Raw genomic sequence first — 123,343 nt, forward strand, 5'->3', positions numbered from 1 at the left:
GGGTGACTGTCAATCAAACTGAACAAATGATTCCCTCCTGCCTCTGAATTCAAAGAGAGACCCGCCTCTCCATTCTGAACTTTTTCCCTTTCTAGAGTCTGTGGAGGTCTGTGGTTGAAAGCAGGCATGTTTTTCAGTCGGCTGTTTGATCAATCGTAAGTGCTGGAACCTTTTATTCTTTCTTCCACTAAGGTCTCAGAGTGAGCTTTTGAGACTGTAAGTGCCAGTTAATGAGAAAAGGGGTAGTGGAAAATAAAGCATAGTGATCTGAATGATGGAGAGAGGCAGAGAGAAGGAATTAGTAGCCATTGGCTTTTTCCTTGGCTTTGGTTCTTGATAGTCCCAGCTGATGATTAAGACTCCCGAAAACCAACTGACTTGAAAGCCCAGTGGTTTAGGTCTCTGGCTGTGGAGCCCGAGATTGGGAGTTCGATTTCCTCACTATGCCTCCTGGGAGAAGAGCCAGCCTGGGTGGCCTTGGGCCAGCTGCACCATCCCAAGGTTGCCCCTAGAGGAAGGGAAGGGTAATGCACTCCTGTCTATTCTCTACCTGGACGACCCTGGAAATGGGTCCCTATAAGTCAGAATTGACTCCTATAATTAAAATACTCTTCAGAATTAGAAGTATGTTCTGTGAACCATCTGCGGGTAGAGTTCTCCACCCAGGTGGAGAATTCTACCCTCAGATGGTTTTCATGTGATGCAGGAGTCTGGGGTCTGAGCATGGCAAGCAGCCACCCCTCCTGGATGAAAGGGGCTCGTAGAAATTAAACATTGAAGCAGAAGTGAAACATCCAAGGCCTCACAACGTTCCTCCCATGGCTATAGCTCCGAACTAAAGCGGACATGAACTGCTGGATGGCTCTGTGTGGAGCCACAGTTTGGGTGTTCGATTCCCCGCCATGCCTCTTTGATAGGGGCTGGACTCAGTGACCCATAGGGTCCCTCCCAGATGTGCAATTCTCGGATGATGATGATGAGATATACTCTGTTTCCCCCCCCAAAAAAATAAGACCTAACCTGAAAAGAAGTCCCAGTATGATATTGCATAATATAAGTCCTACCCCCAAAATAAGCCCCCGTTAAGTGAAACCCTGCCCTCCACACTTATGTAGCAACCAGAAGAAGAGGACAGGACTGCATTTGAATAAATGTGGACTGTTGTACATGAAAAAATAAATAAAACCTCCCCTGAAAATAAGCCCTAATGCATTTTTGGAGCAAAAATTAATATAAGACCCTGTCTTATTTTCAGGGAAACACAGTATATGGCCAAGATTTGGTCCTGTCAATGGAAGAAAGGTCCACCCTATACTGTGATCCTCTTAAACCTCCTCATATTCTTCCTTCACCCCTAAATGAGTACAGTATTTAATTGTCAGAGATGCACTATTCACACGCGGGCGCATGGGGCTCGACACTAATGTCATTAAGGATGCACCTGAATAATACACCATTAGCAACACTGATGTCAATGAGCGAGCGTCTTGCCGTTCCGTTTGATGTCACAGCCCACATCACTGAGGGCCAGACGCAGTCATCCTGGGAGACCGGGGAGGGAAAAGCCAAGACAGTCATGATTGAGATGCATTTTGATCTACAGAGACTTCCGAACGATTGTTTCTCTCTTGTTCTCTTCCGATCCAGAGAATAATGGGGTTGCCGTGGCAACTGCAGGCGAGAGATGGGACATAAAATCTCTCCTGTTTCTAGAAGAGATAGAGAAAGGCCACCAGGATCGGAGCCCCATCGTCCCCTGTTTTGGGTGACGAGCAAAGACTGACAGATGAAATGGAGGACTGCGTTCCTCGACCTTGGTCAAGGAAATTCTGGCAGGTGTATCTGCCATCACATGTAATGCTTTCTGAAATCCCCCTTTTCCACAAAACTGTGAAAGGGTCAAGACTCAGGATCCCCATCTTTCTTTTCCTGTGGCCCGTCTACCAACAGCACAAGCCACCTCAGGTTTACTCCGAAGAAATGGTTAGGGAACTGGCACATCCAATACAAGCCAAAAGATACAGGGAGAAACAGTCTCAGGATGTCTGGGTTAAATAACAAAACATTGTGTCTTTACAGTGAAAAGCTTTAAAAACCTTCTTGCTTAAGGCGTTTCAGTGCGGCCTTCATCAGAAGCTTGAAAGTAAACCAAATTTCAAAATTATAAATGTATACATATCAGGTATAGTCCTATAAAACATTCTTGAGGCCCTTTATAAGGCTTTAACATTTCTAACAATTGTTTTTTTAAGTGTATAAAATATAGGTCCTTAGCCATACATATGTATATGTTTATTGTCCTAGTTCCTTGATTTTTATAAGTTTTGTAATGAGTTAATAAGGTCTTAAGCCACATAATGTTTTATAGGAATATACCTGATATGTATACATTTATAATTCTGTTTACTTTTAAGCATCTGATGGAGGCCCTTCCGAAACTCGTTAAGCAAGAAAGTTTTTAAAGCTTTTCGCCACTTCATAAAGACACAACATATTGTTATTTACCCCACACATCCTGAGACCGTTTCTCCCTGTATCTTTTGGTTACTCAGAAGAAAGCCTGCAGTGGTATTAAGGCGTCGTGCTAAGTCAGTGTTCTTAGCTATGCCTGAGAAGCCCATATACACTTATCGGGGAGTTGTTATTGTTACGTCCCATCCAGTCACCTTTGGGAGCCATGGTGAAGCCATGAATGAGCCATCTCCAGAAGGTCCGTCTCTTCAACGGCCCTGCTCAGCAATTGCCTGTGGCTTCCTTGAAGGAGTCAGTCCATCTTGTATTGGGTCTTCCTCATTTCTTGCTACTTTCCACCTTTCCCAATATGATTGCCTTTTCCAGAGAATCTGGAAATCTCGTGTCTTCTGATGAGGTGCCCGCAGTGGAGATTTGAACCCTGTTCTCCAGAGTCCATCACTCTATCCACTACACCACAACGGGAAACTGATGATCTACTACTGACAGCAGAGAACAGAGAGCTGTAGGAGACAACTGAATATAGAACTTCAGTGACATTACCTAATTTCTCCCTGTAAACACTCTGATTATAAAACACAGGTGAGGGTCTTGCCCACCATTGCACCTTAGAGCAGTCAATTATCAAAACCCAAGCCTTCCCTTTCTGGAGACACCACCCTTGTTTTTTTCTTCTAGCTTTCCAACATTTTGGAGACACATCGGCCAGCTTTCTTTTAGTGTCACCTTCAGAAGGATCTGGATCTACTTCGGACATAATTCAGACCACATGGCGATCCCCTGCACGGTTGATTCAGCCCAACTGAGTTTGGGGGTCCAAGCGCAGCCTCAACATAAGCTAATTATATCAACAGATGGGGAAATGTAGGAAGAAAATGCTGCGCGGGGTCAATTCCGCGGTGTGTACTCTTTCGTTAATGAACTGTTCTGCGATGCTCAAAGGCGTGTATTCTGACCACAAGTCTTATCTAAGTGACATCTGGGGAAGTAAAGGTCATTGCAGCAAATGCACCCAGTAGATGGCTTTTCCACTTGATGGATTTGGCATGCCGATGGTTCCAGGGTCTGGATCACATAAAGGGAAGGTAGTTATTAAAGCAATTACACAAAATAAGGAGCTACTTGAAAGCTCTTACAGGAGAGATAAGAGCGTCCACAGCCCTCTTCCTCGGGCAAGAGGTCACAAAAAGCAAGTTGGGGGTGGACAGGGGTGGTGGGAGAGAAACCTAAACCTTTAATGTTCGCATTGTGGGCAGAACACTTAGATCCGTGCTGGGTAAGTACCCCCTCATCCTGACAGGTCTGCAGACCTTTTGACAGAGGGTTGAAGGGAAGCTGTATCACAATATGTTGCCATAGTTCATTTGCACAGAGTGTTCATGTGGGCTTTTAAAAAAAAAAAATCCACTACAAGAATTGAGCAGGAATTTCCCCGGCTAGAATTCCAGTAGCTTTGAACAACAACAACAGCAGCAGCAGCAGCAGCAGCAGCAGCAGCAGCAGCAGCAGCAGCAGCAACAACAACAACAACAACAACAACAACAACAACAACAACAACAAAAGTTCTCAAAGGAGTGTCAGGGTACACGCCAGTTCTTTTCCAAGACTCTCTCTCTGCGGAAATTACCATTGAAAGAGGAAGGAGGACATGAATGAAACTTTCTAAGTTCCATGAGAACTGCAAAGCATTAGGGGACTAGGGTGTTTCTTTTTAAAAGAGATGCCATCTACAGAGGCAAATAAATAGAGAGACTACCATCGAATGCCTTGCAGTTCCTTAGAAAGCTCTATCCATGTCCTTCTCCGTGCTTAATGGCTGTCTCCGCAGAGAGAACCTTGGTTTATCCTGAAACTCCTCTGAGAACTTGAATCTTTTGGCTAAAGGATACTAGCTGGGGCAAGTGAAAAAATATCTGAAAATCCCATGCCTACTCACAATGACAGCATGTATTAGGGCCATTGACAGGGAGGAAGATTTACTAGAGGGCATTTTCTCAAGGCCAGTGGAGTCAGCTCCGGTTGTGCTTAAGCATCTGCAAGGATGCTAAGAGATACAGAAGTGTAGTGAGACACACTCTACCATGCCCTGTGTTTGAAACAAAGGTGCCTTAGGGGGGAATAATCTGCCCCCTTTGCTCAGACCACATACTTCTGGCAAGACAGCCTCCTCTGTGATTTCCCTACCCTCAAAACAGAAGTCTAAGCTGTAATCAGGTGTTGAGCGGAATACTTGCTCATATAAATGTCACCCACCACATCCCCATTTCTTGGGAAAGCCCAGGAGGAAAATGAAGGCTCTGTTTGATCAGGCATAGGATGGAGAAGCAGGAATGAGTGGGCGAGGCCATGCCCGCAGGAAAGGTAGAAGGATGGATTAATCGTGTGTGGGCAACAGGAAAGAGAAATTGCACAGAAGGTAGGGAGCCATGCCCAGGATTTGCTTCCTGCCAGTATTTGAGAGCACCTTAAAAAACAACAACAATGAAAGCTTTCACAGTGAGAAACTGGAAAACAGGTAATAAAACTGGGGAGATAATATCCATGTGAGTCTCTGCCAGTGCTTTGGTGAGTCACAAAGATCACATCACATGCTGGCGGGTAATTAAATGAATACAGTAGGATCGGGGGATGTGCAGGGGATCCGTTCCAAGCCCTTGCCCTGTGGATGCCAGAAACAGCAGATAAATGAAGCACTTCCAGTTTCTTTTGTGTCCAACTGCCACCTCTTCCTGCCCCCCCTCACCACCCAATGTGGCTTCTACATTTCACTAGAAGTGGACGTCAGAGCATGAGTGCGGTTCCCATTAAGCCACTGTACATAGCACAGTCTCTGGTTCCATCTAGTGGCCAGACCTGGTAATACATCTTGGGAACATGTATTTCTGGGTTTCGTCTATTTTATTTTAATTTCCCCCCCCAGGCAGTGGGTAAGTGAAACTGCAGATATTGATCTCATGGAGAGGGTGGTCCTACTGTAGTTAGCAAAGGGAATGACGACTAGCCAAGGGTAAAAATGCACAAACATGAAGTATAGATTTCCCTGCAAGTGGTCGCTCTGTAGCAAGATGACGAATGCTTTTTAAACTGATGCTTCCGCATTTTGCATCGAATGCCTCTGTATTGATACTAAATTGGTACCCTTTTGTGAAGCAAAGTGCACGTGCACATGCACACATGCAGGCACAGACAGAAAGAGCAAGCACAGAAGGACGTGATTGATGGAAAAGATACAAAGAACCCATCCCGTGGTCCTCCTCCTATAAATCCAAGAAAAGGCAGCAGTTACTGTAATGTGAGTAAAAAAATAATCTGACAAACTGTGCAAAAATAAGTCCCGCACATGGAAAAGGAAATGTTGTTGTCTCGGAGAGCAGGGGAAAAATATTGATGTTCCTCATTCTTATCTGTGAGATCAAGCAAAGCAAGTATGTGCGTATTTATATGTAAATATATGTACACACAGCTGGCTGGATAGCCCAGTGGTTTAGGTATCTGGCTGCAGAGCCAGAGGTTAGGAGTTTGATTCCCCAATGGGCCTCCTAAAAGAGCCAGCCTGTGTAGCCTTGGGCTACATTCTCTACCTAGAAAATCCCGAAAAGGGTCACCAGAAGTGAGAATTGATTTGATGGCATGTGGTTGTGGTTGTACATATATATGCAACTGAGGAAGGCAGACGCCAAATGTGCTGTTAGTCAAGCTTCTAAGGGTTTATATGCTTCATCAATCAACAACATCCTAAAACAGGTCTGTGATGTCCTCCCATTTCAGTCCTGTATCCAATTAAGAAGCCCCCAGGGGAGCTGATCAGCCTTTATTCACCCATGTCCATAGAGCAAACCTCGACAGCACCCAAAAAAGCAGAGATATCAACTTGCCAACAAAAGTCCGCATAGTCAAAGCTATGGTTTTTCCTGTAGTGATGTATGGAAGTGAGAGCTGGACCATAAAGAAAGCTGACCGTCGAAGAATTGATGCCTTTGAATTGTGGTGCTGGAGGAGACTCTTGAGAGTCCCCTGGACTGCAAGGAGAACAAACCTATCCATTTTGAAGGAAATCAACCCTGAGTGCTCACTGGAAGGACAGATCCTGAAGCTGAGGCTCCAGTACTTTGGCCATCTCATGAGAAGAGAAGACTCCCTGGAAAAGACCCTGATGTTAGGAAAATGTGAAGGCAAGAGGAGAAGGGGACGACAGAGGATGAGATGGCTGGACAGTGTCATCGAAGCGACCAACATGAATTTGACCCAACTCCGGGAGGCAGTGGAAGATAGGAGCGCCTGGCATGCTCTGGTCCATGGTGTCACGAAGAGTCGGGCACGACTAAACGACTAAACGATGACGACGTCCATAGAGCAACCTTCTTGCCTACACAAGCCCACTCTGAACTGTTCCAGTTGCTTCCCATGGTGGAAGTGGCCACTTGGTCAGGAGGGCAATATTTCACAGCCTTCCAGATTTGCTAAGAAAATGGAGTTGGTGGCAGTGGTGACCCAGAACAATGAGAACCCACACAGGAATCTTTGGAATCACAGCACCTTTCAAAGATAGTTTCCTCCAGGTTGGATGAGTCACTGCTGCTGCCTCCGTGCTGTGTCAAATTTATCTTATTGCTTCTCTGGATCTGCCTTAGTGAATGAATGTGAAAACCTCTTCCCTTCCTTCCTCCTTCTGTCTCTGTGTGCTGCTCCCGGTTTCTCTCAATGGTCCGTAGCTCTTCAGAGTGTGTGTTCTGCTGCTCTGAGGGGTGAATCATCACATCCACGTACACCAAACAGGAGCACTCACCCAGCTGGAAAGGGAAGCGGAGCATCCGAAAGAGGAGAATGGTTTTGACAAGTTCAGGGACTTTCCAGGTACCTAGAAATATAGAGGGGGTGGGGAGGAAAAATCAGGAATGAACCATATGGCCCTCGAAACAATACAAATGCAGGAACAGGTGATACTGTAAGCGGATCATTAAGAAAAAACAAAGAAACAAACAGCAAGCTTTCAAAGATAATTCATCTTCTTCAGGTTGTGTGCCAAGTTCTTGTGGGTAGTTCCAAACTTATGCTTGTATGAAAGTCCCAAAGTCTCAAGGCTGTCGCTGGGGCCTCGCTTAGCTTCTTAGATGGAAACGGCTGGAATATGCAGTCTGCAAGAGGTCCATGGGGGGAGGACGTGGCTTCAACCCCCTCCCCAGCCAGTACTTTGGCATTTATCATCCAACTCTTCAAACAAAGGGCAGCCCAGAAATCTGATTCCTCCCCCCCTCATTTCCCTGTTCTGCCTTCTTTTGGAACTCAAACAATTTCTGTTTGGCGAAGGAAAACGGGAAAGACCAGAAGCATGGCAAGCCTCCATCAGAGTTGGAATTGAAAAGTATTTTTTTTAGTTAAACCACCAGGAACAGCCAATGTGAGCTAAATTAAAGCCAAATGGATAGTTTTACCTTAGCATGCAGTACTGCTTGTCTGGTTAGTAAGGAATCCAGATGGCCTGACAGGAGATGCTGCTCATCTCTGATGTTTAGAGGTGGAAAGTCTCAGGCTAATGAACACATCTAATAGGTCTCTAGACATGGAAATCCCTTACGGGGCAAAAGAGGTCTGCTTATTCTGACACGAGCTTGCCTTACCCTGCATCTTAAAAACCAGCTTGGTTCCATTTTGTGATTGGTCGTCGAGGGGTAAGCATGGCCTTTCATTGCAAACCTGGTTGCTCCGGCATGGCGCTTGGAAGGAACTACATCACTGGAAGGAAAATGTTGGGATAGCAAGAAATAATGCATCTCTTGCCATGTGTGTTTTAGCTGAACTGGACTGTTTTGGCCAAGGTGAGTGAGGTCTGAAGCAGATAAATCAGGCGCAAAACAGTTCCGAAAGGGATCAAATCAATCGGAATCACTAAAAAAGTGTGAGTGGTGCAGTTATTAAAAACAAAGCCCAGCAGTGTGTCTGCAAAGTGACCTAGTAGGGAAAAAAACAGGGAACTGTGAGGTGGAAGCTAACCTGCATCTTCCCCAAATACAATGGTGCCTCGCTAGAGTGGTCTAATATGATCAGATAGGCGGGATAGAAATAAAATAAATAAATAAATAAATAAATAAATAAATAATCCGTTCCAGCGAAATCACTGTAGAGCGAAAACCATTCAGTGCATTCCAATGGGAGAAATACCTGCTCGTCCAGCAAAGATCCTCCATAGGGCAGCCATTTTCAGGTGCCTGTGCATCAAAAAATGCCTCCTAAAAACAGCAGGGAGCCATTTTGCGCAGCCGGCGGCCATTTTGAAAACCCGACAATCAGCTGTTTTGATTGTCGTAATGCGAAGAATCGGTTCCCAAAGCAGGGATCCGATCATCGGAAAGCGAAAAAGCCCATTAAAACATTGTCATGAAGCGGATTTGTCGTCAAGCGGGGTAATCGTTAAGTGGGGCACCATGTAAAGACTTTCCCACTGGATCTTAAACTAAGTCAGGGGGCCATTCGACAACCTTAGTTTCCTTCTGGAACAATTGAATTTTGAGATTTAAACATGTAAGGAAAGAAAATCTTTTAAAAGAGATTTCAAGTCATGCTGAACTGGGCTCACTCTAGAGGTTTGGTAGCTGAAGCAGAAGTTAACACGCGATGGGAGCACACGGCATGTACCTGTTTCCAACCCAAAGGCAGGATTGGACCCAGCTGCTCAGCTGTCCTTCAGGGGCTCAATCTGGATGCGACCGCTAGATGCAGAATGGGAGAACTTTGCCTCACGCGGCCAGCTCTGTGCTCTGTCAGCTAGGCTCCGCTTTCAGAGGTAGCAGAGGACATCGTGCGCCCGAGTTGAAATAACATTCTATGACCCATCCCATTGGCTCTTGGACACCTATCCTCCAGAAAGTGTTGCCTACTCTTGAGTAAAGGTCCCACCCGATCCACCCTGATGACAATTGTGCCTGAAGTGGCCTTGCAACAACAGGTACAAACTCATGTTCGTAAGGAAATTGTTCTAATTACTTGGTCTCTCCCAGCTCATCTTCAACGTGGATTAACAAAAAATAAACTAGAAGCCATGAAAAATTCACCTCTGCTCAATAAGGGCATGACCTGTGTTGGAAAGTTATCTGTGTAACCATGGCGATACTGTTTCTCTCAGGTCTGTTTCTTTTTCCTGCTATCAGCTAATTTCATTAAGCCAAAGTTTAATGGAAAAGTTGAACTTCTAGGCTAGGCTTATTGTGTCAAGCTAGTTGTTTCACCGTGTGTCTAGATATAATCCTTTCAATTCCCCCCACTTGTGTCTCCTGGGAGAAGAGCCAGCCTGGGTGGCCTTGGGCCAGCTGCACAGTCTCAATGTTGCCCCTAGAGGAAGGGAAGGGTAAAGCACTTCGAAGTACTGTCTACCTCAAAAACCATGGAAAGGGTTGCCATAAATCAGCATTCACTTGATGGCATGCAATTATTAAATTTGACATTTGGAAGTCGTTCAGGCAGGGATATTTTCTTCACCCACTCCTTCCACTTTCACAGCCTGAGAATCTAATGTGACTGCCAAAACCCATCCAAACCAAGTTGCCCGCTATACATAATATAGGCACCTCGTTATTCTCTGGGGCCTCTAATTAAAGTAACAAACCCTTAAAGAGACCGGCAGAAGATACGTGGAAGAAAATCAATTTTCCAATTGATCACAATAAAGGCTCTCTTGATTTTGGTGGGCAACGTTTAGTGCCAGATCCAGGAGATCATTCGTCCTGCAAGGACGGCATTCCTACCACAGGGAGAACTAGCCCATCAGTGTGGCCAGCAGGTTACCAGAGAGCACCAGATCAGACATTTTTTTACCCTCCCCTTTCCATTCTGTCTCTCGGTCCTCATCTTGTCTTGGCCATGGATGACTAACGAGGACAGGGCAAGTTTTATAAATGAGTCACCCCTCTCCATCTCAAATAAGCACTAATCAAAGGGACACTGGATATGTTCAGCTAATGTGCAGTTGGATTGTAAAATAGAAGATAAAGCCAGTGACAGTCCTTATCAGAAACAAGCCCAAGTAATTCTGGATTTGTTCCCGTCCTTACTGAACTGGAGTACAGGAATTGTGAAGGGATATATTCATTTCCTTTCAAGATGTAATAAAGCTGAGTTTCCTCTTAGAAATAATCCAACTTGTTCATTGCTTTCTGCTTGGTTCATGCACCAGAGAATTCTCCAATTAAGAGTAGATGGTTCCTTCCTTCCTTCCTTCCTTCCTTCCTTCCTTCCTTCCTTCCTTCCTTCCTTCCTTCCTTCCTTCCTTCCTTCCTTCCTTCCTTCCTTCCTTCTATCCAACATCAGCTCCTTCCTCCCTCCCTCCCTCCCTCCCTCCCTCCCTCCCTCCCTCCCTCCCTTCCTTCCTTCCTTCCTTCCTTCCTTCCTTCCTTCCTTCCTTCCTTCCTTCCTTCCTTCCTTCCTTCCTTCCTTCCTTCCTTCCTTCCTTCCTTCCTTCCTAATATTTCACCCTGCCTTTCTCCTCACAATTTTTTGAAAGCATCTCTAAAGTCTAATGAGTTATAATCATGTTATTCTGCCATCAAGAAGTAGATTTAAAAAAAAAAAAAGGCAAGGAGTATCAACAGGTTATAACATTCTGAGCAATGACAGATGTGTTCACACATAAAGAAGCGACTAGATTAAAACAGTGTGCAGTTGGGTTGAGAAATGTGAGGGCTTTTTGCATGCATGAAATACGTGAGTGGAATTTATCTCACTTTGGCTAACAAGGCTCATATTCTTTTGTCTGTGGCACCCGAAGAGAAGAAAAAGAATTGAAGAATTTTTTTTAACCCCTGGGGAGTTGGTGTTCAGAATACTGAATCAAGAACAGTATGATAAACACTGTTTTGCATGCTAAGGACTGAAATTAACTGCAGGAAACATCCATACCTTTGGAAAAGATAAAGATGGATGTTAAGATTGCACAGAAATTACAGCCAGCCAGCATAGTATAGCTGGGGCCTATCACAGGGGGGAGGGGGTGGCAAGAGGACCATTTGGTCCACACCACATGTTCAAAGACTGAACTGGCCAGATAGATTAGGGGGTTAGGTCTCTGATTGCAGATCCAGAGGTTGGGAGTTCGATTCCTCACTCTGCTTCCTGGGAGAAGAGCCAGCCTGGGTAGCCTTGGGCCAGCTGCACAGTCCCAAGGTTGCCCCTAGAGGAAGAGAAGGGTAAAGCACTTCTGAGTATTTCTCTACCTAGAAAACCCTGGAAAGGATTGCCATAAGTCAGGATTGACTTGATGGCACAGTATTATAGCTATTACTATTACTGCACATTCCAGGAGGACCTCAAATGTAAAATATACCAAGATTTTTCTAACACTATTTTGGCTTTTTCTTTTTTTTCATTTTATATGTCTCAGAAAATGGAAGTGCCCTGGTCATCTCTCAGTCTCCATGAGGGCTGGAGTATCATTTCTGGCCTAAGGCTGAGGAGACCCAAGAAACATATTGAGTTACTTTAGCTGCTGCAATACAGAATCTTACAATCATTGAGTGGAAAAGGGACCTATAAGGCCATCGAGTCCAACCCCCTAAGCAAGGCAGAAATCCATATCAATGCAGATCTGACAGAGGGTGGTTCAATTTTTCTTGAGTGCCTCCAGCGTTGAAGTACTCATTGCCTCCCAAAGTCATGGGTTCCCACTGTTGTACTCCTCTAACAGTTAAGAAGTTCCCCCTCCTAACATTTAGCCTAAATCTGTCTTCCTGTAGTTTGAACCCATTGTTGCGTGTCCTGCACTCTGGGATGATCAAGAACAGATCCTCTGTAGGATTACATTTCAAGTATTTGAAAAGTGCTATCATATCTCTGACATCTAGGCACATACCCAAAATCCTTTTGTTTACAAAGGAAAGCTTGGGGAATGGCAAGATTTCATGTGCATCTCTTGGCTTGATGGGAGGGGTAATTCTTTGTGAGACAACTTCTACAGCACCCAATGGTCAGTGAGACTACCTCTCCCATTAAGCCTTTATAACTCCCCAAAAGCGATGTCACTCCCAGGGAGGAATGAGGCCATTTCCTTCATTCTGAAAGATGATTGATGGCAATGGAGATACTCATGCAGTCTGCTCTGTAGATTTTTGGGATTTTGGCTGCATCTTCCAAGGGAAATTCTGTTTGGGGAATTTTTTAACAAATTCTGGGAACTAATGTCTTTTTAAAAAATCCCATCCGTATTGATCAATAAGTTTGGATTCTTCCCCCAAGTCTGTGCTAAAGCCATTGGTCTCTCAACATAGGGTCTCTGTCCAGGGTGCTGAATCCCGGGCGCTAAGCTGAAATGACACCTTAGCCTCTCTCAAGGCTAAACTTTGTCTTATCATCACCATGTCAGTTCTTGGTACTGAATCCATCCTGTCTTTGTATTTGTGAAGGCTTTCACGGCCAGGATCTGATGGTGGTTGTGTGTTTTTCGGGCTCTTTGGCTGTGTTTTGAAGGTTGTTCTTCCTGACGTTTTGCCAGTCTCTGTGGCATCTTCAGAGGACAGGAGTAGGAACTCTGTCCATGCTCTGTTGCTGTTTGTTGGATAGCTGAGTATTTATAGCTGTGGGAACAGCTTTTATCCTTTTTTTTCAGGGGACACGGCCAAAGAACCCGAAGAACTCACAACAACCATCCTGTCTTTCTTCATCTCTCTTAGGTTTCACACCTCTAGATGGTGGTTTCCTTTTTAAAATTCACATAGAATACAAGACATGGTATTTCCAACTCATGTGTTGTCAAGAAAAATCAAAGGAAAGCCACAAGCAAGGAAAAAGCAACTTGAACTGGCTGAAAATCAGCCGGAAAACCACTCCGTCATATACAGTACTTACAGATGGTGTACAACAAATATCTTTTCCTCCATTCTGCCAAGATGCAGTCCTGTTGCGACTGTTGAAAAAAAACCCAGATCTGTTTACTCTGGTTTTGTTCTAATCCTGTAAATATTTTGATCTGTTTTTGCCTGTATTTTTTTGAAATGCTGTAGAAATGTGCCACTCAGGCTTTGATTCACTCTGCTTCTTTCCTGTTCTGTCGCCACGCTCACTGAATGGAACGTCGGCCACGTATTTGTCATAGAGCTGGTTGCACAAAGCAATTTTATTTCCTACAAATTGAAAAGATGCTTCCCTTGGAGACACATCTGAAGCAATCACTGGGATATGGAGCAAAGGAACTTGGGCCGATGGTGGCATTAAGATATCGTAGACATTCATGCATGAGAGCAGTCATTCCTTTCACTGGAATTATTTTTCTTGACTCAGACATGATATATTCCCAATTCTGAGTCTGGTTTTTTTTTTTTAATTCAGAGATTCCCCCAGCATAGTCTAGTCATTAAAACCCTACAAGAAACTGAAGCTTTTTCCATTTCTGCCTTGCCATGATGAGTGAACCTGAAAGACAGGATGAAATGATCTTTTGTGACCTTTCACATCAGTCTTAAAAATAGCTTGGGTCCAAGCTATCTCAAGGACCATGTTTCTCTCTATGACCCTGCTTGTGTGTTAAGATCATCAGGGGAAGCCTTCCTCTCACTTCCATCACCATCACAGGTGCATCTGGTGGGGACACAGGAGAAAGCCTTCTCTGTGGCTGCTCCTTTAGGCTCTGGAACTCCCTCCCACAAGAGGCCAGGCTGGCCCCATCATTCTGCAATCAGGTGAAGACCTTCCTCTTCAGGCAAGTTTTCCCTGAATGACCGGCCACCTGAGTAGGGTTTTTTTAATGGATGGTTGTGCCTTACTGCGTTTAATGTGTTTTTGGTGTTTCTTGTGTTTACTGTTTTTTTAGTGTTGCATTTGTTTGATCCTTTTAAGTATTTGTATACTTACTGATTTTTAGCTTTAAATATGGTATTTTAATGATATCAGCCACCTTGAGTCCTTCTTAAGGAGAGAGACAGGGTAAAAACATTTTAAATAAATACATGAATTAGCCCTACTGGATTGGTGTTTTTTGCCCCATGGCCTGGTTTTCTCCACACCCTGAAATATAAGACATGTAAGAACATCACATCTTGAGAGTTCTCTTCCAGCCAGCTTAGAAGAAGGTGGGGAGGTGCTGTTGAATTGTCTGTTTAGTGAAGTTTCATCTAAGGAATAGAATAGAATAGAATAGAATAGAATAGAATAGAATAGAAAGAAAGAAAGAAAGAAAGAAAGAAAGAAAGAAAGAAAGAAAGAAAGAAAGAAAGAAAGAAAGAAAGAAAGAAAGAAAGAAAGAAAGAAAGAAAGAAAGAAAGAAAGAAAGAAAGAAAGAAAGTAAGTCCCCAGAGCCGCTGCTTTCCATACTAAAACCTAACAAGTATCCGTTATCTTTGACCACTGGTTCCTACTGACAAGGCTGATGCCCAAGTTCAGACCCAATATATGTATCAGACATTTGACTTCAAAGGATTGGCAGCCAGGTGCAGTAGAGCCTAGGTTTTCAGGGACCTTCTGACCCACATGGATGGAGGACATTCTTCCCCTTCCTCCAATTTCCTTTCAATGTAGCTGCAATCCTTACAGTAGCTCAGGAGAGCAACATTCTGCTTAGATGTTTGGCATCTTCTGGAAACCGAGGAGCTCCATCGGAAGCCGTGGTTCTCCACCTTAGGTTTCCAGAGGTTCTTGGACTAAAAAATCCCAGAAGCATCCACCACCATCTGTGGTGGGCAGGATTTTCGGGAGTTGCAGTCCAAAAACTTCTGGGGACCTAAGGTTGGGAGCCACAAGGATAAAGGGACTATCTTGATGAATAGTTCTGCACCTCCAAAATGACCATCAATGGAAAGAAGCTGTCTTGCTAGTCACTGTCACATGCACTGAAATAACTTGGTCGGACTTGGCTGAACGGGAGGCATCGTTGGCTAACCAAGGCAGCAACTTAGAATGGAGACTCATAGAAGGGGTAGAGGACCAAAGGTTGGCCATAGCTCCCCATCATGGAAAGTGGGCCTCGGGAGATGGTCCTAAATGCTGCCCACCAACTCCGGTCATGCCAGTTATCACACATAGCTGAAGATCTCACGATCCTTCTCAGCTCAATTGTTTTCGATGCTTTGGAACGGCTTTGAGCAAATTCATACCAAAAATAACTTCCCGGCTTTTGTCACGGCCCGTCAGCAAACATCTTCTCTGTTTTCCCCACAGCAGATGGCCCAGAGAAATCTGAAACAGAAACAGTTTGGTCCGCGCCAAGATATCTGTCACTGCATGCAGTCACTCCACATGGCACACTCGTATCTATCTGTTACTATGGGCAATAAGTGTGTGTGTGTGGGGGGGGGAATAAACATAATTCTGTACACGGAGCCCTTTGAATGGCCAGGGTTCAACAGAATGCAACCCTCACTTCAAAAGGTTCTTGTTTTGGAAATTAGGTGCACTTCATTAGAAAAAGGTCACCATATGCTCCATCCATACAAGCAAAAGTTTGGATTTGAGTAATACCCTTATTGGATTGCTAAAATGTTGCACATGAAGGAGAAAATTCCAATTCTACCACAACTTTTCAAGGGGGAAAGATGGCATAAAACGTTTTTACTTAGCAAAAAGTAAAAAAATGACAGAAATAGCGTCAGAAGCCTGAATACAGCTTTTCAGAGACTGTCACACAGAGATAAAAAGAACTATTACAATAACCAGTGCAAAGAAACAGAGGAGAATAACAAAGAGATCTGTTCTAGAAGATCCAAGAACTCAAAGGAAAATTTAAGCCTTAATTAGGAGTGCTTAATGACCAGCAGGGAAGTACACCATCTGACCAGGAGACAATAGAGAAAAGAAGGAAGCAGTGTACTGAAAATCAAAGACCTATACAGAGGGGATAAAAGGAATGACACACTCCTTTGAAGAGAAATCCTATGATGAAGAACCTACAGTCCTAGAAAGTGAAATGAAAGCTTCTCGGAAAGTACTGAGAAGAAATAAATCACCAGGGGTGGATGAGATACCAATGGAACCGTTTAACGTGACAGAGACAGAATCTATCAAAATCCTAACAGGAATATATCAACAAATATGAGGGGGGGAAACATGTCCCACAGACTGGCAACAATGAATATATATTCTAGTCTCCAAGAAAGGAGATGCCAAGAAAGGAGATGCCAAGGAGTGCAGCCACTACAGGACCATTGCTTTAATTTCCCATGTAAGCAAAGTGATGCTCAAGGTTTTGCAACAAAAGCTTCTTGCCTTATATGGAGTGAGAAATACCTGATGTTCAAGCTGGATACTGAAAAACAAGAGGAACTCAAGATCATATTGACTCTAGCTGGAGCATCTGGAAGTCACTTAACAGACTTTGTAGTGAAATAGGAAGATCAAAAAATAAGCAAGTAAAATGGGATGGGGCTACTTGGATATTTTCTGCGATGGTGGAGAAATTCAATCAATGTGTACAAAAGAAGATCTAGCAAATGGCAGAGATAACGCTACGGCAGGAGCCCACTTCTGGTCAAAAATAGTCTATCCTATTATGTTGTTTTTAGTTTTACCTATATTTCATGTGCATCTGTCATTTTAAATTGTGCAGCCCTCTGATATGAATAAGGAAAGAAAGAATTATACCAGCTGTTTCAGATTAGTGCTAGGTGGCAAATACGAAAAATTATGTTGGGGAGAGCCAGTATTAACGTTCTTCAAGCACTGGAACAGAGCAGCCCTCAAAGTGCGCTGTCCAAATTGTGTTCTTCTAACGACACAAGCATCAGCCACACAGATGGCAAGGTTGCTTTCAACCACAATAGATCTTGAGTGCTGTGGGGGGTCTTGGCAGCTCTTTCTGACGTACAGGAGTAGATTTTTCTGATCCTTCGGTGCAATGTGTGGGAGTTGTGATGAATTCATTCTGAGCGCTTAGGAAAGTTTCCGTGGCAGATGATGGAACACAGGATCTATTTCTGGCTTCCCCCTCAAAACACTTTGGCACCTAAACTTGAAAAGTCATCCTTGTAAAAGAAATCCTGCCGTATGGGAGAGCCAAGACAGTGTTATTTCAGTGGGATTGGGGATAATCGTTCATAAAAATAAAAGTAAATTATAGAACGAGAGTGGGTGATGCTTTTGGTGGTGGTTGTCATGTGCTGTCAAGTCGCTTCCCACTTGAACTGCTGGATAGCGCAGTGCTTTAGGTCTCTGGCTGTGGAGCCAGAGGTTGGGAGTTCGATTCCCCCCTGGGCCTCCTTGAGAGTGTCTGGACTTGATGATCTATAGGATCCCTTCCAGTGCGGAAGTTCTAAGATGATTTACGGTGACCTGATGAATAAACAGTCTCCAGAATTATGACCATAATATGCTGCCATTGGTATGTTCAGAGATGTCAGTGTTGGTGGCTGCTGCTGTCCAGGGTTATCGGCAGAATTCCTTCCTAGCCCTCATATGACTTAGTGGTTTTTCATTCAAAAACTAACCAGGCCTGATTCCATTTATGTAGCTTGTGAAATCAGGCAAGACGTCAAGGCACTTGGGGTCTTCCCTCCTCTTTTCATGCTTTGGTTGGTCAAGCAAAGCCATGCAACACTGGAAAGTCACCAAACTATTCTGTCTGGTTGCACTCTTTATAAGCCTGTCCAGGTGTTAAGATCATCAAGGGAGGCTTTTCTTTGGTCCCACCAACTTCATGGGTGCATTCGGTGGGGACACAAGAGAAGACCTTCTCTGTGGCAGCTCCCAGACTTTGGAACTCCCTCCCACAGGAGTCCCGACTGGCCCCATCTTCCAGAGGCAGGTGAGGATCTTTCTCTTCAGGCAAGTTTTCCATTAATGATGGGCTACCAAAGGGAATTGTTGTGCCTTCAATGGATGGTTGTGGTTTTTGCCCCTTGGCCTGGTTTTCTCCAAACCCTGAATTATAAGAATATAAGACATATAAGAACATCAAGTCTTGGGAGTTTTCTTCCAGCCAGCTTAGAAGAAGGTGGGGAGGTGCTGTTGAATTGTCCGTTTAGTGAAGTTTCATCTGAGGCACACTCCACCGTGCCTGTAATAATTCAAAAGGCAGAGCAAGGAATATACACATAGCCTGTGTCAAAGGGTCTTAATACTGTATTATTCTTCACTCTCTCACACATACACAAAGAAGGCAATGCGGGGAGAAAGGAGTGACTCAGAATGACTCAAGAACTCTTGGCAACTGAATGGCAACTTCCACAACCCAGAGGAAAAGCGGGTTGGACAGAAAGCCACTTTGGCAAGACACACCGCCAAAGACTTTGCATTGTCATAATCGCACACATCATATTCCTCACCAGCTCGGAACATTTTTAAGTATCAAGAGAGCTGGTAATTCTACCATGGCACTTCCTTTTCCTCTGGAACACTAGACTTGAAAGAGAACTTGGAAAACACATCTTTATTACCTGGCTTCCAGCTGATGAGCTATTTTTCCTGTGCTTCTGCCTTCTGGCTTGTAAAACAGATTAGCTACTAAGAGCCAAACTATGACTGTAATGTATGCACCAGGATATGTGTGTGTGTGTGTGTGTGTGTGTGTGTGTGTGTGTGTGTGTGTGTGTGTGTGTGTGTGTGTGTGTGTGTGTGTGTGTTTTAAAAGCAAATTGGAACTTTAATTGCCAGTAAATGAGAAAGGGGTGGACTATCTCAGGAGCTTTTAGCTATTCTCCTCTGTGGATTTCTGTACTTCTGCTGCAAACAAAAGGAATTTTGCCAGAAATTCAAAGTTCTGTCTTGTTTCTGCTGCCACAAACTTAATACAGACACAGCTCTGGAAATTTCTGTAAAGGGAACTCTCCTTTTGATGACGGGAGGACAGGAAGAAAGTTTATCATGTAAGGTTTCATTAACATTTCCTCTTCTCATCTGTGTAGCGAGAAAAAAAGGCCACTGCTCCTTCAAAAATTCTCTTCTGGAGTCTTTCCTGTTAGCATCAGATTATGGGCAGTAGAGATAGCAGCTTCTCCTGGGATAATTCAGTTTCCTGGTTTTCTTCTTCTTTTCTGTTTCTTTTAAGATTTCAAGGCAATTGCAAAGGATGGATGGATATTGTCGCCATAATGAGCTGAATTATTAAAGGTTCCAACCAGTGCATGTAGAATGACTCATTGCGCTTGGCTGGCCGGGGGAGATAATGCAAGAAAGGCTAATGACATCCGAGCTGTGCTTTGAAAGCAAGAATGCGGATGGACGGACACACACACACACACACACACACACACACACACACACACACACACACACACACCAGTGTTGCCTCTTGTGGACTTCAGAGTGGAAGTATGAAATGGATAGCAGGGAAGTTCTTTTCATAAAGCAACTTCTGAACATATCTTCATTCAGAAATGCAGGCAAAGTCCACAGCTGGGAGAAAAGTTGTGTATGAGGGAGAGAGGGGGCGAGTTGTGTTCCATTATGGGGCATGCAACAGGCTGGATCCTGCAATGTTTAGGAGGCTGCCTTTAGAAATGGGGCCAGATGTTTTAGCCAATGCGGGACAGAGTGCTCCACCTGTTGAAAGGGATGGTTCGGGCTACTTGGGTCTTGCCTTCTTCTAAGTGCTTTTCATTACTTTTCGTTGGCTGCCACTCTCCTTCAGGGAGCAATTCAAAGTGCCAGTTTTGGTACTGAATGCTCCAAGAACTTTGGTTCTCCACATACTCCTCTCAGAGTTAGTTATGAAGACAGGTTGTCAACGAATATGCTGCAGCTCCTCTGATTTGTGTTTTTAATATAATGTGGCTTCTTGGGGGTTGCTCCCTGATTGTGGATCTTGCTTTCCAGGAAAGGCTGCTGTCCTTATGCCAGCAGGCAAAAAGCTTTTGATTTAGGCAAGCTTGTGTCAAAAGGGGCTTCTGATGGGTTGCTGCTCTACCAGGTTTCTTTTTTGTATGTGCCTTTGAACTGATTTTAATCAATCATTGTGTTAATATGATAATCCTTCTTTTAACTGAATTGCTCTTAAGTGATTATTCTGTTAATCATATACTCATATCAGTGTTGTGAGCTTTTTTGCATGCTAGCACTGACAGAAAAGCAGAACAGAAACAAAATCTGACATAAAATATGTATCACATCTGTTAGTCTTGTCTCTAGATTTGGGGGGGGGGGGGAAGGAGATGTCGTTAATCAAAGTAGCCACCGAGCTAAACTATATGTTAGAGAAAGCTCATCATTAGAAAAGAGGATTCGCTAAATACAGGAAACGTGTCGTTTGACTTCAAGTAGAACTGAGAATCCCACTCTTTCTCTTATTCTCCATAGTAGTCAGTTCACTCCTCTGTTCTTTCTGGACCCAATCCGTGACATTATGAGGCTTCCCATTTCCCCTATCACGTCTCTAATGCTGGAGAAATGGGGGTAAACAGGCATCAACAGAAAGAGCTATGGAAGATGAGCAAAGTTGTGGTCTTGATTCAAGGCCACGTGTCTTGAACACATCATTTCCTTTCAAATCAGTGATTCCCAACCTTGGGTCCTGAGATATTCTTGGATTAAAACTCCCCAAAGCCTTCACACTACCTCTGGTAGCCAGGATTTCTCAGAGTTGTAGACCAAGAACATCTGGGGACGTAAGTTTAGGAAACAGTGACCTAGACCAGTGGTTCCCAATCTTGAGTCCCAAGATGTTCTTGGACTAAAACTCACAGAATCCTTCACTCCTACCCGTGCTGGCCAGGATTTTTGGGAATTGTAGTCCAAGAACATTGTTCATCTTTATTTCAGAGTGCTTTCTGTTGGTGCTTGTTTACCACATTAGAGTCTAAGGTGTACCATGTCAAACACTGTTAGATGGTGTTTGTTAGTGTGTTCTTATTTGTTTGTTTAGAAGTCCAAAATGATTAATGCATGTTTCAATGAATCACCCTTTCTTAATTAATGCTAGAATGCTTGTTAATTTAATGCCTACTCCTCTATCAATAAACCAATTAATTCTCCAGGAGTGTAGGAGGCCTAGAGCGTATGCTACCCTTCCAGCATATGCTACCCTTGATTTTCGAGGACTGTACCTCTAAAAAACTGATTTTTAATTTACAAGGTCCTTAGCATCCCTAAGAGACATGAGGACAAATTGGCTGTGTTTCTTGGGATTGGGCTGGGGTATATTCCTCTTTCCTTTATGGAAACAGGGGGAGGAACTAAACTGGTATGATAGAGAGAAAAGTGTGTGTTATAAATAGCTGGGCTCGTAAATGCTGTGTTTTATTTTAAGATAAATATTCAACGCTGGGACTCACCCATTGAAGAATGAGGTGGAAGAGGCAAGCAAGATTTGCATCACATCATTCTGCGGCCCAATTTGCTTGGATCTAAAATGATTAACTGGAAGGACAGATCCTGAAGCGGAGGCTCCAATACTTTGGGCATCTCATGAGAAGAGAAGACTACCTGGAAAAGACCCTGATGTTGGGAAAGTGTGAAAGCAAGAGGAGAAGGGGATGACAGAGGGCGAGATGGCTGGACAGTGTCATCGAAGCGACCATCATGAATTTGACCCAACTCCAGGCGGCAGTGGAAGACAGGAGGGCCTGGCGTGCTCTGGTCCATGGGGTCACAAAGAGTCGGACACAACTAAACAACTAAACAACAACAACAACAAATTTGTATTTGTATCCCTGGGGATATGAATATGAATAGCAGCACCACAGGCACCATGGAGGCCAATTCCCTCCCCCTAGAATCGGCCAGTCTACTCACCGGTTGTAGCGTTGTAGCGTGGCATTCAGCTCCACCATCATAATCACGCCCATCATAAAAGGAGCCCGGCCAGCTCTTCCCTTCCTTCCCCCCTCAGCCAACAACTGCAGTGCAGAGGTGGGACAGGGGGAATCTTCCCCACTCAACCGATGAGTGGTCAGCTGCATGGGGAGGCGGGGAAGAGCTGGCCGGGCTCCTTCCACAACTAGCGCAACAATGACAAAGGAGTCGAGCAGCATGCTGTGAACAGCGTGTGGACCAGCCGGTTCTGGAGGGAGGCAATGGGCCTCCATGGCACCTGTGGTGCCACTATTTGTATTCATATATCCCCAGCGACACGAATACAAATAGTCCATGTCTACTTCCAACCTCTGGATCTGCAGCCAGATAAATGCTGGTGCGTCTCATTTCTACAAATGGCTCGGCCCATGGTCTGCCTCAAAAACTGTGAGAGGGGAAAAAAAAACCTACAAGACTCCACCGTATTCTACAATAGGTAAGTGGATTAGGTAAATTCATTTCTCATGGAGGTGGCCCTCTCCGTTGATTGCATTATCAGGATGCAGTTTTCTCTTCTAAATGTTAAGAAAGGATTTGAGACTTTTGCAGGGAGGAAATCCTATAGCATTTCTCCACCTCCTGGAGTTACCTCAGTGAAGCATACTTCGGGTTGCGATCGCAAGTTATAAATTCCCCGGACTATTGAGTTTAATCCTTTTCAATATAGCTTCCCCGGGGTGCTGAATTGTGTGTGTCCACCTTGTAAACAAGTTAATTTATACAGGAAGGCATGTTCACAGCAGTGCGCTGCCTTTAGACAGTATTAGAGGGGGCCGCATTCACGGCTCGGGAGCTGCTGCGATTTCTCTTTCTGATAATGAGCCCTCCAAGGCCAGGCGGGTTACATTTATTACTGTAAACAGTACCAAGGAATGTCAGAGGGGAGGCTGGCAGAAAAGAGTCGGGACCGGCCCTCCCATTAGGCAGAGTGAGGCAGCCACCTCGCACAACAGACTGTGTCATGAAAGGGCAGTGTTGTGGAAGAGAACGTTTCAGTATTTGACATCGTACTATTGCATTTTTATTCGCCTATATAGAGGATGTCGAGAAGCACTTCCATGTTTTCGTGCACCTGAGGTATTTATTCTTTTTCTGTCAAAGGCAAGCTACTTGAGATTGACAACAAGGCTGTGTCAACCTCCAAAGGGGCAATAGGTTGGACGCATATTCTGTACATTCACCATTGTTAAGAAAGAGGTCATCAGCTTGGAAATTTCATGCAGGTGCGATGTAACAAACAGAGCAGGATGTGCTGTGGGCATTTTCTTAGCATGAGAATGGCAGCAGTACAAAAAGGGACCGGCGTTTGGGGTTTTCTTGGACTACAAATTCCATCATTCTCCTTTCTAGGCATCCCACCTGGCAGAGCCAGACCAGACAGATGTCTAAATTGTGCTCGCCTAGAGAGGAAAGGACCAGCTGACAGGCTTCATTCCTTGGATAGGCCTAACTTCCTGTTTGAAAAGGAGGTTTCTTAGCAACCATTGCAGCAGCTTCCTTTTCAAACAGGAAGTTAGCCTTTCCAAGGCAAGGACCCGGCCAGCTGGGCCTTTTTCCCCCCAACTAAGCACAGTTGAGGCGTCTGTAAGGTCTGTGCCCTGCAGCTTGTACACTCAGAAAAGAGAATAAATGGGATTTGTAGTCCAAAAATCCAAAATGCACAACCGTAATTACAAATACAAGATTTAATAGCTGCCGTCTTCCTCCATGAGATATTGAAAGCACAATGTACATATCTTGTAACAGAAGTCAGACTCATTTCCCTTGAAAATTTGCTGTGATTGTTTTTGAAGCTATGAAAACTATAGACTTGGAAAATGTAATAAAAGCTGCTACGCTTGTCAAGGTGATAAATTACATATCCAGTTTCAACGTGAGTTTCTGTGTGGCACACCAGCAGTAGTAACTGTTGTTTACATATACCTGGTGAATAATTATTTATATCCATAGCAGATTTATATAGGCTATGGATTTGTGACTTGTAGAACGGGTGTGATCTGTGAAGGTGCAATACAGGGAGCACGCATCAACGCAGAACAACAACCTTGGCTAGTTATACCCTCAGACGAACAAATGGTCTGAAAAGAGGTGCAATAATAGCCCATATAGTTACCAGGAAGATACAGAAAGATATTCTAAAACGTTTCCCCCAGTCGCATTCAGAAGTGGTGTAGCAGCTGTTTCTTCATGATATCAGAAATGGACTCTAATTAGAGATGGGCACAAGCCACGATTCCACGGTTTGGCCACAGAGCTTCTTCTTCTGCGGATGCCCCAGCTTCCCAGCCCTGCCTCCGCCAGCGGGTGCCCACTCAAGAGACAGCGGCTGGAAGAGAGAGGGATGGGAAGCCAAGGTGCCCAACGAAGAAGCAGTGTGACCAAACTGCCAAACTGCATCGAACTGGTTCGTGCCCATCTCTAGTGATAATCCATGAAAACTGGTATTAAATAAATCTGCTAGGCTTTAAAGGTGCCACAAGACTCTTCAGCTTCTGTTGTGCTACTGCGGTTTCAGTGAAGATCATTGGGAAAGGGAAGGAGTGTTCATATCCACACATGCTCCGGAGGTCCCTAGATTACAGAGGCAAGGAACGGGTGATTCCTGGACAGTGAGAAGTGTTTTGTGTGTGAGACTCTGCACTCGTGTACATGGACGCAACAGGTGTGTGCTGCTGTAAGATCCCAACCAACATGAAATCTTTTAGGACCAAAAATCTTGAACACCCCCATTTTAGAGCCTGAGAGATCAATGCCAAGGAAGATGAGGTCTCGGGTTCTTACCTTCCTCCATTTTGCATCATTTATAAGGTTTTGTTTTTAAAATAAGTAGCATTGCAACAATACAATAAAACATTCTGTTTACTGAGTGCCGTCATGAGGAGACCAAACTTCTCATAGCCAAACTTCAGCAAGAAGATCGTGATGCAAGTTGAGGGAAACCCGAGCATGGAAGTTACTTTTTAGAAGTAATTCATTCTTGTTCTTTGTTATAAAGTTTGGAAAGTAATGCAGATCCTCACTGATTGTCTATGGTCTGTATGCTATAAATTTTTACACTTTTTTTTTTAAAAAGCATGTAATAACAAGATAATGACATGAAATAAGAAACATTTGGAACACACTGGCTGAAATATGCAGTTAAACAAAGTGTAACTTTTAGACACAAACTGCTGGAAATTTAAAAATCTGTATAGGCGTGATCTGTTGTATATTGAGTCTTACAACTCAGGGTGCAACATAATGTGCATATGGAGTTTTCTTAATTTACAGTAATTCGTGTCTCAGATTTAAACTGTTTGCAGAACTGCGCGGTCAGATTTTAGCCAATGCCTCAGAAAGTGCCTTAAAATGCCCTTTAAAAGTAACTTTTGAAACTAGCTAGAAAACAGCATTTCTTACAAAAGGGAAGTACCTTTAATCTTCCTTGTTACTTTGCTTTTGTAATCTAATTCTGCCATAAATATGCTTGGCGCCCCCAAAAGCAACTGGTTACAGCCACAATTAACTTGCAATTTTCAATCAGTACATAGATAAAATAGGCATAAACTCCTTGCACACATTGATTACCTTTGGTAATCTACTATAATGGGGGGGGGGGGCTAAACAAGTGACTCTTTCCAGCCCAGTTAAGTTACTGTGCCTTGCAGTTCACTTTTTGGTGGGCTGGCTATCTATCTGTTGCCTTGCGTGATGCTCACAAAGGCCACCTTCAAAGGATTGTTCTGGCCTCCTGCGATTTCTGAGCTGAGGAGGAAATGTCATAACAGCAGAGTTTGGGAAAGTTAGTTTTCAAGACTGCCGCTCCCGGAAATCCCTAAGCCAACACAGACACCTGGTGCCCATACCTGCTGGGGGAATTCCGTGAGGCGGAGAGGTGATGTAATCTCTGGACAAATGAGCAATCTTCCCGTCTGCGGCTTAGAAGGAAGGTACCTCCAGATGCCGGGTTCAGGGGAAGGGGGATCAGGAAAAAGGTCCCTCGTGGTCTCGTGGGCTCCCAGAGGCATCTGGTGGGGCCACGGTGAGAGACAGCAAACTGGACTAGATGGGCCCTTGGCCTGATCCAGCAGGACCCTTCTTCTGTTCTTATGGTATATGGAAGTGCACAAGGCATTCAGGCGGGCTTGGGCGGTGTGACTTCATGACACCAGATCTTGCTATTCTTTTGGATTATATCCCCAGAACCTGGCGGGGTTAGGATTAGATCTGCCAGTCTAAAAAACGATACTTCTCCAAGCCCCAAATCATCCCCGCCACCACCCTCAACTTATAGAAAGGCAAACATTGCGGAAAGGCCTATATCACTGTATAACAGGAGAAAAAAAAAGTCTGTACAGATAGAAATGTAAACATTAACACCCTTAATTCATACAATGCACCATTCAAGACATGAATGAGAAGAAGGCCAGAAGCCCTTTGAACGCTTGAAACCAAAACGGGCACAGCCCACATTAAAGAGTCCGGGGATTAAATACGGCCGGCAAGCTGATTTGCTGCTATTCGGTCGTGCCGTTTGGTGGCAAAGCCACCTCCTCCGTGCCCAGAAAAAATGACGTCTCTGCTCCTTTGTGTGGATGTGACATTCAAACCACCAGGAAGCCACAGGGATTAGCAGCAACTGCGTAAAAGGCTAAAAGCAGAAAAATGTGGAGGAAGTGTCTCACCCAATTTTATCTTGCCCGTCAAATGTTTTCTTTGGACCGGTATCTTTTAAAAAGACACTGCAGGCTTTCGTGTTGTCCGGTCATCTGTTCCCATTGCTTTGGGGCAATGAAGTGAAGGAAAGATCCGTCCATCCGGCTAGGACCAAAAGGTTTTTTTAAAAGCCTTTCCAAATGTCTCAGACGCTTATTCCTGTCTTTGTGAATTCTGTTTTCCCCCATCTGTGATACCACCTCTTCAATGGCAGGGCCAGCACTGTACCTGTTGAGCAAACACTCAGTTTTTAAACAGGCAAAAATACCTGAGAAACATGCCTTAGAACGTGGCAGGTGTACCTTTCTTTCAGAGCTGAATACCTGGAAGTCCGGAACATGCAAGCGATGATCAGTCAAATGTTCTTTCCTTAGAAAGCTGGGTCTGTAGTTTTTTTCCCCCCTTCGGTGGTAGAGCTGAAGACACAAACATCTTTGCATCATTATCGCCATCATCACATTGTTATTAAGAACAGTGGTAATTAAAAAAAAATCCCAATGGGAGTTGACCCAAAATATGAGGGATGAGGTGAACCAATCGCTATTTTACCACAGCTACATTGACCCTCCAGATATCCAGTTTAAAAAAGAAACACCACTTAATTACCAGTTGTCGATAATCCACAACTGAGGAGGACCAGGCACTTCTGTGACCTTCACGGGACTCTCACTGTAGGGTGACACTCTTGGTCTTCCTCCAACGAGCATCTTCTCACGTTCACAAAAACGCAACAAAAAAAGTCCCCTAACACGAAAGTGCATTTCCAAATGGAACCACCCACCCTTTGCATCAAGGACTCGTCTACAAGGATGTGTGCATCAAATGCTCCAGAGTGCTGTCGTTCAACCTTGGTAGACCTTTTCTCTTCAAGGGATATTCCAGAATCTCCCCTTTTCCTGCTCAGCGCACCACACTCGGCGTAGCCATGCACGAGAGGCATGTGCAGCAAGCACACAGCCCCAGCAACGCCGACAGGGCCGCGGAAAACCGGGATTGGCGCTCATACTTGAGAGCTTTCTTGACCTCCTCGTTGGACTGGGAGATGTAGTCCAGAGTATGGAGAACATTGTACTCTATGTTGTTGATGGTCTCCCCTTGCTCTGCGACCAAGACCTCCATGTGGAGAAAGAGGCTGTGCAGCTCACCGATCTGAGCTTCCAAGTCCAGCAGCTGTTGGTGGCGCACCTGTGCCAGGGCCAGATGTTGCTTGGCCTTGAGGACATCCAGGTCTTGGCCGACGATGCGTGGTGCCACAGGGCTGTCGACGAGGCGCTTGAGGTCTTCTTCCTGGAGGCTCAATCCGGCCAGTTCCGTCTGCCTCCTGATCTGCTCCTTCAGCTTCTCCACGTACTGGGTCTCCTTGGCGTAATGGCAGGTGACAATCTCCCGGTAGCGGTTGATCAGGACGCAAAGCTGGCTGTGGCGGATGCGGTGGAGGGCCAGCCCTTGCCGGTCATCTCTGGCCAGAGATTCTTGGATGCTGTTGAGCTTCGGCTGGAGGGTTTTGGCTTCCCTGGTGAAAGCCTCTTTGATCTTACACAGCTCTTTCTTCTCCTCGCAGATGCTCTCCTCGGTGGTACAGCAGAGGACTTGATGTTGCTTTCTGTCAACGTTCTCGGAGAACTCCTCCAACTTATCCAGAGATGACGAGAGAGCGCTAATCTCCTGGAAGACCTTGTCCATGGCATTGCCCTCATCTTCTTTGAAAACAGGGTTGTCGAAGGAAAGCGTCTCGTCCACCTCCCAGTAGTCACTTTCTTCATTCACTCGGTTCTTCAGTTCCTCTAATCGGTCCTTCATCTTCAGCTCTTCTCGAAGCTGGAAACATCCGTACCAGATGAAGCAGTGACCAGGGCACACCCATCGGCTTTTACAAGGATTCGGAGGGAGTTTAAGAACTTTTGCGTCAGTGGACGTCGCTTTCCAAAAAGGGAGAGAAGGAAAGGAGGAAAACTTCCCTCCCTAACACTATGGCAAATATTGACTATGGCAATAAGCTTCTAAAACAGCGTTTGCTCTTGATCACATGACGCCCAGAGACCGGCTAAACGAGATTCCATGCCAGATGTGAGTGGCACGTAGCCCATAAATAGAAGGTGAGCTGTAGAAATGAACTTTCTGAGTGGAGTTATGAGGAAATGTGAAGAGGAGGGGTGGGGGAAGAGATGTTTCCAGCTAGACTCGGCCAATTCTAAAGGTGATCCTGTGTTATCTTTAACTGCCGGTGCCTAAACCGCCAGGGAAGATTGTGTACGCATTACGTGATTTCACAACCAGACCGTCCATTCACATGAATAACAGTTCAACTTACTTCCTTAAAAAAAAAATAAGTCACTAGTCCTTAAAGTGGCAAAGATTTGTTTTTATAAGAAGAAAAGAAGGGTTTTTGATTCTTTGCCCTTAGCGAGCAGAATCAACATAAATTAGGAAAGGGAAGCATCAAAAAGCTGAATATGTGCTCAGGGAAGCGTGAAGATAGAAGAGCTAAAGCAGAAGTAGACCACAGTGGCTTTCCGGAAGTTTCTGGATGGCCACTCCCTTGATCCTTCACCTTTTGCTATGCTAAACACTTCTAGAGTATTTCTATTTTTAATTTTTCTTAATTAGTTTTGCTGTTATGTGCCGTCAAATTGCATCTGGCTTATGAAGACCCTCATGGGGTTTTCAAGGTAACGGCGAGATATTTAAGAAGTGGTTTTAACCACATCATCCTTACAAATGGTTTTCTTGGTCTGTCACTCTATCCACTTTACCACACCGGCTCTGACACTCCAGCTTGTAATTTTTCTATCCTGCCTTTCATCTAAATAGCTCAATGTTGGAGATTTTACTGCCTCTAGTGGGTGTGGTTGGGAGGGACCTTTGTGGGCTGAGGTGACTGTCTGAGGTCACCAGCACTAACCAATAGTGCACTCCTGCCTCAGATTTCAAAAAGAGTCCTGCCTCTCTGCGGAGTGCTCCTTTCTCTCCCTCTCTTGAATCGGTTGAAGTCTGTTGCTGAAAGCAGCCAGTCTTTGGTAAGTTTGCTGTTGATCTGTTCACAATTGGAAGTAATGGAACAGTTTTATTCTTTCTCCTACTAATGTCTCAAGAGTGAGTTATTGAACCTGTAGGTGTCAGTTGATAAGGAAAGGGGTGGACTACTCTGTGGAACTTGAAGCTATTCGGCTCTGTGAATCCCTGCACTTCTGCTGCACTGCTAGAGGAATTTAACCCACAATTCAAAACTGTGCAACACCCAAGGCAATACTATGGCTCTAGTGCTCCTCCTCTCTGAACCTCACAACAGTTTTGTGAGGTGGGTCTGAGCATGAGAGCAGGGGTTGCCCTGAGTGAGCCAGTGTGCTGTACGGCGAGAGATATGAACACAGGTCCTTGCTGAATGCTCTAACCACTGCTCAAGGTCTCAGCTCGCTGCTCCCATCTGTACACCATGCTGACTCAAGAAATGGACCATTTTCTAAATATGATCAAGAGGGAATTCAGCTACCTGGATGCAATGCAGTGGAATCAGCGATCCTGTGAGAAATGGACCTTGGCCTCAATATGTATAAACAAACCCTTGATGCTAAATTATCTATATGAGCATTTGAAAGCATTTAACAATTGTTGGATTAAAAATTTTGTGCCACACAAAATATACATTCGTAAATGTAAGCAAAGGAAGAGAGTCTGACCACTCTTTACAAAATGGTAATGAATGCAGCCAGGATCCATTTAGAAAACCACCTGCCTCGAACCCGCTCTGCCGAATGGCTGACGGGCCTGGAAATATAGTGCTGAATAACTGGATAGATGGTTATTTAAGGGAATTACCATATCTCTGATTATCCTTTGTAAGAAGAAGATCAGATGGAGACAGAATGGCTTGCTTTCAAAGTCTAGAAAAAGCAGGAGAATGGATGAGGAGCTGAGAGCTGGTGATTACTGGCAATTTGAGAGAGAAGGGGATAAGATGGCCTCCAGGTGAGGTGGCAGCTGGAAGCCCTCCTCCTTTGTCTCGTCCAGTTCTTTTCCACCTCTGATCCTTTCCTGGAAAAGAGGAAGGAAGGAAGGAAGGAAGGAAGGAAGGAAGGAAGGAAGGAAGGAAGGAAGGAAGGAAGGAAGGAAGGAAGGAAGGAAGGAAGGAAGGAAGGAAGGAAGGAAACATACTGTATCTATTCTTCAAAAGCCTCCGTACAATAATTAGAGCTATTTTTAAAAGGTTCAGTTAGTATTATTTTTTTTCCTGATTCTGGTGGTTTGTTCACTCCACACTCTGACCTCCAAACCTTCCCATGTACCAGAGAGGAGTAGAAGTATTTATTTTGCAGTCACTGACCCAATATTTAGACCAGATTTCTCTTGAGCACCACAAAGTGGAAGCCGGAGCACATGCGCTATGACAAATCAGCGCTAAATGGACTCCGCGCTATGTGAGATATTACTGCATTTTTGAAAAAAAGGGAAAAATTCTCGAAGGCGATCGCCCGTCTAAAAGAGACACAGCACGTTCTCTCCCCCCTGCCTAAATGCAAAATGGCCAAGCAGCTGCAGAGATACCTTGCAGGTAATGGGGACATTGTACTCTATCCATCATGAGCCCCCAAAAAGGAAGAGATACCCATGATGCCGTTCGCTTCATGACTTTCCTCCAAGGACAGTGTACACCCCATCAAAATCCCTGCATGATTCATTTAATCGGGCACCAATAAGGATGACCAAGCAACCATAATTTATGAAATAGGAGCCCGTTTGGTTTCCTTGGTGCTTAATACACTTTCCTTAGAGACAGGGGAAGAACCCCATAGAAACACACATAACAGATATTATGTTTCTTGGGACAGCTGTTAATAATCTGAGGCCCTTCAGAAATGGGCTGTATTTATATATATACTAGAAGTTGTTGCCTGTGTAGAATAATTATGCCATTGAAAAATGCACAGTTTCCCACCTGAGATACACCTAATTGTTATAAAATAGTAATTGAAGCTAGGATTATTGAGCATTGCCCCTTCACAATTTCTTTTTCTCCACCTCCCCATTCTAAGGGGCCGAGAGGTTCTGCCTGCTTGAATTGGAAAAATCTGGATGTATTCTGTGTCGGTTCTTCTTCTGGCTGCCTTCGCTTTCTGGAGAAAACTCATTTGTCGGTTTTTGTCTTTGCCACTTCCTCCTTTAAGTTTCAGCGACGACTCTTGATTGTATTTTTCTCCGTGCACGCTCTCTCTCTCTTTGCCTTTCATTCTCCCCGGTGCAAGGAAGAGCATTTCTTTTAAAAAAATTGAAGTTATGCGGAAGAAAGACTGCAGAGCCATTAAAACAGAATGGGGCCATTTGCAGCTGGAAAGGTGTGGGTAAATAATTTACAAGAGGGCCGAGGGGATGTGCCAGCCACGCACTGACCTCATTGTAGCAAGCGGGGAACCCGTTGATCCAGAACAAGATGACTGATTCCCGTTGCTACTGAAGCTCATGACAAGGAACAAGAAGGCCGAGTCGCTCGTTGAGTAGCAAATCTTTAACGCCATTCCGAGAAAAGCTGCAAGGCCAAAATGCCATCATTAGCTCAACATCCACTCGTGCGAATTGTACCTGCTATATTTTTTTAAATTGTCTTCCAAAGGTGTATAAAGTACTTTCAGCTCTGTTGCGCAAAGCACAGCCGGAATATCTCCATTGCTATAATTAACTCACAAGTGACCGATAACGGGAATGACGGGTTTGTGGAAATGAAAGAGATCAGAGCCTGGATAAGTCCCTTTGGGGAATTTCCAGATGAAGAGAATCTTCAGCCATCAGGGCCACAGCTGGCTAAGGAAGCTGGGATTGCAGTCCTAAAAGTAACCTCTTCAAGCTATCAATATAAGTAAGTAGATGAGCGATCATGAGAAGAGAAGATTCCCTGGAAAAGCCCCTGATGTTGGGAAAGAGTGAAGGCAAGAGGAGAAGGGGATGGCAGAGGACGAGATGGCTGGACAGTGTCGCCAAAGCGACCAACATGAATTTGACCCAACTCCGGAGGCAGTGGAAGACAGGAAGGCCTGGCATGCTCTGGTCCATGGGGTCACGAAGAGTCGGACACGACTAAACGACTAAACAACAAAAGATGAGCGCTGGTGATAACAGTGCTGTTAACCAAAATGTGTCAAATTACCCGAGAAAAGTGAATGAGTAACAAACTGTATAACAAAACCCTTCCCCTAGCGCAGTGCATTGGTTAAGCCTCACCTAGAGTACTATGTCCAGTTCTGGACACCGCACTTCAAAAAGGAGGCCAACAAACTGTAGCAAATTCGGATGAGGGCAACAAGGATGGTCAGGGGACTGGAAACCAAGCCCTAGAAGCTAAGACTGAAAGAACTGGTCAAGCCTTGAGAAAAGGAAGACTGAGGGGAGATAGGATAGCACTTTTCAAAGACTTGAAAGGCTCTCATCCAGAGGAGGGGCAGGATCTGTTCTCAATCATCCCGGAATGAAGGACACGTAATAACGGGCTCAAATTACAGGAAGCCAGATTTTGCTTGAATATCAGGAAAAGTGTCTTAATTGTTAAAGCAGTACGACCAGGGAAATAATTGCCTTGGGAGGTGGTGAGCGCTCCAACATTGGAGGCATTGAAGAGAAAATTGGACCACCCTCTGTCAAATCTACTTTGATGTGGATTCCTGCACTGAGCATGGGGTTGGACTCTATGTCTTTACTCACCCCTTCCGACTTTTGTTGTTGTTGTTGTTGTTGTTAAGAAGTTTGGGGGAAAAAATCCCACAGACCTACGACTGAAAAAAAATGAAAATCCGAAAGAAAGGAACACTGACAGAATTCTTCTCCATCAGAGATACAACAAACCGCTATTTTCGAGGATTCAACAAGAGTTACCAAAAGTTAGTTTAAAAAACTAAAAAACCAAATCTTCTAGAATCGTGCAGCTGCCTGGGAGATTCTGGTTATTTGAGCTTCCTCAGAGTAACTTTTCACTTATGGGGATCTACAGTAGTCACCATACAACGGCATGCCTGTGTAGAGGGTTAGTTGAAGAATCAACGTATTCAGAATCGATGATAAGTGACTGGTAGGATGTGACAGGTACAAACATGACTCGGTATCCAGATATCCTAAAGTGTTAAATCATTTCACTGTATAAAAACAATTGGTGGACTTCTTCAGAGGCTCTCTTAATCTATATTCATATCAGGAACCCTACCAAATTTTCATGAAAGTCCACCTTATAATTCATGAACCTATCCTGAGAGCACGCCGGAGAGTTCATGAATATTCAGGGAGCAATGATTTTTCTTTCAGCTGCTAATTGAACGGAACAGTTCGTAGCTAACAAGGCGATGTTTAATAATCTTTAGAAGACATTTGCCTAATTTGCTGTACAAAACTATCATAAGCCCTATCTCTTTTTTATTTATTTAATTAGGCATTGATCTTGTCTCGTCCAGGAGCTCAGGAGGAATAGCGATTCTAGCCGCGTTATTTCCACTGTCATAGGGTGCCTGTTTTCAGGTTTTGCCAGGTAGAGAATATTCAGAAGTAGGTTACATTCCCAAGGCCACACAGGCTGGTTCTACTCACGAGGAGGCACAATGGGAGGATCGAACTCCCAACCTATGGCTCCATGGCCAGATTCTTAAACCCTTGCACTAGTCCTAGGTTCTGAAGCCATTCTCATGGGCGAGCCTTTGTGTTGTCTGTCTCACTTTGATGCTGCTGCGGAAGGCTTTGTTCCCTGTGACATTGTCGAAAATGCCTGCCCTAGGTCTCAAGGTTTGATCTTCACATCTTAGGAAATGAGATGCCACTGACCTGGGGAGACACACACGAGTAAAACCACTCCTTAAATATCTCACTTACCTTAAAAACCCTACTGGGGTTGCTGGTAACTCACCATAAGTGGGTTGTGATTTTATGGCACATAAGAACAACACATTGGGAAATAAGGCCAGTGACTTGAATTGGATGTACAGTATGCCCAGGTAAATGTCTATTGGACCATGCCTTTGGCTTACATATCTGCATCACAACTATATGTTGTTGTTTAATCGTTTAGTCATGTCCGACTCTTCATGACCCCATGGACCAGAGCACGCCAGGCCCTCCTGTCCTCCACTGCCTCCCGGAGTTGGGTCAAATTCATGTTGGTCGCTTCAATGACACTGTCCAACCATCTCATCCTCTGTCGTCCTCTTGCCTTCACACTTTCCCAACATCAGGGTCTTTTCCAGGGAGTCTTCTCTTCTCATGAGATGGCCAAAGGATTGGAGCCTCAGCTTCAGGATCTGTCCTTCCAGTGAGCACTCGGGGTTGATGTCCTTTAGAATGGATAGGTTTTATGATTGTTAGCCGCCTAGAGTGGTCCTCGCCCGACCAGATAGGCGGGATATTAAATAAATAAATAAATAAATAAATAAATAAATAAATAAATAAATAAATAAATAAACGAACGAACGAACGAACGAACGAACGAACGAACAAACAAACAAACAAACAAACAAACAAACAAACAAACAAACAAACAAATAAATAAATTTTTCCTCTTTGCAGTCGAGGGGACTCTCAAGAGTTTCCTCCAGCAACACACTTCAAAAGCATCAATTCTTTGGCGGTCTGCTTTCTTTATGGTCCAGCTCTCACTTCCATACATCACTATAGGGAAAAACCATAGCTTTGACTCTGCAGACTTTTGTTGGCAAGGTGATGTCTCTGCTTTTTAAGATGCTGTCAAGGTTTGTCATTGCTTGAAAACCAATGTTCCAGGAGTACAGTGTATGTTTCGCATTTTTAAATATGCAAGGCGCCCTTGAATTTGAGTCTCGAGGTTCATTGGTTGCTCCCTACTAATTTTCTGAAGACAGAGGTCACCACATTTACTCCGGTGGTTATAAAGTCAGAACTATTAACAAGAATTGGAAAATGTGGGCCTGTTTTTCTGCAGTTTGGGGGTGGTGTGGGACAAGGGGAGGCAGGACCCTGAAAAAAACATTTGCCCAACGAGCATGATTTAAGGAGTGCGTTATTGTGGTGGTTATGGGCCATCAAGTTGCATCTGACTTAAGGCAAGCCTGGTAAGGTTTTAAAGATATATGAGTTATTTCAGCAGTGGTTTTACCACGACCACCTGGTCAAGCAGGGATGTGACCTGAATCGTGGACTACCGCTCTTCATGCCATGACGCAGTGTCTTAATGAGACAGATATTTAAAAATGAAAGGAAGCCCAACACAAAACTGTGTGATATGATGGGTGTGGTTGTTAAAAATAGTTGGTCTCTTCTGTTTTGCACCTACTCTTAAGCATGCATCAGGGTAGATTTGCACAGACAACGGTGAATGAATTGAAAACGGTACGATCACTATATTTTTTTCTGGTGGAACCCCTTCAAATTTCAAGTACCAAGACTGCTCGTTTCTGTGTTTCCTTGTACATATTTTAGATTCTTCAGCAAGGGACTAAATATATCTGCTAAAGCCCAATCTCTAGATACAATCAACTGCACAATCAACAGCAAAATCAATTGAGCAATCAACTATGCAGATCAGATGGCTGGGCATAACGCCCAGTGAATTTCCACAAGCGTAGCTTTACTCTATGCCATTTGTCATAGGATTTCAAGCTTTATTTTATGTCGTTTACTCAACGTGAAGGTCATTTGTGAGGAGGAAGCAGGGAGCGAGACAGCCACATAGGCAGCCTTGAGCTCCTTGGAGAGAGAAAAATCAGGATAGCCAAGTAATTCATAAATAAACAAACATCATTATTGGAATAACTGTCAAATATGTAATAGCATCTTGGACGCCCATTTCACACCCCATGTCCAGTTTCTTTCCAGGGAAAGAGGAAGGAAGTCTATTGATCTACATATAGATCTAGAAAAGAAAAGAGCAGGAGAAGCATCCAGTCTGTCTATCTGCTTACCCCCTGCCCCTGGCAGCCTAGCAACACAATTGTTTGAGAAGCAAAGCAATCCTAGCTCCCAGCCTGTGGGTGCCCAGGTTTCTGCTGTATGGTAGTCTTCCCTAGTAGCAGAAGCAGGTAAGAGCATCAGCTATACTAAGTTTGGTACATTAGTGCTTGCCTGATCTGCCATTTTAATGTCCCACAATGTCCCTTGCTTCACTTCATATTCCTAGAATCATGGAGTGGGAAGGGGCCTCTAAGGCCATTGAGTCCAACCCCTTGCTCAAGGCAGGAATCCCAGTGAAAGCATCTCTGACCGATGGTGGTCCATGGAATCGCAGAACAGCTTCAGGGCATTGTGGGAAATTTAGATCATGGTGCATTGGAGAAATGAAAAGAACTTGAGCAGCTACCCATAACGCTAAGGGTTAATACCCGCCTTGGAGCAAAGAATGTGAAGACGTAGGGTAGACACCCCTTTTCTCCGACTGATAGGAAAAGCAAATTTGTCTTCATTACAAAGCAATCACTTGGAGTGTTTATGGAAAATGGCACTTGTGAGAGAGATAAAATCAAGGCTAGACGGAAGATCCAGGATGTAGGATATACAGGAAGCCAACGCCAGCGGTGTTTATTCACTAGCGCTTAGTGAGGCTTTTATAGCAACGCCGCCACCTAAAGAATGAATCCTATTTGAGCATACTAACTCCGTGGAAGCTTTATTTGAAATAAGAACTTGCAGGAGCAAAATGTTTAGACAAGCTAAGCTGAACGCTCAGGAGACCGGAGACGCCACAAAAGGAGCTACATGCCACCTCCTCTTAGGAAATCATCATCCTTTAGGACAATAAACTGTTGCACTCTGTTGAGAAACGGGCAGTTTCCAGGCATCGAACTCCCAACAGTTCAATTTGTTTACTAAATAAGGATGCTTGTCCGTAGAATTTCATAAGGATGCTTGCCCGTAGAATTTCGGCCATCCTGGAATTTGGTCCTTGACACGCTGGAACACACAAATCCTATCCCATCTCCAAGTGGAAAGTAAGGGGGGTACTGTCTGGGAAACATTTGGGAAGAAAATGCCAAGGAAAGCTCTCGTGTTTGTATGCATTTTGTGGCGTTTTGTGAAATACACAGAAATGGGCCCTTGAAGGAATCAATGAGTATTTGTCAATAGTTGTTGTTAGTAACAAGGAACTGGAATACATTACTTTTGCAGATAGCATAATAGTAATGGTCACAGTTCCTTTATGGTCTAAAGTAGTAATGGAACGAATTACTTCTCAAGAATAACAGTCCATGATCTGGGTTAGATCTTATTGAATGGTGCTTCCGAGCATGACTTTGGGGACGGGGCGCAGATGACTTTGGGGGCAGGTTAGGTCCCGGTTGCGCTGCCGTTGCTCCGGCAGCTGTTTGAAGAGACCAGATGTTGGCACTTTTAAGTCAGTAGATTTCCAAGAGGATGGAAGAGAATAGCCAGCAGGCGGGCAAGCGACCCAACATTGTGTGAGTCAGTCTCGGCCGGAAAAAAAAAAAAACGGGGAGGGATGATCTGAGTAACAAGCTGGTAAAATCAACAAGACATTGGACCAGAGAGTTAAAAAAAGGACACTTCACAAAAGGATAGAAATAAATAGGAGGCAGAACAGAACAGGCTGGAAGATGAAGTGACTCAATTAGTGGTGCATTTGTATGGAGTGGAAGCAAGTCCATTTCAACACATCAGAGGGGTCTGCTTTTATTTTATTTCTCCTTCTTCTTCTTCTTCTTCTCATCCTGTGAGTCAGCTTTATTATCTGCTTCCTCATAGTGCTGGAAACTATTGTTCCTGCCTTTCTGGAGTAGGATTATAGAGAGCAAAGCCTCTGAAAGACTTGGGCCCAGACCCATTATAATAGGTCCAAAACAGCTGCTCACTTAATGCTTCCGCAGGATTTCATTTGACAGTGGGAGCGAATGCTCCCTTTGAGCTCAGCTAGTGCTGCTAGACGCAGGGCTTTTCCACGGAGATAGCTCTGTTTCTCTCCTTAATATACTAGATTCTGTGCTAATGTTATTGGTATTTCCCCTCCATCCCTCCAACATTTGTGCTGTTTTTCTGAGTGACCTTTTCCATAACTATCAGCGGTTTTTCATTCCTCTTGATAGCTTGGTTTAATATCACTTTGTAAAGGTGCTTGGGTTTAGCACTATGGAACTTCCCATTTGGAATTTATTCCATTCTTTCCCTCCTTTATGAATGTGGGATATTGTGCCTTTCTAGTCAAAACACCAAGAAATGGCCTAATATCCAACCTCGATAGTTTGGATTCTTTCCAAATAAAGAAAAGTGGGTGCAGCCAACGATTCTCTTTCAAGATAAGCAAGTTCGGTCTTTTCAATTTATATGAGCTATTTTATATCTAGGATTGCTTGGGGTCACCTATTTCTGAATGCAGGGGGATAAAACATTTCTTAAATTTTTTTTTCAGAAAATCATAATTAAAAGAAATCAAATTGAAAACTTTCTGTCCAAACTTCCCCAGATTTGGCACAGAGCAAGAAACTGTTTGCTACAACCATGCCAAAATTCGTGCTAATCTGGTTTAAGAGTTATAATTATTTGTTTTGGGGGAGCCACATTTTTAGAATTGCCATGTAGAATGTTGATGGGCTTTCCTGCACAAAATCATTATTGCACTCTCATGCAGCATTAAGGTCTGGTGACAGCCTCCTAGTCGGAAGCTTTTAATTGTCAGTTAAGCAAGCAGACAACAAACTCTGGAAGAGAAAACTTCACGAAAGAAAAAGATTTCTTAAATACTTTCAAATGATTCCTAAAAGAGAAGTGGGTTTTTAAAGGAGAAGTCTATCAGTCTAATGCTCACACACATCATGGAGACATAGTTAGTTCCATCCCAGGTGTGTTGGACTCTGTCCCCCATCTTCTACTGCTTCAGGGATGATAGGATTTGTAGTCCAAAGGACTTCTGCATCAGTAGAGAAATGATGAGTCTAGAGAATGGCGAGGTTCACAAATGCCTTTCCATTGTCATAAAGATGGCTAAAGTTTCAGAGTGGACTCTTGACTTACCAGGTGGAGCTACTGTTCATATCCCTTTGGTTTTTACTATAGCAACCCCATCCATTGTGCATCTGTGATTTAATTAGGGGGAAGATGGCTGCTTATCTCCATCAGTGAATTAATTAGAGAACAGGCTGAGCCTGGAGGATGCTCAACCTTCAGCCCTTCTAAATGTCCCCTTCCTTTATGCCATGCTATTATAATCCAGATCCATGGACAGCTGTGATAATTGTATATAAATGCTAGGTATTTGGGTGTAAGGTATCAAGGCAGTGTTGGTCAGGCTCAAAAATTCTGCTATGGTCTCTTTGTTCACACTTGCAGACAGAAAAGATCACTCCAGAATGGGTCATTTTGGGGGGAAGGGAGTGATTTTCTTCTGTCTTTGTGGGGACCATTCCAACTTGGTCCCCCCAAAAGATCCAACTTTGGCACAGAACAGAGTTGGTCTGGGTAGCATATCATGTGGTCATTGGGAGATAGCTTGCACCAGACCGTGCCAGAAACAGTCCAAAACGCAAGCTGATCCCCTGTCCGATTGCATCCTTGTTTTCTAAGAAAGAAGCATGGACATGATTTGTTTATAAAGGAGGAAGTGCATTCAGGTAATCATTCCAAGCTTCAAAGAGAGGAATCCATGAGTCAACACTGCTGCTGTACTGCTGTGTGCATCTCCGATACTTTTGACACTTTAGTAACTTGGTTGTAGAGATGGGCACAAAGGGCCGGTTCAGTGCCGGTTCATGCCGGTTTGTTTTTCGGCCAAATGGGTGTTCAGTGGTTCCCAGTCCCGCCTGCTCCAGTGGGTGCCCACTCAGAGGCAGTGCCTGGAGGCCCCAGGGCAAGGGGAGCTGAGGGGCTGCCCTTGAGTGGGTGCCCACTGGAGCAGGTGAAGCTGGGAAACCACCAAACCGTTCGGCTGAAAAGCAAACCAGCACGCACGACTGAACTGGCAGTCCGTGCCCATCTCTACTTGGTTGATTTAATCAACCAGATCAACACCTAGTTTAGCTATCCTACACCTCTAGTACCATCAGTGTGGTCTGAAGAGGAGGGAAAGATCTTGTCGTCTAAAATAGCTTCCCATTAACCGTGGAAAGAAAACAGAGGAAGAGAGGGAAATCATCATGGACGCGAGTGACTGGATATATTTGGCATGAACGTCATTCCAATTTCAATGGAATCCACATGGTGCCATTGTCTCAAGAATGGCGGGCCAGGTCTGCAGCTGAACGCGTAGACTCCGTGAGATGATGAGCAAGATCATGAGACGAAGGGAAGGCAACAGAAGTATTATGCAGCGGGTTGGTGGAGGAGACAAAAGACACTGAAGTTATGTGTGTGTTCATTTGAGACTCATTGTTTGAGCTGTTCGGAAATGCATGCGGTGGGGGCTCTTTGTTTTCATTGCAGTCGGGCCCTCCCTTCCAAGCACCCCGTTAGATACAGAGCATGGCGAACAGAAGTTAGGGCTGAAAATGAGTCACCGACTCAAGTCTGGGAAGGATCTGGCCGTGGCACACGCAGTCCCCTGAACCTTAGAGAGCTGGTCAACGGGAACCGTTGGCTTGGGTGTTTAGCGGGGGAGTCGAGGGGTGGGGAGGAAGGCTGGAGGAAGGCTGTGCAGGATAAAGGCCAAAGGCTGGTGAGGGAGCAGCTGATCTGCACCGTGTTGGTCTTCCCGCCTTGGACTGTGGAAAGCTACCTCTGCAGCAAGGGTGAAATGGCTTGCCCGGTGTAGAAGAACGGAGAGCAGTGTGAGGCCTCTCTAGACGGGCTTTGTTTCAGGAGAGGAGAGGAATGGTTTTTAGACAGATTTGAGCCGGATGTTCCAGGAAGATGAAGACTATGCATGCAGGGAGAAAGAAGACCACCAAGTACGGGTGGGAGGGGATCTCTTGGAAGAATGTTATAGCAGGACGATCAGGAACCACGTAGTGTCCTCGGAGCTGCAGAAGTGGGATCACGGTGGACTCCCCTTAGACAGCGGTTTTAAGCCCCTGGAACAGGGACAGCAGGTACTAGCAGAGAAAAAGGAAGGGCCAGGGAGGGTTCTGTCTATTCCCGAAACTTCCTAGAGGAGGAGGAGATGTGTTATATTAGTTTGTTGTTAGGTGACATCAAGTCACCTCCAACTTAGTTTGAATGAGTGATCTCCAAAACATCCTGTCCTCAATAGCCCTGTTCGGCTCTTGCAAACTCAAGCCTGGGGCTTCCTTTAAGGACTCAGCCCATCTCACCTTAGGCCTTCCTCTTCTCCTGCTGCCCTCCGTCATTTCCAGAATTTATGGCCCTTTCTAGAGAATCCTGCCTCCTCCCGATGTGCCCAAAGTAGGATGGCCTCGGCTTCATCATGTTTGCTTCCAGAGACAAAGAGAGAGAGTTCAGGCTTGATCTGATTCGGGACCCACTGGGCCGTCTTCCTGGCAGTCCCGGGTATCTGTGAAGCTCTCCTCCAGCACCACATTTCAAAGAATTTTTTTGAAATAAAGCTTTACGAAGCAACACAAGACTGAGGGGGGAGGGACATCCTTGCCCTTCTCAGGATGTCATAGGAGTAGTGTTGGCTCCCAGAAATGTGGGCCCCAAAGACAGAAGAGACCTTGAAGAGATTCATCAAGGCATTATCCCCCCCCCCTTTTTTTCTTCTTCCCCTGTTCCATGCATGAGCAAATGCTGTTGCTGGACACAGTGACTACGCAAATGACTATGGGACTGTGGCTAAGACAGTGAAGCACCAGATGTTTTGATTGCCTCTGCCTTTTGAAGCTCAAGGTCAAGGAGGAGACACAAATTTATTGGGAGTGAAGAACTAACTGGACAGATGGTGCCGGTGGCCTTCTCCACCCTTGCCCTGGACCCTATTTCATGATCTCCTGAAACTCAATACTTCTCTCTCTGAAAAGAAATAAAGACAGAGGGAGATAAAGAAAGAATACAGAAATGATGTGGGAGGAGGAAACACCTATTATCGGGGGTGTTTTGTCACCGCTGGATGTTTGAGGGTTTGCTAACATATGAAGCAACTGTAATTAGTCAATCCCTTTATCCCTCCCCAAAAAAAGTATTTGTAGCCAGGTTCATGATTTCGATGAACAATGTGCACCCCCCCTTTGAAAAAAATAAACCCAGTTACACATGTGGATCTCAATCCAGTTTGATAATCTCAGCCAGACTAGACCCACTGGATCAGTTGAGTTGCAAAAGCGTTGATCCATCTTTCTGCAGTTGGCACAATGGGTTTATTTTAGTTGAGACCACCAATTGGTTTAATAAATGCTGGATAGCTTGATTCCCCACTTGTGCCTCCTGGGAGAAGAGCCGGCCTGGGTAGCCTTGGGCAAGCTGCACAGTCCCAAGGTTGCCCCTAGAGGAAGGGAAGGGTAAAGCACTTCTGAGTATTCTCTACCTGGAAAACGCTGAAAAGGGTCACCATGTCAGAATTGACCTGACAGCACATAATTATCACTACCAATTGGTTTAGACACTGTAGCTACTCAAAACTGTGGAAAACATTGTGTTGAGTAGGCATCAAAGTCATGACATTTACTAGCATGCTGGGGAAAAACTGGACATTGTCTAGAAAGGCGGGATAATAAATGAATGAATAAATAAAAATAAATAAATAGATAGATAGATAGATAGATAGATAGATAGATAGATAGATAGATAGATAGATAGATAGATAGATAGATAGATAGATAGATAGATAGATAGATAGATAGATAGATAGATATAGATAGATAAATTAAAAAAAAGACAATGTAATCTAATTTTTTGTCTACAGTAATTTGTAGGCCTCCTTTCTCCCAATGAGAGGCCTCAAGATGGTTCACAATGTACAAGTAAAGAAGCAAGATTTAAAACACAATAAATAACATGTAAAATAAGAACAATTAAACTATAATAACAACAACAACAACAACAACAACAATAATAATAACAATAACAATAACAACAACAACAACAACAACAACAACAATAATAATAATAATAATAATAATAATAATAATAATAATAATAATAATAATAATAATAATAATAATAATAATAATAATAATAATAATAATAATAATAATAATAATTAAAAAAATAGATCAAGTGTATTTAGTTAAAAACAAACTAAACAAGCTAAAGAACCGAAAAGCCAGCATCCAGGGGCTCCGTTAAAAGTCTGCCTAAAGAAGTGGGTCTTCAGCTATTGGTGGAAAGATAAACGGGACAAGGGCCAATCAAGGGAGAGCATTCCATATCCTGGGGCAACCACAGAAAAGGCTGTGACTTCTGTCCCTAGCAAAGGGGCCTGCAATAGCAATGGAATGGAAGATTTTAAGAATCTAGTCTATCCTAATCTGATAGGCCACATATTTTTTTTTAAAAAAACAATCAATCAATAGAAACAATTAAACTTAAATTTGGTCAACAGGTTTCCACAGAAACAGCAAAGGTTGCTTAACCAAAATTCCAAAAGGAAGCTGGGTTTCACAGCAGTAGTAAACATGACGTACGTTGTCTATTTTCAGAAGCCGTTCCATGGGGTTGTTTGTTGCCCTTTAGGTACACAATGAGCTTCCCGGACTCATTCTAATCAACCTTTTGCATGGGCTGAAACCAAGGAAACTGGGAATGCACCGTTATTACTGCTGACGGCGTTGTGAAATGCAGCGGAAAGTAGCTGGAGAGTAATACTCATAATTAATAGAATCGGCAACACCAGGACCTCAGCCCTCAGGCGTCAAGTCCGGAGACAGAGAGAAGAAATAGATGTGAACACTGGAACATCTCCCCCTCTTGTTCTATAGTATAAGGGACTGGGGTGTGTGTGGTCAGGAGAGAGGCCCCAGGGGGATCTGGGTGGTGTGAAAAAGGGGTAAGAGAGGAAGAGGAAAGAACTAGAGGAAGAGGAGGGGGAAAGGTGTACTGGAGTCGGAAGCATCATCAGAGATGTGGGAACAGTAGTCCCTGGTCTTCTGTGCTTCTAGGGGAGGATTGGCCACTGGTCCACCAAGATCGATGGATAGGGGAGTGGGTCACAGCCCCAAAGAGGAGCCATCGTAGGGGAGCACCCCCCTTCCCCCCCACCAGGTCCGCCACAGTGGTGACCAGACCAGACCAAGGAGCCTGACCTGGAGAAACGGACGGTGACCCAAAGAGGTGCTGGAGGCAGCGACTGACGACACCAGGGCTTCGTCCAGCTGCCTTGAGAGGAAGAGGAGTCGTTCTGCCAGGAAGACCGTTCTTGGGGGGCGTCCGGTTGCTGGGGCAAGTGCCGAGACTTCAGCCCCAGTTGTACAGATATGGGATGCAGTGGGAAGGGGGGGGGCTAGTGCAGGGAACTGATCCACGCAGGACTGGGTGTCCCAGACTACTGACAAACCCAGTTCCTCTGCCCCATAAAGTCTGGCTGGACCCTATCTGAGCCTGTAGGGTGTACAGGGGCTGTGTTGAAAGAGGCACTCCCCAGCTCCCACTCAGTGAGATGAGCCTAGCCAAGAAAAAAAATTATATCCCACAACAATGACAGTGTGACCTTGTTTGATCCACACAGAATGAGCTCATTGTCAGAACGAGTATCGGGGACAGACCGGCCCCTACCCTATGGATGTTTGGGACTAGAGTTCTTATTCGCTCTAGCTAGTTGTGGCCAAACGATCGAGGACGATGGGACCTGTAGTCCAGAATATCTGGGGATCGCCAGATTGCCCCCCCCTCGTGCACTCTTTTCTTCGTAATAGAAACACAGCACTCATAAAGGTGGATCCATCATGGCCCCCCGGCATTCCTTGCCTTTACTTTCAGGGCTCATGAAAACGGACTGGATTTTAAAAGACAAGGTTACAAAGAACCATTCCTTCCCCCCCACTCGCTCTCCGTTTGCAAGACCAAAGACTGTAAAGCCAACTATATCCTGCTACATGATGAGGCAAAACGCTCTTCTGTTCCAAGGTCAATGGTCATTTAATATTTGAAGGGAACAGCAGATGGCTTGAGCTCGTTTTAGACCGTCTTTCTCGGAAATGCGCACATCCTGTGTAAGCTGGGCTTGGGTGTTGGTTTTCTCATTTTCTCTGCCACTTTTTCCATTGTAGGTCATCAAATGGCCATGTGTCTTAAACAACCAGAACAGGTGGAGACTAAAGACAACAGTGTGGCAACCCTTGGAGGGGCAGAGGAAAAAAGCAAGATTTTTTTTTAAAAGTCTGTTAGGACAGCGCTGATGTACTACGGTGCTTAGGGGAAAAAATTAAATGGGAGTAGAGAGGAGGGAGCAAGGAGAGTTGTTTGCTTGTTTCTTGTGTTTCCATAAGGGAGATGAACCAAGGAGGGTTGTTTGAGGTGCATATGCTATTTGGACTCAAGGATCACAATATCGTACTGGATCTCTATCCAACCTTAAATGGCTCTTTTTAGCCTGCTCCAATATGCTCCAATCGAGTCTCCTGCCCCATTGAAAAAGAACATGGAGGCTTATAGGGTGAGGAGGAAACCAAGGGGTATAAGGAGCACTAAACATGGCTACCTATCTTTGAAAAGAGATAAAAGGGTGACTTCCCTACTTCTATTTCAGCTGACAGTTGGAAGGAAGGAAGGAAGGAAGGAAGGAAGGAAGGAAGGAAGGAAGGAAGGAAGGAAGGAAGGAAGGAGCTGGTGATGAATGGAAGGAAGGAAGGAAAGAAAGAAGGAAGGAAGGAGCTGATGATGAATGGAAGGAAAGAAGGAGCTGATGATGAATGGAAGGAAGGAAGAAAGTGGCTTTCAAATCTCTGAGACTTAGTGCTTTGTACAATGTTATTGCTTTCCTTCCATTGGAAATCTCATTATAAATGCACCGCATAGTGCATGGTGCATTTATACCCGCAGGGTATAAATACAGTATATGAAACTTGATACCAGGGGGAAGAATTATAATACATCTTGCTACCATGGAGCTTTAAAAACGAAAAGGACAAGTGAAACAAACACACCTTTGTTTCTATCAGCCTGCATTTGGGACTTCCAGGAGCCATTATCAGGAAATTATCCATCGGGGAATATCCTTGTGCTGAATTTACGATAGCACAATCTGGCTCAGTGCAGGAGGCCACCCTCGGCTGAGTGGGAGGAAACCCTTATTCCAACAATGTTATCTTCGCCATTTGGCAAGGGAAGGAAGCTCATTGGGCAGAAACACCGATATTATCCTGGAGGTGGAAGTGTACATCAGTTCTCTTTTCGACGTCAGTGGGTCAAGCTGCTTATCATGGTCTGCTGTGTAGGAGTCCCACAATTTCCCCGCTTAGAAAGGTGAACAGTGGAAGCCATTCATAACGCCCTTTGCGTGGGGCCTGGGCCAAGTTGGCATTGTCACAGAGACAGCCATTGGTGGCCACACAATATAATCAACGGCCATCATCCCCACCCCTTACAGTAGCTCTTTCCAGGTGACAAAGTCTTCCTTGCACATCCCTAATAAAAACAATTACTTAGACCTTCAGAGAATCAGGAACTTTGTACATCTCTGATACGGCTGGGTTCTGTCTTTGAGGTCCTGGGATAACAAAGTAAACCTCCTTTGCACAGGAGTTGGCCAAAGGCGTTTTGCTCTCCGAGGCAAAGTGTGAAAGGGTGCTCTCCTCACATTCTAACTATAATCAGACTAGGATTTGAGCCCTGCTTCAACATTAGCAGCAGATCATTCTCCTCCACTACGCCCAGGGTGATCCTATCATGCCCATTTGCCTCACCAAGGTATGTCTGCAAGGGTGTGGAAGATGCCGTTGGGTGCCACATGACCTGCCTTGCATGTCTAAGCTAGTTGGCCATCAGCAGGTAGAGCAGAAGGACACTATCATGGTGCTGGATGTGGATTTAACTCCCTTCTGGTCATCTTTTGTGCATGGAATGGGTAGGAGGGTGTCTATGGACTCTCCGACTCAAGCAATGTAATGTTTTGGGGCTCCTACGACCACAGTCCAGGATGAGGACAGCAGGTGAGCTTAGAGGGTGCCGTGTATGCTTTGAAGCACATGGGACTCTTATGCGCCTGAAATGTCAGAGAGTGTGTTCTCCACATGCTTCCTCAAAGAGTGTTTACGAATGGTTTTTCATCATCCTAGAGCAGTGGTTCTGGGGGAATTAAGGAAGCGTGACGCATACGCTAGCACCACCAAGGGCCAGGGGCCCTCCATTATGCAATCAAATCCGAATGTATAATTATAGGGGAACCCAAGGGCCGAGATTGGCTTGGGAAAGTGACCGGAGCACAGTCCAACTCCAAAATAAATAGGACCATGAAGGGACTCCATCCTCTTTTAAAATCACGCCTGTACAATCCAGGGAACACAGCAGAGAAAGACTACTACATGGCTAGCCTTTATGCCCCCTTAGATTGTCCTGATACAATCACTCGTTCCCTTTGGCACATCGGAGGGGATGCGGAGGGGAAAATATCCCTGCTCCACGGGCGATTCCAGCTGTCCCAAGAAAGGCTCCTTCTGGAAAGCAGTCATCAAGGTACCTGCGAGAGCAGCTGGACAGAATGTGCCGTTCCCGGGGTCTCTGGCGCTGCTCTCCTTGTTCCTCGATGACAATGAAGTGTTGCTACACAAAAGGCTCGTTTGGCTAATGATTAGAGTGGCACACCTAGAACTCGCCCTGCGTTGGAAAGATTTAAAGGGGCTCAACACCTTCATTCCAAGCTTCGGCCCTCTGGATCTTCTGCTCGCCTCTATGCCTTGGTGATTTCCTTCCTCTTCTCCTCGGAAACGCCCCCATTATTTCCTTAAAACTTAGGAACAAGCTTTTTGAAAGCAGAGGCTGATCCAGTCACCAAGTCCAGAGCTTCCACTTTCTCTTTCTTAATTAAGATAATGAATCCCAAGAGGGCGGGATCATTTCCACCTAAGGTTCCTGCTACCTCGGTTCCCCACTTCTTCCCAGTTGAGAAGGGCCAGGGCCCGGACTATCGAATCCCTGCTTTTTTAAAAATACAATTGTAAATAATTCATCATCCAAACATTTCTACCTTCTGACACATTCACCAAATTAAACGCAAAAGCAAAGAGAGAGACTTTTTTTTTAATTATTAAGATAATCCCACAGCTGGAAAATGAAACATCCTAAATTACATTAAGTGAATTTCGCCCCTTGATCATCTCCCCCCAAAAAACAACCCTCTAAGAAAAAAAAAAGCTTTACAAATTTACATTTTTTTTTTTACAATACAAAAAACTAATAGCTCATTGCATATAAATATTACATTTGGTCTGCCATCATCAAGTGGCATCAAAAACTCCCTGAAGCATTTAAATTTTTTTAAAGGGACCTGAGACAACAGATGTGACAATATGAACTCAAAGCATCCCCTGAAATCAAGACAGAAGAAAGAGAAGTGGTTTGTGTGGACCACTTTCTTTTTTTTCTCTTTTTTTTTTGGTGGAGTATTTTACTTTTGTCAAGAACACAATACACATGCATGAGATCCTTTAGACCACATAAAGTTTCCAAGCTTCCCAAGCTCAACTGTAAAAAAAAGAAAAAAAGAAGAATAACTTGATATCTGTAAAGTCTTCTGTGATGCTTTAAAAGAGGGGGGGGGGGAAGCAAACAATAAGCATGAGATGAAAACAAGCGTCAAAATTAGCCTTGGATATGGAAACAAGCTTGCTGAATACTTAAATTTAGGTACAGTACCACGATATTTAAATACTGACAATCGCTATCATCCTATCACACACTTTTAACCCTACTTTCTTGTGCACTTCCTGTGCAGGGGAGAGGGGAAAAATACGGAGGGCATGGGCCAAAAAATCTGATGATGACCATCCTTCCAGACTACTGAGAGTTTAAATATCGGAGGGAGGTTTATGAATTGTGGGCAGCAGGATTACTAGAGCTTCCAGTCTCCTTGCTTAAACGCTCTGCTCAAATCATTCATTTTTCATGCATATACGTGTTATTTATAAGCACCATCTTACATAATACTAGAGATTAAGGCCATGACAGAAACACCACTGGAAAATACAGAGCACGATCCGGCAGGCGTCTTTTCCTGGGCATGCACCTTTCAAATGAATGGGGCCAAAGCAACGCTCGAGAGTGCTTTCAATGGGACGTAGCCAACAGCGTTTTCACGGGGAACCACAACACATTAATTTGTTTTAGGCTGACACCCAAATATATTAAACATATTTATTCAAGTGTTTTCTTTTTGTACCTTAATGATCTCCTATTTTAAAAACAAGTAACTGCTTAAAAAATTGCAGACAGCGATCACCGTTCTAAAATCCTTTTCCCCAAGAAGTATAAACATTTCGGAGGAGTAATATGTGAAAAGCTACCTCTTATAAATGCACAGCCGCATACAATACATACCTCTCAAGAACTCTTATGAATCTCCTAGAGATTCTATTTGATCATCCAGATGTTGAACAGAGGCTCTTTCACCAATAAATACTTAATTGTTTTTACAAAAAATAAAGTCCTCGAGACATTTTATAGTATCTGTTACGAAATCATTGCGCGTAACTTTAGAAGCATTAACATGGCAATAAACACCGAGTGGAAGCAGTTGGAAGATAAAGCTGGTGAATTACTCCTCTGTCAGTCCCTCCCTTTTTGTCCCCAAATGTGACCAAAATTCCTCAATTTTATTATGAGTACATTTTTAAAAAAGCCCCACCTCTGCATGATTTGGATTAATACTGAGAGATGACCTGGAACCAAGGTTTTAAAGGTTGCCAAACAACAGCCTGTAGGATGTGGCAGGCAGATGTGTTCCTGCCATGAAACAGCTAGAACCATTTTGGTCTTTGATCCTCAGCAACTATTGCTATTTTAAGATTCAAAACTACTTGGGCACAGAGAAAGAACAAGAAGTTCAGGTGGTTTGTTTACATCTTAAGAAGAACGGAAGGTTTAGTTCCTACGAACGACCCAAAATGTTATAATTTCCCATGGGGAGGAGATCCGTGCTGGATGACACTAAGGAACAGAGAAAACCTGTCGTGGGTCTTATGAATGCACGCAAAAAATGTCCCAGCTTCTTCGTGTCTTGATGGGAAAACTTTTGGGTGGCACATGGGGGGGGGAGCGCAACTAGTCTGATTTGGTCTGATATTTAAGATGCTCTGCCACACTTTGGATGATTTTTGACAGTAGCTCAAGATTCACTTGCCATGTAAAGATTGCAAAACGCTAAATTCTCATCTAAGCAGGTGGATAAGCCCTGCATCTTGACCATGGCCTGTTGGATTTCTAGTGATACTATACTGGTTCCCACCCTGTCCTTTTAAAGAGACCATTCTCAAAATACATGGGCCAAATTGCATAAGCAGCCTAGAGCCTCAAAATGGCAGAAGCACCATGAGTGGAGAGAGTCACCCCCAAGCAAGATGGGAAATTCAGATGGAATGGAACCATTACATTTCCCATTTCGGCCAGATTCATGTTATGAATCTGAACCACCACTGCTTCCTGATGGATCCCCCGGTCTCCTGGGAGAACGCCATAAAATTTGCCAAACTCTAATGAAACCCAATACAGTTTTCTTTCTACCAATTGGTAGAAAGAATTTGGTATCAATGGAATGGAGTCATTAGCTTATTGCCAGTGAGAACCATTCCGTATTAATATTAGGGTGCCTACAACTTCGCAGAGCAAGAACAAGAACACAAGGCTTTGGGGGTGGGAGAAAATAACAAGACTAGGAAGCTGCAGATACTGGAACAAAACTGGCCGAGAATGATTGGAGCAGCGTTCAGAAATCAAGGAGTAAACCAAAATGGAAGATTCAACGGGATTAGGACATTAAGCATTCAAGCACAGAAGGGAAGAGATGCCACGGAAAGATTAAACTGAGAAGCAAAACAGAGGAGACCCACTGTCAATTGTTAAGCCAACAAATGGGGGTGAGAGTACACTGGACAGTAACTTGGTTTACATCTCTCCTCCCCCACAGCTCAATCTTTTTAAGACTGGGAATTTCCTTGGTCATACCTTGAATGCCCCGAAAACAGACAAAATTAATCTGCAGAAGTGGCTAAATATGTGTTATTGATTCATCTTAAACACAAAATCCTATTGCAATGAATCTGGCCCTACAAGGGGATAATACTGGCATCGCCAAAAACATATAGGGTGCTTACTAGGTTCAGGCATTGGATTGCTGAGGTATCAGATTATGTTTTAAGAGGCAGCACTGTAAATCTTCCACCCATATTCTAAATTAACTGTTACTAAGACAAATGTAATAGTTTTGGGTCCCACCACCACCAAGGGAAGATTTCTCATGTTGAAACAACAACTAACACTTCAATAACGGGAAAAAGCAGGCAGACAAACATTATATGGCCTTAGATCACTAAAGTAACACCAATTGCCTCCATACTACTTATGTGTGGATTATACCATGGAAGTGAAAGCACCATATGTTCTTTGGCCGTGGTGGAGCAGGTGGGAGAATCTAGAGAAGATGCTCTCTTTTAAAATGCACACCTGGCGTTTGAAATGGAAGACTCCTTGACTCTGATCTCAAGCGAGAGCTCTTTAGGGTCACAAATACAGAGATTCCTGCATCCGAAGACAGTTGTACTAATTTCAAGAAACCCTTCTAATCCATACGTGCGTGGGTCCAAGTGTTGGTACGTGTTGGGACAGAGAAGGCTCCATGAGTCCCTCAGGCCTTCCATGGGAAGAACGTCTCTCTAAATCATGGCCAATGTGCGGCAAACATGGCTCTCTGAATTTCATCTATGAATAAACTGTACATGAATGCTCGACTCTACAGTATATTATTCAACAATGCTATTTGTCATTTTTTGGCCTTGACAACCCTTAGCAATCCACCACATGTCCTTCTTTGACAGATTTTAATGTTTTTAGTTATGGAACCAAAGCCGTGTGTGTACATCTTAATGACACACCATAAATAAAGAGCCTACTTCATTTCGCGGATGTTTGTCCACCTTACTGACCAAGTGGAAAATAAGTTTATGGGGCAGAGTAGGAAAATAAACTCACACGTGATTTCTCCGATGAATTAATTTTGGCTTTTGGGCTTTCCCCCTTCATTCCCTCAAACCTCCTATGCAATATTTCATACCGTGAATTACAAACAAGCAACCAAAGAAAGAAAGAAAGAAAAAACCCACCCAATTTTAAGAGGGAAAAAAATCGTACAATTCAGAATGTAATCAAAGCTCAGCCATGAGAAGCAAGAAAACGCTTTTCTGTTTTGAGATTTCCCTTATTGTGTGACAGATCTTCATGTAGTGATAAAAACTACGAGAGCCCTATGTGATGCTTTTTTTGTTCTCAGTACCCAACCGCGTGCTACCACTCCAATCTAGAAACTCATAAGTGCGTCAAACCCTCTGTTCAATGGAGGAAGCCAGTCAGCAAAGCCCAGTGGCCCAGCTGGGGAATGGAGGTGCACCTGGGAGGTTCAGCACCATGTACTGGAGCACCCATACCAACTACCACTCTCTGGATGAGAGCATATGTCTTCTTTCCAAAAAGCTTGAGATGTTATGACTGTTGAATGCACAAGTACCACACACACACACACACACACACACAAAGGAGATGCCAACAGTATAATGGTATAGACATTATCTGTTGAAATTTTAAGGGTCAGAACAGAGATAGAATGTGTGCACAGTCTGCTCACTATCCGAACCAGCTAATCTGCAAAAAACATACGATTGTCAATTGTTAAGCCAACAAATAGTTATTTTGGAGCTTATTGAGAAATTTCACTTCTGCCCTTTAACCTACTGCAGCCTTGTTAGTGAAAAAATCAATATAGGTATATCTTTTTCCCCCCTGTACAGTTAGTATTATTTGCAAGTCTGAACTAGAAGGGAAATATTTTTTGGGGAAAAGGTGTTGATCAATGTTAAAAAAACATGAGGATGGCAGAAAGCAAAGGAGAAGAAAACCTTTGCATTTGGCACCTGTGTGTTTGGGTATCTGTAGGTCTCAAGTATTCTTTTTACAATAACGTTAATACATCTCACATTAAACGTTTGCTACATATTTACAAGGCACCAATCCTCTCCTCTCTCTCTTTTTTTTTTAATTATGAATTAAGAACCAAGTGGGGAAAGCATATCAGGATACTCTAAATATGGAAAGCTTCCACTTGTCACAAATTCATAAAAGTTTGGCCTGGGAAGATCAACATAATCCAGATCCTGCACACAATCGAGAAACTGTAAACATTTTATAGCTGCCGTTAGGATCGGTGTGTTGTGCAAAAGTTATTATGGTATGTAAGGAATTCATGGCCGACGCTGCCTTAAAAAACTCTGTAAAAAGGTGCTGTTCCTATAATGCACACAAAACCCATGAAAGACTTCGTAAAGCATGATTCAAATGCCACATTCCTGTGACCAACTCAAGGTGTAGGTGTGGGACGCACACCTGCAGATGACAGAAATTGTGGGTAAGGCTTCTTCTGACCAAAAATGGGTGGCAATCAGAAGTCTTCGAACACACACATATACACACACACACACACACACACACACACACAAATCCAGATGGGCAAAAAAATGGAAAAGCACCACAGAAAGATGTGAGTGGAGTCCCTCTCCCCCCCCCCCCCCACAGTTTGCTTAGTAGATTTTTTTTTCTGGCAAAAAATCCCTGCAGTAGAAAAACCTTTGAAGTCCTAACACCATCGTTCAGTTCGGTCGCTACCCCTTTGGTCAATAGTTCCATCCCATGAGGTGGCTGACTCTGGCCTTTTCGGTCATTTTCCGTACCCTGCCCGACCGGGAAGTACCAAGATTCAGGGGATCCTCCGTGTGCACAAAAGTGTCATTGTCTGAATCGTCGTTATACAAAACGGTCCGCCTGCCCTCGTTCCTAGTTTTTATCCGGGGCGGCCGACTAAATCGCCCACCAAACGTGTTCTCGTTGAAGCGGCCGCCGAAAAGGTTCTCAAATTCGTCATCGGCGATCCGCGGGCGCTTGGCTCTGGAGGCTCCCCTCCCTCGGCCTCTTCTTCCTCCCCGGCCGCCTCTTCTTCCTCGGGGGCAGCCTCTTCCTCCTCGGCCGCCCCGCCCGCCTCGGCTCCACCTCCCCCAGCGTCCCCATCGGCCTCGCCTTGACGTTCCCCTACCCTGCCAGTTCCGCGGTCCGTTGGAGAGGCGCCTTCGAAGCTTCTTCCTCAGGTTCACTGGGGCAGCTTTGCTGTAGTCATGGTCACCGTCGATGTAGTCCTGATCCGTTCTTGAGTTCGACTCGGAATCCGAATCGGAACCACCTCTGCTTTCAGAGCTGGAGCCCGAGTGAGAATCCCCACTCTCTGAGGAGGATACCCTTGGCTTCTCTTTCTGGTCTCTTTTCTCCTCTTCCTCATCGGTGTGTTCATCATCTTCCGACGCACTGGACAGCTTTCGCTTGACGGCCGCACGGGGCTCTCTCCCATCACCGTTTGTCAGGGGTTTATCTGAAGGCTGATCTGCAGAAATTAAAACAGATATACTGTATTTGTCCATGTATAAGATGCCCCCATGTATAAGACACCCCCATGTATAAGACGCCTCCATGTATAAGACTTTTCTAATCCAAAATTAAGAAAAATAAATGGGGCTTAGCAAGTGTAGGGGGAAAGGGATCAAAGCGCTGCAGGATCGCTTTGATCCCTGCTTTCCCCTCCACTTGTCTTTGTTCTCTCCTCAGCTTACTTCCGTGTATAAGACAACCCTCAATTTTTAGTCTAAAGATTTTAGACAAAAGTATAGTCTTCTACACGAAAAAATACGGTATATATAAATGTTTCTTTCAACTGGGAAGCAACCAGTTGTTTCTCTCAACGATCTCCTGCTCAACGCATTTTTATGCCAACTTGGAACCTCCCAGTTCTGCCTGGATTCGCAACCCAGGGGCTTTCAACTTCTCACTGAGCAACACTTGCCGTCTGGTAGGTGACCTCACCCTAAAGGCATCTGCAGAATTGGCCACCTTGTGAAAAGCCAGCACAAGTCTCTGCCACCGAAGACAATGCTATGTTTTGCAACATTCCTAAGCAGCGTGTCTGTCACTGATTCCCAGAAATGCTTGTACTGAAAATAGCATAATCTATGCTTGGGTTTATGGAGTTTGGGGAGCTGCCTTATCATGGTGGCCGTTGAGCCCTCCAGTGGCCTCCCTCACAGAAAAATCATGGCACATTTTTCATTGCCCTGTGGCTAAACAACTGAGAGATAAAGACAACTGAGCTATAGAAACAATCCAGACAACAGGATCAGAGGCACTGGATACATTTACTTCCCATATTAAATAATCATGCAACATGGCGGATATACAAGACCTCAGAACTGTGATTTTGTAGCCGTTTCCCCACCTTGCTTGAACGGTGTGGCTTTATTTCTGACTATCCTATTTTTCCCAGGTTCGACATCATTTCCATTCCGATTCTGGACATTTGAGCCAGAGGAAGACGGGTGACTTTCCATCTCTTCCGCAGTGGCTGAGCCGTGCGGTTCCTCAGTAGTATCTGAAACTGGAAACAGGAGTTCACCGGCTTGGCAACAGAAGCAAAATGACACCATTTAGAGGGGGAAAAAAGGAATTTTAAAGGAAAAGCACAGTTCAAAGTTTGGCTTAGAAGGAGGGTATGCAGCCCCATATCTTGCCTGGAAAAGGGTCCCTAAAGAAACTCTACTGTTGGACCCCCTTATCCGCAGGGGATTGGATCCAACCTCCCCCCCCCCCGTGAATGCTGAAAAAATGGTGAACACTATTTTAATAGCAAACACTTAAATAGCATGGTCTCAGGCTCCATCTAATGGCCAGTCCTGGTAACTTCATAATTGAATATATAAGTTTTTTCCCCTAATATTTTTAATATTTTCCGAACATGGATAAGCAAATCAGTGGATACTGATCCCACGATTAAGGGGATCCTACTGTAATTATACCACTCCCTGTTCTGCAAGAATTTGAGACCAGAAGATATTATCTTAGATTACAGAGAGACTACCAGGTTTCATGGTATGCATGGCAGATGGCAATAGATTTGAGAGGGGGAAGCTGGCATGATCCCCTAATGCACTGGTTCACAGACATGGATCCAAAGTTGATGCTGGGACTCTCTTCGTATAAGCTTCAGTCAGCCTGGGCAAAGCTCAGCGATCCTAAGAGCATCTGGGGAACAACCGGGACTGAAAACAGCCACTCGGATGGCTTGATAGCAGTTCCCTTGGCTAGAATGGCAACTGCACCAAGGGAGAAACAAACAGTATCCAAATATGCACACGGGGAGGGAGGGGGGACAGAGTAGGGGTCCAAAACCAAAGCCGCTGCTTCTCAGCCATTACAAAAAGGGGTGGTGGCACCTGCAGGGTCTGGACTGCTTAAATGAAAGCCAGTGAAGCGGCCGAGCAGAAAAAAAAGGCACTTACCATGAGATGAAACTGAAGAATTAGTCCTAGTTAAAGGCAATGAGGTATTCGAGTTTGTTTTAGGTGGCATCTTCAGCGGCTTTTGTTTTCTTTTGGGGCTAAAGGCGTGGAAAAAAGGGTCACGCGGTCAGATCATTCAGCTCTAAAACACTTCTGAGCCCCCACCCCACCCCACCCCGCAAGAACATTCCAAGAAACTCCATGACCTCCTTTATCAAGAGTCAGGATGTGATTAGGTATCCAATTTTTGTTGCTCACTTTGGAGACAGAAGGATTAGACACCGGTCTGGTTCACACATTGCACTGACGGCGCCCAACGGTGTCTTCTGTTATAGCTCAGGGGTTCCCAACCTTCCTTCCCCGGGTGTTCTTGGACTGCAACTCCCAGAAACCCCAGCCAGCATAAGAATATCTGGGGACCCCAGGCTGAGAACCACGCTCACAGCCGTAGGCTGCATTTCCCCTCTTTCCCTCTGCAAAGATGCTGGCTCTTATTTTCTTGCAGCATGTAAGCCCTGCAAGTGCCAGCAATACAAGCCAACATGAACAAACTGACATACGTCAGTAATCTCGGTTAGTTACCTGGACGGACGGCTGCTGGAGGAAGAGCTGCTGCTACTCCGGAGTTGTTTCCGGTACCGCGGCCGTGACCGCCGCCTCTTCTGACACTGCACAGCCGACTTGTACTCAGAAATAATGGTTTTAATGTGATTTTCAAATAAGGCAGATAAGCGGAGTGTCATGCTGTAGATCTGAGGTGGGTGGGAAAGAAAAAAGGGAGTGACAGATCATCTTTGGGTCTACTCAAAGGGTCGTTTCAAGGTCGTGGCTGCTACAGAAGGCCCTGAAATGGTAATTAAGCCACCAGACACAGGAACCTGCCCTGCACTAATTAATCACCTAAGGGGAGGATTTCTATGACATGTCACACTTTCTCTGCAATCTATACTTGAATCCAACAAGCAAGTTTAAACACGTTTTATAAAGTAATCTGGCCTTTCTCGCCAGATTACTCATAAAGATGTCCCAATCCACTTATAAATTCAAACACAGGCTGCAGGGAAAAAAATTGCATGTCATAGAAATCATTCCCCCTACGCTCAGGCCATTTGTTCAGCTAGGCTAGTCTAACCCAATGATGTCTCTCACCTGTCTACAGGTTTCTGGGATCTATGATTATTTATTTATTTGTTTGTTTGTTTATAATATTTTAAGCCTGCCTTTCTCCTTAAGAGGGCCCAAGGTGGCTTAGATAATTAAAAAGACAATATTTAAAAACCTAAAAAACACTAAGTGTACAGATATTTAAAAAGAATTAAATATTGTATTAAAAACGGTAAATCAAATCAATATTAAAAATCTATTTAAAAACAACAGAGCCCAACAATCCATTAAAAAAAAACCCTTTCCAGACCACCAGTCACTAAGAAAACACCTGCCTGAAGAGAAAGGACAGCGAAGATGGGGCCAGTCTGGCTTCCTGTGGGAGGGAGTTCCACAGCCTGGGAGGAGCCGGAGAGAAGGCCCTTCTCTTGTGTCCCCACCAGAGGCACCCGTGAAGGTGGTGGGACCGAGAGAAAGGCTTTCTCCTCTGAGGATCTGAAAACCCCGGGCAGCCTCATTGAGGGTTCTCATCAACGGTGTACCAGATCCTTTTATCCAGACACACCAGCGACTGAACTTGCAGCCTTCCGAGTGCAAAAGATGTGATCTACTGCTGAGATTCAGAGCCTCCTTGAATTAGTCTATACAAGGAAGCACGGCTTTCCCATTCATCACAGTGGGCTGGAATGCATCAAAATCCCTGGGGCACTTTTTCACACCCACCTGCAAGCTTGATGCTGGGTGCAGGAATCCTCTTGAAGATACCTGCCTTTTCTTCTTCCCACGCCACCAGAAAAGGACATGAACTCAAAACCCCAAGGATTCAGATGAAAAGTCTGGTTTTATTAGCTTCCTGCCACGAAGGGGAACAAGCTATAGCCCCATTCAGTTTTTTTAAGGGCACACTCTTGTTGCCAATTGCTTAACAACACCGGACACAAGGGGCCTGCAGAGGATGGTTCACCCTTGCATCTGTTAGAATGCCTGAGATCTTGAAGAAGAGAAACCACCACGTAGGAGGAGGTGGATGGCTAGGGTTGCTACAGAAGGAACTGGATCAGACAAGCCATTTCAGCTTAAGGATAGAAAGCTCTTTAAACTGCTATTCTGCTTGCCTGGCACATTTCAAACGGGACAGGGGTGTGTACCACACACACACTCTTGCATCTTACCCTTGATTTTTTATTAGGTGTGTACGCTTTGGAGTTGCAGAATATCAAGCGGACATCTTTGTAGAATTCGAGGGGATTTGTGTAATTACCCGCTTCTAGAGTTTCCTTCACAGTGCTGAAGTCCATCGGCGTGTCCACAATGTCTCGGTAATCCTACAAACAACATTTTACGCCTTGACAGACAGAACATTTTTCAGAAGTGGCACAAATTATTTCTGGGAACCTCTATGACCCATCCAAATCTAAAGTGATTTTAGGGTAGAAATATGTCTCCAAACCATTCCATATCCCTGGCATTCATGGGATGTGACAAAGAGGACATTGGTCCGCTTTCCTACGTTGTTCTTTTTTTCCCCTTCAAAAATCACGTAGATCATTTTAAAACTTCCCTTGGTGGGGATCATGAAATGGCAATAATTTTAAATTAAAAATTTATTTCACAGGATGAATGTACACTTGCAGGCCCAGCCTTTTTTCTTTTTGGCTTTGTGAAGGATAAAAATCCCCTCGAGGCAACCTGCCACTCCTTCATAGAATCAAGAAGGGGCCTCTAAGGCCATGGAGTCCAAACCTCCTGCACAAGGCAGGAATCCAAATCAATGTAGATCTGACACAGGATAGTCCAATTTTGTCTTGAGTGCCTCCAGCGCTAGAGCGCTCACCACCTCCCAAGGCAATGATTTCCATGGTCGTTCTGCTCTAACAGTTAAGAAGTTTTTCCTGGTAGTCTAAATCTGGCTTCCTGTAACTCTAGCCCATTACGATGGGTCTTGCCTTCTGTGAGCCTTCTTTAGATCTGTTTTTCTTGGATTTTGTTTGGGACAAAAAATACGCACCTAAGCACAGGAGATCCGTTGGGAGTTGGGGGCTGGATGTATCTGTCTATGGAAAGAGAACCTGGGATCGTAGTAGGCTGAGATTTCAGACCATGATTTCATACCGTATGGGCAACCATGTCCTAGATAAACTCGGCTGTGAAACCGCCTCCGTATTCTGCAATGAAAAGTGGATCCTGGGAAGGATCCTGCCCTGGCATTGAGCTTAGAAGGTTAGCTATGCAGTATTGCCACAGGCGGCAGTAAAAAGATTAGGTAAGCACTGCCTATTTCGAAATACTGAACATGGATTGTCCGCTGCTTACGACATTACTTGACACACCTCATGTAAAACGTAACATTCCATAAATGCCACCACCTGAGGCCAGTCTCCGCAGTCAAAAAGCACAGCTTGTTTCAAACTTAAACCTAAAGAAAAAATCCATTTCAGGTTGTCCCGAGAGGACACACCTTCTGGCCCCTGCTGACTTTTGAGATGGCTAAAGGGACAAGACACCCCCACGCATTTTGCACACATGTATCTATTGGGTTCTTCTGCGCCGTTAGGAACAGGGGCGTCTTTTTTCTTTTTTTTCTTAAACAAAAGCTGATGGTCTGTGCCATTCAAAGCATTTACATAAAGATGAGCAGACGCAGTACAGACGCACACGTCAATTCAAAAGGCAGGCAGGACGGGGTTGTTTTCTTGCAACGGCAGCACACCGACACAGCCTCCAGGAATCAATGCAGAAAACCTATTCTAAGAATCCAGTCTCTTGCCTGTTTATTTTTTTTTTTCAAATCAGGCTCCTAAAGTAGAAGGGACGTAGGTGGGCAAATATGAGCAAACAGGGAATGTTGAGAAGCCCCCCCCCGAGGGTGCACATGCGAAGGGATGAGATAGGGGTCTTGTTGCTCCACACAGATGCTTCGGCCCTGAAATCAAGCGTGACAGAACTTACGGGGTACGAAAAGAGATCCACGGGTTGTCGGAAGGGCTCGGAGTCTTCACGTTCGTAGATCAGGCTTAATAACTGCTTGCACTGTTCTTTCCAGGCCTCTGCACTTCCTTTGGAGAGCTGACGTTTCACCTGATGCTTTACCTGAAGACATTTAAAAAGGAAGCAAAACCCACGTTTGAGGATGTATTTTAAAAAAGTGTACTTCCACCTCACATCTTGTGACTAGAACAACAGGACATGAGGTTATGCCTGATGCTACGTATAGCCTTGTCTCTGGTTCCCTTCCAGTCTGGCATCTAAGATAAAAATGTAAAACCTTGCTGATCAATCCTTCCATCTGATTTCTTAAATGAACACTCCATACTCCGTAAGTTACTTTTACAAATTACCTTTTCAAAGTCACCTGTGATCAATACCCTTGGGCAAATAATTAAAAGCCACAGAAAATTCAATGGATTCCACCCTCCACCCCCCGAAATCAATGATGAGCAATTAAATCTGAATATCTGTTTCATATCCAGTTTCTGACCCTGAATGGTAACTAAGCGGTACTCACACTTCTTTTTCCAGATGAGGTTCCTGGGCCATCTGAATCTGCATATACTTCTGCCACCTGAAGGACAGTGCAATTAAGGCATGCCAAAAACCAACAACAATATTGAAAGACATTTACAAGAGAAAATAAGGGAGGGGCACAAAAACAGGAAGACACCCCCCTGCCACAACCAAATTACTCTCTTACAATGGATAACGAGAAGCAGTTTCTTGTAATTATGAAATCAGTGTGGTTTTACAATCTAGTGAGATTACTTAATGCTGGGAAATAACTGGGAAAAACCCTAAATTTTGAAAAGAGGTGTCTACTTCAGATCTAATATATTTTAGACGTTATTACTTTTACAGAGTACAAACAAAAGCATATACAAGGGAATAGAATACAAATGTCTTAAAATACCCATAAACCCTCCCCAAATTATTAAATTACATCATACAAGCAGATTAGAGATGGGGCCAAACCACTAGTTCGGTGGTTCAGCTTGGTTCGTTTACCACTGCAACAGGGGTTTGGCGGTTCGGTGCCACGCCCCCTCCAAGAGGTGTCAACTCAGAAGCAGCGCCCGGAAGAGGTGGGGCAGAGAAGCCGCCCCATTGCCTCTGAGTGGCCATCCACTCGAGGAGGCAGGACAAGAGAAGCCGGGGGGGGGGGGGGGGGGAGATGGAACAGCTGTGCAGCTGAATAGCCAAACCACCGGGCCTATACATTGGAAAGCCAGTGGCTTGAAATGAAGGAAGGCAGTTCTCTGGCTGCATGCTTTGTATACAAAAGTGCCAGGTTAACTCTTGGACATCTCCAGGGGAGGCTGAGAAGGACCCCTGCTGGCTGGTGTACATACGAGCCTTCCTCAACCTTGCATTCTCAAAATACATTGGGTTACAACCTCCATCACCTTCAGGAAGGCCCAACAGAGGCAGAGGCACCTTTGTTACCTTTCCAGATGTGTTCAGCTGCAAGTCCAATACTAAGTGACAATTGGCCATGGTGGAAGAGGTGTCATTCAAGAGTGGAAGGAAACCCTTGACCTCTACTGCCTTATTTTTTTTTAAAGGCTCCATGTACAAGCTGCATTGTCATAAGGAAGACAGAGGAACTGAAAATTGTGATAACATTTGGTGGATTCCCTATGTGCTGGAACAGGCAGTACAGTACAAAATATTATTCCGGTTTTAGAAATATGGCTTTTGAAAATGAACAGCTCTTGAAAAAGCAAGCTACTAGTCCTCAGAAATGGGAAGACAGATTGTCCTTTGAAGTCCTGCATGATTACTAGTTGCTCACCATAATTGTTCCAGCAATTTATTTTTTAAGTCGCTTTTCCTTCTTACCTCCTCTTCATCCTCTGTGCTGCTCAAGTCTTCCGCTTTCACTTTGTTATAGGTCTCCAAAATATCCATACAGCTCTGATCCCTGAAGAACAGCAAAAGTTAGCTGCATCAGAATGAGTAAACAAGGTATGTCAAGAAGGTAGGTTGTACAACTGCATAAAAAAGGTAAAGGTAAAGGTTCCCCTTGACAATTTTTTGTCCAGTCGTGTTCGACTCTAGGGGGCAGTGCTCATCCCCGTTTCCAAGCCATAGAGCCAGCGTTTTGTCCGAAGACAATCTTCCGTGGTCACATGGCCAGTGCGACTTAGACACGGAACGCTGTTACCTTCCCACCGAGGTGGTCCCTATTTATCTATTTGCATTTGTATGCTTTCGAACTGCTAGGTTAGCGGGAGCTGGGACAAGCGACGGGAGCTCACTCCGTCACGTGGATTTGATCTTACGACTGCTTGGTCTTCTGACCCTGCAGCACAGGCTTCTGCGGTTTAGCCCGCAGCGCCACCACGTCCCTTTGTACAACTGCATAGCTGATCACTAATAGAAGGGCAGTTCCAGAGAAGCAACCTGTTTTCCCTCACGGTCTCCCTAACCAGCAAACCTGGTTATTGGGAGAGGGAAGAGGTCAAGCCAAACATAGGAGAGCACCGTTCTGATAGAAGACGCACCTGCTCTAGCAGGCAACCTGTAACAGGGAATGAATAGAGAGGGCTGCAAACGGGGGACTGCTTGATAGATCTCCAGTTAGTGGAAGGCTGCCCATGATGGTGGAGGGCTCTTGAGGCACAGAGAAGCAAGGTCATTCAAGGTCACTCCAGCGGCTGCCACTGCCTATGCAGTGAGCCATCAAGAGGGGAAGCTTTTATTTTGACATGTGGTCTTTGAGAGGACTGACATGGAGCAATGTGTTAAAAAAAAAAATCCCTAAGCCTTTCCTGACAGCCACCGGTATGGCAGGAAGGACTCCAGCAAGGTGGAAGGAGTCAGGAAAGAAGTCAAGAGAGTCACGTCTTGGCTCAAGGGGAAACCGTGGCAACAGAAGTGATGCCAGGTCACACCGCACTTCCTTCTCTGAACGAAAGGTCAAAAATGGCCAGTCTGTCCTGAAGACACTGAGCTCACCACGACGCCGTTCAGGAATCACTGCTAACGGAAAGGTTGTCGTGAGCGTTGGGAGGTGAAGATCAGTAGCTGCTCATGACTCAAAAGGCTTCCGCGTTAGCTGTGACAGGCCTCGCAAAATGGCCCAAAGGTCTGAATGCAGCTTGGCAGAGGACAGGACCGCGGATGGAGATGTGGGGAACGGAGGAGAGGCTGGTGGCAAAGGGCTGGTTAGAAGGAGCCAATGAGCTTGGCTGGAAAACAGGCAGCTGGCCTGGCAGAACTCTTGAGGACTGCCTGCGAGTGAGAGATCACCGGGAGCGTCAAGGCTACCAAACGCCAACAGCAGCAAGCAAAAGGCGGCGGACCTCCAGCTCATACGGCCTCGTTTGGTACGTGGGGGCACAACAGGAACCAGCTACGAAGGGCTGGTGAGAGTGAGGCCTGCCATTCCGTCCATGGGATCAACACAGTCCCTTCCCATCCTGGTCCCTGGGAATCCTGATGAAGCCCCCTGCTCTATGAGACTCTTTCCTCCCAGAGCATGGAGACTATCCTCACAGGGAATGCACCTGTTAGAGAACAGCCTGGCTAGCGTCCTCCAAAGACTGCTCCCAGGAGGAAAGTCTGAAGTGGGATTCCAGCTTTGTGTTCGAGTCCTAGCGAAGGCACCTCGGCCAACAGATGAGCCATAACCACACAAAACACACACACTTTAAATGCCTGTATGAACGGGCAATCCCCGAACTTACTTCACCCTCCCCCACAGACGTAGATACGCACACTCACTGCACTTTCTCCATAAGGTTGTAGTCGCCATCAAGTTGTGGGCAGAGCTCCACAGCACAGGGGAAAAGGTAAGTTGAGATCATACAGAAGAGTAAGTACAGTAGGAAACCCCCTCCAATCCGTGAGATCAGTATCCACTGATTCACTTATCTGCTGCCTGAACATATTAAATTTAAAAAAAGAAACAAGTACAGTGGTGCCTCGCTTGACGAGGATAATCTGTTCCAGCGAAACCGCTGTAGAGGAAATTAAAAAGCCCATTGAAATGCATTGAAACCCGGTTCAATGCATTCCAATGGGCGAAATACCTCCAGGTCCAGCGAAGATCCTCCATAGGGAGGCCATTTTCTGATGCCTGTGCAGTGAAAAATCCGTCCTGAACACAGCCGGCGGCCATTTTGAAAACCCAACAATCAGCTGTTTTGATTGTTGTAATGCAAAGAATCGGTTTCCGAAGCAGGGAACCAATCGTTATAAAGCAGATTTTGCCCATTAAAATATCGCTTTGCGATCTCAATAGCGATCACAAAAACATCGTCGTGAAGCGGATTCATCATCAAGCAGGGTAATCGTTAAGCGGGGCACCACTGTATTTGTGTTTCCAGGCTTTATTTACCAGAATTGGCCACTAGAGAGAACCAGAGACCACGCAAAGTTCGATAGGTCCACGTTTTTCAACATCTGTGGGAAGGAGGCCCTTGGGACCGATCACCCATAGATACCCCGTAGATAGCAGAGGACAAAAATTCACAAAGGGAAAATAATGTTCCTCCCAAAAGCTCTTAAGTTCTAGAGTGTTCCAAACATGGCTTTGTGCAGATGCCAGACCTGTATGTATACAATAACAGAGAGTACCAAGATGAACCTCGCAAAGAGGGCCCGTAAGGAAGGGCAACCAACTTCCCACTGTTTCTGCATTCCCGGGCCAAGTATTAACCCACATCAGTAACAGTGAATTAACAGATCACATGAAGGGGTCCAATTTTGTGTAATGTACAACTTCATCACTGAAATTGGTGAGGATGTGTCTTTATGCTGCACAGGAGGAAATGGGGAAGGAAGTGACTTAAAACATGTGGACAACCACACACACACACACACACACAGAGAGAGAGAGAGAGAGAGAGAGAGAGAGAGAGAGCATGTGCCCAACAGTCAGGAAAAACTCTTCTAACTAGGCAACTTTTCGGATAATTATTTCTCAATACTGGAACTTCAGGTGGAAGCGAACACTCTGCTCACCCAATGTAGTGAAGCAAAACATCTGTGACAATCTTGGCCGCCTTCACAATCGGACTATCGGGCTCATTGAAAGTCCTGGCGTTGTGTTCGATGTATCGTACCTCCCACATGAGTGCGGATATTCTCCTGCAAAGAAATCTGCGTCAGGGTCGTTTTGCGACTACTGACAAACACGGGGGGCTTTGGACAAACAGTGGATGCAACAGTGACGTTAAAAGGACGCAACAAGGAGAGTCATCTATGAAATAATGGAAAAAGGAAAAAGAGAGGCAGAAACTCTTCTGCTTGTTACCAAATACCAAGTCAGCTCAAGGCAATTAAGAAGAGCTGTGGTTCACCACATCACATACACATCACGTTCTTCCCTTGAACTGCATTAATCTGGATTATTATTTTTTTCAATAAATATTCAACAAATAAATTAAATGCTGTGCTACGATTTGTCTCCAGGAAGTGGCCTGAGAAAGGCAGGTCTTGGGCTTACCTAGGACTTTGTGGCCGGCAAGGCAGTGGCCTCCAGTCTGATGGCGGCCCCCCGGCCAGCCCCCTCTCCTGGTATGGCGGCTCCACACGGCGGCCGAGGAGGGTGCTGGGGTATGGTGGGAGGCTGACGCGAGTCAAGGGAGGTGCGTCTGTGTGTATTTCAATCAACTGTTTATGCTTTGTCGTTATGTTTTGGGGCATAAGAGTTATACATGGATTTTGAACTACATAGGGGGTCTGGTGCCCCTAACCCCAGCGTTGTCGGAGGGAGAAGTGTATTACTAATCCGACATGATACTAGTGGACATCTGCAGTGCAACCCTCTGGACAGAAACCTGAGCAGATTATGGGAAGCAAACCTCAATCCTCTCTAAACAGGCAGGAAACAGAATCGTGGGTCATAGAGGAATAAGCTGAAAGCCACATGTCCTTCCTTGTTTCAGTGGGTATCAGAGCTTCATGCCACAACCCACTACAAGTCTCAGAGTTAAGTGGAACTGGGGGTGGCGGGGGGTGGGGGAGGAATCCATTACTAATACTGTAGCCAAAGGACATTCAGCTTAGCAAAAATTTTGCAGTGGTTCATAGAAGGCTGATCTGTTGGATGACATGCAGCTGGTAGAAATCGTCCATCTGACCTGTAAAATCGGTTTTCAAGTCTTCTCCTTATTGTAGTGAGGTCCGTTGGATAAGCAACAACAGTGCAATACAAAGGATAGGCACTAAGGTCGACTGGGACAGCAAATGGGTTTGAAATATCTAAGAAAGAAGACGGAAACCAATGTGATTCCACAAGATGGGGCAGAAGTCATGATTAAGAAATGGTACTTGTTTGTGCCTGTACATAAACATATACATACGTACATTTAAAAAAAACACCAACCTTCTTCAAAAAGGACTGTAGCACATAATGCATTACTGCATATTGTTATATCCTTAACTAAGCCATCCGCTGAACTGCTGTGACAGGCAATTTGTAGCACAGTGGTTCAACTGCACGACTGCGGTCAAGACTCTGCTCACAACCAGGGTTCAATCCTGATGGCTCAGGTACCTGGCACAAGGTTGACTCCACCTTCTAGCCTTCCGAGATCAGTAAACTGAGTACCCAGCTCACCGGGGGCGGGGGGTAATGTGTAGTCTATCTAATTAAATGGTAAACCGCCTAGCGAGTGCTTTAAGTGCTGTTGGGTGGTACAGAAGCAGCACACTTTGCTTTGTATTTTCCCTGCTATGATGTGACTCCACTAGTTAAGGAAACCCAATAGCCATGAAACACAGAGCAGAACACAAGTGAGATCTCTAGTAGACACCTGATAGGAAGAAGCTGTAAATACTAAGAAGTGTTTGTGCTGAATAAAGAAAAGACAGAGGAAAACCAGAGATGCGCAATTTGGACAGGAAGCAATAAAGAAAGGGTCCTGGAAGGCATATTATCTAAAGCAATCGTTTCCAACCTTGGGTCCCCAGAGGTTCTTGGACTACCACTCCCAGAAGCCCTTCACCCCTTGCTCTGCTGGCCAGGATTTCTGGGAGTTGTAGTCCAAGAACCTCTGGGGACTCCTGGATAGGAACCACTGATCTGAAGGGAGGAGAATGGAATGAAAGGTGGAGCAGGATGGCAGAGGGCAAAGGGAAAGAGGGGCAAAAGTGACTTGTGGGAAAATAAAAGGGGCAGGACATTCTCATGGCCCCTCTGCAGTTGCCTGAGGGTAGCCAGGGGAAGGAGAGGGGCATCCGAATCAGCCAGGTCAACGTCTGCCTGTAAAGCTCTGACATGTGGCCACCCTTCAAAGCCACACAAAAGGCAGCCCCAGCCATGGCCAAAGGGCAAGGCCACTCACAGGGGCCCAAGGCTGACATGGGTTCCCTCTGCGCTTTGCTTCGTGCTCATGTCAGCCGTCCTGCAAGGTCTCCTTGATTGCAAATGCAGCCAGAGGCGAATGAATACACTGTGTATGGAAGCCACCGTCTGTTTCCATCAGCACCGGTGGGTCTGACACGAGACAGGAAGACGATCTCCGCCGTGTCGGACATAAAACATTTGGTTTTAAGTCCACTGTACCTAAGGAGAGCAGCTGATCGATGCCCCGGAGAACTCGCACGCACTCTTCGTCTCGGGAATGGGACCCCCATTCCCCTTCCTGTGGTTTGTACAGCAGGGACGCCAGCTCCTCGGTGGTAACAGGAACACCGGCGCCAACCTCCTCTGGATATGCTGCTGCAGGAAAGAAGAGGAGGGAGAACGCCAGTTAGAGCGCTCACACCACTCCCTGCCCGACTCTTCAGTAAATGGTATTGATGCCCAAACAGGGGCCGAGATGGGGTGGGGGAGAGATAAACCACATCATTTACTTCCTTCCGGAATTGGCTCCATGTCCCAGGGGCTCATTTTCTCTCTCTCATTATTGTCCCAGCTGCCAAAGAGAAAAAAAAAAGAGATTTAAATGACTCAAAATGGAAAAGATTGGTGCGGGGGGGAAAATATGTGATGTTACTGCATACAAACGAGACAGGATTGCAAAGCAGGACAAATGGCAGCTTTTGGCAACGAAAAGCCTCCCTTGGTTGTTTTTTCCAAGAGCAAAAGGGAGTCCCAAAACCTAAAGCAGAGGTGGAGGGGGGGGAATAGGAACTAATGAATTTATTTAATAAATAAAATAAATGTTATTTCCAGGTGGTGATGACATTACCAGCTTCTGCTGTACAAAGTAATGTGGAAACTATTTTGGCCAATACGGTAGAAATTTCCACAAACTGTTATAGAGAATATCCACCGTGTATCCAAGCCCAAAGACTAGGAGTTCCCTCTCATTTTACGTAGCAAAACTCAGACAACCTAAGTGTCACGTAGAGCACTCGGCATGCTGGTGCGAATGAACAGTTTTTCCCTTTGCAATGTCACCAGGCGGGTTCAGAAGGAAGGATTCCTCTCAAGGAATGCAGGGGTCAGCAGGAAAAAACTTGGAATATACTGCTTTGGATTGTAATCTGTATAACGGCCCCGGGGCAGAAATTTATAATCCAGTGTCTAGAGAAATCAGGATATACTGCTTTTATAGAGAAGCCCAACTCCCAAAATTGCGTTGGATTCGGCTAGTTTTTTAAGTGGTGGTCCAGTCCGCTGAGAAGAAACGAGTCGAAGCTCATGCGGAAGACTGCCAGCAAGACTCTGGATAACGAACTGGCAAGAAAGGGGATGTCAAGGCATATGTGTTTATGCTTTCTCCACAAAAAGCAATGTTACCACCTAAACACCTTGCCGGGTCTCTTATTCCATGTATTGTGATGGCATTTGGCTTTTGTGACTCACAGACTCTTCTAGAAAGAGGGAGGAAAAGGCCATGTGGTATCCAAGGTTGCACAAATGTAAGAGTGAGAGACACGTTTATTGGACCACCGAAAATCAAACAAATTGCAAGCTCCTGTCAAGAAAATTCCACTTCTTTTCTCCACGAAAGCTGGCAATCCGTTTGTTCAGTAGCCCAGTAAAAGGTGCCATCCACGCCTGCATTCACATAAGATGCTGTTTTTGTTGACGCCCTTTGGTCACGCAATGAAGAAGGAACTGGGATCAAGTGTTCCGGGTTTAGGGCAGAAGCTCCCAACCTTGGGAAGCCCAGGTGTTCTTGAACTGCAACTCCCGGAAGCCTTTGCCATCGGCTGTGCTGGCCGGGCTTTCTGGGAGTTGAAGTCCAAGGACACCTGAGCTACTCAAAGTTGGAAGCCACTGGTTTTGAGGATTGGTAGACAGCAAATTTAAACTTCGGTAGGACCATATTATCCACGAGGGATCAGTTCCAGCCCCACTGCTGCAGATGCCAAAAAACATGGAAGTATGGAATATTGCATGGTCTTCAACTCCCTCTAGCTGCCAGTTCTGGTAAAAAAAAACACCTTAGAATTACATATAGTTATTTCTGGGAGGTGGGGCTATTTAGTATTTTCAGCCAGTGGATAAGTGAATCAGCGGATCTGATGGACCGTGTGTGTGTGTGTCCTACTGTACCACTACCAACAAAAAGACCTGTTTGCACAGACTAGATAAGAGAGTGCGGTGTAGAACTCATTTTTTCTTGCTAGAGACTTTTTTTACTTAGTAAAGGAATCATCCTTACTGGACGCTGTAGCACTGGAAGGAACTATCGGGATATTCGGACTGGAACGGCTGCTGACTCTCTACGCTTCCAAACCACCAGGCATCATCGATGATGCTGCGAAACCTGTCCCCTGAAACAGGATATTCAGAGTCACACCATGGAGACATTTAGGCAAACAACAGGGTTAGAATCCTCTGTTTTCTGCCCTGACATTCTAATAATGACATGTTTGAAACAGACGGAGAGGTCAAAATCCATCTGAGAAAAATCGCATGCACAAGAGGAACCGCACAGCAGCTTTTCTCCTCCAGCTGGACTGTCCTTTAGCAATGGACTACAGGTCCCATCTCTCCACCTGATCTCCCAGTCCGGTGTGGTGGGGAGCCTGCCAGCAGGAAGACAGGCTAAAGCAATGGCCTTTATGTGAGACTACAACTCCAAGAAGTCCTGGACAGGCCAGTGAGTGGTGAAGGCTTCTGGGAGTTTTAATCCAAGAACCTCTGGTTAGGAAACACTGATGTAATAAGCAAAGAGGATTCTGGCCATTTTATTTTGCACACATTTTGTCCTGTTTACAAACACACACAGTGACTTGTGAGCGCTAGCATACAGTATCTATTAAAGGATATCTAATACAACCATTTCTAAAACCGCCAAGCTATGTTTAATCGGGGGCTATTCGACAGCAAAACTACACTCACCGATCTGCCAGTTCCTTTCTTTGGCTTCATTGTAAAACTGATGTAATACAAGGAAATCAATAACATCTGGCATATCATGGTACCTATGGAACAGAAAATGAAACAACTCTTTAGACGGAGGTCGTGCAACCACAAACACCAGTTTCCTGCAGGCATGCTTAAGCCACTGTGACTACAGAGTCTTGATTATTCTTGCCAAGTTGATTACAGAAACAGCGAGTCCCTCTTATGATGCACTAGCTCCCTAAGAGAATCTTTAAAACTGTCAATTTGGGGAAAGGATTTAGGTTTGAAGGAAATGCTACGGTGGTGGCTTCTGCTGCCCCTTTGCCTGTTATCTTTCCAGCAATATTTATAAAACGAAATGCAAGCCCTCTTCTTTTCCTGTCTCCCCCTGCTCTCTGCTCTAGCTCACAGGTGGTTGCTGCAGAGAGGGTGGAAATATACGAGAGGTAATGAATGGATGTCATACTACACACTTATTTTTTCTCAATGGTAGGAAGGGAGAAGGACGTTTGGGGACAGCAGAAGGATAAGAGGAAGCAGAAGCCACATATCATCATAAACATTTAGTCCAGTCCTTTGCCAGCCACTTACTTGATGGAAAATGATTCACCAGTCATTTTGCCTGAGATTGGATCAAGAAAAGCAAGCTTCAAGCAACAAAGTGTAGGCGGTCCAACTTCGTACTTAATCCCCACAATCTTCACAAATTCTTGTTCCTGTTCGTCAAACAACAAAGGATATAAAAAAAGGTTTTAGAGTAGTCATTGTGTTTTTTAAAAAAAAAATTATGGGAAAGACAAAAATTTAAAGGAAAGGGGAAGAGTTAAAAATGAATCCCTTTCTATGGATTAGTACAAAATATAAAGAATGTACCATCCTCTTTATTCTATGCTATGCCATGAAGGCTTCATTCGGAAAAGCAAAGCCTCGCTGGACATGGAGTGAAAATCAGAATGGAAGGTCACAGAAAGTCAGAAAAAGGTCATTTGCAGCCTATGGGTCTGTCCATCTTTTGGGGCCTCTGGTATGACCTCCCCCCCCCTTTCCGGGTTCCAAACCACCCAGATAATTGAGAGAAAGAGAGAGACAGAGATTTATGCAATAAATATGGCAAATTGCACCTCCAGAAGCCTCTAGGGGGGTTTAATTCTCCACTAAACCATTCCTTCTTCCCCTTGAGGTCAAAGGAGCTCCCCCACCTCCAAAAATGGAAGTGATCAGAAATCAATTCTGGTTGGGGAAAAAAGGGCCTCTTTATGCTTAAAAGAAGCCCCTACAGAGGAGGCGAAACAGCCAAATGGCCACAAACATTTCTGGCAGCAAAACCGGGCATTTTCTGGTTTTCATTTTGTTTGGCAGGATTGAGAAGTGACATTTAAAAGCAGCAATGTAAATGTCTCAGTGGATCTCAAGTGACATGCCTGCCCATATGCCCCTGAAGCAGTTTAATCAGCAATCCAGAAGCCGAGGAGGGGGAACTCAAGTCTCAGAGCACATTGTCAAAGACTTAAATTACACCAGTGAGTTGTCTCAACCTAGGGTCCCCCCCCATGACTTGGACTAGACTCGTGACTCAGAACCCCCCCATCCCCTCTCCTTTTCTGGGAGAAAGGCTGGTTTTTAAGAGGGCCTCAGGCTTGGGGCTTGGAACCGGGCACACAAGACTAGCACTCGGGACTCGGACTCAAAGACTTGCCAATATCGTGGCCAGAAGCTAAACAGGTCAAGAATGGACGGACAGGATGATCCTCCCTCATAGATCCTGCTTTTTTACAGACAGAGCTTAGAGATGACTAGTAGAGGACCTGCTTCACTTGCAGGAAGCCTCAGGTCCAACCTCTGATCCACACATCCAAGGCCTGAGGCCAAGCTCTGCCTGGAAACCGGAAAAGCTGCTGGTCAGGCTTCTGCCATTTACTGAGCCAGACGGACCAGCGGCGTCAACCCAAGAAAGGAGGGCTTGCTATTTATTTATTTTATTTTATTTTATTTATACCCCGCCTATCTGGACTACCAGACCACTCCATTGCTATTCCAACGAGCAATGGAAAACTCTTAAAAGGACTCAGAAGTCCCACTTACCCTGAGTTCCATCCTATTCCACGGTTGCTTCTGCATGTTAACGCTGTAGATTTTCGCCTTCCTCACGGCACGCACGTAAGCTTCATGCCCTTGCCTGAAATATATTACCTAAAGGGAAAAAAAGGAAAGACAGATCGTCGTACTGTTCATACACCAAACCTGGCTTCAAGGAACAGCTGAAATGTTTGCAACGTCCCATTTTGAAAATTAAAAAGGCCACCAAGCTTTCATTTTTTTTTCTTAGAACATCGCTTCTTTTACTCATTTTGGAAAGTACAAGCCAGGAATGTTTTGCTTCCTAGGTCATTCAAATGGGAGGGGGGGTTCTCTTCCAGATCCTAAATGTGCTGGGATTCTGTGCACGGAAACCTTACAAAGCAGACTATCTATGGCTTGTTAACCTATGTGTCCTAGGCAGTAGGGACGAAGCTGGATGAAAGCGAGAGAGGCCTTTTAGCAAAGGAATTCCTAGCAAGGGGAACAAAGGAGCCCTTCAAGGTGAAATGAAAAACCCAGTACATTCTGACCCAAAGTGCTTGGCGATGCAAGACTTTTTCCTTAAAAGGAAGTGACTCAACTTCTTCCGATAAAGCCATGTTAAATAGCTACCTCATCTCCCATTTGTGGGACAAAAGGGGAGCGGCGGGGTATGGTATCCAGTATCCAGTGGGGTGCAAACCATTCCTCAGTGGGTTCACCATCCATTGAAAGCCGTCCATTAGGTTTCTTAAAACAGAAATGTTGCAGAAGGCCATGATTAGCAGAGAACCGTCCATGGCTGATTGACATCTGTCAAGAGAAACAAATGCTGCCGCGCTCTGACGCCAGCTTCCTTTAAAAGCCTCGTCACCTTTTTCCGGGTCTGTTTGGGCTTCTTGCGTTTCTCTTCCTGCCCTTTGGTCTCTTTCGCGTTTTCGTCTTCGGAGCTGCTACAGATCTTGCGCGCCGCCTGCCTCGTCTGCCTTTTGGGGGGCTGAAGGTTAATTCCGGCATCCGCGGTCCAGTCGGAATATTCGCTGGACGATTCGCTGAAAATGTCACAGGACGAGAGGCTCAGAAACCACACAAAAAGGGGCATGTTTGAAGAGAAAGAAATCTGCAAGTTGCTGCAAACCACGACAGAAAACAAAGCAACCAGCTACCTGTTCTGAGCAAGTCATGTAAACAGAAATGTTTTCTGTAGCTCTTACTTTTACTTTTACAGATAAGTCTCGTTGGGACACTTTTCATCCTCAAAAGGGCAACAGCATTCAGTGAAGGGTAGCAGGTATATAAAACCAAGGGAAACCCTTCACAAGTTTAATATAATAAATAATTTTGTGTCACCAAGTCAATTCTGACTTACGGCAACCCCTCTGCAGTGTTTTCCAGAGAGAGAACAGTCAGAAGTGGTTTCCCATTCCCTTCCTCTAGGGGGCACCCTGGAACTGTGCAGCTCCCCCAAGGACACCCAGGCTGGCTTTACTTGCACAGTTCTGGCTTCATGTTTTCTTCCAGTTATAAAATCTCAGTTCTCCAAATGCAAAGCGTTCCGCAGGCTCAGCATCCTCTTAACATTGGGCTGCCTTACGATTATGCGCAAGGCGGTTTCTCATAAGGAAAAGCTCCCCTTTGGGAAAAAAAATGTGGAACAACTACCTGGAGCTGCTTTCGCTTTGCCATACAGCCACGTTGTCGTCCACGGACGCGTCGCTTGTCCCAACGGTGTCATCTTCCTGAGAGACGGGGAGGGAAAGAATAAGCATTGGTCTGGTTCCTCCATCACTTTACACCAGTCATGCTTTAAACTCAGGACAGAACAAGGTTTTCCTTTGTTTCTTTCTGCCTATGTTGTCTGAAAGTTGTTCAACACTTCTGTGGAATGCAGGTCAAAAGGACCTCGTCAATAATGGGCCGACTCCAAAGAGCATGCCTGTCTAAATCTCCCATCTCAAACTGTGAAGTCAGAAACTGACCTCAGGAAGCCTGGAAGATGCCACAGACAGTAGATATGGCAAGTGAACAGAACACACAGGTGGGAATGCCATAATCAAACATCTAGACTTAAATCAGACCTATATCTGATGCTATGCCTCGTATTCCACTTTATCTGATAACTGAGATTATAACTTTTGTATTAACGTTTTCTAGTCCCCTGGTTTTATTTATAACCCTATTGTTGCAGGCTTATGTTTCATTTTGCTGCAATCTGTCCAAGATAGTATGCTGCACTGATGGGAATGTGTATAAATGAATGAAATGAATAATAAAAGAAATCCAATCAACAGTCCAGGCTGTCCGTTGAATCAATGGGAGCTGCACATTCAGAAACTCTATCTGAGACTAGTAACTTGGATTTAAGCTTCTTCCAGGGGATTACAGGAGTGTTCCTTATCTGTAACAGAGAAGCTGTTGCAGGCAACATTCTCCCTAATCTTCCAGAGCACTGCCTGGTTGGGGGGGTGGAGAGAGGATCTGCCCTGTGCACATGGGGTTCCGGCTGCAACCAGGAGCAAATGGGCAGAAATACCAGCTCGGCTGCGTGCACCTGATTCAGCGCTGAAGAGAGAAACTCTTGGAGAGAAACTTGGTCATGAGTAGACAACTTTCATTTGTCTTTAAGGAAATGATGTTTGGAAACATCTTAATCACTCCGCACTGAAATAACCCAAGGTGAGACAGCCACGAACAACCATTTCCATCATCCTCACAGTATGGCCAAGTGCTCCACATACATTATCCATTCACAATCTTTACAGTATAATGAGATTAATATTGTAAGGATTATGAGTAATCTGTTCATAGATTAAGGTGAAGGGTGTCTTTGCCTAAAACCAGCTTGTGAGCTCCTGGGAAAGGCAAAAATCTGAAACAAGCTCAGTTTCTCTGCCCCTATAAGACATCTGGCTATGCCTAACTACTTCATTCATTCATTCATTTTGGGAGAAATCCACTGGTGCGTCTGGAATGGGTGACTCAGCCAACAGGGAATGGTCAAAGGTTTTCACAGTCCTCATGTTAATCCGGGAGGCTCCTTTCATGCTTCCCCACGCCTCCCCCCCACTATGCATATTGATTTATGTGGACGACCTCCAATAGTTACCAGTGATTCTGAAAGAACAGTCCATAAAACAATGCCAGTCCTCACCTGTCTCACTAATAATACATCACAACACATTTTACCACTGATTTCTGAAAATTACAGATTCAAAGAATGTTTGAGTTGGAAGGGGCCTAGAAGACCATCGAGTACAAACCCCCTGCTCAAGGCAGGAATCTAAATTAAAGCAGATCTGACAGAGGGTTGCCTGATTTTCTCTTGAATGTCTCCAGCGTTGGAGTGCTCTTCACTTCCCGAGGTCATGGATTTTCCTGATATTCAACTGAAATCTGGCTTTCTGTAGCTTCAGCCCATTATTATGTGTCCTGCCCTCTGGGATGATCGAGAACAGATCCTGTACGACTACCTTTCAAATATTTGAAAAGTGGTATCATGTCTCCCCTGAGTCACCATGCCTATGGAACAGTACGGATACATGTATGAATGTATGGCATTATTTCATATTATCATTGCCCTGACATGATCTGAGGTGAAGGTAAAGGTTCCCCTTGACATTTTTTAGTCCAGTTGTGTCTGACTCTAGGGGGCGGTGCTCATCCCGTTTTTCAAGCCATAGAGCCAGCGCTTGTCCGAAGACAGTTTCTGTGGTCACGTGGCCAGCGTGACTAGGGAACACCATTTTACCTTCCCACTGAGGTGGTACCTATTTATCTACTTGCATTTACATGCTTTCAAACTGCTAGGTTGGCGGGGAGCTGGGACAAAGCGACAGGAGCTCCCTCTGTCGCGTGGATTCGATCTTATGGCTGCTGGTCTTCTGACCCTGCAGCACAGAGGCTTCTGCGGTTTAGCCCACAGCGCCACCACGTCCCAACATGATCTGAAACTAACGTTAAATATGAATTAGTGTTCAAGGAAGATAAACAGCAGTTCTAGCCTGTACTAGGGATAAGACTGCAAAAAAAAATTAAAATAAACAAAATCTTTGGATGCCTGACCTCAGATGAGCTTTCAGAGTCTTCCTGGGCATGAGAACCTCTCCCAGCTCCTGGGGAATGGTGTTCAATAGTGGAGCGCGTTTGGTAAGTGTGTTGCCGTCTGCGTTGGTTTCTTCTCAAAGACCGCCCGCTGCCAGGTTGATAATCACTCTTTCACAATACCATGGAAGAAGAAGAAAACAAAACTTGAGAAGCTAATTCTGGCATCAAATATTTAAAAGATTAAATTGGAAGTCTACAGCCTGATTTGAGTGTTACAGTCATGAGACACTGGCTCACTTATTCTCCTCTGGACATGATCAAAAGAAGTGGATCAGAAATGTCAATTTCCATAAAAAGCAAAGGGTGCTGCTTATATATCATGCCATAGTGCTTAAGACACTCTTTGGGTGGTTTACCGTTTCATTGTGCAGGCTACACCTTCCTCCCCCCACCCCGCCAAATTGGGCACTTAATTAACCTCAGAAGAATGAAAGGTGGAGTCCACCTTGAGCTAGTCATCAAAGCATGGTGGTGGGCAGAGTTTTGACTGCAGTACTGCAGCTTAACCACTACACCACGAGTTCCTTGTTATACGGGAATGGTGGGGAGTTTAAAATAGAGCCTAACAGCAAGGTAAGATTTTATGACTGAGTTTGATTCTGGCTTCTTTGAACACATATAGCTTAAAAAGAGATTGGAAACCTACAGCCTCCTCCCTGCACCCCGGATCCAAATACACCCATCAGGAACTTCACACCCGCTGAATTTTGAAACTGATTTTTTAATCTGAGCCTCCGTAAGATCCCTTGTGCTCTTTAGAGGGTGTGATGGTTCATTTCAACACATGCTGGGCTTACCCAGCCCCCTTGGCTTCTCCAAAACACTTGGGAACAAAAAACAAAAACAACAACAACAAAAAACAAACCTAAATCTTTGCTCCTAATGCCACCATCTTATCCAGCTCTGTGCAAAGTTTTTTTTCCTGAAAACACTGCTCACCCTTTGTAAAGTATGGGAAGGTTTTCTTTTCTTTTCAACAGTGTACAGATGAATTTCTAAGTCACCTTTGGCAGCCCGGCACTCTTCCTGAACTCTGAAATGGAAGAAAGAATAAACGCAGGTCAAGGTCTAAACTAGAGATGGTCACGGACTGCTGGTTCGGGGGTTTGTTTACCGCCCAAACAAGTGGCTTCCTAGCCCTGGCTTCTCTGGGGGGCACCCACTCAGAGGCAGCGTAAGGAAGCCAGGGCACTGTCCCTGAGTGGACGCCCACCAGAGGAGGAGGAGGAGGAGGGACAAGGAAATGCCGAGCACCTCTTCAGATGGAAAACGAACCAGCAAGAACCACTGAACCGGCAGTTTCGGCCCGTCTCTAGTCTAAACCTTTCCAAAAAGATCAAGAGCGTCACTTTCTGATCAAATCCAGTAAGTGCATGGCTTCTAATCTCCCTTTACCTGCTAATACCAGGATGCAGCTCATTTACGACCACTCTCCTGCTCCACGCCATGAGATCCCTCTCGGTGGCCATCTGGCTCCTGGGGGCGTTGTGATGCATCTGCCGGACGCCTTCGATCTGACCGCTGCGTCTGAGCCCGACATTGGGAGGGGAAGCAATTTCCAAGCTTGGGCTCCTCAAGGCTACTGAAAGACACCACATCATACTGTTTCACTGTGCTTGCTGCACCCTCAGAACATCGAGGAAAGCGAGGGCTTGCTTTAAAAAAAGGGAAAAAAGGATGGTAGAGAATTCTTACTGTTAACGGATTGCAGTCTGTTCTGCAGGGGGTTTGGACGAGCCCCACCTTCATTCTGCCTCCGCAGATCTTGCTCTCGTTGCAGTTCCCGAATCATCCCATCAAGGATACTCTCCTCCTGCTCGTTGGTTTGCTGCCCAATCACTTGCTCCACAACCTCTCCATCACCTTCAGGAGACCAAAAACATCCAAAGAATCTTCTAAGGTGGTGCTGAGAATCATGCGTGGGGGGGGGCTCCCAAGCCAATTTCTACACCCCCTAGAGTCCCCATACCATTCTTCCCAGGATAGACGCATCGGGATCGTTAAACGGGATACCAAGGCTTTCATAAATGCTAGGCGCCCTTTCAAACAAAGTTCTGTTTCCAGTTAAGGGAAAGCCACGCATGATTCTAAACTCTAAACCCCAGAGCTATCCAGCAATTCATAGCTCAGGGGTTTTCGGAGCCTGGCTGCAGAGCCAGAGGTTGGGAGTTTGATTCTCCCATGGGGCCTCCTTGGCAAGGGCTGGACTGGATGACCCCTAGAGGACTCCCTTCCAGCTTAGCAGTTCTAGGATGACAAGGACGATCACCCTAGATTCTGTTCCCTTCGGCAATTTTAAGAGGCGACGTACCGTTGGCCACATATCCCAGCTGAGGAATGAGCTGTTCGTCTTTACAGTTTTCCCTCCCTGGCACCAGTCTTTGATATCTTGTGGGGTGAGGATTTCCATCCACGTCTACTAAGAAAGGGGGAGGCATGAGATGGGGGGCCTGTTGCGTTTGTTCATCGAGCACATAGTTATTGGCATCGCGGATGAGGGGGCGGTAGTCGGTGTGGAAGAACATCTGGTCTGGAATCTGAATAAGACACAAACTACACAATCAGTACAAAGATATAAACACATCTCAATTCATTTCTGAAATTAATTCATACGCTACGCTATGCAGTGTAAGCTAAAACTCAGTTTCTCGATCTTCGCACTGTTTTATTTTATTATTGGAGAGGGTAACAGATCTTCCATAGAGCTGATCTATAATATAATCTCTGTTGTATGGGGTCATTCAAGAGTAGGTGTCTTCGGCCTGAACTGTCTGGGGATAATAGGGCCTGTAGTCCAAGACACTGAGAAGGCAATAGGTCAGGGAATATTGGTCTAACTGTACTATAAGATATTGCAAATATATAATGGGCATCATTTCACATCTGATCTGTTGATCATACAAATAAAATAAAATTAATTAATGGGTATCATCTATTTACACAGTTGAGCTCTTTAAAGTTCTATTGGCTTTACGAAAGATATACGATCATGTTCAAAACCTTCGCACTGATGAGCAAGATTTAAAACTATTTATTATGTCATGGACGTAACAGATGTACTGTATTCTTGGACCAAATGCAGCTTTGGAAAGCACTAAGAACCTGCCAACGTACCCTTTCGTAAGATTTATTGCACCCAAAGCCGAACAACAGGAGGTGTCCGTGTGAATCCGTACAGGCAAAATGCTGACCATCGGGAGAGAATTTGCAGTCAAATACGGCACCGTGGCCTTGGCCCTCAATCTGTAAAACGCAGAAACACCACCATCAGCCATCGCTTGTTCTTTTGAATAAACCTCAGTAACCAGCTTACATGTCTCTTACATGCTTGTTCTGAAATTATAGGTCATTTGCTATGTTTGGTTCCCTAACGCAGTGCTTCTGAGAGCTACAAAGTTTATTTAAAGGTATTTCCAGGATGTATTGATCAGAGCTGGCCACTACAGGAAGCCAGAGACCATGCAAGGTATAGTGTTCGAGACTTGTGTGTGGAAAGGCTTGGAACCAATCCCCCGTGGATACTGGAGTCCTACTGTATACGTTTATATTGTATGTGCTTATATTGTAAGTTCTCGGCATAACAGAGTGCAAGGAACACACACGCTGCTAGAAAATTTAGAAATGCATGCCTTTGATCTGCTGGCTTGGGGCAGTCTAAGTGGCCCTGAACAAGAGGTAGGGCAGACTGCAATCCCTGGAGTACAGAAGAGAGACGTCCGCCAAAGGCATGCATTTGTCCTGGTCCTGCGGAACTCCTTCTCTGCTACAGGGCCCGGGAGCCCGTGACGGTCCCTCTGCTGTGCCTTACCATGTTGAAGTAGTTCCGGATTTTTGCCCCTTTCTCAAGGTCCCAAATGAAAATGTTCCCATCGTGGCCTGCAGAAAGCATAATCCTTTGGTCAAACGGGTGGGCTTCCAAAACAAACACCTCGTCGTCATGCCCCTGGGCGGAGTCAAAAGAAATCATAGGGTCAGAAAAAGGAAAAAAGCCACAGGTTGAGCTTCTCCGGCAACCTCCCTTCCATATGTACTGCCGACGCCTTGTCTTTGAGAGACAATCCATCAGTATTCTGGCCGATTCATTCAGGTAGCAAGTATGCAAACTATTCCTTCGCATGCCATAAGAAGCCCTGACCTGGAGAAATCTAATCCCACTATTCCTCTACATAACATGGAGTTTTACTTCTTTACTTCCTGATCATGTGCTGTCAAGACCATTCTGACTTATAGGGACCCTTTTCCAGGATTTTCTAGAACGCTCAGAAGTGCTTTACCCTTCCCTTCCTCAAGGGGCAACCTTGGGATGTTGCAGTTGGCCCAAGGCCACCTAGGCTGGCTCTTCTCCCAGGAGGCACAAGTGAGGAATCAACCTCCCAACCTCTGGCTCCAGTTAAGATTTTTAGCTAGCATCTTTTTTTCCCATCAGACATTTTCCTGATCACAAGAAATGGGGGAAATGCATGATGGAAAGAAAGATGCTAAGGCATGTCTCATATGGGTGACCCTTGTCCAGGGGGGATGAGGACTGAGATGATGGCGGCTGGGGAGCAGGTTCCTACATCTGGAGGCTCTGCAGTGGCTTTACAGCTCCACATATCCCAAGAAGGAAAGTGGCTGAGGTCACGATAAGGGTTCCCCTTGACATTTAGTCCAGTTGTGTCCGACTCTAGGGGGCGGTACTCATCCCCGTCTCAAAGCTGTAGAGCCAGCGTTTGTCCGTAGACAGTTTCTGTGGTCACGTGGCCAGCGCGACTAGACATGGAACGCCATGACCTTCCCACCAAGGTGGTACCTATTTATCTACTCTACTTGCATTTCATGCCTTCAAACTGCTAGGTTGCCAGGAGCTGGGACAAGCAACACGGGCTCACTCCATCGCGTGGATTCGATCTTATGACTGCTGGTCTTCCGACCTTGCCACCACTTCCCTGCGGCTGAGGTCACAGCCCAACACAAAAAGTGTTAAAATGTTGATCCTCTTAAAAAGCCGATCAAACAAAGCTCGACTTACAGATAAATTGTGAAGAAGCTGCCCTGTGGAAGAGTTCCACACTTTCAAGAGAAAGTTGTTCACCGCCGTGATCACGGTAGTATCGTATCGATCCCACGCCACCATGGTTACTTTGAGCTTGGACACTTTGTCCTCTCCAGACGGTAGGCAGTTCCTAAGAAAATGCACATTACACTTAGTCAAAAAGCCACTTATGAGTTCAAGATGGTTGCAAAAGTAAACGAGATACTATGAAATCTTTGAATAAATCATTTGTCTTGGTCTCGAAGAGGTAGAGGTGGTCATGGCAGAGATGTGGACCAGTGCTTGGGGAGCTATCCTGCCCCCACCATAATGTTTATCTAGTTTACTGTCCTCACCAACTATTCTTCCCAAGTGGTAAATATACAGGAATCATAAGCCTTGGCTGATTAATTGCCCTGCTCCAATGTTGTGGCGTCAACTGAAGTTCCCAACCGTTCTAAATTATTTAAAGAGATAATGCAAGTCACCTCTGAGCATCATGTGCTTTGAGGACTTTTATTCCTATTCTGTCTTCCCATTAGTGAGTTTTAAGTCAACATACTAGACTTTCTCTTCCACTTTATCATCATGAGATGCCCAAGATGACCCAAGTCAGGCTAAGACCAACTGGTTCATGGTCACCCTGTAAACTTCATGACATGTCAGTGATGAGAATTCCTGCAAATTCCTTTTCAGTCCCCCATAACCAGTATAACACACTGGGGAAAGGTACTGAATCGTGCCCATTAAAAGCTGGTCAGCTCAAGGAACTAATTTAGACCTGAATTTTTGCACCTACCTGAGATCTAGCTGTCTCACACCTCCTAATTTTGCAGGGCAATCCCAAGTGATAAAAGCAATGTTGTTTTGAATTCTGATGTAATGGTTTTCATCGCACTCGACTTGAAAGCTCCCACCCCACCCCAAAAAGGGGAGAAGAAAGGAAAAGGAAAAAGAAAATAGAAAGGAAAGGAAACACATTTGTTTGGAACTGCCCTAAGCTTCATAAAGGACAAAAAGAAACTGGAACCATAACTACTGAGAACCACTTTGAGTTGCTTGAGAAAGATGAGTTTTCAATACAGCTTGCTGACTTTTCTAAGGACTACAGGAACGTATCTATGGTTCCAAAACAATCTGATTGATGTAACACATCAATGTAACACAAGGACTGGTGAGAAACATGCAAGATTTCTGTTTTAATCAGTCATCTTAGCAACATAGGAAGTGACCTGACACAGAGACAAACCACTGATCCATCAAATGGACTACGGTATTGCTAGTGCTGACAGGAAGCCGTCTGCCAGGGTTTCAGGCAGGATTCTCCCTTGGAGATGCCAAGAACTGAAGTTGGGACCACGCTTCACTACTGAGCGATGACTCCTTCCCAGTACAGCAGCTGGTGTTCCCCAGAAGTCACCTAGCCAAGGATGAAGCAGTCCTGAACCTTGCTTAGCTCATCAAAATGAATGAATGAAAACAGTGTCCTGACTGCAGTTTCGTCACTTTTCTAGGAAAATGTAGTAAAAAAAAATCCAACCTTTAACAAAACAACTTGAATGTTCAAATAAAGGAATGATGCCAAGAAGAACCAGCTTCTTAAAAACCGAGCTGAGCAACTAATTCAGCACAAACAGCTGATAGACTAACGCTGGGAAAATGTTCCAGATGCAAATATTTCTGGCTGTTCTCCCGTTCTGTTTCACTCCCTACATGGATGGTAAAATGCCCTTTTTTGGAAACTCTGCCTTAACGGGCGATGCGACAAGTTGCTCCCTCCAGCACAAGCTGTTTTGCCGACTGATTCAGATGTCATTTGGAAAGTCGAGCAGCGACGTGCCTCCCGGGAGGAATGTCTCTACACAGTCCTCGGAACTCTCCTGAAACGAGGAATGTCTCTACACAGTCCTCGGAACTCTCCTGAAACTTCGCAGATGGTCACCTCAGCCTGTGGGTGCCACAGGGGACACGAGGACGTCAGACCACTGAAAAGGTGGAGGTGAACTTTGGAAAAAGCTGGAGCTACCATGGTTACCAAGACAAAACCCTTGCATGAAAGGATGAGTATTGTTTTTGAGGGTAGTGCCAGAATAGAACAGCGTGAGGGTTCAGAAAAGTGGGGGGAAAGGGGTGCGTAGGCACCTACTGATTGCAAGAAATGAGCATGACTGTGTTTTAAATTGTTCACACTTCTGCATATGAAAGACACAGAACTGGAAAAACGTTTTTTTCTCGTTTTTTACCCAGTTATCTTGGTAGACATATCTAACACGACATTCTTCCATTCTTGCTGCTGATACTGCCATATTCTAGCCGTTCCGTCTCTGCTTCCGCTGACAAACCTTAATCTGTATTGAAAATGTAAAAAGAAACAGAATTAAGCTTCTAAATCGCCAGGTTTCTCTATAGGCAGGCAAACTTCAAGCTTACGATGTCTACTTGGATTGTAACCCAGAACTGCAAAATGTGCCAGCCATGTATTTCAAAGGGAAACCATGGAAGAGGAGCATTCTGAGCTCAGGAATCTGTTCAGCATACTTGAGCTCACAGTCCTTCCTCAAACAAATCCACTCATAATTCTCCCAAGGCCATATTTTTTTTTCATTGAGCAGAATAACGTGAAAGAATGTTCTTGTTGCTGCTACTGTCAAAGACAGCAAGAAAGCAGTGATGATCCTATTCAACATCACCAGGATCCAACCTTGGGTCCCCCGATGTTCTTGGACTACAACCCCCAGAAATCAGGGCCAGCACAGCTGATAGTGAAGGCTTCTGGGAGTTGCAGTCCAAGAACATCTGGAGACCCAAGGTTGAGAACTGCTGGACTTGTTGATCCAGACCCATTATCTACCTGCCCAGGTTGTACAGCGCCTCTGCCGCCTATCTGGAAAACAACGTGTTAGCAAGTAGCAATGTTACTTCTAACGGGTTGTTTTCATGGCCATGATTCTGGTAACTTTCTTCCCCAAGTTAATGAATTAATTAACCCAGTCTATTTCTTCTTGTCAAAAGTCACCCTTCCAAATTCCTGGTTCTTATTACTTTTTGGAGCTAAAATGATGCTTGATTGAGACACTCTTTTGAGGGGTTTTGTTGTTATTGTTAAAATTTAGGCCATTTTCTTGCTTTAGCTGGATCCCTCCAAAGAAACTAAATTGTAACATGCTATGCAACTAACACCACAATGGCTGAAATCCAGAAGTGAGTGGCAACTAGATTAGGCCCACTGAATCAGTGGCAATTTGGCGAATCACATTCCACTGGTTCAATGGGCCTACTCTAGTTGCAATTTACTATTGGATTTCAGCCAACGAGTCGAAATGCTTCGATCACTATATCAGACAACCACAGTGAAAGAAAAAAGAGGTTACTTACCTGTGCTATACATTATAGGAAATGGGAAATCCAGTACTTTGTGATAAATAGTTTGCGTTCAAGAACTCAAGAGTTGGGACCTCTGTTGCTTTTCAAGGCCTTTTACAAAATATTATGCAAAACATAGCCACTTGAATAGATGCTTACCTGTCTCCATTGTTGCAGAACTGAACCGCAACGACTTTGTCCTGTCAATTTAGAAAAGGGTCATTTTAAGCAACATTTATTTTTCAGTCACTTGTTTTACAACTCTGCCCTGTCCCCCTACCGCCTCTCTACCAGGTTCAACTCAAAAGGTTCCCTAGGAGCAACCCTCCCATTTGGAGGTCGGCACCCCTCAACACTGACCCACATCAACATGGAGGTGGACCACTACTGGCCCAATTGTTGGATAGTTCAGTGGCTTAGGTCTCTGGCTGCGGAGGTTGGGAGTTCGATTCCCCACTGTGCCTCCTTAACAGGAGATGATCCAATGATCCATAGGGTCCCTTCAAGCTCTGCAGTTCTAAGATGATTATGTTAAGATGAAAGAGGAGCTACTAGGGGCTATAAATAGCTAAAGGTCAACATTAGACAGACCACCAGCCCTTTGCCTTTCAGCCTGTCAAGATTGCAACTCATCTCTGGACAACTGCTTTTTCCAACAGCCGTTGACATACGGCTTGCGCAATACCTCTCTGGCTGATTCTGTCATCAGGGTGGGCAAAGTGTGGTCTACTGGAGGCACAAAGCAAAAGTGCAACACCACCCTAGTGGCTACAGCCCTCTCTGTTTCTTTAAATGTTTCTCTTTGAAAGCCAATCCCCATCCCTTTAGGGGCATTGTGGACGATTTTTAGGGCTTCTAAGCTTCTCCTGGGACATGATTTTTTTCTCCAAACAAGACATGGCAATGATTCACTTCTCCTTTTGAAGAAATGCCCTTCCTGGGCCAAACACAGAACGGAGAGACAAAAAGAGCAAACCTGGGCAAAATGTGGCCCTCCAGATGTTGCTGAACTGCAGCTCCCAGCAATCCTAGCCCACACAGCCAATAGTGAGGAGTGCTGGGATTTGCAGTTCAGCAACATCTGGAGGGCTGCACTAGAGCAGCAGGCCCCCAGATGTTCCTGGACTACAACCCCCAGAATCCTTCCCTACCAGCTGTGCCGGCCAGGATTTCTGGGAGCTGTCGCCCAAGAATATCTGAGGACTCAAGCTTGGGAAGCCCTGCCTTAGAGGAACATATGCTCCTCGCCATAACCTATCCCAAAGCGCTGGGTACGGATCCATCAACATAGTCATTACAGTGGCTGATAGTGTCATGTCCCTTAGTCAAAATGTCTTATCAAAATAAGAGCCAGGATACTCCTCTTGTCAAAAATCAGAAACAAATGTACAAACACACCTTGCTATCGTGTGTAGCAAAATGTTTTCAATAAGAATTGAAACAAGTGGTTGCATGTAGTAATAATTCTCGGTGAAACAAATAATGCTACAGAGTGCCTTGTTATTGATTTGTCAAATCAATGCCCTCTTTTCCTGCTCATCATGAAATACTTCAGTCAGTTAGTATGAATATTTGATGTGTAACAAAATGGCTCTTGAACTAGCAGTCACTGGCAGGTGCACGACTTCAGGTACACATCATCCTGCCAGACTGAAGGGCCTCTTCTTTTGAAGAAAATGAAAATGTCCGCATATGCAAGACATTATTACTAAGAAGAGATCATTATTTTTTTCAAAAATATTTTCTCTAAAACTTCAGAGTGTCACTTCTTTCAGGCTTTTCTTGTTCTCTTAGGGGTTCTTTTCTTTTGTTTTAATTCGGTGCTTGTTCTGTTCTGGTTAAAACGATATTTTAATATTATCATCTATTAGCTGTTTCTGTTTTGAATAGAATAAGTAGGGCAAAGGTTTTAACTTTTTCCTCCAGAGTAAAATACATCATTGCATAAGCATTAGATACTTGAAGAATTAATTAAGGAACTGTTTATTCTATAGCAAATAGGCTACAAGACTATGCGGTGAGATGGGTAGGATTCAAACCCCATCCTGGTAATTCATTGGACAGCAGTAGTAAAACCACTGCTTGAATATCTCACATACCTTGAAAACTGTATTAGGATTGCCTTAAATTGGATGCAACTTAATAACATATAATACTACCAAGTAAGATTTTAAGGCTTTTAAAAAATATATATTTGATATATTATTAATTAAAACATACATTTGGAATACTAAAGGGGGTGGAGAGCTATTTCTAAATGTGGTGATGTATTTTATTCATTTGTGTCCCACCTTTCTGCCAGTATTGTAATTAAGCCAACTCATAATATGCACTAAAAACAAATATAGCTTTCAAAAAGCAACATTGAGATGCAATTAAATAAGTTATCACCTTAAAACAAGCACTGAATTGAAACAATGTAAAAACTATTTAAAAATGTAACAAGAAAACAAGTGCACCTACAAAAACAAGAAGCAAGAGAACAGTCCTAAATGCGTATGTGTATATTTGCTCCCTGCTAAGAGCTCACAGGACTGTAGTAGAACAAACTGTATTACTACACAAAAAAACTAGAGCTTGCTCCAGGTGTTTAAGTGTTGCTAGTCTTTGCAAGAGCCCCAAGATGGACTATGCTGCAAAAAGGTTTCTTTGCAAACTTCTACAGAAATCGCAGCATTTGGGGGTCGGGCCATGCAAATCCTCCCAGCTTAGTTCTCTGTATGCAGTCAGAGGCAAATGCTAACTTATACAGGCATTTCACAAACAAAATTATCCATGGGAGATGGGTGTTTTCAGTGGTGTGGAAGCCATGTGTAGGTGATGGCTCTGAAAAAAAATAAGTTGAGGTGACTTTTATAGCTGTAGAGCAGAATAACTGTAGGGGAGGGCTGAAGATGTTTTACTTCCGACCATACTTTCAAGGATAGCTTCTAGTACACATGTGTCAAACTCAAGGCCCACGGACCGAATCCATGTTGTTCATGTGGCCCTCACTGTGTTGCCTGCTACTGTGCAGTATTCAATACGCAGGTGCTTGCTCCGTCACCCATAATGCTCTGCAAGGATGCTGGGAATCCGCCCAGCGGGACTTCTAATCCCAGCATTCCAAGCAGCGAAGAGTCAGAAAGTGCAGCTGCTTGGGCGGTGTACAGCACCTTGGGAAATGTAGTCGTCACTATTTAATATGATAAACGGTAGATACATTTATATAGTCTTACAGATACAACCGGCCCTTTGAGGGCAACCCTAATGCCGATGTGGCCCAAGATGAATTGAATTTGACACCTCTGTTCTAGAGTGTCCTCGTAAAGAAATGCAATTGAACGTGGTCCAAAAAAAAATATATTAATGGCCCCATATAAACCCAGCATTCTGTTGGAGATGTTCTTTGTCTCCTCCTTTAGGGATGGGGGCGTAAGACAGCATGCTTTATGAAAAACAGACCTCCTCAACCTGACAGTTTCCAGATATTTTGGAGCCTATCAACCCCAATTTACCATGACATTCTGGGATTAGTAGTCCAATTTGGGGGGGGGGGGAGAGTGACAGAAGAGGGAAGGAAAACTTTAAAGTGAACTAGTCAATAAAAAAAATTGGGTCAATGAGGACAATCCATTTTCTGTAGACTCCACTGTTTTCCTACCATTCCAAGTTCGGAACGAAAGAGCCACTGCCTGTTTTGCTCTTACCGTATGAGATTCCAACTGAGCTATTTTCTCTGGCGATTCAGAGCCCAAGTAATATATTCTAATCACATGGTCAGTGCTTCCTGTTGCAATGAACATGCCACCTAAGAAGGAAAAGGGGGAAAGATGGGGAGGTATGGGCAGGGAAGAAGCAAAGCAACTGTTAATTCTTTATTACACTAAAGCGAATGGTAACCCCCTGGTTCTAAAATTAAAAACCAAAAACGGAGGAATGATATGACAGATTTTTCCCATTCAAAGTCTGCAGATTATGACAGTTTAGTTCTCTGTTATTCAAAGGGCACAGACTTGTTGTGTGCCATCAAGTCAGAACCAACTTATAGGCACCTTAATCGAGCTTTCATGGTAGGTGAAATATTTAAGAAGTGGTTTGACCAGTTCCACTCCCCCAGCGAGTTTCCATGGCCAAGTGGAGATTCAAACCCTGGTCTCCATAGTCGGTCACCCTGTCCACAACACAGCACTGGGTACCGTAAGAGGCATACCTTGATTCAAGCCCTTACCACAGCATTACTGAACCATGATGCTAAATTTGGGAGGAACTGATTGGAACACTCCCAAATTTGTCATAATCTCTGAAATGGCATTAACATTTGTTAAGTGCCTTGCTATATTGATTTGACTAAGAAAATGAAAACCAGGAGGAATTCAGTCCAACCATCCCATACCCGGCCACGTCTGGAAGGCACCCAATCAGGAGGAGGAGGCGGGGCAGAGAAGCCCATGCCGTTACTTCTGATGGGGCGTCCACGGGAGGAGAATCCAGGGGGCCTGTGCAGCAACCTGCAGGCCTGATTGGCTGAACCACAGTAAGTGCCCATCGCTAATCAGGACTGATGGATTTAGTATGAGAGCACTGCAAAAAGGTAATGCCTCTCTATTTTGCCTGAAGCTGAATTTTCATCTACTATCCATCCCAAGAATAGCCAAACAAATTGATTTCAACCACTTACTAGATGTTTTTGTCAATTAATAATGGTTTTGAGTAGAATTTTTTCAGAAGCCTGCCTTTCCCCCAGAAATCTCAGCTATGTGCTGGGTTTTTTTTTAAAAAAATAAATACTGAAATATCTTCATAAATGGGGGTGGTGAAGATTTCTTATGTATAAAATATTTATGAAGGCTAGATAATTTCCATTACTGGAAAACATGTACATACCAGAGCTGAAAGATGAACATGATATCTGAACACCAGGTCTTGACCTCTCAGCAAATTTGATGGGCCGATCCCTAAAATGCAAATATACAGCATTGAAATTACAGTGGTGCCTTGCATTACGACATTAATTTGCTCCAGCGAAATAGCTATAAAACGAAAACGTCGTAATGCGATTTTAAAAAGCCCATAGAAACGCATTAAAACCCGATTAATGCGTTCTTAGGGGCTTGAAACTCACCGTTCAGCGAAGATCCTCCATAGTGCGGCCATTTTCGCTGCCTGTGCAGCGAGGAATCCATGCCAGAAAAGAGCGGAGGGCAGCCATTTTGTTTACCCTGTGGCCATTTTGAAAACCGCCAATTAGCTGGTCGAAAATCATCGCTTTGCGATGATTGGTTCCCGAAGCAGGGAACCGATCATCGCAAAGCGAAATTCCCCCATAGGGAACATCGTTTTGCGATTGCTTTTGCGATCGCAAAAGCATCAACATCTAGCGATTTCGTTGTCAAATGGAGCGCCCGTTAAGCGAGGCACCACTGCACATCACTTTATGTGGTGCAAGGACCACTGTAGCCTAGTAGGAAATATTTTTTTTGCAACAGGTGTTGGAAACATGGTTACCAATGTGAGATCCCAGAAATTAAACAAAATTAAAGAAAACAGTCTTTTTGTTACTGGTACCTTAAATATTTCTAACACCAACAACATGGGAAAACAATCTTTTCATATTGTTATCAACACGTTTCAAAAGAAAAAAACTGACAAGCTGCTAGTTTGCCACCTGTCAACATTTAAAATTTATTTAAATTCAACTAAATCCATTTGGAATCAAACCACTTGAAGATTATGTATCTCCAATCAAGCGGAAACAAGTTCTTGAATGCAAGTGTTTAAAACTGAGAAGGTACACATTTTGGAAAGGCAAAACACATGTTTTTGCTCCTGCCCAAAGCTTTGAATTATAAGGAAGCTCACAAAGAAAAAATTCCTTCCCTAATACTGGTAGAAACCCATTCCTATAACTGAATTAATCTGGCGAAGTTTGAATAACTGTGCAAGAAAATTAAGCATGTGAACAGCAATTGCAATACAAAATGGTCAGAATCCTATTGCTGTGGCTAATTGGATCTAACAGATGAGGTGCTGGGTGCACCATGATCATATATGTGGACAGACACCATCTGTGCAACTAAGATGCTCTCCCAATACATAATCAATTATCTGAGATTAACTGTGGCAAGTGATGCGTTTCTTACTCACACACCGGCCAATGCAAAATAACTAGATATGAAAAAGCAGCTCGTGTTAACCATTCACTCATTTCAGAGAGCTGTGGCTTGAGAGCATCAGAGTGAACGTCCTACAAAAATGGTATATGAATATGCAAATATCACCAAGTTAAGAGAATCATTAGTAATAATAGCGGTGAATCATCTCTGCTTCAGAATTTAAAAACCAACTTTCCCCTAGTGTAAACACTACTGGACTAAATGGACCAATCACTTGATCCAAATAAAACTAATATAATACATCTATTAAATAAGGGTACAAACTCCCTTTTGGTACACATAACAATTTGTGGACAGACCTTTTTAATTAATTAGTCAAGGGTTTCTACAGCTTTGTTTAAAAAAAAAAGATACACACCAACCCAATAATCCCATATTAATATGTATTATAAATTAAGTTACCATATATTATTGCACATATACAGTACTTTTTAAAAAAATCAATGGAACAGTTTCATGGCACCCTCTAAACCATCACGCTTCAAGGTGAAGAGAAACTAAACAAACCTATTCCCTGATTGGCTTTTCTATAAATGGAGTTATCAACGGCTACCTTTTATCACCTTGTTTCCAATATTACCATACTCACACAATGGCCCAAGGTAAGCAGTTACCAAGAGTTAAGTTAGACCTCTTTAGAGCACAGCAGCAGCTAGGCCATAAGGGGAAACATAATGGGCTGAGTTCAATTGTTGGTCCCAACTAAAGGAAGCCCACCTAAGGAAAATCCACATCTTGCAAACTAAAGGCTGTGCCTTCTTTTACTGAGTCAATCCAGCCTTTGACCTCGGTTGCCTTCTTTTCCCAATGCCTTCAGTTTTTCCTAGCATTCTTGTCTCTTCCAGGGACTCTTCACAAACAATTGGACTTCTCCCACTAAGTTGATCTAAGAGTTAAAACCAGAGGCTCCCAAACTTTTTAAAGTTGCAGCTTCCTTGACTCCATCCCAGGGCCCCCCCCTCCCCAGGGCAAAAGGGACACCACCACTGCTGCCTCTGCCTCTTCTTCTCTCATGCAGGTGGGCATCCAGGGACAGGGCATGTCTCACCCTGGGGCCTGTGCCTGGGAACGGGCAGGGCATTAGGCAGGATCCCAGCCAGCATGAAGGAAGAGGGAGGTGACGGCAAAGGATCAAAAGTTTCTGCACACACACACACACGGGGCTGGGTTGACGCTCAGTTTGGGAACCACCGAGTTAAATGACCTGTTCCAGGGATGGAACAGAGTAAAAGGAAGAAATCAAATTGTACCTACTTAAATTTCATTGTATTTAAATGCCACTGCCAGAAGCAGATCGTCCCATCAGCACCTGTAGAGGTGAGGTATCGAGTTGTTCCTTTTCTTGCTGGAGAAAACTACAGATTGAAAAGGGAGACACCATAAATGCACTTTGTAATGCTATCGCACTGGCCTAGCTTTATAACATAATCGGCCGTTCTGCTATGTGTATGCTACACTGGAACTTAATGGCAACACTACCCAACAGGTCAGAGAGTTTAAGTATTTGGGTGTTATAGACACACCTGGTGGAGTCACCGGGAGACAGCGATTAAGTCAGCAAAGCTTTCACCGCAGGCTATCTTATGCGCCCATCGTGCTTGGGGCCACTCAGACATCCCCACTGCACTACAGATTTTTTAATGCCAAATAAGCAGCACAGCTTCTTCATGGTGTCCCCATCTGGGTGCCTGCCTTCCACAGTTCCGTGGAAAGGGTCCAATCAATGTTCCTGTACAAAAACTTTGGCCTGCCCCGCTGTGTCTCCTATGCAACCCTATGCCTTGAAGGTGGTCAACACAGGCATTTTTGTTATCTATCTTGCTATTCTATTTGTCATGAAAGGTCCAGAATAGGACACTGCACTAATGGGATAGTATATAAAGTTAAATAAATAAGTGTGGATTTTCCCCCCCAAAAAGAAATCATTTGATGCATAGAAGCTTGAGACACAGCCCTGGTGTACTTAAGGCAAAAACAAATGCAATGTTGTGTCTCCGTTAATCAAAAGCACCTCCCCACTGCCAAAACAAGCAAGCAAGCAAGCAAGCAAAAATTCCCTACACGTTTGCTGGACTTACCTGTATGGAAGTAATGGAAGCCGAGTGGCCCAGCAGCACGGCCACGGGTGCACAAGTCCGAAGACACCAGACTCTGACTACCTTGTCGCAGCTCCCTGCAGCAAGGAGGGTGTTCTCGTAACTAACAGCCATGTCGGAAATTTCAGCCGAATGTCCTCGGAGAGTCGCGAGCAAACGTCCGTTATCTGTAGCCCAAATTTTCACCAAGCAATCATCTGAGCCCTAATGTTTCACACAAAAAACACCGTCCAAAGTGTAACATGCAGAAGGGCCACTTTTCTTTTCCCCCATTATGAGCCGAGAGAGAGAGTCAGACCATATTTCTGTTTTTTGTCCTACACGCTTGCTTGCCCCTGCCTTGATGCCCTGCTGGTGGACTTCCAGAGGCCCCTAGATGGGCACTGTTGAGAATTAAGAGGAAGGACTCCACGGATAGGATCAGCCTTTTCCTATCTTCTTCACTGGATGGGCTACATACTTTCTTATAAACAGGGAAGTGAGGTTGTTTATAATATACAAACTAATATATCTCTTTGTTTTTCTTCTTCTTTTGTACTCCCAAAATAACCAAGCGAAGACCACTAGACAACACCTCTCTTGAAAAAGTGGCAAGTCAAGTGTATTGACTAAAAACATTAGTTAAATAGTTGCATCTTCTTCTTAAAGGCCTCTTTTTTCTTTTCAAAAACAACACTTAAACAACCACCTCCCATATCTTCCCCTGGTTTGTAATATTTCATGATTGCTCAACTCACTGTGAAAATTCGTCTCCCGCTGCGATCAAATGCTACACAATATACAGAGGATAAATGCCCCAGAATCCTCTTGTGCATCTTGATGTGCTGATAGAAGGAGGATGGGAACAAATGGCTGAAACGTCCATATCCTGTTAACGGCCTGGCACAGATTATATTTACTGGAAAAGAGGGGGGGGGAGGAAATGCACAATAGTAAACAGTCCTGATTGAATTATACACAATAATGGGCTCAAGCCACAGGAAGCCAGATTTAGGCTAAACGCCAGGAAAAACTTATTAACTGTTAGAGCAGGACAACCATGGAACCAATGACCTCGAGTGGCGGCAAGTGCCTCAACCCTGGAGGCATTCAGAACAAAACTGGACAACCCTCTGTCAGATCTGCTTTGATTTGGATTCTTGCACTGAGCAGGGGTTGGACTTGATGACCTTATAGCCCCCTTCCAACTTAATTATTCTTTGATTCTGTGAATTTATACAATGGTAAGGGGCAAATGTTGGGTATCACTGATGCAGAGGTCTGCATGGCAGGCCACCAGATGCAACTGTGAGTCCTTGTTTAGATGATTAAACCGCAAACCCAAACTTAGTGCAGGGGTTGACAGTGGTTGCAATGGAGTCAGGAACAACCATGTGCAGAGAAGGTACATGAGTGGCACAATCTGCTCACCCAATCTGTACTATGCAATGGCAGAATCTTGGGAACTAAATAAGGGAAACCCTATTTAGCAATAAAGTGCAATATACTTTGTTAAGCCTCTCGCTTCTCCAGTTTTTACAGTCCTTTTTAGAAGTTTCTATAGAAATTAAATCAGTATTTTTATGTTTCAGCAAGGCTTCCCAATCCATCACTGACTGTACCAGATCTGACACACAAGGAATACCTAGAGTAGTGTTTCTGTGATTTTTTAAAAAAACTGATAAACAGAGATTTAAATTCCCCTTTCACTGCTGCCTCAGCTTTTGCTCTCTGAAATCACAAGTGGTTCACTATTCTCACAATTTCATCTTTATATTTATCTGGCAAAATCCAAACAAACAAAAATATTTGGATTTTGCCTGATATGCTTGCACAGACTAACACGACTATCTCTTCTAATACTACATCTTTAAATATGCCTTTTTGGATGCAGAGGAAGTTTTGTGAACACAGTCAGGATTTGATTCATTGCCTTATTTAGCCATCAGGATGTTCCTTCCCAAAATATAAAGTAAATTCGTTCATTCATTCATTCATTCATTCATTCATTCATTCATTCATTCATTCATTCATTCATTCATCCATCCATCCATCCATCCATCCATCCATCCAACTTTCATGCTGCCCAATTAGTGCAAAGCACTAAAGAATAATTCAATACCAGACAGGCAAGCTGGGTGAATGGATAATCTTGCTTTGGAATTTGAGAGACTCTAGATGACATTTGAGAGAATTTGAGAGACTCTAGATCACATTTTAGCCTCGGCTAAATAGAGAAGTATGCCTTTTACTAAAAGCCAGAAATGCTGCTTTTCATTCTGGTGATGTGCTACAGTATAGAGAGGTCAGAGCTAAATTGAAAAAGGGTATTAGGGACACCAAAGCTATGTACAGCCGGAGGACTGAGCAACATCTTGAGAGCTCTGACATTCGTCCAGTATGGCATGGCCTGCGACAAGTCATGGGGCAGAGTAACAAAAACAGTCTGTTTAGCAGCAGTGATTTTTTGGCCAAGCAGTTAAATCAATTTTTGATTGGGCTGGAGAAAAAAAAACAAATCCAGTTCAAACGGTCAACACATTAATATTAAATCAAAATGGATATTTGAACACACGTCAGGGAATTTTTCCTTACCCACATTTGGTGGCTTCCCATAGTTTACAGGTAGTTCGGGAGGCCTGCCTCTGTGGAGCGCGGCAAACGCCGATCCCTTCCATGCTGTGTGCCTACAATCTGTGCAAAACAAGATTTTGAAGCTGGTGGAATTTATTTATTTTTCTTAAACCAAAGTGGGCCGCAGGAGACCCAGAGAGCTCACCCACTCAGACCTCCAAACCTTCTCCAACCCTGCCCAAAATTATTCAGCCACAGGGTGGCAAATCTTGACCCGGGAAGCTACCCGTCAGGGCTCTGGACAAACATGAACTAAAATAAAATGCTGGTTTCCTAAGGCCACAGATCTTACCTTTGGCTGCTCTCAGCAAGGACTGACGTCCTACACCCAGTAAGGTCTGCACCCCAAGTACGCTCTGCGGAATCTCCTTGTCCAAGAGCGGTCCAAGCCGCTCACAGATTTTGAGAAGGTAATCTGGAGGAATGTGAGCGTTGGCTGCCACCTGCATTCAAAACATAAAGATACAAACTTTTTAGATTCTTGCTTTGTTTGTACGGGCAGGAAAGGACTTTTTTCATTTTTATAGAGGGACAAGTCCCACTCTCCTCCTTAAGTGCAGTACAGAAGGAAGAGAGGACTCTCCATCCTTGCCTAGCACAGACACTTAAAAATACTGAATGGTAGAAGCTGAAGCAACAGAGCCATTGAAGCATCTTCGAACTCAAACAGATGATGGAATGATCCGCATCCAAAATGTGTAAGCTACCTCAACGTGTGGTTCTTTGAAGAGAAGAAGAAGAAAATCCTAGCCCAGACATCTTCATCCAGAGTGTTGTACACACAGCAATGGCCACACATAGACCTCCTGAATCTCATGGATTCAGGTGTGTATTCCGTGCGTTTGGGGCAATATAACAGTCTCCACATAGGTCCAAGGGCTTGCTCTCACATTTCTTCATGCTGCTGTGAGCACAACCAATTTAAAAAGGACAGTAATGCTAGAAAATCTAGTTAGAAAGACTTGAATTTCCAACCACAACTAAGAATATAAGAAGAGTCTTATTGGACCTGACCAGTCACCCAGTGTTTCCCATGGCCAGCCACATACCTCGGGGAGACCAATAAACAGGATATAAATAGACACACACTGTTTGAGCCCACTGAACAGGTTCATTTCAGTTGTGATGATGATGAATAGCAACAGACCATTCCACAGGTTTGCCTGGGCCCTTTTAAAGCCACTTAAATGAATGGCCACCGCCACATCTTGTGGCGGGGAGTTCCATAAATTAATCACATCAGAATCCCACATTCTATAAACCCCTCCTTTTTTAAAAAATGATGGTGCTCACAGACAAATGTTCCGGAACAGGTTAGAAGGAAACATGAAAGGCTGTGAACTGATTTGTACTGTTGTCATTGTTAGACCTCGAGACAACTCTTTACTGCCGACTCACTGTAAGAACCTAAGACCAGTCTTGCTGGGTCCCAGTGTGTTGACAACAGCAGCCACCCAGATGTGGGCGCAGAAGCCAGAAACAGGACAAAAACACACCAGCTCCCTTTTGCATGTGTGTTTCTGGCTTTTCAAAGGAAAGCTACATCTGAGACTGGAGCCATCCATAGTACAAGTCTGGGATAGAACCAATAAACTGCTACACATCAGTAGTTCCTTCGAACCAGTTACAAAGGTAAACCAACAGGATTGTTTCTCACACTTGGTATTTTGCTCAACAGGAAGTCCTAAAACTTCTGCTCAATCACCCACAAAGAGAGGAGCCATCTGTAAACTAAAAGCCCCTTGATTCTGGCATGCAGGTGTTAATGAACAAACATCAGGAGACTTCAGTTTGGCAAACACCCTGCTAAAGATAAGGCAGCAACAAAAAAGCTTTTTTGATTCGTAAAAACAGCTGCAGAGAAAGAGAAACGGGGGGGGGGGGGGGGGGACCAAACGCTCAGGCAGGCAGTTTAACACAAAGATCTGGTATTGTTCCGCCAGGGGCCAACACTTTTGGGAGAAGCTATATATGAAACATGGGCCAGAAACCTACTGCCACCATATTGCACTTGCAAGAAAAATGCACCAGTGGCTTTTCACAACTTTCTGAGAATTTGTCACCTGCCCAGGTGAGCTGAAGAGTGTGTGACTTGGATGTCTAAGCATGTGACAGACAGAACAACCATGTAATTTGAGCTTTTCACTGTGCAATCCTTGCAAGACTCTGTCCAGCAACACTATTAATGCAAATGCAGAGGCTAGAGCAGATAATCAAAAGAGGGAAGACTCACGAGACCTGGGTTCAAATCACTGCTTGTTGCAGCTGGGCCACAGGAGCTGTGGTTTGTCACCGTCTTTATTGGGCACTGCCTTCTTAATACACTAGCCCAGAAGGCGTCTGTGCTAACAGCTTTGAGGAATATGATCAGTTTTAAGCCACTGGGGCTTCATCACCTCCGCTGAGGTGTGTGATACCTACAGAGGTCTACGATAAAACTCAATCTTGCCGCTGCCAAGTTGGGTTTTGTTTTGTTTTTATTCTTAAGACAGATCCCGTTTGGTGTCTTATTTGAAGACATCCACACACACTGTTGTTTTCCACACTGAAAATTCCAATGGAAACATCCATTTACTTCTGTATTACAGAAAAAATGACACTGACTGGCCAGATGAGGTTATCTGTAAACACAGGTGAGTCAATGTATATGATGTATCTTGTTCGCTGAAGTTAGCAATCAAAAGAATAAATCTGCCATCTGTTTTGTACTTTACTATGGGTCCCTCTCCTAGAGGTATATCTGTCTCTTTGCTTGCTTCTTACACATCACCAGTGAAAAGTTTTCTTCAGCCACATTTTTCAAGAGAATTGTTTTTAGCAGTGATTCCGGACCTGCTGTTTGTCTTCTCCTTTTGGTTTTGGAGAGACTAATATTAAAGCTTGCTGTTCTGATTTATGGCGCTCTATTTTATGATGTGTTTTAAGCACTGAATATTACTCGAGGCACCATCAGCTTGAAAAGAGGTACATAAGGTTTTATTAACCAACTTGATTGTAAGACCTACTGAACTTAGCAGGCTTACTTTTGCAATGCATGGCATCGTATTGCATACTTAGGTTTTGGCTGGCAAGACACCAGTATTTGATTCCCAGTAGTTTGTAGGATTGGGAGGAGGGAAATCACAACTGTAAATATGTATTTGAGCTTGATCAAATGTATGGCTACCCAGATTTTGTTGGATTCTAAGTCCCATCAGTTCTAGCCAGCATTGTTTATGCTGAGGAGTAACAGAAACTGCAGCATAACCTTATCTGCAGGACTACCTTTACTCCATCGCTAATCTAAAACAAAATTCTGTTCAACCTGGGGAAGATATGAGAATGAAAATATTTGTGCAAATCTTGGCCCAAATAATGCCATTTACTTTAAGATGTAAGAGCAGCTCTGACTGCCTCTTTGCACCTCCAAGATGAACCGGGAATTGTTTAGTGGCTAATCATACAGTAGTACCTTGGTTTACGAATTTAATGCGTTCTCTGGAAAGTTACGGAATGCAAAAAATTTGTAAACCGAAACACGGTTTGCCACAGGAACTAGGGCGGCACTATAAATCTCCAGGCACAATGCATCCTGGAGGAACTTCCTTTGTACTGTGGGAAAAAAAAGTAAACCGAGCCATTATTTTCAATGGCTTTCCATTCATAAACCAAAAATTACGTTAACTGAGGCGTTCATAAACCGAGATGCTACTGCATATGGAAAGGTTTAACTGAAATATGTCATCAGTGCATCTTGAGTAAACATTAAAGGCAATCTTGGCAATTGTTTTCAGACAGACCTACAGATTTTGGAGGAACTCACTGATTCACAGAAGTACAAAGGCCTGCCAATGAGGTACAGATCTTTTATCACTCTGGCAGATAAGTCCACAAAACCCAATCCAAAAGTTCACTGGCTCATACCTCCCAGGGCAACGAAAGATAGTTCTGGAGAGTTACTCAATCAGAAGAAATGGGTCCTTATCACACAAATAGGCATGTGCAAATCTCTGCTATAACACTTCTCCAGCAGTTTCCCACACAATCCTTCCCCACATACTAGCTGAACATTGCTGGGAGTCCTGATGGACCAGTTAACTTGCTTCTTTGGTTCTAACAAATCATAATAGATGCATTACTAACATTCTGATTTTTTTAAAAAAATAATTCTCCAGCACAAGCATTGTAACCCATGTTATAGAAATGGTGGTCCTAAGCCAGGTCACTAAGCAGGGCACTTTAACCTGTCACATTTTGAGGGGAATTTTTCAAGGAGAAAGGGTAGCCCATTTTTAAGGAAAGTCAGACCACACTGACACTGCTTTATAAAAATCATCGTCCTAGTACTGGTCCTATTTGACAAACCGCCTTTTGTCAAAACTGTAACAATCTGCATTGTGAGAAAAGGCAAGGCAATGGCAGGAGAGTGTACACAATCTGTTGTGTTACACAATCTTTCTGTATACTACTTGGCAGGAACTCATGCAACACTGCTGATCAGCAAACATTTGGGGAGCCTCGTCCTTAGGACATATCTAAACTCTCACATTCCAGGGAAACCTTTTGAGTTCTATCATTTAAAAAATTCATAGCACGCTCAGAGTACAGCTATCACCATCTCAGTTTACAGATATAAACTGATGGAGGTTGGTGTGTGTGTTGTGTTCTGTGCCGCGAGGTTGGAACCAACTTATGGTGAGCCTAAAGGGCCTTTCAAGGTAAGTGAGATATTTAAAGAGTCGCTTTAAAAGTTCCACTTACCCAGTGAGTTTCCATGGTGGAGCAGGGGATTCGAACCCTCTTCTCCAGAGTCTAGTCCGTTACTCTGTCCAGTACAGTACACCACAGTGCCTGGTAGCACAGTCCTACGCTTAACAGCAGGAGGGGGGGATCCTGAAATCTTGTTAAAGGCTATTTAAAGTATATGTGTTCTCCAATTAAAGACAACCTGGAGAACATGTCTAAATTACAGTATCATTTTATTAAATCTAAGTTATGCATGCACTTCAGTCTGCAGAGCAAAAGTTTGTCAAGCAGTTCATGAGCACATGTGAGACAGGAGGCGAGAGTGGTATCCCTCTCACCGGATTGCTGTCCCTCCTGCATACAGCAGAGGAGGTACAAACCCAGCCTGTCCCAAAAGAACAGAGCAGTGAGGGACAGAGGAGAGAGAAGGAGGAATACAAAAGCTACCCATTGAAGGGACTCAGGGGGAAATGGTGGGAATGGAACGGAAGAAGAGGTTGGAGATAGAGCTGATATAAAGAGGAGGGAAGAGCAGTTACCACCAGATTGGGAGTGGATCTGGATGGAGGATCCATGGTCCAGAGCATGGGAAAGACTGAGAGTGTCTAAGGAGGAGGCCGACTATAGAAAAGAAAGGGGATCCCACCACGACCATCTTATTGGGGAGAGGAAGAGGCCAGGGAGTGGAGGAGAAAGTTGAGAGAAGAGAAGGAGAGAGCAGAGAGAGAGAGAAGAGAGAGGCTAGAATGGAGGTGAATGAAATGAGGAAGAAGGGGTACAGGGAGGACCCTGGAAGACCCTCAACCCAAAGGATGTCCCGTGTGGGTTGATGGCCGGGCCGACAACACCGTGCCGCTGATGGAAGGTGAAGCAGGACAGACAGTGAACCCAAATTTCTCAGCGGATTGGCCGGGTCCGTGGAAATCTGGTGAAAGGAACCCATTCTTGGACAACAAATGGAAGCCATTGGAACCATTTCATTGAGACAGGTTATTTGTTGAGTACACCAATAAATATCACACCTGTTTCTAAACAACAAAAATCTCCTGATTTCTTTTCACAAAGGGAGGAGCCCAAAGTTGAACCCTCACAGAACACCTTACTGCAATAAATTTTCAAGTATATATCTGGTGAAAGTTTAAGAACTGCTGTCTTATTTTTGAAAAGAAAAAAGTAGATTGTAGAATTGACATTTGAAACCAACTATAACTACATGCATTCAACTTCTCACTCATTGGTTTCTGTATTTGTCTTCTCTTGGAGAATAGACAAATATCTGCAGACTATAGGACATTAAGGTAATTCTGTGAAGAGTGTTGTGTTGCCTTACAAGCTGTGGTACAATAGTTCTGCCAATAAAATAGCTATCAGAAGTACTAACCATTGAGCATTTGTTTATGTAGATAGGAGAGACCGAGATGAACAATACTAGTGGTACACTAAAAAGGAATATAAAGTTTTATAGGTTTTATTCATCTGCAAGCTAAAAGTAAAAAAGTTTGTAAACCACCTTAAGTGCTATTTTCTAGTGCAAAGCTAGTTCATCAATGAAATAAAAAATGAATAAAGTTTCTTGACATATTAGAAAACAGTATTTTGATATCATGAATACTCATACTGATGACTTACAGGATCCTATTTATCTTTTTGGGGGAGAAATTCTGATGGATTTCCATTGGTCATAATCTTGGGTAACTGGACATAGCATTTCAACCTTAAAAAACACTGGCATTTTCTTAAATTCTGAGAAGCAGTGCTTACAACATTTTAAAAATATTAACAAAGAATTTCTACTTAAGAAAAGAGATTACTTGTCTTACCATCTATTTGTTTAGGTAATTTCACATCATTTGTTTTAACAGTGTTCTAATTGTGTTGGCATGTTTCTACTAGAGTTTAATTTTCAGGTTAAACAGGCAGCATTTGAAAAAAAAACTGGCTCTCATTTGTTCTGTCATTTTCATAAGTTCTTTAAAAAGATCTTCTCTTCCTTGGTTACATATGTTATATGAGTATTGTACCATATTTCAATGATACAAACCACTGATTTCAAAAGAAAAACACAGCATACTGGAAACACTCCATGTTCCCACCACTCAGTACAATGTGCCTAAATATCAACAGCACATTGTTATTGTGCTGAAGATTATGTGTTAAGAAAAAAATTGAGAGCTAGGGATTCATCACAAATCCTTCCAAATATTCTCTGTCAACAGTACTATTTGACGTGAAGGAAAACCAGTTAACAGGTGAGCATGCACGCTGGGTGCTCTATATCAGCAAAGCTGGTAGTCACAAATATAAATATTTCTTAAAGAAAAATCTAGCGTGAATTTTCCAAAGCTCCCATGCACCTCACAAAAATACAGTCTTTTGCAGCACACCTTCAGTAACAGACTTAAGATGAAGACATTTACTTCCAAAAACTAAATAGACACACACATATACACATAAAAAGGTAACCCCCTTGTATATTTTTAATATACTGTAGTTACAAATACAGTGCAATCATACGTCAGGCTGAATTGCAAACTAGCACATAAGTAAATACTAATAAGTAGACCAATTACTGCTGCAAAAGTGAAGGCTAGAAAAGCAAGACCTGCAGAACTACAAATGTTGGGTGGGGGGAGCAGGAACTGTAGAAACCAGGTAGCTATGCCTACAAAAGCCCCAGACCAAGCCTAAGAAAACCCTAAAGCAGAATTTTTTAGGGAGGTGGGCAGAATTAACCTCCAGACACTGATGTTAATATATATGAAAAACTAAAAACAAATAAACACACCACAAAACATATATTATACTATTAAACTGCAATTTCTGTCAGATCCAGAAGACCCCAGAGTGCTGAACTTGCACTGAATGTGCTACCCAGCAACATAAGCAACTGAATTGTGCAGATATAGTATTTTATTGCAAATCACAATCAAGCATTGAAAACTGTATGATTCAGCATTTGCCTGCACAGCCCCCTTCAGAATCGGAACCAGAAAGGCCCTCTATTATATATTCCCTGTATTTTCTATTAGGCAAAATGAGTTTGCACCAATGCACCTGGTGCCTGGCATTCACACTCTATGCCTCCATTCTGAATCCAATCTCCATGATTTTCTTTCATCAGCACAGTGATAAAAGTGAACAGGAATCAAGTTGGGTTCAAGGATTTATATCAGATGAACATTTATTGCTTCTTCATTTTGCTTTTTTTGCAAATGGGTGTTATTACTCTTATTTCACAAGCAAATAAAAACAAATCCAGCCTTTACGTTTCTACAAATGATTCGGGTACTCCTCTAAGATTGTTCCTATTTGTATTTGAACATTAGCAACCAAATCCCTTCCAATTTGTACAGCAAACATCCCCTTCTGTCTATGCAAATTCTGGATATGACTTGATCTACAGTGAAAAGGCAGGGTATTTTGTCTTCCTAATGCAGCAAAAACACAGTCCTCCCCCAGTGCCTATCTTTAAAGCCGCAGCCAATCAGCAAGCTACTCTCATGTGCAAACAGGGAGCTCAGGCCTGACAGGCGCAGCGTGATTGGCTTGGGCCGAAACCCCTTGTACGTGCCCTCAAATAACCCTCCCCAGTTCCTTCACAATAGCTGCCTGGATCGGAGCAGGGAAGATCGCCCTGGCTTTGCCCAGATATTCCGCACCCGAGTGTAGGGAAAGCAGGAAAGAAGCTGCCTGAGTGCCAGCCAGATCTTCCTGCTTTGCGCCACGGGCCGTCTTCCTTCCCCCTCCCAATGCTGAAGTTTAAAAGGCACACTCACCAGATCCTCAAAGCTTCTGCGGTGCTCCTTGCCCTGCCAATCCAGGCGCCGTGGGATCAACTAGGGCCAGGCAAGGGAGGAAACGGGAGGATAGTTAGTTGCAAACGTGCGGGGAAGCTTTCCCCTGCCCCATCAGGTCCCCCCACTGACCTCCTGCACCCACCAGAACAGAAGGGGGGAAAAAAACTAAAACAAACCCTGACATATGAACCATAAAGGTGCACCCTTTCCAAACTTTGCACATGGAAAAACTGCCCTGGTTTGGGATCTGAGAGAAGCCCTTTCTCCGGCAGGCCTTCTCCTTTGCTACCCGAGGTGAGGAGGCATTTCCTCCCACCCAAGCCAATCCCTAAACCTACCCAGTCTCACTGTCCACTACTGCCCGCAGAGAAAAAAATCCCCCCCTCCTTTTAAAAAGCAGCAGTGTGCAAGTTTATAAAAAGGGGCCGGGACACCTTCCCTAATTTACCCTTTAGCAGACCGTGTCCTTAAAATAAACATTTAAGGAAGCAAATCATTGTTTGTAATACGAATTTTGGGAAAGACAGGTAGAGGAGGAAGTCCCTTTCTTATAGACCTCATTATTGGGGGGGCGGGGGCAATCACGGGCATATAATAGACCTTGGAACCCTCCTTATTATGGGGGGAATCACGGGTATATTATAGATCTTGTAGCCCCCCTTATTATGGGGGGGAGACCCTATCCATGAGCATATGATAGATCTTCTATCCCTCTTTATTCCTGTTTGGGGGGGGGTTTGACATTTCTCCTGGGCATTTTGAAAGAAGAGTCATTTTTTGGGGGGATAACAGGAGGTGTGGGGGAGGGCAACGGGGGGGGGCAAAGGCCTCCCTGTCAATGTAAAAAAGTCATTTTTTTGAGGACTGAGGCCGACCCCCCCCCTTCCAGGTCCCACCACCACCCCCATCATCCACCACCACCCCACTCCCTTTGAACCATATGCTGGGGACGCTCATTACCTGGTGCTCTTCCAGCTCCTCCACCAACACCTGAAAGAAAGAGAGAGACGGAGGGGGGGGGGAATGTTTTGAGCAGTCAAGCTCTGAGGGGAAAAAAGTCCAAGCCTCAGCCCCCCCCCCTCATTCCGGATGCGACCCTCCTCCTCCCAAGGGAAGCCCCTTCCCTCGGAACTGTCCTCCTGCTTCTCTTACCTGGGCGGATTTCTTACAAGGTCCCGACTGGAGGAAGCGGGCGATCAGGTAGTAGAGCTCTGAGGAGAAGAAGGAGAAGGAGAAGAAGGGGGACAGGAGGGCCGGTTAAAGGAGGGCCGACAGACGGGCGCCCAGCCCAGCCCAGCCCCGCCGCCCCCTCAGCCTCCCGGGGACTCACCGGCTTCCAGCTGGGTCGCGGCCGCCGGAGCTGCCGCCGCCGCCATGGTCCTGAGGGGGAAAGACGAGGAAGGCCCCGTCCGGGAAGGAGCCGCGGGCGAAGAGGAGGAGGAGGACAACGACGAGCCGGGCCGGCCCTGAAGGAAGAAGCGCCCGGGCGGGCGGACGGGCTGAGGGGACGCCGGGCCCGGCGGCGGGTGGCCGGTCGCTGAGGGGACGCCGCCGCCGCCGCTGCTTCAGTCCGGGGGCCAACGGCGCCGACGCCTCCTCATCGCCGCCGACACCTCGCCTCTGCCGCTGCCTCCATCGAGGCACCGCTGAGGTAAAAAAAAGAAGAAGAAGAAGAAAGGGCGACGAGGGGGAAGCGCCTCCCCGGTCAAGTGGGGCGGGCGGGCGAGCGGGCGAGGAGAGGAAGGCAGACCCGGGAGAAGACGGACGGACGGCAGGCAGGCAGGCAGGCAGGGAAGCGAGCGAGCGAGCGAGAGGCAGGCAGGCAGGCAGGCAGGCAGCGGCGGAGCCTCCGGCCGCGCGGGGGCGATGGCAGGCAGGCCGGCCGGCCGGCGGGGCTCCCGGGGCGTGTGTGAGGCGAAGGGTCGGAAGAGGCGGGGAAGGCGAGGAGGAGGAGGGCCGGCTTGGAGGCCTTAGGCCTGGGCGCCGCCCCGGCCCCGGCCCCGGCCTCGGCCTCGAGCACCCAGGCGCCTTCCGCCTCGGAGGGTCCCCCTGGCGGGGCTCGCTCGGCGCTTTCTTCGCTCCTTCCCCGCCAGCCCTGTTTCTCGCTCTCTCTCTCTCGGTCCAGGGAGGGCCTTTTGGGGTCGGGTGGGTTTCGGCTGCGGGGGGGGGGAGAAGGAGGGGAGGAGGCCTCGGCTCCCTCCGCTGACAGGAGGTGGGGTGTGTTTTTTTTGGGGGGGTGTCTTGGCAAGAGGAGAAGGGGACGGCAGAGGAGGAGATGGACGGACGGTGTCACCGAAGCGACCGACACGAATTTGACCCAACTCTGGGAGGCTGTGAAGACAGGGGGGCCTGGCGTGCTCTGGTCCATGGGGTCACAAAGAGTCGGACACAACAACTAAACAACAACAACTGCCCCCCCTTTTGTCCGTCGGTGGGGAGCCTGGGGCGGTCGGTTAGGCCGGGAAAGAAGGGGGTTGCGGCCCGGTGGGATTTGAACCCAGGGCCACCCCCTGGGACTAGAGAAGGGCCCGTTCTTAGGCCACCAAGTGTGTGTGTGTGTGTGTGTGTGTGTGTGTGTGTGTGTGTGTGTGTGTGTGTGTAAGTATGTATGCACACCTAGACCCTAATGACATAATATATAGATTATTATGTTATAGATTATTATATATAGATTATGGGTATTATATATTATGTATACATATAATCTATATAATATATAGGTTATATGTATAATCTATATTTTATAATGTAATTAGGGTCTAGGTGTAACTAGGGGCTAAATAGGTGGCTGTTCTTAGGTCACCAAGTGCTCTCTGTGTATGTGTGTGCACACACAACTACATATATATGTGTCTCTGTGTATGTATGTATATACAGTATGTGCTTATATGTGTGGGTGGATAGATAGATAGATAGATAGATAGATAGATAGATAGATAGATAGATAGATAGATAGATAGATAGATAGATAGATAGATAGATAGATACTCACACACATGTATGTGTGTGTGGTTGTGCTTAGTCCTTGTAAGGACTATTAGTTTCTCTCCCCCCCCCCCCAATGTGTGATTTATTTACAGAGTGTACAACATCTTAATAAGATTTAGAGCATCTTATAAAACAGAGATGAGTGAGAAAGTTTAGGATCAGAATAAATTTCAGAGAAGGACTAGATGTTCTTGAGAGTAACTTGAGGGAGTGCAGGTTCTCTTTTTGTGTGTGTTAGAAGTATAAGAAAGGGATCTGTTTTCATCGCCTCCTGGAATCTCATTTAAGGAATAAGAGGAAGTATCTGGTCTTAAGGAAGGAGATTTAATAGTTGTCTGTGACTACTGGGAAGTGGTTTGCTCCTCCTTTCAGTACAGACTATTCAAAATTCAAGGGAAACCATTTGAAAGGGGTATTTCTTCAAGTAATGTGGCTCTTTTTTAAATAACAGGTTGAGGTGAAGCTACCTTGTTGATATTTTTATATTTTAGTTTTGTGACTAATTGTAGAAAAAGGTTTCTCAGCTTCCCAAAGTAGAGGTGTTATGTGGCTCTAAAGGGGGTTACCCGTGTGCATTAATTATGGGGATTCTTCGTATTTAAAATTTAAAAGTGTTGCTGTAGTGGTAGCTGGCATGTTTTAATAGGAAAACAGGAGAAACACGCAGCCTTTTCATTATACAAACATATTGAGGGAGTAGTTGCCATCCTGTGGTACACAGACCTACAAATTAATTTATGTCTCTCATACACTACACACGTGTCACCTTGCTGACCCATTTTATTTAATAGAACTGATGCTGTATTACTGTTTGGGAATTTAGGGTTTGGTTTTTTACTCTTATTCCTATGACCAAGTGTGCGCCAGGGCATCATACGACGAATTGAATTTTCAATTGTTGATTTTAAATTCTTTTTATCAACTGAAAATTTCATTTAACCCAGACAAATCCACACTCACACCCACACAGGTGTCGGTTATGTACAATGTTAGTCCGAGATAGAAGAGACCGATTGAGATCAACAGGATTTCAATTAGCTGTGGCTAACAAGTCTCATAGCTGGCTCCATAATTCAGTGGTTTAGGTCTCTGGCTCTGGAGCCAGAGGTTGGGAGTTCAGTTCCCCACTGGGCCTCCAGGAAGAAGAGCCATCCTGTGTAGCCTTGGGCAAGCTGCACAGTCTCAGGTGCCTCCAGAAGAAGGGAAAACCACTCCTGAGTACCTAGAAAACCCTGAAAAGGGCCACTATAAGTCAGAATTAACTTGATAGCACATTATTGTTATTAACAAGCCTCATTAATTTCAATACACCTACTCTAGCAGTTAGGGCTAATGTTGGATTTAGAGTATGTACTCTTTTGGGGTATGTACAGTATATGTATACATAGACACATTTTATTGTTCTTTATATATATATTTATAGACATAGACAGAAAGAGAGAGGAGTTGATAGGACCTAAGGAAATTTTTAAGAGAGATTGTCATTAACACCAAAAAGGAGGTTGCTGGTTATCCTAACATTGATACGATTCATTACGGCATAAAGATCTGTTGAACAAATTACACTGGACAACTGAGAGGGATAGCAGCCTTTCATGTCAGAAATGTGAAGGAGGTTGTAGCTCTTTTGACAAGTGGAGAACTTACCGTTAGTTTTGTGAGGAATACATAGGCATTCCTTGACTTTTGGATCAGAATGGTAATGGGGTAATGTGAAAAATGAGTAAAGCTTTATGGACTTGGGTGTGTATGTGTGTTTAAAGAATTTTATGGATATTAGTAGAGAGGGAAAGACATGCTATCTCCAGGGCTGCAGCCTATGTCACTCAGAAATATCTCTGAAATTGAGGGCTAAGGTTCTGATGGTTCTTTTAAAGAAAAATTAAACCCAGTGAAGGCTGCAGCAGTTTGAAAGTTAGCCATTCTTCCCACATCTTAAGCCATATTTCTTATATCGTTACCTATGTTATGGGCAGATACATTTGCATCAATTTATTCTAAATATCTGTGTTCTGTGCTTTTTAATCTTCACCATACACATTGGCCACAGACGGTTGAAACAAAAGAAGGGCTTATGCTGAATATGCACAGCGTTGCAAGTTCTTTGACTATACCGTAGTAAGCTGTACATGCTTTTGTGCTGACAGACTTGTACTTCAACCTCTCTGCCCAAATGAGGAGGTAGTTAAAGCAGTGGCTGGGGAAAGGACTGACACAGTTTCTGACATGCATAATGTTGACTCTTTTCTGCCATCCTCAGCCTCTTCCCTTTCTGTAATTTTTAAGGTTGTTAATATCCTCTCCATTCCCCTTGTTGTGTTATCATTCTTACAGTGAAATAAGCACTCTAAAACAGTTTACTATGGGCTGTTTTACATACAGAGTACAAATCTTAGGATTGCCATTTGACAAGATGCCATAGATAAGTCCTGCTTTCTGGCAAATTTGCCTCCTATGATGCATGCTGACTCCACCCCTACTTGCAGCATTTGCACTTAGCTTTTTACCGGGGTACTTGAAATATATGGTAGGTGAAATAGTCCTGGCTCTTTTGAGGTCTATAATTGTTTGTTTTTTTCAAGCAGTTATTACATACTACTTTATGATATATTGAGTAGACCTTTGGTCTAGATGGGCGGGATAGAAATCAAATAAATGAATTGCATTTAATGAGCATATATGGTTTTCGTCTAGCCTGCTTTAATGTCACACCAACCAGTGAGGTAAGTCAGGATCAGAGACTGAGGTTCTGAAAGCCACCTGGTCAGTCCGTTGTCTTGGTAAGGATTGAAATGTGGTTATCTGAAGCCTCAGTCAAGTGCTAACCATTATATAGTGTCCAAACTATGTAGCTTACATTGAAGAGTCCTTGAAAGACAATTGTAGAACTGCATAATTTTCTGTTAATTGCTTGAAATCAGTCGGGTTTGAATGGGGGAAAGTCTGTTCTTTAAAAGTAATCTAGCAAATTAATATGAGTTGCCACATTCTGAAACATGACAGTTGCCCCGATGCATGTCAGCTATAGTACAGAGAAAGTCCAAGTCCTGGCCACTTCTCAAAGATTTGACAACTTGTACAGTACTTTTGGAGATCTTTGGCTGAATGTTGATTGGTTCTAGAATAAAATTGCCTCCCATTCACGGAATGGATGGTTGGTGTTCACATGCAGTAACCTCTGGCAATCTTGAAGATATAGAGTCACTGTAAACCCACACAGCAGCTGAGTACCTCTTTCAGAGGTGATCACACCAACCCTCCTGTGTCGGGTTGGGCAGAATTCCTCAGGCAGGTTTCTATTGTATGCTAAAATACCAGCCTGCAAGTATACTTGCATGCAGAAACCTGATACACTCGATTCACTCATACCCAAAAGCTTGCTGGTGTCTTGAAATGGATTAAACAAGGCACATACAGTGATGTGGGACAGGGAAAAAGAATCACAGGGCTTAGGTTTTCTAGAGAAAATCTGTCATATATTGTTTCATAATACCTTGTTTCCCTGAAAATAAGACCTAACCTGAAAATAAGCCCTAGTATGATTTTTCAGGATGCTTGTAATATAAGCCCTACTCAAAAAATAAGCCCCAGTTAAGTGAAATCCTGTCCTCCACCATTGTGCAGCAACTAGAATAAGATAACATGACTGTAAAATAAAACATCCCCTGAAAATAAGCCTTAATGTGTTTATTGGAACAAAAATTAATATAAGACCCTGTCTTATTTTCGGGTAAACACTGTATTCTTTAGTATCAGTTTGTGGCCAGAATCCTGTTGTATAACTGCATGGACTTAACTTGACATTGTGGCCACAGTAGCTACAATAATGCCAAGTAGAAATTCTATCTGGGAAGCATTTCCATCAGCTCCTTATGCAATCAGTCACAATGGGAACCAAGTGACCGACCGCATAATTGACTTGCACAATCTGCCTTGACTGGGCATAATGTCTGTCAAAGGCATGTTACACCACAGCAAAATGGATTACAGCTCATGGATAGCAACATAATATTAGGCAAGTGTGAATAGATTCGGGGTTGCCTTAGCAAAAGACAAGAGCAAACTAGAAATTGAGATTAAAAGGCAAGAAGCTCTTCACGTGCAGTTCGTTCCAACACAACGAAAAGCTCTGCCATAGAAAATTCCATAATGTTCTGTGCAAGTGAAGAGAGAGCCATAGGTGTAAGATGCCTCATAACCAGTTGAGGATCAACAAAAAGAAGCAATCTGTCCCCATCACTACACACACACACACCATGTTCATTTCACTTTCCTTTTCCTTCCAATAGACAAATTTGCAGTGGTCCTAAAGTGGTCAAAATGAACTGGATTCAAAATGTAGCAGCTTAGCTGTCTGCATCTGCCAGTTCAGCCGTTTCTGCAATAAAAAGGACCCCAACCTGCACAAAGAGAGGTTTCGTTCTTTTTTTTCGTATTTCTTAATTTTTTTCATTTTCTGTTTCATTCAAACAGACATACTTCTAGCCACTTGCAGGATGTCTAAAGCCTGCAGTAGGTTTAGTCGTCTTTTCTAGTCTAGCCTTTAGGGTGAGGGACTGTGCAAATCATCCCACTTTCATTTGACTCAGAAACAGTTGGACAATGGTTTTACTCCAAGCAGCATTACTTTTCAAACATAAACAATGAGAGACTAACCTATTTGTGTGTTGTTGCACAGTCATAGGAATTGGTTACTGTAATCTCAGTACAGTAGCTACCTTGTAACTGCTGACAAGGTGCAGAACCTAAAGGCAGACTACACAAGTAAACTTACGCTAAAAGTGTGTAACCAGAGGTGGGCAACTTCAGCTACCTAGTATTATTGTTTTGAAAAAGGTATAGATTCTTTTCCTTCTAGGGAGGGGGATTATGGGCTGACATTTATTTTATTTATTAATTTAAAGAATTTTTATCCTGCCTTTCTCCTAAAAAAGGACCCATGGCTAAAGGCATATCAAAACTAACGTTTTAACAAGTAAACTTCCTGTTAATGTTAACATAATTTTTTACTCTTAAAAAAAGTCTTATAATATATACATTGGGTTTAGAGCCTTTTCATGTGTTAGTCAGAAGTAATGAGTCTAAGCACAGAGTGCTGTCCTCTGAAGATGCTGGCCACAGAGACTGGCGAAACGTTAGGAAGAACAACCTTCAGAACACGGTCAAAGAGCCCAAAAAACCCACAACAACCATTAGTCTAAGTTATTACTAAGGAAGTTTACATTCACATGTTAACTGTATCAGATTGTTTCCAAGTTCCCTTAAATATTTTATTTATTTATTTATCTATTTAATTTATATGCCGCCCACTCTACCCAAAGGTCTCTGGGCGGCTTACAACAATTAAAATTCAATTAAAATACAATAAAAGATAAAATGATTAAAATACAATTAAAATTGCCATCAGGACCCACAGTTGATGTTATTTCAATTAAAAGCCTTCTGGAACAGGAAGGTTTTGACCTGGCACCGAAATGTCATCAATGTCGGCGCCAGACGAATTTCAGTCGGGAGGGCATTCCATAGTCTGGGGGCAGCTGCCGAAAAGGCCCTTTGTCTACAAGCTCATACAAATATGTTTGTTTGTTAAAATAAACAAACAAAAAAGTTTTGTTGTACCTTTAAGGCTAACAAATTTATTTCAGTGTACACTTTAATGAACAGTAGTCAATATCTCTCCAGACTCATCTGAAGACAGATGAAAGCAGCAGGTTCATATGACAACTTTTTTTTTAAAAAAAGCAAATTCTGTTCTGGGCTGCATGAACAGTGAATGGAAGTATAGTGTCCAGACCATGAGAAGTAGATGGTTTACTCCATTCTGTCCTGGTCTGACCTCACTTGGAACGCTGTGCCTTCTTTTGGGCAATACCGTTTTAAAAGGCTAACAGCAAAATGGAAGATGTCCGAAGGATGCTGAGGGACCTAGTTTGGGCACACACAGTTCATGCAAATTTCAGAAATAATGATGGGAAAAATAGCCCTTTTTGTCTAAGCAGGGCTTTAATTTTTCTCTCTGAGTTAAGAGATCAGCAAGAACAAAGAGTTTACCAAGCGTTTTGTTTCCTCCCCGTGGCTTTATTACTGACATCTCCCCTAGGTGGAGCTCTATAACCAAGCATGGCTCCTAAGAGCAGCAGACTTGTGGCAGGCGTTTCTTTGTCCAAATTCAGTTGGCTTCTGGAGAAACTTTCAGGCTGTAGAGTTGCAAAATATATATTTATCATTCCAAGTGATAGCCGGCTGGATAGCTCAGTGGTTTAGGTCTCTGATTGGGGAGCCAGCGCTTGAGGGTTCAATTCCCCACTGTGCCTCCTGAGAAAATTGTTGCAAGCCGCCCAGAGACCTTTGGGCAGAGTGGGCGGCATATAAATTAAATTAAATAATAAACAAGAGCCAGCCTGTGTATCCTTGGGCAAGCTACAAAGTCCTTGGACACACACACACACACCCAAAGAAGGAAATGCTAAACAACTTTCTAGTATTCTGTACCAGGAAAACCCTAAAAAAGGTTGCCATATGTCAGAATTGATTTAACAGCACATGATGTTTATTATTGCAAGTTTTTAAAAAACTATTCAAGGTACTGGAAGGAACAAATACTGTATTATAAAATGTAACATAGTCCATTAAGGATTGAATTATGGTATCATGGTTGCTGGGTCACCATTATGTTTTGTGTCAGAGAACTATATGGTTGCTGCAAAGTATTCTTTGCACAAAGTATTCATGTCACAAAATGCCTTTATTTTTTAGCATTTTGGTCTTCAACCCACATATTCTCTTGGAGTATCTTATAAACAATAAATTGAAAGAAAGTCGGCCCCTGCTTACAGGCTTGCAATCTGAAAAGACACATCACAAAAGGCAACAAATGGGAATGAAAGTGGAAAAAAAGAAGTATGTTTTTATTTAAAAATGGAATAGCCTGGTATCTGTTTCATTTCCCTCTGTACACAACTTTTTGAATTTCTAAAACATTGATTAAAGGTTCATGCGTGTATATTACAAATTATGTATATAATAAATGGCAATGTACATTGTTCACAGTTTCCAGCTGGGTTTCTGCCTTTTGACTCAAAAGAATATGGGGTTGACTCACCAAATCCTCACTGCTTCAATGGCCATACTCTAGTTAGTAGAACTTACTAAGCTAAGCAACATTTCAGCCAATAATTCTAGGAACCTGAAAGTACAATGGCCTTATCTTCAGCCATTAAAAACATTTCCCCCTACTCTGAACCACATGGTCACTATTTCTGTAGATATTCTGATTTTACATATTTTCTCCAAAGTACTTATGAATTTTTCCCATTTGTGCATCTTCTTCAGGCTTATATTCCTCAGAAGGAAATATTTAACAAGTAAAGAATCATGCAAATGTATGGTGCCTATAACATGTTAGACTTGTTAATTTTTTAATCTTGTAACTGCAAGCAGATGGGGAACTGGGCTTGTACAGTAGTTACATTCATGGGGCCCTTTGGCCAAAAAGAGAGGAAAAAATGGTTGCGGAAGAGGCATTTCTAAACTTAGAAGAATTATCTTAAGGAGAAATAGGGATATAGAGGCTACATACCTAACCTTGGACTGTAGGACCTCTAACTTCACCTTTCTTGCCTTGAATTGCTAAATTTAAAACTAAATTCAAAACTAATTCAACTACTTTTTCTGATTCAGTTTTGAGATGTACGGCATACAGAGACAAAAAAAAAAGCACGGGGGCTTGAGTTCATGTTGTGTGCCTGTGCCAGTGGGTCACCAGGCTGCTTGAATAGGTCTGAGCATGATTTTTCTTTTTCATGTACTGCCTGCTTTTGGAGTAGATTGATTCTCTGTTGCCTTTTCCCATTTTTTTTTTTGGGGGGGATATTACCTATTTTTAGAAATCTGTTGCCTTGCCCCTCATTTTGGAGCAAATGAAACAAAATTACTGGAAAGAGATGCTCCTTTTCCTATAAAATGAAATAACCAGTACATGAAGCAAACAAAAATGATAAAAGCACTTCCTGAAAGAAGTCAAAACCGAAATTAAAGTTTTTGCCATCTGCATCCCTGGTGGCAAACCCTAGTTTATCATCCTGCAGCATTGTATAGGCAAAACACCTTATCTCTGTCCCTGAAGGTGCATATTGCTGTACACTTGAATTGTCAGTGAGTGAAGGTTCATCCGAAGTGGAATCAGTCTTGGTGACATGACCACGAAATATATGTACAAAGTTATAGCAAGCCAGGAGAGTACTTTTGCAGAAAATTACATCATTAATAGGAGTATTTCAGATAGTGATTGAACTCATGACTGAAATTCTGAACGTATATCAAATCCAGCCTGGCATGGTGCATGATAAAGTACTTTTAAAAACTTTTCTCTCTTTTCTCTAGGTTTCAAGCAATTTTGCATAGATACTCCATGGCACAGATGTAGATTCATCAAGCAGCACCTAAAGAGATAGGTAAGTATGAGTTGCTAGTTGAGAACTAACTAAATCCAATGTAACTCAAATACAAATCATAAACATTTGTTGGAAACATCTTGCATCATATGATCAGTTGTGCTGACCTAGTTTTGCTTTTGTTTCATCTTGCATAAGACCAAAGAATCACCGTGTTCCATGGAAGTGAGTTGAATTATGGAAATAATGAAGTAGCTGTATTAATTATGTATACCATTTCATACCTTGGGTTGACAAGGGCATAGTGGTGGTTGGTTTATGAAAATAGTTTAGCAGCTAGTGATGTCTGTGTAATCTGTTTTTCAGCATAAAAAGGGAAAAATTGCTCCTTTCTGATCATTGCTTTGGAGGAGCATTTTGGGGTTGTTGTTCTTTTCAAAATTATAAGCCGTTTTCTTTCTTACTGATTTTTTAAAAATCTAATGACAAAGTAACAAGTCACTTGAAAAGCTACTGAGAATGTATTATTTGTAATAGCTACTGGTGGGAGCCATAAAGAGTTGCATAACCAATTACTTAGTTAAATTAAGTGACCATGCTTTGCTAGTCCTGTGGTTTCCAAAGTAACAGAGTAAATTGTCAAGTCAAACCACTGGCCCATTGGTTCACCCTAGTGTACCGGAAGATGCCAAACACTTTCTGTGTTCAAAGCATTTTCTCTACCTCTGAGTTACAGTTCTTTGCTGAAACATGAGGCAGATCTCCTTAGCAGGCAGTTGGTGGATAAGACTAGAAAACACTTTTCAACTTTTCCAACTCCACTACATCTCAACAGAGCTTTTGAGTGAAGACTTTTGGTCCTTGTGTTGATTTATAGTGGCTGAAGACAATGTGAACCAGACTGTTCCTATTCAGCCTTGATGGACCCTTGGACTTGATTTGGAAATGTATATACAGTGGTGCCTCACTTGACGGGGATAATCCGTTCCAGCAAAATCGCTGTAGAACGAAATCGTCGTCAAGCGAAAGTAAAAAGCCCATTGAAATGCATCGAAAACCGGTTCAATGCGTACCAATGGGTGAAATACCTAAGCGTCCAGCGAAGATCCTCCATAGGGCGGCCATTTTCCAGTGCCTGTAATGCAAGGAATCCGTCCCAAAACACAGCGGGGAGCCATTTTGCACAGCAGGCGGCCATTTTGAAAACCCGCCAGTCAGCTGTTTTGATCGTTGTTAAGCGAAAAATCAGTTCCCGAAGCAGGGAACCGATCGTCAAATGAAAAAAACCCATTCAATCATCATTTTGCAATCACAATAGCGATCGTAAAAAACTAGTTGTCAAGCGATTTCCTCGTCTAATGAGGTCATCATCAAGCAGGGCATCAGTGTAACAACTTGGACATGATTGTGGACATATTTTAAAGGCAATTTTTCTTTGGCAATTACTGATGAATCTTACAGTCCAAAAAACAAAGAGAGTTAAACCAGCATCAAACCAGTAAAATATCACAGACAGAAGCCAGCTTCCAACTCCTTCCTTAGACTGGATATCACTGAGTTAAAGGTGGTGCAAAAGGAACATAAAAGTCCCAAACATCTTGCCTAAGTCATGATAAACGTTAGTTTCACTGAGCTAATGTTCAGCTTTTAAAATTAAGATGAGGATCCTAACTTCTTCGCTCACTGTCACTATAAAAAACAAAAAAGGCTTCCAGCTTTTTTGTTTCCCAGTAGAATTCAGCGTCAGCTACAAACTGTTGTCACTTACCTTGAAAGCTCTGTAGGGTCTCTGTAAATTGGTTCTGACTTGACAGTAAACAGACTGTTGGGATTTAGCTACACATTACACATGGATGCATGTCAGAGATCCCTAGAGCCTTTAGAAGGGAAATAAAATCCAGAAAGGAAGATCTGGAAGCAGTTCAGTGGTTATGCACTTCTTTCCCATCCGCTACTTGTCCAAACCCTTCCCTCATCAAAACCTTTTTGAAGCCCAACGTGTACCATATAGGTTAGACCTGAGATCACTGTGGCTGTAAAAGACATTAAAGACTAACATCAAGATGCTGCACCTATATTTCCTAATGTTGGTTTCTTTTGTCAATAACACGATGCTATAGAAACAAAGATCTTGGATTTTGGATCATTTTTGTTAATCCTTTTCTGCAAAACTGATATGGTCCCTTTTATTTTATTTTTTTTTTTAAAAAGAACCCACAACTGTTCCGTTACATTTGCAGTCTTAACATAAATCCTGCTTGAATATTAAACAGGGTTATCCCTGTGATGTAACCAGTCACCTGCTGGCTGATACTACTTTCCCCCTAAAAGCTGGAAAAGAAACAGCCTACTCGTCTGGCTTAATTTACTCAGATTTGCTAATAAATCAGTCTATTACCATCATTAGTAGCAGATGCAGGCTGTGTTGTAAAAACCAGAGACTTGCCTACAAACCACCCTCCCATCTGTTGTATTATACCCAATTCATCTTCTCATTCTTTCTGTGAATTTCTCATTTTATTTAGTTTTCAGTATTGTCTTAATTTCCCTCTTTTTGTGTTTGGGGGGGGCGCAGGGGAGAATAGCAGAATTAAAGCATCTCGGTCCAGCAGTTGCAAGAGCAGCTTGTAATAGGAAGGGGTTGACTGTTTAGTCTGAAGTTTGCCTGAATACAAATCGGAGTACGGTCGCATGCCAAAATCTGCTCTTTTCATAATTATGCGAGGCAGCTTGCAATTAAAAAAACGTGTTAGGGAAATTTGCACAAAAATTCACATCAGGAGGGGGTACATACAAAAGGACATTATATTAAGTGTACAAAGAAGTGTAGATTAAGGAAAATGTGTCTTCACATTTTTCATGCAGATTCTCTTTCCCTTGCATTCTCAAAAGTAATACAGACCAAAACCTGAACTGACACATTCACTTATTGGGGTGCAGGAAGGGATTAATATTTTTGTTACAGCTGCGATCCAGCAGTATGGTACTGAAGACTATAAAACAGATATCTAAGTAAATATTGCAATCAATACAGGGGTGGGCAACTTCCAGAGGTCTGAGATCTTAGACATCCTTAGCCCTGGAGCTTGGATGGCTGATTCTGTACTGTGTCCACCCCTTAATTTTTTTTAAAAGCTTCTACTTTTTAAACTCTTAAAAGCCCTGTTGTGTCTTCCAGTGGCCAAAATGATTTTTTTAAAACTTACAGTTTTGAGAGGTATCATGTAGCCAGGGTTGCAGGGGAAAAATATGGCAAAATAGCCCTCATAGGAAACAAAGTGACTTCTTAACAATTACCAGAACAAGACTGTGCGGAGGGAGTGGGCAATGGGGACCCAGGAGTGCTGAGATGCCCACATTTTGGGCTTGTGGGGGGGTGGTGGCCAGCAGACAGACCATGCTTTGCCCAGCCCAGCCTAAAGAGAATGGGACCTTGGTCAAGATGGTGAGATCTTTGTTTGTTTTCATTTTTGTCCTGCTTGTGACCTTTTCCCTGCGGCATTTGGCTGACCACTAACAGGAGAAGAAGGCTGAACCGCTGCTCTGATCCAGCCAGTCTGCTTTTACATTCTGAAAAGAGCCCTACTGCTGTCTTGAAGTATATAGAGATAACATCTCACGTTGTGATGGCTTTGGCTTGAAGCTGAGTTAAATTAGGCTTAAAAGAAGCCATCAACCCGGTGGGATCCGGGCACTGTCTAGTAAGTTGCAGGTCAGACTGTTGAGCTCTCAGGCCGACCTCCTGTTCATCCAGACTGTGCTTCGGTTTCCATTGTCTACTCGGTTTGAGAGTGGCAGATCGGGTTTCAACATCTGGCACTGTTGGTATCAAATCTAATTTGGCTCTCGGCGGTGTTTTTTCTTTGGGTGGGTGGGTGCGTGTGCTCATGTGTGATGCCTGTATGTGTGTTTTACATTGGTTTAATCCCTGTGATGTTCTTCTGTTCCTCTAAGGTGGAACCTATAGTACAGTTTCGATAACTGCAGTGTTAGCTTACTCTACAAAGAGTCGGGCCTCACTTACCAATGTTATCTTTCCTTCTGTACCTGTTCTAGGACAGCATAAATCTCCCTACCCCCGTGGGGCCAATTTGAATGAATTTAATACAAATCAGCTATCATGGGGTGAGGGTTAATTAAGGGTTTGCTCTTCCTTTGTGGTGAAATTTGTTAGTTCAAAATGAAACATAAATTCTGCCTGACTTTCTCTGGTCTGGCAGCAAGTTTAAGGCTCCACATTGTATGCATTATAATTCCTGTAGTGATGCCAGGACATATAGCCTAGAAGGTTGTGCTTGCTGCAGATGATGGCTGTTGTAGCTGAACTCATCCGGAAGATGCCAGGCTGGAGAAGGTTAGGTTTCTTTTTGTATACTTTTGTGACTTTGGCATGGATTATATCGCATAATATATAAGTAGCCTTCTTTTAACGCAACTATCTTAGGGCAAGATTGCTCTAAGATATAAAAAGGCTTATCTTCTAATTCACTCATTCAACAACCCTTTTTTCCATAGAGGAAAATTAGGAATGAGAGCGACTACTTTTCTTCAAATGGACAGTATCAAATGGCTAAGTGTGGATTTGAATTGAGGCCCAAGTTGATCCCTTGCATAACTATGACAAAGATGTTACAGTTTACCATATCTTGCATCAGGAATGTTCATACTTTTTCTCAGTGGCCAGTTACAAAGATTTGTTTTTCACAGACCAGTTGCCTCGGACACCGACTCCATGTTTTGCTGTATATCGCCAGTTCTAGAAAGGCTGCCCCAACACATATACAATATGCCGTGAAAGCTTAAAATCCAGGGAAGCTGATGGTCTAAACAAGAACTGGGTGGCACGTTTAAAATTCATCCAAAACCCATCAGACCAGGTGATATGTGGCACTGCTATGTATGAATTTCTCTCTGAATCTCACCACCACCACCTTCATCAACACAGTTGGGCGGAGACAGAAGCAGCCCTTTAGTTTGCTGCATCTTCTGTCTTTCTCCCAAAAGTTCCGGATACGTTTTCAGTGGTGCTGGCTTGCATACGCCATAATTTCCAGTGCATTTGGAGGTCTTGATTATGCTTTGAGACGTGTGCACCTTGTTCATTGTGCAGTGTTTTTCTTTTCTGTTTTTTTTTATAAACCCTGACAATCATCCTCTGTTTTATTGCTTCCCAATCCAATTTGCTTTTTAAGTCTTTCTCGTTTCTACTGAAAATGGGAGAGGAAGATGCAAAACCTCCCCCTCACCCAATGTGATGGTGGACAGAATCATCTTGGTGCAAGAACTGAAAGTTTATGCTAAGTCTAATAGAATTAGATGCAACACAGAGAGTTTTTTAAAATCATAACTTTAGAATTCAGATGCCTCCCCCATGAAACCCATTTTGTCTCCATGCCCTTCTTGTTCCATTGCGTCATGCGTTTCTTTAATTTTCTGCTCAGAGCAAAAGTTAAGCTGCTAAAAGGTACAGCTGCCCGTTGTTTCCCCCATGAATGCTTCAATTCTCAATTAGGCTACTCAGACTGAAAGTGCGTTTCAAGATGCTGGAGCTGTTTGTCATGTCAGGGGTTGACGGCTGAAAATCATCTTCAATGGATGTATAGAAAGCCACAGGATACGAGCCACCAGCTCTCAACGTCATTTATCTGCAAATAAATAAATAAATAAATTGCTGGCACTCCACATTAGTTGATTGAGGATGTGAGCGTATTTTCCTTACCCTCAGCCTAATTGTGCACTGCTCTTGGATTAATTAGGACCGCAAAGCATTTTGAGGGTAAAAATGGAATAAATGTTTCTGAGCCTTGAACCCCCATCTCTTTCTTTTTCTTTTAATGCCATCTGCCATTTCTGTGGCACTGTGCTTTGCTTTTCATGCTTCGCTACAGTAACAAGAAGATATGCAGGGTAATGGGGCAATTTCTTCCCCCTAGATCTTTACTCCCCCCCCACACACCTAGTTTTTGGATTAAAAATGAATACCTAGAGAATAAAACAGTTCCATTATTTTCTTCTGTTTGCCTTCCTCCAGAAGGTTTTTAGCATATAGCTTGGGTTGGAAGAATTAAACAAAAAAAAAGTTTGTAATAATGATAATTTCATCAACCCAGATCCCCATCTTATTACACAAGCAGCTGCAGAAGCTTTCTGTTCCAAATGAGTGATGTAATCGGGCCTTTGTTGGCCAATGCTATAGTGAATTTTGGGGAGAAAAAGAAAAGAAAAGAAAAGAAAACATCTTAATGCCAGCCAAGGTTTTGATGCAACTTGTGTGGTTTCTAGAGAGGGAGGTGGTGCAAATAAATTCAGGCTTATTGATATTGACCATAGATTGTGGTATTAAAATAAAAGCAAGTAATAGAATAAAATCATCTGAAAATTGAAACGCTTTAATAGTGACTGATCTGCACAGTCTGTTAGATCTTTTCCTATGAAACATTAAGAATACCTGAGTGTGTATTACCCCATAAAACCCACA

The 123,343-nt window shown here is 44.1% G+C and overlaps 2 protein-coding genes and 1 long non-coding RNA gene across 7 annotated transcripts; 1 reads left to right on the plus strand and 2 right to left on the minus strand.

The window, feature by feature from the left end:
• Positions 1-11,810: 11,810 nt before the first annotated feature.
• LOC110086642 (syntaxin-3-like) lies at positions 11,811-35,369 on the minus strand. Of its 2 annotated transcripts, none has more exons than XM_020807705.3 (2): positions 27,469-35,369; positions 11,811-27,278 (listed from the first exon to the last, which is right to left on the minus strand). In XM_020807705.3, the coding sequence occupies exon 1, from the start codon at positions 28,660-28,662 to the stop codon at positions 27,763-27,765; it is 900 nt and encodes a 299-aa protein (XP_020663364.3). In that variant the 5' UTR covers positions 28,663-35,369; the 3' UTR covers positions 11,811-27,278; positions 27,469-27,762. The 2 variants fall into 2 exon arrangements, with proteins under 2 accessions (XP_020663364.3, XP_072837328.2); XM_072981227.2 differs by having other exon boundaries at positions 11,811-27,090; positions 27,186-35,369.
• Positions 35,370-48,848: 13,479 nt separating this feature from the next.
• On the minus strand, positions 48,849-107,209 carry BRWD3 (bromodomain and WD repeat domain containing 3). 4 transcript variants are annotated; one of them, XM_072981074.2, is made up of 40 exons: positions 106,815-107,209; positions 106,637-106,695; positions 106,445-106,474; positions 105,464-105,523; positions 97,255-97,405; positions 96,924-97,022; positions 95,087-95,247; positions 94,332-94,553; positions 93,508-93,608; positions 90,965-91,035; positions 89,788-89,888; positions 86,258-86,298; positions 84,979-85,083; positions 82,733-82,886; positions 81,530-81,664; positions 80,836-80,964; positions 80,033-80,258; positions 79,417-79,584; positions 79,117-79,300; positions 78,661-78,754; positions 77,680-77,829; positions 75,280-75,356; positions 74,492-74,669; positions 74,251-74,367; positions 73,642-73,749; positions 72,151-72,275; positions 71,554-71,636; positions 70,871-70,982; positions 69,108-69,169; positions 68,818-68,973; positions 67,391-67,511; positions 66,270-66,395; positions 63,141-63,222; positions 61,813-61,869; positions 61,257-61,397; positions 59,480-59,632; positions 57,786-57,955; positions 57,204-57,301; positions 56,144-56,323; positions 48,849-55,258 (listed from the first exon to the last, which is right to left on the minus strand). In XM_072981074.2, exons 1-40 carry the CDS (start codon positions 106,858-106,860, stop codon positions 54,501-54,503), a joined length of 5,391 nt encoding a protein of 1,796 aa, XP_072837175.2. In that variant the 5' UTR covers positions 106,861-107,209; the 3' UTR covers positions 48,849-54,500. The 4 variants fall into 4 exon arrangements, with proteins under 4 accessions (XP_072837175.2, XP_072837176.2, XP_072837174.2 ...); XM_072981075.2 differs by having other exon boundaries at positions 56,144-56,302; positions 79,117-79,303; XM_072981073.2 differs by having other exon boundaries at positions 79,117-79,303.
• Positions 107,007-121,675, plus strand: LOC144584499 (uncharacterized). The gene is made up of 3 exons (XR_013538785.1): positions 107,007-107,135; positions 116,855-116,925; positions 121,573-121,675. It is a non-coding gene; the product is annotated as an uncharacterized LOC144584499 (long non-coding RNA).
• Positions 121,676-123,343: the final 1,668 nt, after the last annotated feature.

Source organism: Pogona vitticeps, chromosome 11 (genome assembly GCF_051106095.1).
Source record: "Pogona vitticeps strain Pit_001003342236 chromosome 11, PviZW2.1, whole genome shotgun sequence".
NCBI classification, from domain to species: Eukaryota; Metazoa; Chordata; class Lepidosauria; order Squamata; family Agamidae; genus Pogona; species Pogona vitticeps.

Coding starts and splice junctions, on each gene's coding strand:
- LOC110086642 (XM_020807705.3), bottom strand. CDS start 28,662: ATGAAGGACCGATTAGAGGAACTGAAGAACCGAGTGAATGAAGAAAGT.
- BRWD3 (XM_072981073.2), bottom strand. CDS start 106,860: ATGGCGGCGGCGGCAGCTCCGGCGGCCGCGACCCAGCTGGAAGCCG. Junction 86,299..89,787: donor CTCAGTTGGAATCTCATACG/GTAAGAGCAAAA, acceptor CTAAATTGACAG/GACAAAGTCGTTGCGGTTCA. Junction 70,983..71,553: donor AGAAAGGAACTGGCAGATCG/GTGAGTGTAGTT, acceptor ATCCTGTTTCAG/GGGACAGGTTTCGCAGCATC.